The sequence below is a fragment of the Pezoporus flaviventris genome, unplaced genomic scaffold (assembly GCF_033815535.1).
Source record: "Pezoporus flaviventris isolate CSIRO_AGI_PZ_B2104156 unplaced genomic scaffold, CSIRO_AGI_Pfla_v1 ptg000057l, whole genome shotgun sequence".
Lineage (NCBI taxonomy): Eukaryota > Metazoa > Chordata > Aves > Psittaciformes > Psittacidae > Pezoporus > Pezoporus flaviventris.
Window position 1 is genome coordinate 2863428 of NW_026892605.1, and position 104943 is coordinate 2968370.

Below are 104943 nucleotides of genomic sequence, written 5' to 3' on the forward strand. Positions count from 1 at the left end.
TTTCCAGCTATTACTACTTCTCACGGTTTAGATATATAGGTTTAAGGGGACCTCACAAGATTATTTTTAGTATTAGCTATATATTCTGGCCAGCCAGGAAAACCTGAATTTCAGTAGTGGTTTTATCCCTCCATTTAAAACAGAAAGGCAAAGAGACATACATTTATTTTAATTAACATTCAATTTCCATTTGTATGAATCCTGCAAAATTTGAGTAAGGGACATCAGCGCTCTGAGAAAGACCAAGGTTTGCAATTCCCAGAGCCCTACGAAGTTGTTGTACATCGGCACAGAGTATGCTTCTCTCAAGCTGTGATGGGCAGCACATTTACCACACATTCTGGAGGCATTCTGCAGTGTATCTAGACTCATTGCAAAGGTGAGGAAAAGAAGGGCTGCTGATGTCTGTCCTTCAGAGCAAACACCAACCAGGAGCGAGTATGTGCAGGTCCTACTGCTGCCTGGAAAGAGAGGTTGCAGATCCCTGGCTGTGGGTATGTATATTTATTAAATAAAATTTCAAAAATTAAAAGTACTTATTCAAAATAAAAATCTGAGGATAGGAGAAGGCCTGACTAAGGAAGAGAAGGAGGCCAGAGGGCAGTCTTGAGGCTGAAATGTGCTGGGGTAAAACAACTGGGATATGCCCTGAATTTAACCAAAAAATAAACCAAAACCCAACAAAACAAAACAAAAACACCAAAAACCCCAAAAGAAAAAGGGTAACACCATATTTTACTCAAATAGGATTTATGATAGTAAATGTTTGTCTTTAGCTGTTAATTGGAAAAAAGTTGCCACAACTGCAGTTTTCCCTAATATCTTTACCAAGCATACCACTACTCAATCTCCATGGTAGCGATAACCTGGTAAATCATCTGAGTTAATCCACGGAAACATGATAGTGCTTCTGCTCATGGAAGGATTATACTGTTCTGTTAATTTTCATTTTAATTATTGAATAGCTTTATTCCAAATACAGTAGTGGATAAGCAGAAGCCTTTTAGGAGACTTTAAGGCTTATATCACACAACTTTCATGTTATTAACAAATTCAGATTCAGTTTGTGAAATCATCCATTTGAACCAATTTACCCTATGTATGTACTGAAGGCCTAAGGAAAAGAAAGTCTTTTAAAATCCATGTTCTCACTGAATATCTATTGGCAAGAGCAAGTTGATGAGGAAAATACCACACATGACCTCTGTAGTTCTAAATTTTTCCCAGAGTTGCCACTTCCCAGTACAAGGACTCTTGTGTATTCAAAGCCTGCATTCTGTTCACACATGTGCTACCCTATGTCTGGACTGATTGTCTACATCACTGCTTTCTCCTGTGCCACACTGGTGTCACTATTTCAATGTTGGTTTTAGTACCTGGGTCTCCATGTACTAAATATAAGAAAGAGTTCAACTATTAAAACTTTCTTATTTGGAGTTTTAAAATATGCAGAAGTGATCATTATTTAGACATGCACAGCAAATGCACAATACACCTACAAATTGATGGGACAATTTCAGTTAAGTTTTGATAAGATTTAGGTGTCTAATCTACTCCCAGATGATCCTCCTATAGTCAGTGAAGCTCTACAGCTGCCTCTAGACAGCAGGTATCTTAGGATAAGTATCAAAATTAGGTGGGTGTAAGACCTAATCTGCTTTCTAAAGATGTCTCTACCTCTTCATTAGCTATAGGAGATGCCTAGCCAACAAATTAGGACTCATTAAGTAACCCCTGGACAGCTAAAATTAGGTCAAAGTACTTCCATCCTTTCTGACAGACCTCAGCTCAGAACCTTCTCACAGAAACAGCTGCTACTGTAGCAGCTTTGCAACTTCTCTCCACTAAAGCTCCAGTTTAGTCTTTTATTTTTCATTTTTATCTTAGTTCTTGCAGTTCCTGTGATGCCTTTGAAATCTCCTATGAGTTGTCAGTACCACTTAGACTTAAAGAGACTGTGACTCAAAAGCACCAAATGGATCCTGCACGAAGACTGTCCAACAGCTTCACAATTCCTCTCAGGTATTCACACACCTATGGTGCTTGGAGTACTTCTCTGGGTTTTACTCAGCAACAAAGCTACATTTTCTGCATTATTTCTGTTGTCTCAGTGTGCATGCTGGAGTCCCAGGTTTCCTGTTATGCATCATTAGCTTTGTTATCTCTCAGGACATGGAAATTTTCTTTTCTCCTACGTTACCAGCTACACTGAGCCAAATTGAGGTCTGCCCTACGTTAAAATCACTTAGCCAGAATCCTTAAGATATCTTCCAGTGTTTCCAAGGCATTAGGCTTTTCAGTTGATCCTTGTTCCTGTACTGTATTTATGTTGGTCAATGTTCTTGGAGCTCAGCAGGGAAAGGAAGTGGACAATCTTGGTCCTGAATCCTCAGCCTAACCCACAGTACAGCACTCTTTGCTTTTTAAAAAACATTGTATAACTTCTACAAATGAAATGGGTGTTGACTGCATATTTTTGTGTATTTAATGAAAATTAGGATAAAACCTTGGGATTTTTGTTCTCCTTTCAAGGCTAAGAAATAATAATAAACTTCACCAACATTAAGAGAGTTCACTTACATTCCATTATGCAGACAGGTTAAGAATATTTTTTTCTTTTGAAATCTTAACATCCCCAGATCTCTCTGTGATTAGAATTCATTTCAATATTTCTGTTGAATGCAGAGTTTAGGGAAAGTAAAAATATTTTTGCCCTAAGAATAGAAAAAGAGTAAGACATAATTTGAGAACTATAACACTGAACAGTTCACTCTTTACTCTAGCTCTATAAGTACAATGACAGAGTGACCATTTATTGACATGTTCATTTCAGAAACAGACTACACATTGATCTGAAAATAAGATGTCAGCTGGTGCCCTCATGTGGATATGTGTGCTGTTATATTATAATAGAAAAAGAAAATTTTAGTCAAAACAATGCCATAGAAACTTTAGGATCTCAGTTTTGCACACAGAATTTGGATGGTTTGATTAAGGTATGCTTTCTCTATTTGCTAGCAATGCAGTCTATCCCATACTTCTTAGTTGTAAGCAGAATTTGCTAGTTGGATGGCAGATTGTAGCATGGCTTTTAACGTAAATATGAAGTGCAAAACTGAATTCATTCTTAACTGCGCAGTCACAACCTATCTTCCCGACAAGAACTATTGATTCATACTAAAAAGTAAAAGTTATCAGGTCACTGGCCTTCAGAACTAATCACATAACTTTTTTTTTCCCAGGGTCTTAAAAAAAAAAAATTCAACAGACTAAAATCTTTCTTAAAAAAAAAAAATGTCTTTTTTACTTACAAAGAAAGCATTCCAGTCATAAAGGAACACAGAGAAGAACTGAATAAGCACAGGCCACACAGGCTGATGGAAATAATTCCTGTTTAATCAACCTTAGTGGAAGACATTTTAAGTCAGGATCTAGCCACGTTTTTCTGGAAATGTGTGGAATAGGCGAGTAATGAGCATAAAACATGTCCAATAGGAATACTAATTCACTTTGTAGTGACTAATTCAGTCAGCTCAACACATCATTGACTATATGATGATTAACATCTGCAGACTGTCAGTAAGGCTACTACATAGAAAGTAGGTATGAGAGATATGGGAGGCATGGGAACACAGCATGAAGCAAACTGCAGCCAAACCCTGAGGCAGGGTCAGTGCAGATCTTCTCCTAGTATCTCTTGTGTCACTGTCTCTTTGGAGTGCTTACAAAAGTGTACACATTTTTCACTCTATTATCAAAAATGCTAAAGTTTAAGCGTAGAATTAATCAGCATTTTTAAATACAAGCCCAGTATTCTACAGAATCACGAAAAGACTGAAGACAAGCCACCTAGAACACTTTAACGTGTATCAAAAGAATTCAGCAGGTAATACAACCAGAACCTAAATCTAAGGTACACTACCATTTGCAGAATATCCTATCACAGTTATGCTGTGTGTACTCCCAGTATATGAAATACTGCTAAAACTTCAACAAAACTTCCATTTTCAAGTTGAGCAAAGCAACTACAATGGTTATAAAAAACTAATAAGGAGGGTACCCACGATCTGTAATCTGGTATGACAAAACTCAAATTCTGAACTGGTTAGTAAAGAGGTTGGTTTTATTTTCATCAGCCACCCACCGATCAGGTAACTCCTGTGGGATTTCACTGGCTTCAGCAAATTCATATTATGACATGTTTCTTACCTTGTGCAATGTTTCAAATCCTTACACATCATGATAATTAAAAGGCCAGCAATTTAATCTGGGAATATAAACTAAAACTGTACTTCTTATCTCCAGGCATTTCATGTCTCCCTGTGCTAGGTGCTTTGTAAAGGAGCACAGAAGCCAAGTGAAATACTACAGACAAGAAATTTCATCTTTCTAAATGTAGTATCAGAGACATGACCTGTCGATTGGGTAACATTCAAAATTCTTTGCCTTTACAACTACTTCGTTACATGAATTTGGGGCTTTTGTAGTTAATAATGAACTTCTGGAATTACAATTTTTTTCTTTATAATGACAGATAACACATTTAATATTTTTAATATTTAGATTATCCAGATCAAATGACAGCTGAGTAGACCAGTAAAAAGCACTTTAAAATATGAGATTCTATGGGTTAAAACTTGTGTTTTCCTTTGGCATTGAATGTTGCAGAAATAGTTTTTACCATTTATTTTTGAATGCCCTAATGCCGTTTCCCTGCATTCTTCAGAGCATGCTTAATGATCATCCAAACCCCCATAGGTAGCTTTATTTGAATGATGCTGGCATGCATGTTGGTTTAATATAACCTTTAGCTATCCTTTGGGGTAAAGGACAGTATGGAAATGAAAAGAGGTCATCTCTTTAGTAATAATGTAGCTGTCAATGGAAAAGGAAAATACTTTATGCAAAACCTGAAAATTTATGGATTTTTAAAAACCTTATTTAAGAAGTTACATATTTCACTTACTGCTGTTGTGCAACGAAAATAAAAAGAAATTCTTGTAGGAAAGACATGCCCATAAATGAGACAGTTGAACAGAAAGAGTTGTGTGCCTATGAATTATAGTTTCAGACTGCTTATACTCTGTATTCTTTCTCTGTATTTGTGCAATGAATTCGTACTGGAAGGCCCTCTTAAATTGGGTGATCTATTGGCTTAGGGAGCTAACGATTAATTCCAGATGTGGTCATGCTCTTCTAGCCCTTCAAAAAGTAACTACTGCACCATCTGTTTTGTAATAGACAATTTCAAAGAGTGCCAAGGGGAATGTTAAAATCATTGGTCAAATGGCCACATATACCTCGCACACAGGAATCCTAAAGGTCATAGTGCCTCAGACAGATTCATATTTTCACATTTTTCTCTCCATTGTTCCACCATGGAAACTAAAGGAACAGCTCTCCTTCCTCCCAAAATAGGAAGGAGATGTTTTCCAGATTATTACCAGCGTTGACATAAGATGAGGCCAAATTCAGAGCTGAATTCAATGGAATGACTGGAATCCATGGTGACATATCTCTTATACCTGCCACACTTTTGGAGCTCTGTAGATTACTCCAAACAGCTTTGGCTTTCCTTTCTCCCCCCCCCTTTTTTTTTCTTAATGAATTCACTAGAAGAAGAATAATGCTAAACTGACTTCAGATCTGGCTGGTTGCCCGAGATAAATAAAGGGTGCAACAGGTAATGAAGGGTTATTCCAGATCATGGTAATTTTTATTTTTCCTGGTTATTTCAGGAAGCTGGAAGTAAAGAAATGGTGTCTGTCTTCTAAATACTGTTATGCATCAATATCTACATCTCGGGTGTACAACAAAGATGCATGTCTAGGACCAACATAACTTAAATTCTTCACAACAGTAAAACTGAAGTAAAAGAATTTCTCCTAAGACTTCCTAAGCATAAATCTTAACATTAGAGCAGTAACTCATGATTTATACCTAACAGTCCTGAGAAAAAGTCTAAAATGAAAACAAAAGGAAACAGAAAATCTACTAGAGGTTAGACAATCACAATCTTTTGCAGTCCCAGAGAGTCACTTTTGCTGCAGTGACATTAAGTAAATCATTGGTAAAAAGGAAAAAAAGATTAACAGTATGTCTCCAGTTCATTCTTCTCGTTGTGTGTTTTCTTTTTTTTTTTTTCCCCCACTACATAGAGTCATGTTTTATACCAATTTTTGTAATAAGTTATTTTAAAAACAGCTTAGGACTTGCAGTCTACCCCACCTAACTTAAGTTTTGCTGACTTTGCTGTGTTCTATCCATTCAACAGCACACTGTAGAAACAGTGTAAGTGTAAGCTTAGTGTTGGGTATACTCCAGCTAGATAGTAGAGCTCAAAGTTTGCTGCTGGTAAGTAAAAAATAAGTTAATAGGAATCCTAACTGTTTGACTCTCTTTATTATTATTAAAATTGAATTTCTTTAAGTCATAGTCTATTTGGGTGGTGTAAGAGAATTCCATACAGTCAGATTAGCACTTTTTCGGTATTAAACATTATTAAAATAAAGGAAGGTTGAAAAGCAGAATATGAAATGTCTGCTTTGCAGGGCTTCATCACAGCTTCATCTCAGCATTATGAGAGGCTGACACATATAGTGGTGTGGGAGAATGCATACACACCTGTTAGACAAAGCAAAGGCCCCATGGCTCTGGACAAGATTTAATTTAAAGGGTAAGACTCAGTAAATAACACTTAAAACTAGATTACATACATTGTAGCTACTTACACCGAAAGCTGAAGGAAGAAAATGGCTCTGAAAGAAGGATCCAAACCAGAAAATATTTTAAGAGAAAATCACGTGGAGCTAGCCTATAGAAATCATAGAGACGGATTTGAAATCCCAGTCTCTAGAGAGCTAACGTATCTTCTCCAGAACTACAGAAACAGCTTCCATTCTTATGCAGGTGTCTCTACTCCTCAAAAAAACCCCACACAAATAAAGGAAAGCAATATGAACCGAAATTCACTCTTGCAAACTCAGCACTGTAGTAGTTACACCTCTCACTGAGGCTGGTATTCCTGGAAGAAGAGACCTCCAGAATGAAGAGGTATCTAGGAAGAGTTTTGGTTTACACATTCATTTTACACCTCAGCTTAATTCATGCTGTTAAGAACATTTAATTTCTCTGTGTATGTTCTAGAACATAGCTAACAGATTATCCTACTCTACTGCTGTCCTTCCTAGGCACAAATTCTGCCTTTAACTAAGGTCTGAAGACTGAGCCATCCTCTGAAAAATACTCCAGAATTAGCTTAGGTGAGTTACTAATTGGAGCTCAAATAAAGAAAACCCAGAAATTCACTGCCAGTAGCTCCTCTCTCCTTATTTCATAGTGAACCTAACTCTAAATTCAACCCTAAATACAAGGATAAATCTTTCAAAACTCACTTTTTTCTTAGAGGCTAATTTGCTCCAGGTAAGCCCAGCACTCAGTCACCTCACTTTAAGGACAGACAACTGTGGCACATCTTTTGCACAGGGCAAACATGCCAGCCACTTGCTAGCTGGGTCATATATACCTTTTCAAAGTAATTTATTTCATTTAAGATGTATAGATCCAAAATTAAACAGCCCAGAGAAGAAAGAAGGCAATCATTTTACTTACTTGACACATGCTGTCTTGGGGAGAGTTCAATTTGTAATAGTAGTAAATCATTTACAAAAAAAAAAGAATACAGTTTAAATCACTTATTTGTTCCACACAACAGAAGATTACCATGTGGTGTACAAACTCCATGGAAATAACAGTATTTCTAGGGCATATTTTTCTGGAAGAATTTATCACTGTAACTTTTGCTGCCTTTGTACTTCAGAGGCAAGAATTATTACATAGAAAAGTCTGTTTCTTAGCCATTTTTTGAAATGACTGGATAGTAATCCTGTATTTGAAGGTGCTTTATTTGCCCCCCCCCCCCCCCTTTTTTTTTTTCTGACATTATTGCATCCATATAGGACAGACGTTTTCCACCTGTCTGAATCACAGTAACCAATGACGATGTCAAAAACCAGTTTCCCTGGCTGACCTGGCAGGAACAGCTCTTCTTTTATTGTTGTAGGGTTACAAGTGTTACCAGGCAAGCACAGAAATAACCCTGGCCACCCACAAAAATGCAGTTTTGCAGTACAGCTGCTGTGGGCCTGGCCGCAGCATCTACCACATACTCCATGCTGTGTTCTCCTCCTGCGTGGTGCACAACGGCAGGAGGCTGGACATTGTTCCTCCACCACGTGTCCATGCAGGGAGCTCCTGATGGTGCATGATCGGCCAGGGAGAGACAGATGCCACAACCACCTCCACACTGAAAAACAGCCTAACCCAGAATCCTGTATCAGCCTTTTGGAGGGTCTTTAGCTTTTACATGTTATGTATACCTATTAAGTGCCTGTGTGGTGCATGTATAACATGCGCAGGGCAGTGGACACGTTTGAAACCACTTGCAACCCCTACGCACTCTGCAGACAGAACCCATATGATAACCCGTCTTTAAGCAAAAAACTAGAGGCTGCGTTTGGGCGACAAACACACAGCCTCTCACCTTCTGCTCTCCCACCTCCGACTCACACCTCTGTTACCGTCGGTGCAAGGGAAGCGGCGCGATCCCGAGCTGCACCACACCGCTGAGGCCGGGTTAGCCCGCCCCGCCCCGACCCTACCGGAGCGAGGAGGCGCCGCGCTCCCAGCCTAGGCCGCAAGGGGCGGTCCGGGCACGACGCCTCTCGGCCGGGCGCAGGCGCCACCGTGAGCCCGCGGCGGAGGGCTACCCGCCCGGCGACGGGCCTCCATGCGCTGCCAGGTACGTGCAGCCGGCCGGTACCTCTGGGGAGCGGGCACCGGCTGCAGGAGAGGCGGGTGCCGGGGGAGGGGGACGGCGGGGCGTACTCAGCCCCGCTCTTCAGCGAGCAGAGGCGCCCGGCGGGCGAGGCCTGCGCGGCGGGAGCAGTACACGGTTCCGCGCTGACAGACACCCTCCCTCGGCCCTTTCCCATGCTCTTTCTGGCAGCCGGGGGAACGCCACACAGCTTTATCGGTATTAAAAGAAAAGCAACCCAAACCGACAAAACCAAACCCAGGGAAAGCTTTTCCTCACTCCTGTTTGGTTTCGGTTGTTTTGGTATTATCGGAGAAGTTAACGTGCAACAGCGTTGTTTTCCTTCGGTAGGCCCCGCTCCCCTGATGCCGTTTGTTCCCGGGCAGGTCTCGGTGTTGTATTTCGCCCGGAGCGCGGAGCTGGCAGGGCTGCGGAGTGAGACCCTCTCGGTGCCACGCGAGATCACCGCGCTCCAGCTCTGGGAGGAGATCGTCAAGTTGCACCCCAGGTAGTCGGCAGAGCTGGTGCCGCGGCTTCTTTGGTAAACACAGGTTCAGCATTTGGAGTTGAGCTGGAACACGTATCAGTACTTCGGTACCATAAACCCAGCGTTACCTTGTTCTCGTAACCTGCAGTAAATGTGCTGTGTTTTGGCCAGCTGGAAATGCTGTAGCTTTAGGTATAAACAGGGAAAGGCTAGGTCCAATAAATGTAGACGAAAGTTAAGCCTGAGGGGTACCTTGAGGCATGTGGCCTGTTGTCTAGGAGGGCCACAGTGTGGTAAACATGCTGCATGTGAGAACTGAGCTGTGTTATTAGCCTGTGGAGAAGGTGAGATGGCTCAAGGAAGAATCAAACACAGCCAGGGCAATAAATAAGAAATTAATAATAACAAGCAGGTGTTTTTGATCACTTACATTTAATGTAACTGTTAGCCATTGGTCTGAGCTTACAGCATGCTCTAGAAGGCAGGTCAGGCAAGGAGCTGAAGCTCTGCCACAGGTTTTCAGCCACTTACACAGTAAATAGGCTTGGCCACTTTTTATCTCCTCTGCTTTGAAAAAACCGCACAAACACCCACTGCTGGTGGCATTTCGTAGCGAGTCTGGTCCTGAGAGTGCGCCGGTGTGCACTGTAAGGACCCATGTAGCACTTACTGCTGCTCTCTGGAGGTGTCAGCAGAAATTCCCCCTCAGGTTAAGGCTGAGGGAAAGTGCTCAGTCCTGTCAAGAATGAGTCTGACAGACAAAGGGACAAACGTGTAACACTGTTCTGGAAGGTGGAGTAAAAAAAAAAAAAAAAAAGCAATAAAAGTATGGTATAACAGAGGTTGAGGTCCTCAGGATTTAATGCTTAATGCCTTGGAATTTCTGAAACTTTGGACTTAGGTGTCAGAGTCTTCCTTTAGGCACCACCATTTTTTATTTGGCCTGCTCTCAAAGGCAATGAATAAAATTAACCATTTATCAATGCCATCTGTTTTCAAGTGTCATGCTCTAACCAAATGTTGGGCCAGGGACCTTTTTCTTACAAAGAACTGAGTCTAAGTGTGGTTTTAGGGAGGAGGCAGTAGGGAGTGTATGTATTTTACTTTGCATCCTGTGTATTTTACTTTGTGTCAGAAGCCGCAGCAGCACCGTTTGTCAGTTTGCCATAGTTTGTCAACTTTGTCCTTTTATGAATGGTGACTTGGGGCAGTACATTTTGCATGTGCATATACTTCACAGTGGCCTTCTTGGAAAATGCTTCTGCTTCTAGCTTTTCTGGAAAACCTCAACTTAACAGTAGGGTATTGACCACAGACTTCTATTCACATTGCTAATAGATATTGAGACTGCAGCTTGAGCATACTTGACAATGCTTTTCTGTTCCACCCATTTTCCCCAGTGAATTAACTCACAAATGACATTAATTAGAGCCCATCCTTCTAATGGGCACTTCAGTTTCATAGCTGAAACACAGTTTCTTAGTGGCTTGCTTTACTTCCCTACAGTCCTACTCTTCCCCCTGCACTCTGAGACAGTGCTACTGTGTTTTGCACAGCCTGTGCCTTGCCTACTTTTGTCTATCTGGCTGGTAGGAAATAAGATAATTTTTGCTTTTGGCATGCCTGCTTGTTTCTAGGCGATACAGCTCTCTGCTGTCAGTGTGAGATTTTGGAGTCTCAGACAGTAGCAGTTACCACACCTGCACCTTCTAAAGAAAAACGTTTGCATTCTTTTTCTGGTGTCTTACTGGTGTTGCCTTCATATTCACCATTTGACTGCACTTGGTCATGAAAGTGAGTCCATGTCTCATGGTATCCAGAGCTGTAGACTCTCACAGCAAGGTCTCACAGATGTGAAATCCAAAATTATGTAGAAGATCTGCCAGAAAACACACCATATCTGCCTTCTTAGTTCTGTAGCCACTCCTTATTAATAGTAAATTTCAGACCTGTAAGTACAAAAGACCTAAAGCCTCATAAACTGTGAGGTTGTACAAGAGCAACTGTCTGACTAGTGGATCTTCATGAGATCTCACAAACATCATCCCATAATGCCTCTTGCCATGTAAGAAAATTGCTGTAGTCCAGCCAGGCTGAATCAAGGGAGCATTTCCTTCTGATCCCAGATTGGATTATTGCTACCTCTTGAGTTGCCTACTTTGCTAGAAGCTGCTGAAGTGCTGAAGTGGGGTTGGTATGCATTGGTTCATTCTGATGCAGGCCTTTGACAGATGCAGTTCTTGACTTCTGAAAGTTACACTGAGTTGGTTTCTGCATAGCCACCACAAGAGAACCTGAGTAGGAGGTGGGTGTTTGTTGTATTTTTGAAAGTGTATTGCAGGCTGGGTTGTGTAAGTCTTAATGCTGTTTACCTCAGCGGCGCTAGATAGTGCAGCACTTTGCTGTTTAATGAAATCTCATGTTTAAATGCAAACACTCTATTTAGAAATCTATTTGTGCTCCTGCCAATTCCCTTCAGGCTTGCTGTCATCCGGGATCAAGTAGTTTTTGCTGTTAGGCAGGAGTACGTGCTTCTTGGAGATCAGCTCCTGGTCCTGCAGCCTGGAGACGAGGTTGCCATCATCCCACCAATTAGCGGAGGATGAATCTACCGAAGTTCTGTTAAGTAAGTATCACTTCTTGCTTAGTTTCCTGTGGAGTGTCATCCTGTGCTAAAATATGTCATGGATTCTATGTAATGTTCCAGTAATTTATTTATTTTTTATTTTTGTTTAGGTCCAGAGATGTTATTGCAGTTCTGTCCCTCCATATTGATACTCTTTTGAGAGAGCATAACTTGTTTTTCCTGCTGCAGAAAACGTTGACCAGAAACCACAAGTTAGTGCACCAGTAAATGATTAACACATAAACGGTAAATGAAAGAAAATTGCCAGAGAGGTCAGTCATTGCTTTGAATTTGGGTTTTAGGTCTTGCTATTCTTTTGCAGTTGTTTCTGTCTGCCAGTGGATATGCAGCTTGCCAAGTAAGATAATAATGAAAAACCTCATGCCACTTTTTTAACAGAAGAGATGATACAGAAAAGGAAGTGACTGCTGCATTCTTTTTATTTTCTTTATTTTTTTTTTTGAATTTGCTGTCAAAGGAACAGGTGTCCTTAGAATAGCTTCATTTCTTTGCATGCATTGAAGTGGCAGTCCATGTATTTTTGAAGTCCCTTCTAACCCTAACAATCTGTGATTTACTGCAGCTTGTTCCTTTCCTGCTGCTCAAAATACTTTGTGTCCTTCTCATTCTTACATGAACTGATGACTGGTTTCTGCTCAGAGAAATTAGAAGTGTCTCCTGTGTCACTGGAACAGACTGATAATATGAGGTCATAAATGTCCCGGAGAGGATTAGAAGTCAAATTCGTATTTATCAGAAATCTGTATTTTAAGTTTTGTTTGATTTCTGGATAAGATAGGGAGGAGGGGCTGATAGTCTTGCCACAAATTTACTAGCACAGTGGTCCATGCTGGTTGATTGTACTGTTAAACTGAGGCCTCAGACTAGGTCTAGTTTTGTTCTACTGGAACAGGCTTTCTTATCAGGAAAGAAACTTGTTTGCCTTAAAAACCAGGTCATTGCTTGATATTTGCAGTTGCGGCAAGGCTGCTGAGAAGTGAATTTGCCGTGGAGACTGGTCTCTTGAGGCAAGGAAGAAGATGGTGCATGTTTTCTGTATAAATTGAGGCATCAGCACTGAATATAAAGCAGTTGGCCAGCACTAGTATTGCCAAAACCAACAACAGAGTTTGTCTGGTTTCAGCTTTTCTAGTGAGCTATGGATGAAAGCAAAGATGTGCCAAAAGATTTTATCAAGCTCAAGTCTGAAAAGCTCTCTGTAGATGAAGTGTCAGAGCTGGTCATTTCACCATGCTGCGGGGCAGTGTCTCTGTTCATTGGTGAGTTTAATATTTCTGAGCTGGATCTTTGGATGTGTAAATATTCTAATTGTGCACACCCCAAACTCATGCTTCTCAAATAAATAAATTCCTGGACCAAACCCAGGATGTTTAGAAAACACGTTCTGAATTATTTAGAACAAGACCATGGCAGCTCTTGAACAGTTGCACTGGGACAAAGTGGTGAGAAGCTTTCTTGCTGTTTTGGCTGTCCTAGGGCTGAACAGAACAACAGCTCTGGACTACAGGATTGCCTGGGAGCTTTTTTTTCCACACCATTGGCCATAACTTTTTCAAGGTGTGAAGTGGGATGTTGTGGCTAAGCAGATCACAGGTCCAAGCCTGTATGAAAGCTCCTGCAACTCAGGTCTTGGTCGAATGTAAACTACCATTTTACCCATGGGAGGGTGAAGGTTAAGCTTTGGTGATAGCTCTGTCCTGTTGCTTAATGTAAATGGTACTCATCTAGAAACCCTTTTGTGTTTAAACCGTAGTGCTACTGGTTTTCTAACTACTGAGCGCTTAAATGTTACATGGGCAAATGCAGTAATAGCACCTTAGCTGTTGCCACAGGAGATGTCCCAGCCTTGGGCATTATAGACTGCAGATTTGTATAAACTAAATTCTTCCTTGTCTATTAAAGATTTCTCTTGTTCAAAGAATCTGTTTACACAGCCATGATTAGGGGAGGTTTTCTGTACTTGCACAGTGCTGATCTTGACTGTAACAGAAGATCCAGGGTTTTATTTGGTATTTATATGTAATATATTATTATATAATAAATGTGTAATGTATTATAAACATATATATTTATTAGTGCTTTTGGTTGATAAATCATTTTAGGTACTACAAGAAATAATTTTGAAGGGAAGAAAGTGATTCACTTAGAATATGAAGCATATATGTCAATGGCAGAGACTGAAATAAAGAAAATCTGCAGAGGTGTTAGACAGAAATGGCCGTCAGTCAAACATATTGCAGTGCACCATAGACTTGGGTATGTATGGCCAGACCCCATCCTTTTGCATGTGGAATATTAATCCTTGTGTGGTGTGTGGCTGTGATTACATAGTTGCAGGATGTGCAGGAGTCTTTTATAAACTGTGATGCAGCAAAGCTGGCTGTAGAATCAAACTTGCACTGTGAGATAAGTTTTAGAAATTGTCTTTTCAAAGATGTGTATATGGGTAGCGTTTGCTGGAGTCCACATTTAGCCAGCAGGATCCTTGATGCTGGTGTGATAGTTTGCAAGTGGGGAGAAGGGACTAGATTTCATTCTAGGAAAGGGGAGGCTGTTGGTTTATTTGTTTATTTTTTTAAAGATGTGAAGTTGGCAACACTTTTTTTTTTTTTTCCTCTTTTCCATTGAGGTACCACGGAATGTTCTTATTGTCAGATTTAAGTTAAATTATGCCATAGGGAAAGCTTAACACTGGGAAGGGGAGAGGCATGGTAATTGCCAGCCATGTTTGCTGGAGAGCCTCCTGTTGTTCCTTGAGTCTTGGATAAGCATTTTCTCTTGGGTTCAAAACATACAATGCTAGTGTCTGACATAGTCTTGAACCTTCACAGTTCATTAGATTTCTCACTGAAACTAACAGGGTATGCAGAGTATGTTACAAGCACTTGTTTCCTTTTCTCTCAGCAGAAGGAACTTGAGGTGATAATAATGGATAATATTAGCTCTGAGGGATAGTTTCTTTAGATTTCCTCTATAGGCAACAGAGGGAGTGATTCTCTTGAGGGCTGAAAGCATTTAAACTTAGATTTTCATATGACCTCTTTGCCAAAGGAGTATTACTATAAAGGGGTGGTTGGTAGGCAACTCTTGGGGATATTACTCTTGTGAGGCACAAAACAAAATCTTGTGCTAGTTCTCTTAATAACACACCAAACAGGAAGAACTTCATAATTTAGAACTCAAATTTGTCAAAAAGTTTTCATTGCAAAATCTGCATAGTTTGAAGCACTTAATTTCTGCTTTCACAAATTCTTGTGCAAACTGAGATGATTTCTTAGGTTTTCAGATAAGAACTGGCTGTTCCTAACTAGTTATTAAGCCAGTATCCAGTGAGTTTCCTATGTCCTTTTGCAAGTTAGTGATTTTCCCCACTTAATTCCATAAGTTTTATTATAATAAAAAAAAAAAAAAGAATGGGAGAAAAAAGCCTGTGTCTGGTGGGTTTATTTATTCTGAATTGTGGAATTCTCACATCTGGTACTGATTTTGGTTGTGGTTTTCTTTCTTTTAAAAAGTGTATAATCTTGAACATGGCTTGACACTTGCTCAGTATGAATGAGTCAGGAGAGTGTGTGGCCAGAATACTGACGTGACATGGCCACAACTTTTGGGTGCTCTTGATGTTAAGCATTAGCTAAAGCTGCTGTTGTTCCTCTTCTCTCCCTAGTGTGGTTCCAATAACTGAAGCAAGTGTAATTATTGCAGTCTCCTCTCCACATAGAGCAGAATCCCTTGAAGCTGTAATGTACTGCATCAATACCTTAAAAGCATCCGTCCCAATATGGAAAAAGGTATGTTTGGGGCAAAACTTGATTTTAGGCCTGTGTCAGAGTCTTGGACAGTTGGTCTGAAGGCTGCTGCTGCTCTGAAGGGAATCTGCTGAAGCATTGCGAGCAGCAGTTGCTCCTGATGGATGCTAAATGTCTAGCACCAGTGGATTTCCTCTAATGCAGCCAGATGCACCTGTGGCAGGTGGGCATCTAGAAGGCCCTCCCTTGCCTGTACCATCCAGCTCATCTTCCTTTAATGTCATCCTGGGATCAAAGAGAAGGAGCCCTGAGGTTTTCTGAGTGGCAGAACACAGTTCTGCACAGGCTTGTGGAAGAGCTTTGTGTCAGATTTAAGAGCTTTGAGTCAGATTTGCTTTTGACAGCATTGTAGTTTGCAAGTAAAAGTGGCTTTCTTGTATTTCTGTTTTCTCCTCATCCCTGTGGCTTTGAGAAAGCACAAAGCATTAAGCAACAGCACATAATGAAGGGATGAGCAGAGGTCCCAAAGCTAGTATGGGCACACAACAATGTGTGAAGAGACCAGCCTGGGTCTAGAAGAGCCTCATTGTATAACCACAGTATTGCATGCAAATAATGAGTCTTATCTCTGCCTTCTCTCCCAGGCAGAATTTGCCATGGGGTAAGTGTGATGTTCTCCTCATTACTCCACTTTTCTGATGCTTCTTTCAGGAGACAGGTTGTTCTGTGGTCCCAGAAAAAATAAGCAGAGGCTCAGAGCCCTGCTGAATTTGCTGGGTAGGACTGGACTGCTGCTGGGAAGTCCTGGAGGTTAAACACTCACTGTGCTTTGTGTATTGTAATTTTTATTTTTTTAATACTGACATCTTATATAGACTTAAATGATCCCTGTAAGTGATGGTACAGTAACATGGCAGCATGCAAAACGGGCAGTTTCAGATATGAGTGCTGTAGACTCTACAGCTTTTATATAATTTCTTCTAGATCTCTTTCTTGAATTGACTTCAGTACGGATGAGCCCTCCTAAATTTAATAGGGCTCAGCCTGAGGGTCATAATCTGCTCGCATGTAAATCGGTATGTTCTAAGGGTGCTGCCTTCTTTTCTATTTGCAATGCAAGTGCTGTATAGTCCTGTTGCGATCAGTAAATAATAGCAGGATGGCTGTTGAGTTGTTTGGCCTGGCTTGTGGCTGTATGTAGCAGACTCCACAATATTTCCCATTCTTTGTTTGTATTTGCAGGAGATTTATGAGGACGAATATTCTTGGAAAGAGAACAAGGAATGCTTTTGGGCAAATTCAGAAAAATAGCTTAACTCTTAAAAATAAAGTGTTACTGTTTCTAATGAGCATGATTTAGCTTTGAGTTGTTTTTACAAAGAATCTATATATTTTTAAACAGGTGTACTAGACATTTCAATCAGTAATTTGATTAGGACTAAATGAAATAAAAGAGTACTAATTAGGTGTTCTTAACTCTCCTTTGAGACTATCTCTGTGCATTTTTGACATGGAGTAATTTTTTAATAGAATTTACCTAAAATTCTTGGTTGTGAATTGTTTTGTCTTCTGTGATACATACTGCTTTAATGGGTTTACATTGGTAGTCTTTGTTCACTGACTGTATGGGAGGTCAAAACAGGACAATCATGGGTTTGGGTTTTTTTTAATCTTAAATTCACTAGTAGTTTAATTTTATATGACTGTAGAGTCATTTTGCAAGCTCTGTGCTGTTTTGACATTCTTGTAACATGAAAGCTGCTTGAAGTAGATGAAACATTTTGGTACAGAGAAGCAAATACAAACTATTCTCAAGAGTTATTAACTTTTTAGTAGTGGTTGCACTCCAGTAGCTCTGTCTCATGGCAGCATTTTTACTGTGCAGCTCATGCTACAAGTCTGTTGCATTAAAAAAATATGGATAGACCTTGATTCAAAGTTAGATCAAATATTCTACCAGCAGCAAACTTGCATTAGCAATAATATGCAAACCTGTAACTGCTTGATGATGTCTAGACATGATTAATTTCGAAGGAGATTTTTTGGCTGTGTAATTGTATGGTGCTGCAGAAATAAAAATCCCCCAGCTATTACGATAAATAGACGACTATAAGTTTAATTAGTTGTAGTAGCTCAACTTTAGACATGTTAGGATTCAAAGTCATCAAAGTGGATTAGTTTTTTAAAGGAAAGCAAGTCTACTGAACTTCTTGCAGTTTATATATGCATTTACATACACATTTAGGATTTTAATACAGTTCTCCTCTTGTTAATGTTTTGAAACCTAGTTAAAAGATAAAGAGACTGACATAATATGCCTGTGCTTCCACTGGAAATAATGGGCTGCTCATCTGAGTAAGAGAATTTTATTTACGTTATTCGCAGAATGACAGAATGGTTGGAGTTGGAAGGGACCTCTGGAGGCCATCTAGTCCAGCCTCCCTGCTCAAGCAGGGTCACCTAAAGCACATTACTCAGGATTGTATGTTATTTTAATGTGCCATGATAGTGTTTCAGTGCTGAGAGTTCAAAGTCCCATTGTGTATGTCATTTTTACTGATGTTGAGAGACAGTTTTATCTGTCATTATCAATGTAGACAATGTAGACAACTTAGATACAAAGCAAGGGAAATGAGGTAAAGAAAAGTAAAAATATCTGCTCAAGTTTATATATGGTTACATCACACAACACTTAAATCTCAGCTGTGTAACCCATTTTGTCTGCAGTAAAAATCTACAAACAGCTGCTAGCTATACAAAATAAAATGAGAAAAATAGGTGATGATCTTTTTTCTCCCCAGTGATTTAAGTCAGTCTTAATATTTAGTGATGGTTACTGTATCTGAATTAAATAAGTAAACCCCAATGAAACATACAACTTCAGGCAGAAGCATGGTTAAAAGTGCTTATTAACTTATTGATGTGCTTTCCTCAGTGAAGTGAGAGTCTTTCCTCTGCAGGACAGCCGCTGCTCCTTGCATGCTTACACATGTGCAGCCTCCAGACAGTGTGGGCCTTATTATCTAAGCATAGCTGAGCAAATTCAAAGTTGAATTTTCCTTTGCTTTGGAGGCTGGAGGGAAGCCCTCTGCTATTTGAATGACATTTGTACAGAATCCTGAATACACAGTTCTTGTATGTCCTGGTTTCAGGACATAACTATCAAGTAATTCTTTCTGGTTTTAGAAAAGAAATAAATACACAAACTTTGCCATTTTTGGTATTCATATTCTCATGTTCATGTTTGTTGTTACTATGCGACTAATTAGCATACAAACTTCACAAAAATAAATGGCTAGCTTGCCTTGTAGTGGACTGTTCATAAATGAAGTAAAACCTGTGCAGTGCTTGCATACTGGTGCTGTGCTCTTATACAGAAAAATAGTGGTATTAAAACCGTTAAATTATACTCAGGCCCCTGTGACCAAGGGCAGTTCCTGTGTTGCACTAGTGTCTCTCTACTGCTGCAGCCTCCTGGAGTATTTCTCCAGGGTGACCTTAAGTGCACCTTCTCCATCAGCAATGCAGCTGGGAAGGAGGGTGCAGAAAAGAAGGGAAAGAATAATTGTGTACTTCCCCGCAGTGACCAGCAACAATGAATGGAAGACATGTTGTACTGAGTCACAGCTGAGTGTTACAATGTGTGTACACTGCCATGGTCAAAACAATGAAATGTCATTTTGTGTCCCTAGCTGTGCATGAGGCAAGTAGTGCTTTGTTCTGGAACAATGATGTATCAGTCTTGTGTAACTTTGGGTTCTTCAGCTGGCATCTAAAAGCGAACTGGAAATACCCTTAGGAGGGATGATGTGCATAATCAGAGGTAAAATGTATCTCACTGAAATTTTAAGTCCATGCCTCGAGCTCAGTGTACTGGCTCCCTCTGTAGGGCTACTCTCTCTGCTAGGGTATTATTGTAAAACAGCAGATTACTCTTAAGATAGCTGCCTAAGGCTGTGTCTGGAGCGACCCAGAAGTGCTTCCAAATTTCCAGGCCAGGGGATGAATCCCAGCTGTGTCTGACTGCGTGTCAGGGAAGGATGCAGCTGCACATGTCCTGGTTTCCATACATGCAGGACTAGGCTGCAGATGAGGGGTAGCTTGTGTTCTGGTGAGGTCCACAAGTGGGATGATAAGCAGCTGCAAATCCATATATAATGAATGCAGTCCTGGCTTTCTGGGATGAGAGCTGTTTCTCTGCCTTGGCTATGGGGGTTGGGAGGGGAGGGGTAATCCCAACTTCTCTGGGTTTCTCCCAGGTGTGTCACAGTGTGCTGCAGAGGTGGTGGTGGCTCCAGATGTAGACAGATGTTCCAGAGACCAGATGCTTAGGACCGGAGGATCCTGTAGCGATCTCCCAGATGAGGGGTGTTTGTGGAAAGGAAGAGCATGTCTTCAGAATGAGAATTTTTCCTTCTGAAGAGAAGTCTTGGTCTTTGCTGGCAACATATGAATGCACTGATCCATCCCTTTCTCTGGCAGAACGTCCATATCTCAACATAGCTTAATTTTAAGAATTGCCTTTCCTGATTTCGATCTTTTATTCTGCTCTGTTCTCAAGAGAAGCTCAGCCTGATGCATGCTATGAAAACAGTTACTGATGGATGGTCAGGAAATAAAACAGGGAGGGTGACGGGATTGTGTTATGAGGAGCCTACCCAGGAGATGGCAGCCGAGAGACGGCTGTGCGGTAGGAGCCGCTCCCAGCCTGCCCAGGTGCTGGCTCTGCTGGGAAATAAAGGCGTTGGCTCCGGCTGTCACTCACCGAAGTGTCACTGTCGCACTCAGCAATGAAGCCTTTATATTGCTCAGCTTCAAATGAGATTTTCGGCTCTTCCCTCACCTCGCTTTTCCCACAGCCGTTCAGAGAATCTGTACTTTTATAAACTAATGCATTTATTTGCTCCATCAAAAATATTAAAGGAAAAAACTGCTAGAACTAATTACTAACAAAGTGAAACTGTGTGTGAAAGCAGAAAGTGCAACCCCTTCCCTCTTAAAAAGCTCTGGAAACTCACTGGAGCTCTTCCAGTAAGTGTCCTGTGGAGGCACTTAAGGAGAGAGAGTTAAGAATAGGTTGATGACTATAAGTCAGAAATTTGAGTACCTAAGGCCTGTCTTTAAAAACAAACTAGTCAAACCAACCATACAAGTTCATCTTATCAAGTGGTATGAATGTTTGCATCCTAATGCAGGTCTGTTTTAAAACTTCTATTTTGACTGCTTTAAGAGAAAGAGACAAATACCTTTTAAAGACTTAGTACAGCAAAGCCTGTGATTGCATATTAATAATTGATCACAAGTGAGGGCAGAAATGTTGACTTACAAGATAGAACTTGGCTATTCTGAGGCTGTTAAAACTATGTACACTAAACACAATAAAAAGTTACGGCAAGTAGCTACAGATTTTGAGATTCATTTTCATACTTCATTTTCTTTAGTTTTTGATTTTAGAGTTTTTGTTGTACCTCAGTTTCGGATATAAAGGGTACTACATTGTCAGGGTTTAACTCCAGCCAGCAGCGAAGCCCCACACAGCTGTTCACTCAGCCCCCCCGGTGGGATGGGGAAGGGAACTGGTCTAGTAAAAGCAAGAAGCCTTGGGCTGAGATAAAGACAGTTTAATGGATAAGCAAAAGCCATACACGCAAAGCAAATGAGTGTGTTGATTCACTGCTTCCCATGGTTGGACAGATGTTCAGCTATCTCCAGAAAGTAGGGCTCTGTCATGCATAACAGTTATTTGGAAAGACAAATACCATCCCTCCAAATGTCTCCGCTTCCTTCCTCTTCCCTCAGTTTTATATACTGAGTGTGATGTCATGTGGTGTGGGATATCCCTTGAGTCAGTGGAGGTCAGCTGTCCTGGCTGTGTCCCCTCCCAACTCCTTGTGCACCCCCAGTCTGCTTGCTGGTGGGTTGGTGTGAGGAGCAGAAAAGGCCTTGACTCTGTGTAAGTACTGCTCAGCAGTAATTAAAACATCCCTGTGTTACCACAGGGACAGGACATGCTACTGGTGACCAATTCTGTACATATTATAAAGTGCAGGGCATAAGAATGGCAAAATGCAGTGTCATTTTAGATGCCAGTGATGATAACCCCATGTATATAGGAAGACCTGACCATGGTAAGGTTTTAACACCAACTATTCAACTAGACCTATTCAAATATAGATAGTTTACACTACTGTGAACTGACTTAGACTACAGTATAGCTGACCAGTAGTGTTATACTCATGACTGTAACAATCAAGGCGTGAAGTGCAGCTTCTTTGTATATCTAGCAGAGTCATCCCCTTAGGATTTTCATTATGTGCTACTGGAACAAAGACATATTTGGCCCCATTTTATGCCGTGCTTCTCTTTAGGGTGCTGTTTGAAAAAATAAATGAGTCTGTGTTAAGCAGTATTCTTGTTTTTATTGTAGTAACACTGTTGGGCCCTCAGGTGGGCACTGCAGTGGTACAGTCCCTGCTCCCATAGAGCTTACATGCTAGGTTTTAGAAGTCAGTTGACTACAAATGTTCTTGTACATCCCAAATCTATACATGTACTCATATGGAACTAAGTCTGATTTGGACTTGATTAGTACTTCAAGAAGTCAGCAACTAGACTTCAAGACCAGAATCAGATCCAACTTGAGTCTGCTGAAGGTATTCCTGACTTTTCTTGCTGCAAGCACAAACGGGAGCACATGCCAAAGCTCAGCATTTTAGAATATTTTTTCACCTGTAAAATGCTGATTTAGAAAAGTAGACCTAAAAAAAAAAACAACACCCAACAACAAACCCCTTGCACATAATACAAAATATACATAATATTTCCAGCATTATTTGTGGCTGTGCCAAGTTAAAAGTGCAATAAACTCACCATTACATAAACTGAACTAGCCATTTAAGTATTAATTGTAAAAGAAAAATAAACTAGTAACTTGAAGTGGTTAGGATACAAAAACCTTACCTATTTCTATGCCTTCCCTTTATTTTGGGAAAAAGTACTGTGTTCAGGCTGGGGGAAAATCATGTCTGGGACAAAGCAAACCCAGCGAAGACTGGTGAATTGCGTCATTGCTACCTAACTAATAAACTGTAAAATCCCCAAAAAAGATGGATGTCAGATATTGACCTGAACCTCCCACTGAAGGTCGAAGAAGGAAATCTGGCTGGATACCTCCATTTCCCTTGCAGACGGCACCAGAAGTGAAGGATGCTGCCATCTGCTGCGTTGTGAAATTCCCCCTCTGGGCCTGCAGTGCATGACCCTGGTTATGAAGGAGCTTCCCACACATAGGGGTATAGGGTGTTTTCTTCCACACACAAGTTTATACATGAACTGAGGCAGACAATTTTTTATCTTTTCTTTCAGAGCATCTGCCCTCAGGGTTTATAATTATAAAGTCAGGAGCTTATTTTTTAGCTGAATGAAATTGCTGCATACTTTTTTTTTTTTTTTTTAACTTTTAAAATAATTGTTTTGGGCATAAACTCAACTGATGGCAACAGTCTTGCTTGACAGTCAAGATTAGAATCTGGATTGTTTTTCAAAATGTTAAAAAAAAACCTAAACAACAAAACACCCCAAAACATAACATTTCTTAGCTACAACACAAATCCCAAACTCATATAAAAGTACACTGATCACAATCCAGCTGTCACTGCAAATGAAGCTATTATTTGCCAAAGAGATGGTTGGCTCCCAACTGATTACTGATCAAAAGAAACTGAGTAAAACTTTGAAACAATCGCAAGACTAGTTTTTGACGAGTCCCTCAGAAAATAATCTGAAAGGTGCCTAAGCATAATTACAATCTAGTTTTGGGGGAAAGAAAACATGACTTTGGATTCTGATTCAGGCACATTTAAATGTTTTACTCTTCAAGTAATTTAGAAACAATCTCACTTGCATGGCAGTGTACATAAAGACAAAACACACATCTTCTCTCACAATCAATTATAAGCATAAATGCCAGCCATGAGAGAGACAGGCAGCCAAAATGCCAATTTCCCTGTTATCAGTCTTACAGCATGTGCCTTTTTAAGACTGAGCTTTCATTAAAACCAGCAGCATTAATGGCACCTGATAAACTTGAGGTGTGTAACCAACACAGTCACCCAAGTGGTGTGTTCAGAGCTCCTTCCAGAGCATTACAGTACTTTAATGTACAAAACATAAGTTAACTTCATCATGGCATGAACATGAGGGACCAAATAAAATGTGACAGGTAAGAATGTTATACTGAACTTTGGTCTCCTGGAGGGCACTGAGATGCTAAAGAAACAAGTGCAGTAAACAATTTACAGAGCTTAGATCTTCAATATCCCCTGTCCTAATGCACATACTTCCTCAGTGATCATCCCCTTTAATTCACTCCGTACTTTAAGTCAAGTCCTGCAGAATCTTTCATTACAGAATTGAAATGCAAGATCTTGACTGTCTTCCCTATTTATGCATACCTAACCAAACTCACGTCAGAGGGACTGTGAGCTTAAAGCCCAGTGTAACAGTAGTGGTAGTGCTTCTCAAGCTTAAGTCTGAAAAGCAATCACAACATTCAGAAAACATGCTGTAATTATGAAATTAATATTTTTTTTTCTCAGAGAGAAAGTATGCAGAAGGCAGCTATACATACTATTTGGCAGTATTTCCCCCAAACAATATATTCAGTAATGTAGTTGTGACCTTAGTGCAAGGAATACAGTGAACTTTTGGAAGAGTTTGCCCATCCAGTTGTCTTGTAGCACCCAGACAGGCATCTTCATATGCAGTTCCCACTTTATAGATTAGTTAAAACAAAGGGTTGCTGGTGCAAATTATTTCTCTAAGACAATAAGGATGGAGCTAGTCAATGAAAAAAATGACTTTTCTTCTCCCAGTCTGGAAGCAGTATTCACCACACATTCATCATCAACTTAATAGAAAATGTCCTTTACACATATGGTACTTGTCAACTGAATTACGAACTGATGCCATTCCACAATAATCTGAAATAAATTGCTCTGTTTCACTCTGCAGTGGATGAGGAGAAGGACTGCTGGCACAATATGTTACTGTAAACTCCGGACCTGCCAGTTCTAAGGGCTAAGTTTGTTTAAAAGGCAAAAATTTCCAAGAAAAGGCACTATAAATCATTTTGGGGGAAGAAAGAGAAAAAAAAAACAAAAAACAACCAACAAACTGTCCTGCAGTTACTCTTATAATAGAGTAGAATTTGTAAAATATTCTCATCTATAAAAAGACACTTTTCTTAAAAATGTTTAAATGTTACTAAGCTTTAAGGCACTCCAGCTGAAGAAGCAACTGGATCACAATTAATGTTGGTGGCTCAGATCTCTTTATCCATGTAACTCATCTTCTTCAGTCTTTGTCCTTTGTTAGTTCTGTAATTTCATCAACATCTTCTATATCCTGTGTCATTTTCTCATACTGTCTCTTGAAGAAGCCAAGCTGTGAGAAGTATTAAAATAACACCACATCACAGTAAGTCATTGATGGTTACTTTACTCAGCTAAGCTAAACAGTGTGGTGGTAGAAATGCGTATGTGTACATGCACACACATACAGTGTTTGATTTGTAGACAATTCCTAACTCTAAAATAAAAGGAGCTGGCCTTAAACTCCTGCCTGGTGAAACTAAATGTCAAAACAGCAGTGCTGATTAGCCAGCTGACTCCCTGCCAAGATGCCAGCATCTCCTTGGAGCACCAAGGAGCCCCTCAAACACCAATGCCCTGGCATATGGAAGAACTTCTTTCTCCTCCTAATCTTGGTATCCTTTGTAAATGACCTTTTGTCCTCACCCTTCTTTATTCTCTTTTTTTCTCTGCTCAGTGTATATCTTCTCCTTCCTTGCTTCTGTTCCCCAGCCTTGCCCACTGGGAATGTTATGGGAGTTCAGACCCCAGCTGGAGACTTACAGAAGGAGGCAGGCAGTGTCAAAAAGAAAGAACAATGCCACAGCCCCTGTTTTGAACTATTGAAAAATCATTTATCACCTTCGCATTGCCAATTTCTATGGGGACCCATTTCAGAATTTTGATGTTTAAAGCCCTTCTAAATGCTCCCATCAAGGGTGTGATGCCAATACAGTATTATTCATACCACCAAACTGCATTTGCAGTTTTGTTCCAGCAACCAGAAGTTCCAAAGAAAACAGCCCAAATGCGTTTGTCCCTCTGCTTTTCTTTTTAATAATATAAACACCTACTTACTTTCCACAAAACAGCAACCAATGCTAACAGCAGAAGAAGTCCAGCCAATATACTGCCAATAACAACACCAACTGGTATCTCAGCTTTCTCATCTGGCTTCATTATTGTAACTGGGATCTGAAAACAGAGGGATTGTGCATTAGGGGTTAAAGTTAACTGCATATGAAGTAGGATTTGTAAGTCAAATACTTCACTAATCAAGCATAGCTAGACTGCACACATTCCAGGATCAACACCTGGAACACAACAGGCAGTTACAGCCCTTTCACTGGTGTCTGCAGGTACCTGGTTGCACCACTATGACACATGGCAGTGCCAGTTCAGGATTAGGGGCCCTCATCACTCCTGACCATAAACAACAGGCAAAGAAGCAATGTATTCCTACAAGCTTTCTGCCTCTCCAGTAACGGGAGGTCTTTCAGAGATGTTTCTACAGTGCCCAGACACACCATCACTAGGTAAGCCAGACATGCTTACATGCAGGCGGGGAATAGGCTGGTGTAAAGCCCCATCTGCTCAAAACAGACTTCCGCTGCATCAGGTGGAGAACACCTACTTCCAGTGGAGCATTGTCAGAGCCTATTACCTGTGGTGGGCAGCTGCAGAAGGCAACACTAATCATGGAGGCCAGACACCACCATACACTCACTGCAACTGCTGAAATTTCTCCTCTCCTGCTGGGCAAGTGCCTCCTCTGCCTGCTGTCCCTACCTTCTGGGTAGCCACTAACAACTTGTTAGGTCTTTCCATGTTAATCTGTGTTCTCCTGAGAGAACTGCATGATTTTTCTGTTAAGATGTATGGGTCAAACAAGTCAGAAGTCTTTCTAGCACACATACGCTTCCTGAACAAGCAATACCAGAGAGCTCCCAGGACAGCATATGGTGTCTGGAAGTTAGTTTTCAGGTGATACCCTATCTAGTTGTATTGGGTATGACCAACTACATAGTTGGGTATAACATGGTTGCTCAGGGACACATTGCTGTAATATTTATGAACTGTCAAATCTTTGGATTTAATCTTGGAATGACATGCATTTAGCATGAAGGTTTTTTCCTTCCTGAAACATGATGAAAGAAGTCACACTGGTTTACTTTCTCAGGGTTGCTTGCTCAGTGAATTTGTCTGGTGTAATTTAATCTTAAGCTTTCTGGGAAACTTGCTGGACTGACATCTCAGTGATTTAAGTCATTTCTGCTGGAAGGCTCCAGTGTTGTGCTAGGCGTGGCTATGTGTATTCATTTCACTGAGGCAGGATGGCTTTGTGTATTTTCTAACCAAATAGCCATAATGATGATTATAGCAGGTTAATGTTCTGTCCTCCAGCTGGCAGTCCTTTCCAACTTGGAAAAAATCTGAAAGCTTTTACGCAAAGGTACCTAAACAGCTTTCCCACATAGCATAACAAGGCAATATTAATCCATCTGGCTACACAGCAACCCAACTCATCCAAACTAGACAGCCAATATCATATGTATGTGCAGTTTGCCTAGTAATGCTTTCTCCATTAGATTAATAGTGAAGTGGAACTATTGGAGAGGTAAGTCAATGTGCAAGAACAAGTATCGTCTGTGAAGTTAAACTGTGGTCAGTAAGACATCACAGGTGCAATTTACCTCATCTACTGTTTTATATATATATATATATATATATATATATATATATATATATATATATATATGTACACAGTATGGTTCCTTAGCTTCCAATGGAGAAGGACATGCTTTTATAGGACCTAATTCACCCTACTTACTCTTTTCAAAATTGTCTTTAGGATAAGAGGAACTGCACCTCAGAAATACCTATTCTTTCTGCCTTTCTGCAGATTAGGGTTTATAGAAGGGCTAACTCTGATGTGGATGACTAATGTAGATTTTAACTTCAATGAATCCTACCACCCTGGTCTGAAATAACAGTGTAAGGAGGGAAATAAACTCAGATTGCTTCTGCACTGTCGCTTCTGCACTGTCCTGTTCCCAAGAAAGTGTGAATGGCAAAGACTGGGTGTCACTGTTGTCACAAGAATTATATGCAGTGCTGGGTACTGACTTCATTACTGCAGTGTCAAAGCGAACTGTCTGCCCTAGGAAGAGCATAACTCCACCAGCTGGCACATTTTCCAAGACTTCTCAATGGAAAGAAGCATTTGAGTAAGAATCAGGCTGTAAAACTCACCAGAAGCCACTGTGTTTCTTAAGAGCCCTGTGGATAACTTTCAGGATCTGTTCAGCTAAGAGCTCTAAAAGTCCCAGCTGCAGATGTTTCAATGGCTGGCTGAGGAATTGCCTTTTATTTGTCAAGTGAATTAATCAACAGTCATTTGAATAATTAAATTCTGGTTTTCCTGAAATCACTAACAGAGCTGCTGGTAATGTAAATTTGGCAGCATCAAGTGTGGAAAAATACCTAGTAATACATAGCTTATGACCCAAACATCCTGTGCAATTAATTGGAATATTAATTGTGTATTGTGCATTGTGTATTAATGAGTTTCATCCTTTAGCAGAAATAATACCATGCCACAAATCTGAGACACTCAGGACACTTCAAATGCAGGCATATAATTTTTCTGCAAAAACCATCACATTATTTCCAGAGCTACACACATATTCTCTTTTCTTCTTCAGGCATTGGATGTTTCCCTGAATACAAATAGGTCTGTTGAGAGGTTCTTCACAAGAAATTGTGTGATCCATGAGGAAACAATGTCAAAAATAGTATTGAACAATTTCTTATTTCTGCATTAAGCTAGATCAACCAATAACTACCTGTGTACATATTTAACTGATTTTTCCATTGCTTATGAATTGCTCCACATTCTCACAGATTTGACTAACTTGCATTTTGGTCTTCAGTGGCCTTGGTTATCTCTATGGATAAAGCAGGCGGGTAAATCCTGTAAAAATAAATCTAAACTCCATATTACAAATGGAATAGTGTTCCTCTAGAACACTCCTTCCTAGATAGGCCAAGAGAACAATGTATCTTTATATTACAACAGCACGATAGCACTAATGTATTCTTCACGTATTGTTTATGTTTGTATGTGGTAGATGAAAACCTTGGAAGAAGAATTCTACACTAATAAAGCAGTTGTTTGGAGATATTTTTGAGATCAGCTGTGTCCATATGACAGCCATTCCAAATGCAAAAAATACTCCACATATTTTTACAAATGAAGTTAAGGATATTTGCTGGAGACCTGTGCCAAACATCTGTCTACAAATATCAAACTAAATGCACTTACAGAAGTAAGACTACAAATCAGATTTGTGAAAATGTTTCCCAGAACTCACTCATGTACAACAATTAATTCTGTTTCAGAAAGAAGTCCAAATTTTGATCTTTCCATGAACAGGAAGCTAAATAAATTTCAGAAGTTTCTGAATTTTGCTGATAGTTCTACAAGCTATCTGAAATATGCAGATTCTAAGTCTGGTTTATATAGCAGTTGGCTATATATAAAATATTTTAGTAACTTAAGTGAGGTTGTTTATAGCCAAAAGGATACATTACTTCAATGTAATCAAATGTCATCAGAGTCTGTAATTTGCCATGTACTCCTAAAGGACACTGAAAATTAAATATTATCACCTTAAACTAGTAAAATATAGAGAATTTGAAAAAATATACTTATCTGTCACTTACAGTTAGAGTATTCTCTCCAATTACAAATAAGTCAGGGTTATGTGTATTGATTGTTGCCTCTGCAGAGAGTTGTAATGTCTGGAAAGTTAACTGAAAGAGAAAATTATAAAAAATGTAAAGCTGTATTACAGGGCAAATCAATTAGAATGTAGACGTCCTAAAATAATTCTCTACCTTTAAGTGAAGACTTCAGAATCAGAAAAAAAATCCCAGTATTAAGAAAACTAAAATGGTCTTTTTATTGGTCCCAAGCTAACAGGTCAATGAAGGTAATAGTGTATCGGTAATCCAGGTTTAATTTTGCTGTTCTTACTTGCAATGAAACTAGGGAATTGGCTTTTCTTTAACGTACAGTTCATGCAAAAAGAAGGACTTGATTCTATATCCATTTTTTTAGTTATTTCAAAGCTGTCACTGCTGATAGCTCAGAAGAGACAGGGCGTAAAGTAACAGGGAGAAAGAAAGAGCTCAGCAGCAAATACAGATGGGGATATATCTCTGGCCTTTGAAATGGAAACTGAATGTTCTTTCCTTTCCTCCTCCCCCCCTCCCCCATCCAGTGCTTCTGTTTTTCTCCGTTTATTTTTTCCTATCACTATCTGTTCCTCTCCACTGCCCAAATTCTGACATCACTCCCTCAGCTTAAACAAAGATGATGACAAAAATCTTAAGCCATCTTACTCCCATTTGAAAAGGGCCCTTGTGCCAGTTCCCACTGCCCTCTGTGCATGTGTCATGAGGAGAGAAGCACGGCTGTGCACACTGCCAGCTCAGTCATGCTCTTCTCCCCATGCAGCAGGCATGGAGAGCCCCATTTCCTACAACACCAACAGGAATAGCCTCAGGTTTGTGGGAGTCCAACAGCACTCACCAACCATACCGAATGCAGTGCCTGCTCAGTCATTTTGCCTCCTCAGCCATTTCTCTGTGGCAGGACTAGGTACAGCGGGCTTGAAACAAAGGATGTGCACAACAGTGGGTCTGCAGGAGCCAGTGCACACTGACTGAATAGATCATCCTGCACTGTGGCCATCTGCCCAAGTGGTCTGTTCTGCACTCTTAAATGTTTAGAAACCTGCCCAAGCACTATTTAAAGCACCTCATTAATTCCTAAACGCATCTTTCTCTGCTTTGCTTAGCTGGTACCAGCAAGCCTGCTATCCCCTTCTTGGACAGTGACCAACTGACAGTAAATAAAAAGTATGATTACATGCATTTTAGAGCGCTTGCATTATTATTTGCACTGAATATTGACAATCAAATTGAAACCAAGAACATGTAACATGAGAGGAAAACTGTGTCATGATTTTTTCTTCCAATCTCACAGTGGTAAACAAAGAGTTTCCACCCACCTTTATGTGAGGTTAGCAACCTTTCATTCAGGTCTCCACCTTCTGTGTACCTGACAGCACTAACAAGTAGTCTTGACCCAGCTAATTTGAAAACTATGAATTTTAAAGATAGACAGATGCTTGCTTTCACATTCTTGCATAAGTGTATTACATTATCAATCTGACCTTTTCCTTTTAAGAGCTGAACGCTAAAGCTGACAACAGCCCTGCTGCTAAACGTCAGTACCTGCCATAAGACTCGCCAGACAAACTAAGGAGACTGTGTCATGTTCCTGATGCTGTAGGCAAACCCAGAACTCCAAGACAGTTTGGTTGGTTGCCTAGCTAAGGAGCAAACATGGTCTCATTTCAAAAGTCTGTTAATTCATGAGTTACATCCTGGAGGACACACAGTAGTTTGAATTAGGAAAGTCAAGATATTATTGATGGAGATTTTTAAACATCCTGTAGGTCTTTAAGCAAGGACTGTTTACTTGACAGCAATTCTAATAAAACAAAAAAATCAATTAAAAAAATTTCCACACCTTTTCTTGCAGATATAACTGGCCACACTAACAGGCTTTTTGATATGACTGAAAATGATCACTATGTAGGCTGTGATGTTCAAAAGCTAAAAGAATATTATTTTCCAGGCTATGATACTGTACTTTGCTATCCTATGTTGAGTTTGTGGAAACTGCAGTTGTCCTTGAATGAATTTAACAGATGCAGAGAATGTTTTGTTTCAGCTGTTAAGATTGTATTCTCACAGTATTTTCTTAGGTTTTATGCTGGACTGAAGGTTAACAGCTCCATTACGCAGCCTCAATACCTACTTTAAGATTCAAGTCTTCAATCTGGAAAGACACACAACATGTAAAGTAAAGGAGGGTATTTCTAGATCGGAAGGTCTCTTTATTGCACTTTGAAAAATACCAGGTGTTAGGAAATATTTGAGTATTGGATCTGTCATGAAGATGCAGGTAATACTTACAGCAGCAAATGTTCCGTTCCAGATTCTGGTGGACACGTTCACAAAGTACTCTCCCTTCAGCATAATATCTTCCAGTTTGCATGTGATGGTACTGCACTTCACATTCTTACAGTTCTTCCAGGGGAAATAGCAAGGAGAGCATGTGTTAAAAATACACTTTAACAAACATTCTTTTAATATCTTTTGCACTTGCTTTTGCCATTCTGTGCTGCATACAAAGTGCTTGGCTGTGAAGAACATGCACCTTCTCTTCTATCTAAGGTAGATGCAGTATGTGTGAGACCACCCACAGGCTGCACTCCTGCAGTGTGAATGAGGAAGGCCACCCCCCACCACAGCTGTACCCACAGGTACAGCAGCAGGCTCTTAAGGATTGGCTCTATGCCCCTGACCTGTGGTGCTGCAGCACTTAGTCTTACTCACCAGTTCTTTCGAAGTTCTGAAGTTCTCTTTTGTGAAGGATGCAGAATAAGGTCTTTTCCCTATCTGCAGTGGATTTTTCTGAGCTTGACAAGTAACACCTCTGGCCTAGGAAAGACATCAGGAGTTAAACTGGATGGCATCATACTCAGGAGTTTGTAGTCATCATACACATTTGTGGAATGAGATGGCAGCTGTGAAAGGCTAGATTATGAATTATATAACACTGGATACTTAAGGAAACTAAGAGACTGTTATGTGGGTTTGGACAGAATTAAATGGGTCATACGGTAATTCCCCCCACCCCCCCACCCCATAGGCTGACCTGTAGGATTTGTCTCAATCTAAAAATTCCATTTTTACTATAACATTCCCAGGAACTTGGAGAAGTTCCAGAATAAAATGAAAAGTCAGCTGTGGACTGTAAAGACAATCCACGTAATAGATTAGTATACTGATGACACTGTGGTCCTCCTCCTTCCCTTTATGAGGAAGGAACAAAGAGAAAGGGCATAGATTTTCTGGAGCTCAGCCACACCATGAGGGAAGTAACTGATGTTCATGGTACCGATTAAACCCCCAAACACAGCAGTTTATGTAATTAATTTCTTTACTTCATCAGTGGTGACTGCAGTTATGTACATCAGTGGATTGTCTTTGCTGGTGAATTCTGGAAGATAGATATTTATAGATGCCATCTTTACTGGGATACTTCCTGTTGTTACCTGCAAAGCAAATAACTCACAGTTTATTCAGATAGCTATACTTGCATATGCATAAATTACTTGATACAGCAAGAAAATCAGAAATCATGGATAAGTATGGAAGAACTGGACTTCTTTTGCACATCAACGTTTTTTGTACTATGACACTTACTAGGGTAGTAATTACATTATGCCAACAGTAAAGCATAAAGTATATTGTATAGCTTAAGGTCCCTGACCATTTCCTTAATACATAGTTCATATTAATGGCATGAAATATGTTTTGAAAAGCAAATACTCTGCCACAGCCAACAGACCTGTTATTTAGTCCTTTAGAGTAGCAGTTACAGGAATGTAAATGGAACATAAGTTTCTTCTACGTGGCAGATCTAAGTTTTTCTGACTTTTGTAATAAAAGCTGTGATCTAGCTAGTTCCTGTATCTGGTTTGAGGACTTAACCCTTGCTAAACTTCCAAAGTTTCAAAGTCCAAGCCTGAGAAGACTTGCTTTTCCTCATGAAGTTGGCAGAAGACAAATACACTCTGTGAAAAAAGCAGTCCAAGTTGGCTTAAAGTTAAGCATTAACCATCTCCTAAGTATGTAAACAGTGCAGAACCAATCCCTCCTCCATTCTTCTTGTGCAGTAAGTGCAAATTTCATCCTTAACCTCATAAAGACTGTAAGCAATTATCCCCCAGCTATTTATTTTTTTTCTTTAACTGATTAAAAACCATCAAAATCAGGCAATGAAATCAGGAAAGTTTTTTCAATTACATTCAATTACATGTTCGGAGCAGGCTACAGGAGGAGGTAAGGCAGCTTCTTGAACCAGAAACATTTACTAACCTTAACTGAGAAGTTGAACGTGGGGCCAATATCTTCAAAATTATTCACAGTGGAAGGAATGTTATGACCAGAATATACTTCATAAAAGTTGATGTTGGCAAGCCTAGTTAACAACCATAAGACAATCCATTTCAGTCTGGCAGCTGCTTTGAAAACATATGTTACTGGATGTGCCTTCATGAAACAGGTTAGAAGTACAGTCAAAGGAAAAATCAGTCACTTGTACTGCTGTTTGAATTTTACAAAGTTGGGTGAGAACTTACACGGTGTACTGAAGCCTGGAGTTGGAGGAGGCATGTGAAGGTAAGACAGGAGGTTTGTGTGAGACGTAGGGTCTGCTTCCTGCATCCTGTAGTGTTTCAGTGCCATACGGCAAACCCTGCCACACACTGTGACTTTCACCCTTGCAGCAGCCTCCCTCCTCAGGAAGGGCCTCGTGACTGTCCCTCTTGGTACATCTGTAACAGCAGATACCTGCAGATTCTGAGGGAGACCCTGGGCTCTAATGCTTGTTTCCACACTGCCTGGATATGGACACACATACAGCACACTGCTTGTGTGCCCTTGGTCTCCTTTGGGCCACTTTCTATAGTATTTATGGGTTTCAAAATACACAATTTCCAAAGTAATGGGAGGGTGGTTGCAGCCCACCACAGCATGACATTGCAAGTGTGTGAGGGCCAGTGGATGCTTGAGAGACTCAGCCAGCTGGCATCATTCTCAATGACAATGAAAGCATCCCTGTGTAGTGCATCTGACCCATGTGCTTGCTATCTGCAAGCAGCTTTTCCACTGGACCATCCCAGAACTGTGCCAACTCTTCATTAGCTTTCATTAGGAGGCTAATTTGATCAGTCAAAAAGCAAGCTGAGGAGCGACTTAACAAGGAGCAGGGGCTATCATGATTGTTACATAAGCTCTTTCTGTAGCACAAGGTGCATATCCATACTCCTTACCAGTGCCGCTCTCCCTGTTTAACCTGGGTAACATCTATGCGTACAATCCCAAATTAACACGTGTGCAGTCTCAGACATTCTTCCCCATCTAATGTGCTCCTCCATACTGCACTGTGGATCCTTTTCAGTCCTCCATACTTCCTCCAAGGGGTCTTTTCCTTGAAAGGACTTGCACAAGGCCTCCTTATGGCTCAAATCTCCAGTCCTTCCACAACTGCAGTATCAGCTTCCTTGTCCTTGCAGGAATCACTGGTAAGACTGATTCCTACCCCTTCTACTGGAAACTCAGATTAGGAAATTTTCCCTAGAAGAGCTTCACTTCAGCAAGACAGCACTTTTTTCTCAACCTGTGTATTTTAAGAGATTGGTCTCTGGCTATATTACCTGCCTTAAGAAGGAACTACCTACAGATAGTTATTTCCTAGTGGGAGAGTGTAAAAATGAGCTAACTCTAAGGGAAGCATTTAAAATTACACCTTGGGTTAATGTGTATTTCCTTTAATTCTTCTAAATTGGTTTGTCTCCAAGAATAACAATCCTTTTCTGGCAGTAAGAATTCCTTCATGCCTTGACTTGCATATGAAATTGCATTTTCTCCTACTCAGGAGATGCACCCAAATTCAACCCCCTGTTTTTCTTTGAGTAACTCTTTTATAAATTCCATGCCTGGCCTTTTCTGAAGCATTGAGTTTCTGTTCATATTTCTCAGCTAATTAAATTTGCCGATTCAAGTTTGCACCACCTCAGTTTCCTAGGAGGCTGCTTAAGTTGCTGTACTATTCCCCTGTACAGATGATGTGTATTCTCTTGTGCTGCTGCAAACTTCAGTAACAAATACTCTCTTTCTCCTGAAGTTTTGTGCAACTTTCTCTGGGAGCTGAAATAATTTGCATTGCTGACACAAATGCTTCTCTGCAAGTAAAATAATCTGAGAAATTCTGCATGACTCCGGAATTGGTGTACCTAGCTGTGATGAATGCTGGGCCTCGAATATTCTGAATCTGCTGCTGCACAGCAGGTTATTAAACTAATCTGTACTATGGTCCCTATTCCTGCTCATGTCATCCTATGCAGCCAACAGTTCTTGTAGTTATGGTGATCTTTGAATATTAATTTCCTGAATTTATTGTTAATGTACATTTTGGAGCAGCTTTCTTTTTCAATTTTGTCATTCTTTGAATAATTACTATTTATTTTCTATCAGTTTATGGTTACAAATTTTGGAACGGAAAGCAATTTTTCACCAAGAATTGGTGACCAAGTGTATCAAATGTAACTATGTGTAGTTTATCCTAGAAATTCAGTAACTGGGAAAGAGAAACACATCTTTTCTTTGATGAAAAGAAAAATATTTTCTCTTGATCTGAGAGTCAAACCAGTGTATTTTTGTTTCAGTTTTGATTTAACTGTAACTGAAATCATTCTTGTTTGGAACAGTAATAGGCTAATTACTGTTTCAGTGCATCCCAAATCACCAGGGGTTTCCAGGGCTGAAGATAAGAGGTTTCAAGGGCATTAATATTTTTTTTTCTCCTGGGGCATTTTTTTCTTTTTGCAGTTGTTCTTTTGTTTCTTTTGATCATTTTAACTCCAGATTTGATCTGATGTCGCTACATTTGAGCCCAGAGGCCCAACCTTATTATGTAGTTTATACTAATTATATTATCAAAACTACAAGTATTGTTTCGGTTTTATACCACTTCTAGTTGCATAAACATTATAACAATTGTGAAGAGATAAACATGGTTCTGTGATTTCATACTACGCATTCCATTTTTTTTACATGTAAGTTTATCAGAAGAACATAAAATTCTGCTATTGTTGATGTCTTGGGAATTGCTTATGAATTTCAAAATTAAAGTTTTACTGTCTTTTTAGTGGCCTTTCAATACTGTTACTTTATTCAAATGCCTTAGCAAAAGTGACAGTGATTCTGCATTATTCAGCATACCTTGTGAAGTGAATTTCTGCATCATATCGCAAAGGAATTGATAAGCTAATCCGGTTGTCCACTTCTTGCTCTTCCTTACTTTCACTGTTCATCAAAACACATTTAAAGTCAGGTTTTATAATATAATTTTATACAAAAGAGATATTAATACCTAACTTGCTTTCATATTATTATATACTTTACCTCAATGCACGAAAACTTAGAACTGTCACATTCTGAAGATTTTTCAGGTTAAAATCAAAACTAATATCAAAGGATACCTATGGAAGAGGCAAGGAACACACGGTAAATGAGTTGGTGGTACAACATCCAAAGGACTCCCCAATAGCAACATAATTATTTGTATGTGCAACAATCTAGAATTTTATCATCTGTATCTGAATTCTCTGCTGTGTAAACCACCCATCTCCTGTCAAAGTATACTGCCTTCTTGAAGGGATGAGATTCACAGAGCAGAAGGAGCTACCCCAGGTTCGTGCAACAGGACGGGGTTGAGTGGAATGATCAGGCAGCTATGTGTGATGCTCTCTGGTTTTGCCCTCAACCCTCACCTTTCAAGAGTCACAAAGCTACAGCAGCATTTGAAAGCTGTGGGCAGTGACAAATGTGCTTCAGGAGTGCTTTTTCTTTTGGTCTGGCAAGAGTCACAAAAGCTTAGCCCTTACTTTGCTTCTTTTAATGCCTCTGAAACCCAAATGGAAGTTAACTGTTGCCATATCTAAGAAAGCCTCACCAGCAGTAAATGCAGATTTAGGGGAAAATAACAAAAAAGCTTTTGGTATCATTCAAGGTTATTTAAACGTGCTAGATGTACCTGTTGTCCTGTTCTGAAAACAGGATAGCTTATTTGGCAAATGACTGTACTTTGTGCTGGTCCTGTCTCACACGAGACTTCAGTCCCATCATTCTGCAGAAGAAACAGACAGAAAAGTCATCCTAGTATCAGGTTTTGATAAAGAACAGGGGAAGTTTTCAGCCTGTGTTTTTAACAGGGCATGTATGATGCTAAGTAGTAGCAGTATAAATAGGTATTATGGCAGTAATTCCTGAGATACGGCAGATGGGTTGAGCACAGGCAGTGCTAGGAGAGAGGCTGGAGAAAGGTGGGACCAGTCCCATGTGATTTCTTGTGAGCTCTTAGACTTTTGTGCTGGGCTTCGAAGAAAGAGTACTGGCTGGAGAGTACAAGTCAACTCTAGCGTTAACTCCTACCATGTTTTTTTGCAGCATTTTTACAGAACTTTTCCAGACATATTTACATGACCTGAGGGCTACTTAAGTACTCTCACTGTAGAAGTTAGTATGCAGAAGGGGACCCTATCATACCTTTTGCAGGGGAATCTACAATACATAAAAGTTTATATACTACTTTGCAGAACGTTTAGCGTGTCATCATTCTACATCAAAGACAAACTTGTAGACCTGACCAGTTACCATCACTTTAAAAATAATTCATTAAAATGCACTGCCTTTTGTTAGGAGCATCCCAGCAGATATTTGCCATTCAGGAATTACACTACAAAAAACAACACAGAACAAAAAAAAGAAAACCAACCAAACAAAAAAACCAACCCCCAAAACCAGCAACCCCCAAACCCCTCCATACATTCTCAGTTTATGCCTTTATTCCTGCTTTGAAGCAGGTACATTTCTGGTCCTCACTTACAGGATGAAATACTTCTAAAAAAATGTGATTTTAAAGCAAAAGAAAATCCTAGCTCCAGTGTGGTCTTTTGGCATGAGTGGAACAAGCAATATTGCTGCATAACAGGATGGGAAGATAGAGGGGCACCCTCAGTGCTGCATGGAGTACTTCTGCCAGTTCATTGTTCAGGAGAATGCTGCTCTGGGGCAGTGATGAATGCTCCTATCCCTCCTCTCTCTTTACTATAGGGATAGCTCTGGATTTCACCCCTAGGATTATCACGCACTCCTCCAGTAGTGGCCTGACCACATAAACCAAGGACTGAAGTCCAGACTTCATCCTTCATTAATTGTTTGAAAGCAACAGTTGAGATCATAGATTAAACCAAGGACTGAAGTGCAGGCTTCATCCTTCATTAACTGTTTGGAAGCAACAGCTGAGATTATAGATTTACTGCATTTCCCAAAATAGTATGTATAATGCCTTTCTCTTCCCTTTTCTAAGACAAAATTCATTAGAAGAAGAGCTTCTGGTACAGCAATCATTTCGATATGATTCACTGTATGGCTGGAACACATGGCCTTGGCAGTAACACTATTTCTAGATCCAAAGTCTGCGCTTTAAGGCTGCATCATCGATGCTGCATATTTGATTTATCAAATACAAATTCCCTGTGGCACAGCAACTGCATTCAGGCATGTTATTGGGAGTCAAGTAGAAGATGTGGGTGCCAAGGCCTGAAGTGAGGAAAAGATGACTGAAATACTGAGGTGAGGTCAAACTCAACGAGTTGCCAACTTTCATGCTGAGTTGGCAGTGTCTCTCCTTGACCTAAATAAACTGATATGCTGAAGGGAATAATTCTGTATCCAAGAAAATAAATTGGGAGAGAGGTTTGCACATGCATTCTTTCCTCGGATAGGCACTACTAGAAATAAAAAAGTAAGAATTCTCTGAGAACCTCAAAAATTAGTATAAATAGCAGAAACAGTGAGGTTGGGTGTCACATACCGGTAAAGACGATGAAGCAAAAAACAAGTTGTCTGAAAATGTAGCCTGGATTCTGGTGTTATATGCATTTTCCTTTTTATTTCTCAATTTTACACTGAACGTTAGCCTTCTGTTTTTGCTGCTGACAACAAACTGCTGTTTGCTGTTGGAAAATAAAGTCCATTGTTGTAAACAGAGATACTAGAACAGCTGTGGATCATGAAAAATGTGTTGCCTGTAGCCAACAACAAATAACAAGCACAACAGGACATTTCCTCCATTCTACGCACTTAAACACTCTGCTTTCTAAACCCGTTGATATAAGAGACTCTGTGATGGTGTTTCTTAAAACCAAATAGAATTTGTGTCTTCTCAAAGTGCAGAACTTTGACTATGTATGGTCAAAATCACTTTGCTGAATTTTCAAGGGCTCTGCCCTCATGGAATGTGGCTAGAGAGTGGGTGTCAGGCTAGGATGGCAGGAAAAAGCCGGCCCTGTCTTTCTGCATGCTGCACATGTACACATGTATCTGCATATGGACTTGGAAAATGTGCTAACTGAATGGCTGACCTTGGCTCCTCAGTGGCACAGCCTGCTGCAGGATCCTCTCTGCTCCCCACAGAAGGGACCAAGATGCCTGCAGCAATCACTGCTGCTGCTCCCTGTTCCAGCAGCAGCCAGCCAGCCATGAATCTTCTGAATGCTCACTGTGTCCTCATACCTAAGGCAGTAAAACTTGGATTTATCTAAGCTGACAAGAATCCTGCTCCTATATCTGTGTTCCTACCATACCTCTTTTTTTCTTGATTAGATATTCAGACAGAAATGCTTTATTATCCCTGCCATTTCTAAGTAGATGTTGAACTAGAAAGACATTCTCATCTAGAAATTCACTGAGAGCCTACAGGAAAACCAGCTGATGGAAACTTAACACCTGACACAATTCCACTGATTCAGCTCTTACCCATCATCCGCCTTCCGCTGAACATTCAGAACAAGATCACAGATACAAAGTTCATCTTCACCACAGTCTTTAATAAACGGAATCTATGAAAAACAAAACATTTCCTGAGTGACAGGGCTCAACTCTCAAAATTGTGTGCTGATAGTGGAGTGCAAACACTTTTGAGGTGAAGCACATTCTTGGTTTGCAGGTAAGAAAATCCCTCTGAAGGGCATTAAATACTGACACAGGAACAAGTTAACACTAACATGTTATTACACCTCAACCAATCCATAAAAACAGTTAACCCATGACAAACAGGATGTAATCAAAGGGGTTTCATCCCTCTTTTATGTATTCCTTTAGTGTAGGATAAGCTAACCTAAAATAGTTCATCTTTGCCATCACCTGGAAGTGTACATCAAGAGTGACATGGCTCAATCAACAGGCTTGTGGCTGATCAGCCATGGTGGCTGACGCGTGTGAGCAAGCTCAAGCAATATAGACAAAGGTACAAAATGAACCAGGGAACACCCTCAGGTGCCTGTTGTCAGACCACTGACTTAACTAGAACACCGGTTTTCACTTACATGTACCTCTTGGGTGTTTGTGGGGCCCACACATTATTTACATGTGTACAGCCATGCATTTTTTGATAGCAACATTGCATACTTACGCTATAGGCCACAGATGCAGGAGAATATATATCAAGGACAGGGCTGGACACAGGATTTGCAAGGCCAATGTCAATGCGCAAACTAAGTGAATTCACTGCATCAGAAGGTTCCTGTAAAACATATGGTTCAAATGATAGCTGTCAGCACAGCAAACAGAGTAAAATTGGTAATTTTACTGTAAATTGAGAATGCACAGTAAAATATTTCCTCTAAACAAAAGCAACAATACAAAGCTACATTTCTTGACTGAAATAATTTTCTGAGATTGCCAAGTGTGGGCTCGTCTTGCTAAACTGCTTTTAGTGCCACTTCCATGATAGAATTCATTTTTCTAGCATCACCCCTGGAGGCTCTATTCAGCACAGTCACTTTTAGAACTAAGGAACAAGCAGATTCTCTGTTGCAGAAGCTGGTCCTCAAAAGCCAGAACCAGCTGAATTCCATTCTCACCTGGCTGCAGAAGTCAAATTCCTATTCCATTCTGCCTTATCACAGAGAGCAGCTGGGCCTGAGCAACACCAAAACACAATATACCTCGTCTCCTCTGTTTCTTAGTACTGAATGAATACCTGCCTAGCCCTATGGCTCCACAACAGCACTAAATATGATCAAGTTGAAGATATTTGCATTGCAAAGAAAAGCAGGAATTGAAGTCCTCTACTGGACCTAGGATTATGCAGACAACTTAAAGCAGCTTTCAGGGCTGTGTTCAGTCTTTGGTTCTAGAGAAAGATGGAGACTTGCTTATTTGTATTTTTTCCCTAGATATATATGCCTGAAGCTAGCATTCACCAGAAATCTGCCTGAAAAGTTGTTAGTTTGAGAGAAAACATTCGCATGTATGTTCTGACAGAAGAATTTACTCCACAGAGGGAAAGTAAAATCTATTGAAACTATGGACGAAGGGCTCTGTGTTTTGTCAGAGTTGAACTACATAATTAAGAACTGCCTCTTCTATCCTAACAAGCTGTGCTGAATTTGACAGTTATTAATTTCTTTGAAATCAAAATCTTACTAAGTATTTTTCAGTTGTGGGGGATTTCAGAAATGTAAATCATTGAGTACACCACACATGAATTTCATCTTACAGACAAAAATTTCATCATCATCTTCCTCTGATAATTTTTGTCACAATTGCACTTACCTGTACGTTGAAGATGTCATGAACACAAGTCTCATGACGTACCACAAGATCTCTCTGCATGTACCTTTCATTATTTTCTTTGAACAATCCTCTAGAAGACACTCTAGAGGACTGGAGATCGGCATCCAGTGTGGCATTGTACTTTATAGCTACAAGAAGAACAACAGTACATTCTTTGCTGAGTATGACTGCCTATGACCTCATTACTACGCTTAATGCTACAGAGTGACCAGGCTTTCCAAACCACACTAAATATTTTACTTTTTTCGTAGCTTGCTGCACACAGAGCAGTCTCAAAATGAAAAAAAAAAATAAAAAAAAGCTCTTGTGCTTTTCAAAGCAGTCAACCAGGTTTAAAACCTTCTCATCCACAGACAGCACATTAAATGACAATCAATCCAGTCTCCAGTGCAGATGTCTGAGTCTGCAGCTGAGGCAAGAGGCCAAGCAGCAGGGCCAGGATTAAGCTAGATAAAGGGGATGTGGAACAATATCCCTGAACTCTGAGGAGACTGTAAAGAATCTGCATCTTCTCTTCAATCACATAATAATTTCTGTCTTCTTCTGCTCATATTATGACTAATATGCTGTGGAAGTTCACTGTTATTTTACAGATCAAATCATAAGTTCCTAAAAGCACTATACATAGCACCAAAGCAGTCCAACTGGTGTTATCCATGGCGTTTAACTAAATAGCTTCATAAGACGCCAGTGTTGGTCTCCGAAATATTTGGTTCATCTTCTCACTAATGACCTGTTCTGGGGTTTGTTGAACAGCAAGGATACAGCTCTACTTTATACTGCTAATTCCTCAGTTTTCAAAGATTATGGAGCCAGTGATTAAAGTAGGCCTTAAAAACACTTTCTCTAGCGTCTGATACTGCTTTTGCCTTTCTTGACCTTCAAATATGTGTTTAGAATTTCCACTCCTCATTTGAATAATGGACTTTTGAAAAAATAAGACAAGTCATTGAAATACTCTTACCCACTTGATTATTTCTCTTAGCAGGTCTAAATGTAGCCTGAAAACATATTTTGACAGTTATTTCTGTGTTCTTGTTCAGCAGACTGATTTTCTCAGGTTTAAATGATGCAATTATGGACACATTTGCAATGCTTCGTGACCTGAAAAATATTTTTAAAAGGTTGCATGTCATTGCCAAGAGCACTGGGTAATGTAGAAGCTGTTGTCTATTACTATCTGTAAATGTAAGTATTTTTTGGGTCCCAATGTAAAAATCTTTTAATGGCACTGGTAGAATTATTTTTCTTTGCATAAAAGTGATTTTTTTTTAATAAAATAGCTTTCAGTAATGACAATAAATACTTCATTATGTCAAATTAATGGATAATCAATGTGTTTATCCTGATGTTCTAATCCTTCCCTGAAGATAACAGAGGACAGAGCCCTTGTCCTGTTTGCCTAACAAGCAACCTTCTGCTCCTTTAGGGAAGTTACTGACCTCTTCTGGGAGGGTGAAGAAGGGTAATAAGGTAATGCTTTAGTTTAATTAATAATCTAATTTTCCAGAAAAACAACTTTCATGTAATTAATCAAGATTTTGAAAAACAGTTTCAAAGGAACCCTGCATGTAAAAACCAAACCAAACACTTTAATCAAAAGTGAAATGCATTAATCAGACCAAATGCTAGTGTGAAAGAAAAATGAGCATCTTCATTAATCAAATCTAAAAAAAAAAATTCTGGTACTTCAAGGAGCACCATTTTATTTAATGAAATGCACACCAGCAGCATTTTATTGTGGACCGAAGGTCCAAACTGACCATTTTTGATAATCTTGTTTCATTATGAAATAAGTAGCAATTTAGTGATTTTTTTTTCTTCTTACAGTGGGGAGTCTCAGGTGAAAAGACAGGTGACAGATAGTAAAGCAAGCTGTATTTTAATTTAGCTTCTCAAGCAAGTAGTGGAAAACACACAGTACTTAGGGAGGCAGAGGATTTGGGTTCTGTGAAGCCTTTCTTTATTTTCTGAAAGTACTCAGATTGCTCTGGCAAAGGCCAGAAAAGATGGGCTTCTTGCCAGAAATAAGTGCCAACTCTTTCACTGCTTTCTGTCCTTACCCTACAAGGTTAGCCTCTCCCCCATATCAGCCTGCCAGCTGGTAAAGTTCATGCAGGTTGTTTGGAAAGTGGTAACACCTGTCTCAGGCTCGGCTATCAAAGCCACTATGGCTACTGAAGTACAACCTGCTGTTACAAGGAATCACAGAATGGTTTGGGTTGGAAGGGACCTTAAAGACCACCTGGTTTCTATCCCCTGCCATGGGCAGGGACACCTTCCACTAGACCAGGTTGCTCCAAGCCCCTGGTCTTGAACACTGTGAGGGATGGGGCAGCCACAGCTTCTCTTGGCAACCTCTGCCAGTGCCCCACCACCCTCACAGGAAGAACTTCCTAATACCTAATCTAAATCTACCCTCTCCTTGGCACCACATGCCCTTGTAAAAAGTTCCCTCTCCAGATTTCTTGTAGGCCCTTTATGTACTGGAAGATTGTTATAAGGTCTCTGAAGCCACCTCTTCTTCAGGCTGAATAAGCCCAATTCCCTCAGCTGATCTTACTAGGAGAGGTACTACAGCCTTCTGTGGTCATCTTTGTGGCCCTCCACTGGGCTCACTCCAACAGGTCATGTTGTTCTTGGTCCACAAGGTTCCCCTTGTGTTGGAGGCTCCACAGCTGGATGCAGGGCTGCAGGTGGGATCTCATGAGAGCAGAGTAGAGGCAGGATCACCTCCTTCAACCTGCTGCTCATATTCCTTTTGATACAGCCCAGCATATGGTTGGCTTTCTGGGCTCTGACTGCACACTGCCAACTCATGCTCAGCTTTGCATCAAAAAACACCAACTCCTTCTTCTCAGGGCTGCTCTCAATCCATTCTCTGCCCAGCCTGTATTTGTGCAGGACCTTGCACTTGGCCTTAACTGAACTTCATGAGGTTGGCACTGGCCCACATCTTGACCCTGTCAAGGTCTCTCTGGATGGCATCCCTTGCAGTGTGTCAACCACACCACACAGCTTAATGTTGTTGACCGACTTGCCGAGGGCACATCAATCCCAGTGTCCATGTCGCTAACAAAGATGTTGAACAGGATCAGTCCCAGCACTGACCCCTGAGAAACACCACTCATTTCTTGTCTTCAGCTGGACATTGAGCCATTGACCACAACTCTGAGTGTGACCATACAGCCAGTTCCTTACCCACAAAATGGATCCACAAATAACTCTCAAGCAAGCCCTATTCCCTGCTGCTGCCCCTTCCCTATGGACCATGTGTCTGCACAGCAGCAGCAGCAGGTAGGGGTGTCTCCTGGCCCTCCTCACCTGGGCCCAGGACACTCCTGGCAGTCTCTGCCATCTGGCTTTCCCTGAATGCCCTAGCTCTGCCTCCCCATGCTGCCTTGGCTTTCAATGGTTTGATGATACATGCTTAAAAGAGGTTTAGTCTAATGGTGTTTTTCAGATACCTACGACAGCACTGGTGAGGCAGTAAGTGTGTTAGCTCTGAACACATGGAATAAAAGAGCTGTTTGTTTGTTTTGCTGTTTAATTAACTAAATGCTCAACTTGCATCTGAATCATTAAGCACTTCCTTTCTAAAAAAGTTTACCAACCATAGCAGAATCACATTTCCGTCAGCACCAACTGATAAGTCAGTAATGTCATTGTCATCTAAGTCTCTATGGCCATCTACTGATCTTCCGAAGAATTGGAGCCGTTGTCCAAAAGCAGAGTCCGATCCTAAAATTTTCTGGGGAAGAAAGTTTGGATACTGAGTTTGCCACAAGCATGCTTAAGTCTGTAGATAGTAGCCTAAGCAACAGATTTTCACTCACACTCCCTGTATATACAATGTATTGTTTAAATGAAGTGTTTTTGTGGATGTTTTCTCCAATGCTTTTAAGCACTTTTTCCTCCTCTGTTGGAGCAGACAATGGACTGGATTTTTCTGTCTTGGGAGCAGATCAACTAACTGACTGCTGTATGCCAGCTAGTACTTACTGGAAACTTTTTAATCTTACATTGAGCAACTCAAGGAATAGGAAGCTTAACAGAACTTCTAACAAATGCTTTCTGCAACTAGAAAGTCTGCATGGAAAAGTGACATTAAAATTGCCATTATATTAGCATATAGGATATGCAAAGACTCTTGAAAGTATTTTAATTTAATACTACATATTTATAATTTACAGAGCTGGGATTTATTTAATTTTCATTGCTGTAAATCAGCTCTAAAAACCTGAATAATGGATGTCCAAAACTGCATTGGAAATTAGGTTACTTCATACACAGACACCAAAAGTGGTAAGAGGCTCAGATGGAGCATCTTTTCCTCTATATGCTTCAGTTATAAGCACCACAACATCAACCAGAATGGGCTGAGGCACGAAACTTGAAATAAACCAGGAAAATAACACTAGTCCTTTAAGAGGATGAAATAATAGCCAACTGACAGAAAATCCTTCTGTTTGCATCTAGCAGAATTAAAGGCACTGAGTACAGCATTATGCAACAAAGCTATTTACCTGAGAATATTTGGTACGTATAGTCTTTTGAAATCCATTGTAAATGTAAATTGCTCCAGAGTTTTGGTTTTCCAGTGGTGCGCCTATTACAATATCGTTAAAGCCATCCAAATCAATATCTGCAAGTGTTGTGATTGCTGATCCAAAGCGAGCATTTTCTGACCCCTGTGGACCTTCCAAGAGTGCTTGCTGATCCAAAACTCCCTTTAAAAAAGGAAAAAGAAGAAACAGCAAAATCACTATCATTGCACCAGATTAGACAAAGGAGTAGTATCTATGTGCATTGTTTCTTGTTTCTGTTTTCCAGTACATTCCCCCTGGACTGCTCAACCCTGAATTCCTTCCCCATTGTATTGTCCATTCACTTTGCATTATGTCCCAGAATCTTGGCAAGCATTACACAGCAAAATCAAAGCATGCTATGCAAAGCACTAACAGCAAATATAACCATATGCATGAAGCTTAAATGCTCTCGCTGTCCTCATCTGACTGTTCTGAAAGTTTCACAATACATTGAAAAATACAGTTTCCAGTTTTGGATTACAATTTTTATGCAAAGGGAATAGAAATTATGTAACTGGACATAATTCTTTGAAACAGAAATGGAATTTCCTAACTAAACTAATGCAAAAAACATGTGTCCAAATGCTAAACTCCTGACCTCTGCAGTGCAAATGAAGAAAGAAAGAAAGATTGGAGATCTTTATAGTTAAATAATCACATTTACACTAGCTTAAATTCAGCTCTCTGGCAAGTATCATTCTCATCTTTAACCTCAGTTATCATACTGTGCTTAAAATTTTAGAAATACAGGCCAAGTCATTTATGAAAAAACACCAGAAAACTTATTTGCGCAACACAGACAAGCTGCACACAAAACCGGGTTCCTTAAAAATAATAAAAAAATATTTTTTTCATTATACTTTTAAATAATCTTAAACCTTATTTTTGACAAAGACTAAAAGTTGTAAGGATAGTCTTCCCATTTATTCAGTTTCAAAACATGGAAAAAAAACCCTTTCATCTTTCTTCCCCATTTTGTGTCTAATTCCACAGTCAAAGACCAACATCAACTGCCAGCAGCACCACTTCCAGCACCTCCATCTACCCTGAAGTTTCTTTAGCATATACAGTTTCCTGTGGCTCTGTGAGATGCTGCTGAAGAGGATGGTCCTTCTCTATTCATTTGATTATGATCTACCTAGTTAAAAAGACCATGTTCTGTTTTCTCTGATGGATGATGGGTATTAATTTACTTTGATATCCAGATGTCCAGTGATTGCTTGAAAGACTGTTCAAAAGTACCAGAGGCTTGAGGACTATTAGTACAGATATTCTGAAAACAGTACAGGTCTGAATAAAAAAATACAGTCAGTCAAGCATCAGACAAATAACACTGAACAAAGGAGACAACATGAGTAATAGCAACCATCCAGTGTGAAAGTCTACAAACAATACAGAAGCTGGCAAAAGAGCATTTATTAGAACTGTTTGGGGAATACTGTTAGGTGTTAAACAGATTTGCCAAAGTCAAATGGAAAATGATTAATTAGCAAAAAGCTTGAGCTAAGTTTTTCAGAGAAATGGTCAATCTTGTGTTTGTGTACAGTGCCTTCCACAGCACCTAAAATCAGGACCAGGAAGCCACCTAGAACAGCAGCCCCCTGGTCACTAGTAGTGATTAGCTACTAACTTGCTTATTGACTCCATTTTGGCCTGTGCCAGCTGGTTTATTTCCAGATTATGTGCGCAAACAGTTCTGGGGAAAGTCTGCAGCTGCTCCTGAAAGCAGAATAGGCAAGATCGCACTGAAAGGGCTCCATCCACAGTCCTCTAACCAGGCAGTCTTGGCACAATTTAACCCTGCCCTTGTGCCACAGCTTGGGAAAAGCACGTGCTCCTTTCTCGTTACAAAACTACCACTCACAGTATTTCTAATGCTTTGAAAAAGATACAGTAAATAGCGACTTAGGCCCTGAAGAGGCTTTAGCATGCACGTGGCCAGTCTGCTTTGGAAGAAGCTAGTCCGAAGCAATGCCAGCTTGAGCCAGTCTTCTGCAACATGTAACTGCAGTGCAGATCACCCTTCCGCTCACGCTCTGATTTAACAGAATAGATATTGCCACTAAGTACTGTGGCAATTTGTACCGCTTTTTCCTTGATAAAACTGTAGTCCAGGGAAAAGCAGTAAATCCCTCCAGCTACGTATCAGCACTTATCATGGATGGAGAGGCAAGATGCTTATGCCAGCTTTGCTACAGTGCCATTCTTACCTTTGTGATGGAAAACATGTATACTCTCCCTTCCTCTTTCTTCAGGTCATTCATAAACATTGGTGCACCCACAAGCAGCACATCTGTCACAGAATCCCTGTTAACGTCCACTGAACACACTACACTGCCAAAGTAGGAGCCAATCTGAAATCAGTAGTAAGAGATTTTGAAAAGCATGTTTTAACACCTTACTCAAAAAATTTACACTCAGAAATAGTCCAATACTAATGAGTGAACCTACCCATTGGAATGAAATTACTATATAACATACTTCAGTGTTTGAAGAACCATATCCTTATAATGTGTCCACTGTTTCTGCCCAGTAGTGGCTGCTACGGCTTTACTACTCGGCAATAAGAACGTAAACAGAGAACAAGCTATGGGAAGTATGGGTTTTTTATATTAAACTGTGTGCACGAAACAACCTGATTTCTGGTTGTCTTACAAACATACAAAACCAAAATAATGTAAAATCACTGCTATTTTCCAGATGAAGAAAAAGAGAATGAGTTTCTAAATCTCTCTTTTGATGTCATCTATTTCACAACTTCTTGGGCCAAGTGGAGCTCACTGAGCCTCTCCCAATCAGAAGTGTTGACAAATAAGACATTAAGCAGCTTTGTACATTATCTTTTACCACTAACTGGATGTCTTCCTAAAATACTGTTTAAGAATTACAGTTAACTTCATTGAAATAGTCTAGAGGCAGAAAAAAGTTCAAGTGGATTCTAAATGCATTGCAAGAAAGGAATTTTCAAAACAAATTGCAGTTTACTGCTGTGTCAATAAGAACAGATGCTTGCCAAAATCCGCATTCATGACCAAAATACACTTGCCTGCTCGCCTCTCTGGGACTGCACAATTGTGATATTACCATCACTGTCAACATCATAAATCACTATTCTGCCAGTGTAGTTGGATCTTGGAGCACCAGCAACAAAATAGGCGGAGCTCTGAGTTGAGAGAACAGCAACAGAATAACCTAGGGAAAGAAGCCAACATTTAACATGTGTAGGAGACCGTTAACTAGAAGCTGTCAGTTGGTTATCCATAAAGGTGCAGAGGATGAGTCAATCTGGTATGTTAAGTCAAAGAGACTGATGCTTCCAGACAAGAAGTGAAGCTGTCACATATGCATCAAATTTGCAATAGTCTTCTGGAAAGAACAATGACACACAGATCAAGTTGAAACAGGTTTGCAGAATAGCATGGACAATAGTTTAGCCTACACAGACCACAAAAATGTCATGCTTGTGAAGGAGGTAGGAAAAAGAGTGCAAAGAATGAAGAAAAAAAGAAGAAATATGAGATGAACATTTGGGCCAGCCTTCAAAGTAGGGAGGAACACCTAGCTTCTGCAAAGCTTGCAGTGCAGTTTCCCACAGCTCACCAAACCACAGCCCAATGCTTTGGCTGAATAGAACACGCTATATTAGTACTTGTCAGCTGAAGGGCTTAGTTTGATTGAAGTTCTTTGAACATTTTAATCCTCGTTCCCATTATTCTAACATTATTTGCTTTCAGGAAACTTCTAATACCTGCAAATATTTTAAACATGTATTAGCACTATAAATCTAGCATTAGTACATATTTTGCATTTCTGTGGTTTAATTACAGCAAATTTATTTTAACAGAAGAAAACAAATTCATCCTTTATAAAGACTATAAACTGAATAACAAAATCCCAGTAATTGGGCAGAATGTGCAGGTCTTTAGTAAACTACCAGACAATGTGAGAAGCACAGTCTAAAAGGATTATGTTTTCATCATCACATATACCAGCCTAATTCAGGTGTGTGTTCACCGTTTTTCTAGGGAAAGAACACCACTGGAAACTTGAAGTTCAACAAGCAATAACAGGCCAAGATTTTATTCTGAAAGATAAGGCCACATGCTCCTAAGTAAGACAGCATACAGCCATTTCAAGTGTGAGGGTTCAGTACAGAACAGGGGCTAATCTAGCAAGCTGTGATATGGTAGCTCCCCTAATGGAAGGTGTCCCTCCCCATGGCAGAGGGGTTGGAACTAGATGATCTCTTAAGATCCTTTCCAACCCAAATCATTCTATGATTCTATGATTTAGAAGGGGCTTCCCCAAGCTCGCGAGAGAGACCTGGTATGGAGAGCTCTTGGCTGGGGATAGAAGGAGGTTAGAAGGAAAATGAAGAGATAGAAAAGACAACTGCATTGTTTGCTTCAAAAATATTAAGGCCAGTATTCTAAAAGTTCCTTGTGGAGACGTGATGGAAGGAAATTACCTTATCTTTTAAAAATTATTCCAGAAAAGGGAGGAATAGAAATTCTGAGGAGATCAGACAGGCAGAAGAGCAACTGCTCATTAGTTTACATTTAGATTTATTCATTATGCTGGATACAAGTAATGCTAAGCCATAGGGAAAACAGCATGTTATTTGCAAGAATAGCATCTCATTAAATAACATGAAGGATAAGTTAGTCATATGTGCTTAATGTAGCAGCATTATTCAGGGATAAATCACCAGAGCAGGCACATTATAGGTTTGCAGAAAACACTTCAATGATCTGAGAAGACAAACTGACTGGCTTTACTGGGTCACAAAAACACATGTCAGAAAACATATGGGCCTTGTAAATGAGACCTCTATTAATCTGCAGCAATACTCCTGAAACTAAACTGAATTGGATAAGGCCAAGAAAAGCATAAGAACAGATGAAACAACAGCAAGTCAATTCAGTTCAGTCAATTCTGAAATCAGTTCTTAACAGGAATCTGGCTAGAGCAGAATTTTCTAAGTTATTCAGAATCTCAATGAAGGTTTGATATGTGTCCAGATTTGTATTTCAGCTCCTTACCTAGGTAAGAACTATGATTTCTGTCCTGTAGGATCTTCTCAAACACGTGGCTTGGAAAGGTGGTGACTATCTCTGAAGACTCCTGTACTACTGTTCCACTCCAGTCATAGGCCCCAACGGCGCCCAGCAGCAGAACATCCTTTAAAAAATAAAAATCAACATTTTAGAACTACCTATTTTAGAAAAATTTTTAGCAAAGCTGAAGTCATTATGCATAATTTCCTGCATTGCTGTGTTTAAGGCAGTGATTTACCATCTAATGGAAGCAGGTTACTGGAGCTGCTTATTGTTACAACTCACATGCATTAATTTATCACCCCTCTACTGCAAGAAGGTAAGTGACTGCTTTAGCTCCCATGGCACTCCAACTCAAGATGAAATGGGTTTATTTAAACACTGATAATTTTCTAAACATGTCCACCTTGATGTTGATCTTGCTTTATTCACTCATGATCTTCAGGAGACTGAGGATCACAAAAACAAAACTGTAAGAAAAAGCAAACCCCCCCTTTTTGTCAACAACAGTGCCAATGACAGGACACAAAAGCTGATGGAAAAAGATACAAAATTTAATTCCTTAAGTAAGGAGATGTCCTTGACAGAATGCTTAAAGATAAAATCCAAATTACTATGGCTTCTTATTCAGAATACTTCATACAGAAACACTTCGACTTGTACATGGAAAAGAAACATAGTTTAGATTTTTCATATTATTAAAATTCTTCACTGAACTGAGAGGTCGCTATAGCAAACTGCAATGAAAATAGGATATATAATTTTTCTGAAGAAACTCCCATATCTGTCTTAATTTTTGCCATTTCCTACCATCAAATGCTTGGTAAATTAAAACTTTAATTTGTGCAAATACAGCGATACAAGAAAGAAACAACCTCCCTGTATTTTCAGTTGAAAGCTGTTTGAACAACACTAGAATTTTACAAAGAGGACCTACTTGGTCAAGATAATCTTAAAATTTATTAGCATGAAAAATATATCTGCTTTACTATTCTAAGTAAAATATTCTTTTAAGAACTTATTAACTTTATAAATATTAGGCAAATTCTTTTCAGACTTGATTTATCTATATCTTGGTGACTGCCTAGAAATATACCAGCTTTAAAATATGGTTTCAATTTCTATGAGTTACTCAACTGCAAACTATTAACTTGGGGAAATTGAATTTTTCATGCTACATGAAATCAGAAATCACTGAAATCACTGGATTAACACCTCTCAAAATCATTGCATAAAAGAAACACTCAAGTTGACAAGTTAACGTAATTTTTTAAATTTTAGAGATATACAAGCTACTAGAAGTAATTTTTGTGGTATACAATTAAAAGAAAAGATGATAATTTGACATTCCTCTGCTTGCAAAAACATTAGTCAGAATGGTTTTTGTGTCTTGTTTTGTTGCACTTCTAAACATTCATGTCGAGATAATTACATCACACTTTATCATTAAATAATTAAAATCACATACCTGTTTTTGTGAGTAATATGCACTGAACCCCACCTGTGACATTTCCATTTGGAATGTATCACCTTGATCTGTACCTGGTAAAACAGATATTCATGTATCGTTAACCCTGTAGAACCAGACAAGAGAACCAATCTTGCTGCCTCAGTACAGCTACATACTGCTGTACATTATTTTTTTTTCCAAATCCACCAATTTTGATAAAATATTTCCAATGCTTACAAACAACAGAAATGTGAGACCTGATAAACTGTAGAATATTTGGAGAATTTAAATTAATTAATAAGATACAACCACAATACTATGAGTCCCTTCCAAAAAAGGCAGAAGACCATGATAAAGATGCCTTGAATCTGCTTGCACAGTCTTGTCACTGTAGATAACCTCTCTGTTTCCCAGGAAGCACTAATAATACACTGAAATTAGCAGCTTTAATAACTGGTATATTCATGACTTTCAAACAGAGTATGAATTATTATTGTCATATAAAACTTATAAAAACCTGTTGTAATTGTCTTGAAAAATCCTATGACATCCGGGAATATTTCCTAAACCAGACAGATGAGCCTCAAGGAAAGGGAATTCAATGGGAGTACTCAGCAAAACTCAAGAGGAGGAGGTCAAACTCCTTTGACTTCATTGAGTGCGCCCTCAGCAAGTTTGCTGATGACACCAAGCTCTGTGGTTCGGTTGATACCCTGGAGGGAAGGAATGCCATCCAGAGGGACCTTGACACGCTTGTGAGGTGGGCTGATGCCAACCTCATGAAGTTTAACCATGCCAAGTGCAAGGTCCTACACCTGGGTTGGAGCAATCCCAGGCACAGCTACAGGTTGGGCAGAGAAGTGATTCAGAGCAGCCCTGCAGAGAAGGACTTGGGGGTGCTGGTTGATGAGAAAATGAACATGAGCCATCAGTGTGTGCTTGCAGCCCAGAAAACCAACCGTATCCTGGGCTGCATCAAAAGGAGCGTGACCAGCAGGTCGAAGGAGGTGATCCTGCCCCTTTACTCTGCTCTTGTGAGACTTCACCTGGAGTGTTGTGTGCAGTTCTGGTGTCCTCAACATAAAAAGGACATGGAACTGTTGGAACAAGTCCAGAGAAGGGCCACGAGGATGATCAGGGGACTGGAGCACCTCCCGTATGAAGACAGGCTGAGAAAGTTGGGGCTGTTCAGCCTGGTTCTCCAGGCTGTTCAGCCTGGTTCTCCAGGCTGAACACCCTCCAGAAAGCTGTGTGGAGACCGCATAGCAGCCTTCCAGTATCTGAAGGGGTGTTATAAGGATGCTGGGGAGGGACTCTTCATTACAGACTGTAGTGACAGGACAAGAGTAACGGGTTAAAACTTAAACAGGGGAAGTTTAGACTGGATATAAGGAAGAAGTTCTTTACTGTGAGGGTGGTGAGGCACTGGAATGGGTTGCCCAGGGAGGTTGTGAATGCTCCATCCCTGGCAGTGTTCAAGACCAGGTTGGACGAGGCCTTGGGTGAGATGGTTTACTGTAAGGTGTCCCTGCCCATGGCAGAGGGGTTGGAAGTAGATCATCTTAAGGTCCTTTCCAACCCTAACTATTCTATGATATGCATCATAAGCCTGGTAAAGGACAGAGGTGAAAGAAGGGAAGATTTTATCCTGAGCACAGGAAGGTTGCAGCCAGGAAAAGCTCCTTAGGGAAGATTGAGAGCAGCTCACAGGTCTCTCAAGGAAGGTCTAAATTTGACATTAAAAAAGCTGAGTTTAGGGGTGACAAAGTGTCTCTTAGTCACTTCTACAGCACCTTCCTCCAAACAGTACACCTAGTCTTCTGATTTGTGTTTTAAGTTTACACTTGCTTTAATTCACACAGGTCAATCTGACAGGCATAAAGTTACCTTTACTCCTCCAGTGGTAATAGCTCTGAATACATTTGGAGCCATATGGACAAGCCCACAATGGATCCCTGAAGCCCATGACTGAAGTTTTCATCAACTGCAGAGTATTTTCCACAAACTGCAGAAACTAACTTGAAGCTCAAGCTTATTAGGGGTGGGATAGCTGGGGGAACACCTGCGCAAACCAGAGCCCTCCTGGGGAGCAGGGATCAGCCTGCAGTTCCAGGTGTCCCTTGCTTTCACAGTACTACACTGAGGTGAGCTAAATAAAATCTTTAGCTCATCAGCTGGGAAAATTTCAGAGACATTGAGAAGTATTTACCTTCTATACTAAAAATGCGCTCTCCAAGTGTTCCTGCTTCTTCCAGTAGTGCAGCCTCAGATGACACATTAAAGAAATACTTGTCTGTTGGATAACTAGCAATTCCTTTGATTTCTTTAATTAAGTTTTTAGTATCAAGCTCATGCCTGATTAAGTATCCCAAAACCTTGGGTAAAAAAAGAAAACAGAAAGAAGAGTGAAGGAAATCATGGTGTTAACTCCAATTTTATTTTTTTTTTTTACTTTTTCATCAGTTGAAGACAACCAGTATTTTGCTAGTTCATGGAGATTGATGCTAACTTAGTTTCAGTCTCATCACTGCAATAATGTGTGCATTATATACAACTTCTATATAGCATGTGTACTTTCATACATATACAACAAAATAATCTTTCAAAAACTGCAATAATATATATAATTATAGTATTACTTACAGCAATGCCAAATCTGGTTATGTTGTCTTCGTTGCATTTACCTATCACTGCTTTCAAGTTGGAGCCATCATGTGATTCACCATCGGTCACAACAACCATTACTTTCGTGGCTGTTGGACGTCCTCCTGATTCAGGTGAGAAGGCATGCTGTCTGTTACAAAATATTGGATTTATCACATGTCAATTTATAATGGAGAGAATTCAGTATATATACTATAATGAATGTGTCCATCACTGACTTTTTAATTTGTAAATTAACAATCTGCAACAAGAATTCATGTAATTGAATTACATCAGAAATGTAATCAAAGAAGTAGAGAAAAATCCAACTAGGATTGGGCATTATTTCTGATAAAAATGCACATGCCAGGGAAAATAATATTTTTTCTGCACAAGTGCTTCTAAGTAACAAAGGGTGAGTTTTTTTTTTTGTCAGAGCTATTAATGTTTTATAACACCAGAGTAGTCAGGAATTGGGTCCACCAAGTTCAAATATAAGAAGAGTATTAATAAAAGGTTCCTCAATACTACTGCAAATATCAACTCCACTGAAGACTGAGTATGTTCCCAAACAAATTTTTCAAGGCCATTTGATTCATTACGTATTTTGGCCTAGAGTTCTGTCCTGCAAAACAGCATCTTCCTACTGAGAAACAGACCTGGTTTGTATATGTATTCTGGCACAGCACATTTTCCATGCTGCTGGTGCTGCAATGACAAACTGACAACAGAACACCAATGTTAGTGGTCCCACTGAATCCCTAGATAAACCTTTTATTTCTTTTAATGGTTTTGTATCTTTCCTAAAAGCTTGTCCACAGTGTTCAATGAACTGTCGTATTTAGACATCTGTGACACCTCAAACAATTCTGTTCAGTACCAGAACTACTTTAGTGTAGGGTTTAACCCAATAGTTTTGAGCAAATTTAGTTTACTTATCCTTCTACTGTTTTGCATGTGGCACTCTAAATGTACCTGAATGATTCTGCCTGGTGCTGAGAACCTCCTCAGAGGCTCCAAGCATATGCACTCCCAGTGGGAATGAAATTCAGGATGTGCTCATTGTCTTGTAAGATAAGTTACAACAGTTGCACAGTAATCATCAGTATGTTTTACCTTGCATAGTCAATGGCTTTGAAAGTATTAGTGAGATCTCCTCCCTTCTGATACGTTCTCGCCATTGCTTTAACAACCTGATCCTTTGTTTCATATGTACTCAAGTTGAACACCACACGGGGATTATTAGCATACTGAATTAAACCCACCTATGCAATAAAGAAATTATGTTAGATCATCATGCATTACATTTACATATAATCATGACACTTATTTCTCTATCATGTTGGAGTAAAAGATCTGCAGAACACATGGGATGGGGTTATAATTTCCTTCCAACACATATAAAACCAATTAATATTAACAGGTTTGGAAAGCGAAGAAAGCTATAATGCTCTTGCACCTTATGTCATTTATTATGGACTACATTACGTTAATGCAAACAATCTGAAATAGTAGGCATTAAATGTTTGCTTGGTTACTTCTGGAAGAGCTGATGGATAGCGACAGTATGAAGAGCTCTGGGAAAAATGAGAAAATAACAAAAATTCTACAAGCTGACAGCACCTCAATCTGATCTCTTCTAAGAAAATCCTAAAGGTTAGTTACTTGACAGCACTGTAAACCCTATTTATTTTTAATAGAGGTGAAGCTAAAGACATAAGCTAAGTGCATTTAATATGAAAGAAAAAAAAGAGACAATGCTAAAGGTGAGGTTCAGAAAGGACTGAGTAGGAAGCCTAGCTTTTAAGCACCTCACTTCCAAACTAGCCCAAGGAAGAAGGCAGCCTTTGGGAGAGAGATTTCCAGTGCCCCAGTCTTTGTTCCCAGAACTGTTTATGGAAAATGGATAACTGCAAAGACAGAAAATGTTTAAAACAAAAAAAAAAAGCAAGTAGTAAAATTTTCCTTACCATCATCAAATTAAAAGGAAAAAGAACACAAAGGTCAGAGAGTAACCAAGCAGGAAAAACTATTTTAAAGATGCAGCAGTTGAAAGTAAGACCCATATGAAAAACCTGTAAAAATTCTATTCTACTTTCACCACATGCACACAGACTGTATTTTAATTACTTTCACACATAAGGAATGAAAGAGATCTGACTCCCCTAGCTATAACTTAGACTTTTATTTAAGTTGGTTTCGAAACAGGTTAGATGTGAAATAACAATACTGAAAGGTAAGGACAACAGCATAACCTGTGGCTTTGAGGGAGTACTGTAGTACACTTGGTTTCCTTTACATTTGCTGGCAAAACCCATTGTCTTTTTGTTTTTTGGTCTCTCTCTAAGAGGTCTGTGACTTACCTGGGTTTTGTTAAGGCCTATGTCTAAGCCTTGTACAAACTTTTTCAAAAATGCCCGCACTGCATCCCAGGGATAAATGCTGTTTGACTCATCACAAACCACCACGATGTCTATAAGGGAGGAACACTCTAAAAAATAAAAAGCAGACATTAAATACACTTTCAGTCTCAATACAATTCTTTGTCTAAATTCAGAGGTGCACAACTAGGTCTCACACAGGCAACACTTCAGATCAGGAAGCTTTTCCCCAGAATGAGGACTCAACAGAAGCATATGCAGATTTTGAGCCTGCAGTGGTGCTGTGCCTCTTAATTCAGAGGAGTGAGTCCATATTTATACTGGCATTGGGTCACAATTTGTAAGTCCTTACATGTGAATCACAGGACTTTGCTACTTGCACATATATTTTAAAAAACAAAACAAAACAAAAAAAAACCAAAACCCCAAAACCCCCACAAATTAGTAGTCCCTGACAGAACATATCTTGATTTTGTTTGATATGCCTTTTTAATAGAATCTGTTTTGCACATGTTATCTTACTTTGAATAGCAGGAGTAAAGCTTCGTAGGAGCTGGAAACTTGGATTGATTTCAGAACAGACTCCTGTTGCATAGTATTGGCTTCCACACTGCTGTGCCCACAAAGGACCACAAGTCTTAAAAGTAACAACAAAAAGAAACTATAAAAATGACAAATATTTGTCTTACTTCACCTGTACAGAAAAGCACAATAAGCAGAACTACAGCCATATAGGATCAGAGGAGCCCTCTTGGGTAATCAAGCAAAATCCCTTGCAATCACAGCGTATCCCTCTCACAGGCTTTCTCACTGAATGGATTTTCTATTCATGATCATCTTAGTGCCTCCTTCTGCAAGCTGGTCCCTCCAGACTATGCACAATTCTAACAACTAGGGAGTGTGACTTGGTCTGCAAGCAATCGGCGCTGCTTGAAGCCACCTGCTCTACAAGCTATAGTTTAAATCTTGGGTTGGTATTAGCACATTTGCAGAGGAGTTCTTCTACTAACCAGGAGGTGGCACCAGACCCACGAGCATGCAGGACGCTGCGAAGATGCAAGAGGTTTTCTTGTTTTTCTCTCGGTAAATCCGATTACCTCCAACAGTGCGAGCAGACTGAAGGGTTTAGTGATCAGTGAGCACACACACATATATTAGTTTGAGAAGCCTTGTTCCCAAGGGAAATTCACTTTGTGAAAATAGTTACAACCTAAATGTTTTCATCGTCTCAAGGGAGGGTGCAGCCACACGTTATGCACTGTCCCATTTAGCCCTCAGCTACATATTTCACTGCCTTTCAGGGAAAATAATCTTGCTTCTTTGCTGCAAATAATCTCTGTAAAAAGAAACTGGCTGCATGACAGCCACACCTCTGATATTAGAAGGATAGGTGCAAAAGTACCTAGATAAAGAAGATGGACACTGAGACAGTATTTTTTTAATGAGGATATTTGGGGGACCAGGAGGGATTTTCTTTTTGAATAAAAAAGATGTTAGGAACAGAAAATGCACCATCTCTATTTAGGAAGAGAAGAGAGAGTGAATGGCACTATTACCCTTTTCTCAAGAATATTGAAAAAAGAAAATTAAAGGCAGAAGTAAGTTGAAAATCACATATTGGTTTACCAGTGGTGGGCCACATCAAACTACCTTAACATATTTGAGAAGATGGCAGATTTTCTACAAGAGAAAGGAAATACATCTACATAATCTGATCTTGAGATAAGTGCTCTTTTTAGCTGCTACATGGGGCATGATTAGTTTTACTGGAAAAGATAGGTATTTGAAGAGGTGAGAGGTACAAAATGTCTATATCGGTAACACAGGTAACATAAAACTTCTATATTGGTAACTGTGAAGCTGGAAGAGTGCTACTAATCTTTAAATGAAAGCTGTTTTGTAATTTAAAGTTCTTTATAGATTAATCTCATTTGCCTATTTCTAGTTTCCTTTTATATTAATGGTAACTCAAAATTATGATGTTAATCTTTAATAAAAAAATAGAAATGTTCTAAAATGTTCTACTAAACTTCGCTGTTCTTAAAAAAAACAACAAAAAACCCCACATTCAAATGTTCTAGTGTTGTAACAGTTAGAGACTTAAGACGCAACATTGATACAGGGGAAACCTGGGAGATCACATACGAAGAACCGAGGAAGTTGAAAACTGGAATAGTAGAAAGGGGCATAGATGTGTCCTTAAGGACTAATGTTAAGAAATGTTGACATAAACTAGTTGCTCACTGAGTGGAAAAGTGAACAGCAGACTGATCAGGCACTGGCTGATTGCAGGGTGAGGTAAGCTTGCAGGGAGCATGCAAATCAAATATGGCCTAAAGATACGTGAAAAGAAGCACCTGCAGCTGAGACAGGGAAGTTAAAAATACACTATATAGTGCCCTAGGAACACTCATATGGAATACGGCAAAAATTTGTGTTTATTTAGCAAATCAAAGGACAAACGAGCAATTGTGGGGCATTAAATACATAGAGGAGATTTCACATGTTAAATACAGAAAGGAGATTTTACATGTAGGAGACAGGAGCTGTTCCTTTCAACTAAACACAAAGTACTTCCCCAGAACCAAACTGACAGAAACACAGATGAGAAATCTGGAAAGAAGATTGTTAACCATCAGTGAAATTCTTAAGCACCTTTCCAACAGGACTAAGCATGCCTCAGAAAAATGTAATGTGGAAATTGCTGCCCTGTACTTAGGATACCTGTGGGAAGCAATCACATGGCATCAAATTAGCTGAACCAGCAGGACTCACAAGCTACAGCACAGACATGCCAGGCTGGGTCATGCTCCAGCCAAGCAGTGCAAGGATGCAGCACAGACATGTGCAAGCTGAGATGGAGGCTGAAAAGCAGCCACGGGAGGAAGGAGCACAGTAATCTGGGGGGGGGGGAGGAAGAAGCTCTGAGCTAAACCAAAGAGTCCATCACAGAGGCCAGCTGCCAGAGATTGTGTCTCAGAGAGAAGCTGCGGCTGACAGCAGCCTGCAGCGACAATCTCCTCTTAGTTGTGGCAAGAATTAGACAACAAGTCCTGGAGCTTTTGGTATTTGTTGAGGCTAAGTCACAAATAAGCACCTGTCTAGTACCCCGTTTTCCTTATGTCAAAAAGAGCTCCGGTTGCCAAAGACATGGCTAACTGTTCATGTCTTACCATTCAGCGCAATTTTTTGTTACTTTATGAAATTTAAGGAGAGTCAATCAATAATGTATGGATCCAGAAATTATTTCTAACTGAGAGAAGTTCAAGTACTATTAGAAAATACAAGTTTTCCTGCGTGAGATGTGATTTAAAATCACTGCAATTACTGATACTGGTTAAAAGTGGGTATGCATAGGAGGGCTGCATTAACAGCAACCAAAGGTATTATCCAAGAGATAGAATAAGACTTTTCTAATCAGCGTCTTCTCAAAAAAACCATCAAGAAGAAAACTTGATGTATTTGAAGTTCTGATTAACTTTACTAACTCCAAGAATGCTGCTGGAAAGGTTGGAATTAGACTTAAGTACTTCACTGAACTGAGCTAGGTGGTAATGAAAATAATAAACATTTGAATATTTTTTGCAATTATTAGGAAGATGCAACACGTAAATGTGAAGCTGAAAGTGAATCTCAGAGTTCCTCTGCCTGCAATTTGTTGTTTCACTTAATTACTGCAATGATGCATCAAACTGGAATACACTTACACTGCAACAGTTTTCATGCTTATGGTTAGGATTGTAAAAAAGACTATTAAGAAGGCATCAACCTCCTTTCAGTTATGCAGTCTGTTTTACAGGCCCCAAGGAGACTGGTTTGCAAAACATACACATATTTTGTGTATATCCTCCAGCTTACCAACCAAATAAAACATATTGCAGATCCATGGAACTAGAAATGCTAACATCTCAGGGTAACAGCCTCTGTGCAAGCACATATGGAGGGAGGCAGACTCCATGCTGTCTTTTGAAAGTGTAACCAGAACTATACAAGACTGTCTTAGATACATGGTGGAAATATTCTTGCCTATGTTGTCTGACTCACTACAGAGTCTTTAGTTATGTGCCCTTCCACAGGATATTTATATAAATGATGGGAAGATTCCATAATTTTCCTGACTTTTAAACAGGTAATGACAGTAGGATGGAATATTTTAAAATATGCAAAATATGTACTAATCTATGCTGCATAATCAAATATATTCAACTTGGACTTATTAAAAAAAAATGCGGAGAATTCTAGTCTCTTCATTGTCCTCAGGAATTTCTGTGTGTATTGCATATGTCCTTGATACATACCAAAAATCCTCCGGTTTTTGAGTTCTGTATCAGAGTTAACCCAAGGTTCATGACTTCCTTTATCTCAGTCACATTTGAAATATTTATTAGGGCTGAAAGAAAAAAAGATTAAGTAATGACAGAATAGTAAATAAGATATAGAAGCAATTTAGTAAGTTAGAATTCATTTTCAAAATCTTGATTTCTCAGGATCTAAGATTCCTTTTCCAAATGGCTGCCTATGATTCTGACACGAAAGGAACAAAAGCTAATCTTCATCAAAAATTTACTAACTGTTAACTATAGACATGAATTCAGCATGTCCATTTAGAGGACCTGCACTTGAGGGAGCCAAGAGCAACAGGGAGGAAGAAATGGTATTTTTGTGTATTTTTGACTAGCTGAGTTGCTGCAGCTGAGCAGCTACTGTTACATTCCTCAGGACACCAGACTCCTCCGATCCAGTATCAGGCTTTAGACAAAAACGTGGAAGGAGTGGTGGAGGACAGAAATGATCTGCACCACATATAAACATAAAACAGGCATTGCAGCACACGCTGCTGCCCTGTATTTTCACTGTATCCAAAAGTGAATCCTATTTCACGCCCAGTTTGCAAACACAGAGAGGCAGAAAAGGCTTCCTGTGCACTCACACACTCGTCCCTCACGCAATCCACATTGGCAATTCCCCCTGGGTATCCCAGCATGGACCTCGCATCTGCATGATACCTGGACCTGAGGCGCCCCTCCGTTGGCTGGTCCAGCTGAGCAGTTTGCTAGTGCACATACACACAGATGCCAGGTTTGGGGAAGATGCAGACAGTCACTGCACTAGAGCCCCCACCAGTCCCTTGGCCTGTGATCCGTGGTTCTGCTCCAGCTGCCAGCATGGGGCCCTCCATGACACAGAGCCCTGGTCCTTCTGCCATCAGCTGGTTTTGGGACACATACTGTTCCCAGCCCATAGCTTGAGGTTAAAGACCCCAGTTGCTGCAGTATCTGGTGCTGAGATCAGAGGTCAGGACACGCATAGCCCAGCCTGACTCCAGCAGCTGGCACCAATTTTGGCTCACATACACACAGGTCTCACCTACAGCTGGCAGTGAGTCCTTGAAGCATTCACACACATATACAAACAGAGAGATAGTTAAAACTTTTAACAAGATAGATAGGCCTGGTATAAAACCAAGAAAAAAACTGAACAACTGTAGCAAGGCATTATTTGTTACAACTTACCTTGTAAATTCAGTTTTTTACATGTGGTTTTGGATGTACCAACAGGACATGCATAGATATCCCCAGTTCTGTTAGAGGGATAGCCACTCCAGGGTGAACCAACCAACAACCTAAAGTAACAGGAACTTCGTTAGGTCTTTAGTAACACTGGAAAAGTTCAGTAGCACTACTACATAGCACACTTTAGGCAACAGATAAAAAGGCTTTTACCAGATGTAGCACCTAAAGCACTCAAGAGTCTCCTCCAGAGCTGCTCCGAAGCTTTACTTGATGTAAATACAGTGGATTCAGCAGGGACAGCTTTGGTGGAGGAGCCTCTGGGGGTTAGGCTGCCTCAAATGCATTTACTGTTGTTTCTGTGACAGTCTGTCACAGTGTCAGAAGAAATACAGCCAAGATACTAATATATACAGATGCATATAAATTTTGAAATATATACATTGGCGATTGAGACACAAAAAAAATTGTCTCGCCAGTTAATAGTTAACTTAGTCCTTTTGAGTTGTTATTTTAGCCGATAAGAAGCATTTCCTGCAGGATCTGCTCAGCAGCAGTCAAATGCTTATGTCTGAGCTTGAGCACTAACACACCTTGACCACACTGAGTCAGAAAGAAAACACTGCAGGTGGTAACAGTCTGCTGCACAAAGTGTTTAATCCTGAACAAGAAAGTTAAGACTTAGGGTAATTTGTGCCTACTATACAAAGTGATTCATTTTCTCAGACTCTGTGTCTGCCATGAGGTTTTCCCTCCAATATCTGTTCCTCAAGACCACTTCAATTTTACCTGAAAGCCTTCACAAAGCTGGGAATACTGCTTGAATACCTATTTTTCAGCATAAGTCTATGAGAGAGTAAAACCAGCAGACAGTATAGGGCCACAAAGGGCTGGCAAAGACAATTCATTATACAGTTTAATGTCCAGTGAAATAAGGGTAAGGAAAAACATTATCATAAGAAGATGATCTCACGATATATGGAAAAAAAAGTGAAACAGTTCATTAGAAAGCAGAGACCGGGTTTTCACTCCAGCAGCAATATGGCTTTCCTTTCATACAGATTAGTCTATGGTTATACTTAATTCATTTATGGGACAGTAAGAGGACAAGAAATGGGATTCCAGTGTAGAACGTGGAGTATCACAAGAAAACGTGTTTTCTAGTAGGTCAACAGGTTGCTAAAAGCAAAATTGTTGCTCTGAAATTTTAAGTAAGTAGCTACAAGATAACAAGCCAAGAAACCTGGACTTGTGCAAAGCACTCGACACTGTCCCACACGACATCCTTGTCTCTAAATTGCAGAGACATCAATTTCATGGATGGACCACTCAGTGGATAAAGAATTGGCTGGATGGCCGCACACAGAGAGTTGTGGTCAATGGCTCAGTGTCCAGCTGGAGACCAGTAACGAGTGGTGTCCCTCAGAGATCGGTGTTGGGACCAGTCTTGTTCAACATCTTTGTCGCTGACATGGACAGTGGGATTGAGTGCGCCCTTGGCAAGTTTGCCGATGCCACCAAGCTGTGCGGTTTGGTTGATACACTGGAGGGAAGGAATGCCATCCAGAGGGACCTTGACACGCTTGTGCGGTGGGCTGATACCAACCTGATGAAGTTTAACCATGACAAGTGCAAGGTCCTACACCTGGGTCAGAGCAATCCCAGGCACAGCTACAGGTTGGGCAGAGAAGAGATTCAGAGCAGCCCTGTGGAGAAGGACTTGGGGGTGTTGGTCGATGAGAAAATGAACATGAGGCGGCTGCAGTGTGTGCTTGCAGCCCAGAAAGCCAACCGTATCCTGGGCTGCATTAAAAGGAGCATGACCAGCAGGTCGAAGGAGGTGATCCTGCCCCTCTACTCTGCTCTCGTGAGACCTCACTTGGAGTATTGTGTGCAGTTCTGGTGTCCTCAACATAAAAAGGACATGGAACTGTTGGAACAAGTCCAGAGAAGGGCCACGAGGATGATCAGGGGACTGGAGCACTTCCCATATGAAGATAGGCTGAGAAAGTTGGGGCTCTTCAGCCTGGAGAAGAGAAGGCTGCGTGGAGACCTCATAGCAGCCTTCCAGTATCTGAAGGGGGGCCTATAAGGGTGCTGGGGATGGACTCTTCGTTAGAGACTGTAGTGATAGGACAAGAGGTAATGGGTTAAAACTTAAACAGGGGAAGTTTAGATTGGATATAAGGAAGAAGTTCTTTCCTGTTAGGGTGGTGAGGCACTGGAATGGGTTGCCCAGGGAGGTTGTGAATGCTCCATCCCTGGTGGTGTTCAAGGCCAGGTTGGATGAAGCCTTGGGTGACATGGTTTAGTGTGAGGTGTCCCTGCCCATGGCAGGGGAGTTGGAACTAGATGATCTTAAGGTCCTTTCCAACCCTAACTATTCTATGATTCTATGAAAGCTGAAGAGGGACTTTGTACAGGGACAGGTGGTGACAGGACAAGGGGGAATGGCTTTAAACTGGGAGAGGGTAGATTTAGATTAGGTATCAGGAAGAAATTTTTTCCCGTAAGGGTGGTAAGTCCCTGGCACAGGTTGCCCAGAGAAGTTGTGTTTGCCCCATCCCTGGCAGCGTTCAAGGCCAGGCTGGACGGGGCTTTGAGCAACCTGGTCTAGTGGAAGGTGTCCCTGCCCATGGAATGGGATTGGAACTGGATGAACTATAAGGTCCATTCCAATCTAAACCATTCTGTGATTCTGTAATTCCAATGCAAGAACCTTGTACTATTAAAAGAACGCGTTGTTGTGTTTCAAAGCAATTGCTACATATCATACAAACTTTTCAGGAGTCCTCTGATTTTACTGCTGCAAGTTTATAATTAGTTTGGATAAAATAGCTTTGATAAAAACACATAGTTTTAGAAGCACAAGTAAGAGTTTGCATCCGTCTTAGCTTTCTCTAAGAAAATACTGCTAGTTGCATATTTTAGTTTACTTCATAGAAACATCTGGATTCGAAAAGACCTTTGAGATTATAATGTCCAACTGCTACCCCAGGACTGCCAAGTCCACCACTTCACTTAAAGCCTTGTTCGGGGTAACTTCAGATTCTGTCTCATGTGTATCAGAATATTTTAAAAATACCTGCTGCCTTCTCAATTACTTTGTTGAAAAACAGCGATTACACAGGCAGCAGGAACAGGATTTTGTGTACTTCTACCATCTCTAAACATGCCATTCATGTTCATATAAATAACTCTCTATATAAAACCACTATATGTTACCTTAGCTGTGAGGTAGCTTCTTATCTTCTTGCTACTTTCTGAGGCGTACAGTCTTTTCTGCACAGTGGAAACCAGAACCATCATAGCTGAGGACCCAGTAACCAGGGTTCATGAGAAACTATTCCATCAGTCATGAACCAATAGATGATGCAACCAACAAATACCTACAGTGACACAGAGGACTGGATCTGGTCAGTAGTGATTGTCAGGAGGAAAACATGCTATACAGCCTTCCCCCTTGTTAGGGACTATAGAGTTGATTACTGTTATAAAACACTAAGTGGGCTGATTGGAGAGAGAAAGGGCTAACAGTTTTCATGGAAACACAAAAGAGTTTAAAAAAGGATGGCAGCACTGCAGGTGTAATATCTGAAACTGGAACAGTTTTTCCACATTAACTGTGAAGCTGAACATTGCACTGTACATTTATAAATACTTGTATGTTTTTTCTAAGTTTCCCAGAAGCCAAATGTATTCCAGAGTCCTTGCCTGAGGACAGCTACTGTTCAAAGAATGACCTTAACAGATCTTGGAATGCTGGGAGGAACTCTTCATTAGGGACTGTAGTGACAGGACAAGGGGTAACGGGTTAAAACTTAAACAGGGGAAGTTTAGATTGGATATAAGGAGGAAATTCTTTCCTGTTAGGGTGGTGAGGCACTGGAATGGGTTGCCCAGGGAGGTTGTGAATGCTCCATCCCTGGCAGTGTTCAAGACCAGATTGAACGAGGCCTTGGATGATACGGTTTAGTGTGAGGTGTCCCTGCCCATGGCAAGGGGGTTGGAACTAGATGATGTTAAGGTCCTTTCCAACCCTAACTATTCTATGATTCTATGAAATACCCATGCACCACTCCGTCTGGAGACAAACACTATCCACAGAGTTTAGAAGAAGCAATTCTCTCCCTTTCAGCATGCATACTTATGCTCACTCTGGGCCTTAAGGTGCTCAGCAGTTATGTGAGCTCTGAAACTCATGTTTCCCCCAACCTCAACATTAATTCCAACCTAAACATCTATTTAAAACAAGGAATTATCACTCTTTATACAAAACCCACTTCTAGGACTCAATATTCACAACAATTACACTTTTGTTGGAACTACCCTTGTGGCTGTTGTGTGATACAGACAGAAAAATGTAAGCCAAACAAGGCAAACTCTTCTAATCTTAAACCCAAACTTAAATCTATGCCACCTGTGTCCAAAGCAAACTTAATTTTGTCTTTCATTTAGCTTGCACTCCTCATACTTTAGAAGTTATTATACTGTATTCCCCTTTGTTGTATTAGCTTTCTTTGTAGACTTGTAGCATGAAGAAATCTCAATGCTATAACATACTGTAAGCCAAAAAATGCCACCCTGTACACAGAATTTAACACTTAGAACTGTTACTGGCACTGTGATTTTCAGAAATGAACAGTTATTAACCGCTTTCCCTTATTTGACTTAATTAGCCTGTCCTGCCATCAATACTCTCCTGAGAAAAAGTTACTAACCAACTTTTGCAAAGCCTAGCCCTATATATTTGGTATTAATTGTCAAAGGTCCTAGGAAATAACTCAATTATTATTTCTTTCATATCCTGAGCCTTACTTAATACTAACCTTAATCTATATTAGAAATCAGCAAGTTCTTCTTGCCTTTGAAAAGTAACATAAACTATTACAATAGAGAGTTACACAATATCTGGGAAAATGCACGAGTATCTTTCTGAAACATCAGAAGTGAAGAAAGCAGAAGAGTATCTGGGTAGCATCCTGCTAACTACAGAGTATTTTTTACTGTGATTAAACAGGATGCACATAAAGCAGAATGAAACAGAATGGATCAGGAAAGAATGTAAGAAACGAAAACTAAAATACTTGAAAATGCTTGTTTCCAAATAAACTGTATAATGTATGGTGTGTTAATTAAGGATCCTTTTCAGCCATGAGTTAAATATTTTTTTTACAAAACTTTCTTATGTGTCCTTGTAGACTGTCTTAAAACAATACTATAGTGATTAGTGTGTAACACTGCCACTGTTTTTACTATTCGGCTCCTTAATAAGGCTCCAACACTGTACACAAAGCAATGGAACTACAGGAAGTCAAAGTTCAGCAGCAATGCCATACCACACAGGCTGCAGGAGTGGCAGATCAAAGTGCAACAGGAATTATTTCTGGGAAATTACACCATGACAAAGCTAGTAACTGGCAAAGTGTGATGTAGCAGAAAACAAAATCAGAATTCCCAGTGAAGGGCCGAATTCCCAGCTGTTGTCAGAGCAAGTTTTATATTTTCTCATTTCCTTTCTTTTTCTTTTTTTCATGCATTTGCTCTTTCATGTGTCTTCTAAACACAAAGATGGCTAATAGGAAATAGGAAAACAGAAGTAGAAAGGACCTTTTAAATCATCTGGCCCTTTCCCCTACAATTACAGGAAGTGATGAATAGATATGAAAACCAGAAAACTCTTCACTCTCAGAGATGCTTCTAAGCACACCCTGAACCACTTGTCACCATCTAGAACTTCCAATCTCTCAAAGAAAATACTCAAAACTTCAAAAACTACAGTGAGCTAGGGCAAGAAAGTTTAATTAACAAACTTAAAAGGTCTAGAAGACAGAAGGCAGAGCTGCTCCAAGCAGTGAAGAGGCAAACTGTAAGGCATGCAATCAGACTAAGCAAAAACTGGACGAAGAACTCAGTGTTAGCAGTGGTCCTGGCACTGAAAAGACAGAGCTGTAACAATAGCGGCTTTTTCTTAAAGAAAAAAAAAAAAAAGTTGGCAGAAATTACCCTCCTCATTAAAATTATAAGGCTTTAAAATGTATTGATTTCAACAACAGTTGCTACACAATGTGTCTTTTCAGCAAAAATACCTCATTTGTCTGAAGAGGCAGGACACCACCTTGGGAGAAAGGCCACTGGGCTGTGAGGACTAGTGGGAAGTATGTGGTGATTTTTAAAACTATTTAGTAGTGCAGTGATTATGTGATACACCAGCAAGGGCAGCGTAAAGTGTCATTACTGACATGATACGGAATGAAACAAGATACTTCAGAAAAATCCCATAAAAAATTCCAAAACAAAATTTAAAAAATCCAAATCATAAGCACACAGACACAACTGAGCAGTGTGACTGCAACTTGATACCAACCAGTTCCTCAGCAGCAGTCTGAGACTTTAGCACTGTTGTGGGATGTACCCACAGACTGAAGACACATTTGTGTAGAACAATGCATTTAGTTATATACTGTTATCCAATCTTCCTCACCTGGGACAGATATAAAACCAAGTATGAGCATGAAGTAAGTATTGCTATCTTTGCAGAATGTAGTATCAGCTTCTGTTCTGGGCATGCACATTCAAGACAAACTTGACAGGGTACAATCTGCCTTTCTAAAATATTGTGTTTATAAAATGACAGAACTTGATCTCAGTTTAAGGCTCAAATACAGGTGATTTCACGACAGGGAGAAAGAGTGTAAACTGAATGATGTTTCTGTAATTAGTTGTGTGATGGGCTGCCTAAACTTTTCTTACTGATGAGCTTCTTTGGTGTTCACAATTTTCCTTGAGTTCATTAAAGAGCTTCTGTTCAGAAAATCCCAGCAGACACCATGAAAAGCTTGAGCTGGGCTTGACTTGCAAGTTTGTCCTTATTTATGAGCCTCACATGCCATCAATGCTCATCAGTGCACGGCAGTTCAGTGTCCAATTATCCTGGATCATCTGACTCTAAACTAAAAGGGCTCCCTTGCTGGTTTGTGTCATGGTTTTCCAACATGTATAAGCCCCCTTTATAGACCTGTGCTGCTGGTTTGACTGTCTTCACTCTCTCTCTCTGAACTCATCTTCAACAAAAGTGATAACATACCACTGTCTGAAGTCCAACTTCTGCAAAGATTTTCCTCTCTTTATCATTTTCTATAGCTTTTATTGCCTCAGGAGATGTACCTCCCAGAAATACAGCTGAATAATGTAACTAGCATCTGTTGGTTTTTTTTCTGTATCTCTCCTTTGTAATCTTTGAGAGAGTACAGGAGGATTTTTAAAGCTGTATTTGATATAGCAGCATGTTATTTTATTAACAGAAGTGAGGTCTAGGAAGTGATGAAATTTCTGGAAGATCTCAGATTCTGGATAACCTCTCCTTTGGAGGAAGATGCCACTCCAGCAACATTTGATGTTGTGAGCAGCCCCACTGTGCCTGAACAACATTTTCAAGTGCATCACATTCTTGGTGCACAATGATGGTCTCCATAAAAGCATACAGCGATAAACACTTCCCTCTAACAGAAAGCAGCATCCCATTCTTATGCAAAGCTCAGACTGTTTATCTCACTCCTAACTCAGCCATGTCAACAAGGTCTTTGCACACAGACTGTAGCCTCTGCATTGCTTGTAGAAGAAACCAGCTCCACTGAACAGCTTGAGTGGTGTTGGGCTCTTAAATTTAAATACTGCACACAAGAAAAAAAAAAAAAGGAAAAAAAGGAAAATAGCTTAGAAATGAAGAGAACAAGACGGTAAACCATGACTGACTTTTTTTTAAGGTTGTTCAGTGATTTCTTGAGAGGGATACTGAAAAGACCTTTTCTTCACTGAAGAGTCTCTAACAAGTCACAGTTACTCAAACAAGAGCTGCTAGAATTCCCCTGATTTTTGGAGCTATGATCAGACACTGTGCAGTGAATGAACAAATAATGAAGTGCCTGTCTACAGAAGTTTTCCAGATTCATAATATTTTCATGCTTGGGAAGAGATTGGTTGGACTCAATGATCTTAAAGGTCTTTTCCAACCTAAATGATTCTATGATTCTGTATAATAGGAAAAGTTAACCGAAACTTACTCGATTTCCTGAACTTTATCACACATGATCCAAGAAAGTGGTAGTGGAGGGGTTTTATTATAAGTAAAAATTAAATAGGGAAATACAAAATTATCCAAAATTTATCTAGCTTGTAGATAAACGTACAAGGCGGCTAAAACATAGGACATAATTTCTCCATCTATGAGCCAAAGCATTCAGTTCACTTCAGCAGACATTCCTGAGCTCCTTCAATGGCTTTACAAAGAAGTTTCAAAGGAAGAGAGCTCTGATCTATGGGTGACTAAACACATCATTAAAGCAGGCAGAAACAAAGTGAGAAGCTGCTACATCAGTCAAGGAGTGGGGGTAGGCTGAGAGCCTACTCAATGAGTTCTCAGTTCAGAGGACACAGCTCTGCTCTCCTCTTACTTTTCCTCCTGGTCACTGGTGTTAAACAGTAATGCCAGAGATGCAGTGACATCTAGGTAGTCTTACATCTTTACATACGCAATCAATTGCAACTGCACAGCGTCTCTGTGCACAGCTATGCATAAATATCTCAGCTCAATATTTTTGTATGGTTGTCTTCTGCAAACTACTGTAAAATATATTTTCAAATGCATTTCTGTGAATTTCAGATTTTGACATCTTACTTTCTTTTTACTGAAAAAAGTTCAGCTACTTACTATTCTCCGATCATCACTTGAGCAAACATGCCACTTTGTCGCTATTTTGGTTCTGACACTGTTTCAAACCACAGAGAATGATACATCAAAATATTGTCTTGGCCTATGATAATATACATGACTTGTGCGACTTTCTGCTATAGACTTAATATTGTGCATACACAAATAACCACTCAAAGTAGTTAAGTACCACTGAACTATTTATAGTAATTCAGTCCTTGCCATAAAAGACACATTAAGTTTTGTGGTTGCTGAGACTGCAGAGGACAAAATAATGTGTCTTCCACTGAATGGACTTACTCTGGGTTAGTATTTTCAAGTTCTTTCCGAAACCAACATTACTATTAAAAATATTTTACTAATTGCTCATCAAGTCCAATGTTGTGACAACAGTGGATTTTGCATCAAATTTTATGGCCGAAGAGATGCAGCAGACAACAAGGCCTTTACTAAGATTTTGTTATTACATACAAGCAAACATGCCATCCCTTGAGAAGTGAATGTTTAATGCTGTATCATACACAAAATGATATAAGCTCACTTATTTTAATATTAATATTATCATTAATTAGAACTTCTCAGCCCTAATAATTTGTTTTACCTCAACAATGTTAAAATGGAAAAATATCCCGTGTACATGTCATGTGTAACAAACCAGGAAGGGATGAAATGAGTTAAAATTTTACAGAAATCATGAGTCTGAGGAAACTGGTGTACTGGACATGAAAGTAAAAGCTTAACAGAAGACCTCAGATTGCACAGTGTAAAGGGAAAAAAGCCTGAACCTTCAAATGCACCCATCTTTAAAATATTTCAACTTTTGTTTTAATAATGTAAGTATTTATTCTAATATGAAAATGAGTTAATCAGAACACATTTAAATGAAATGCAGAATAATAAAAGAAAAGTAAATTTCAACAGTTTTTTCCCTAACCTTTAACTGGACATATAACAAGCTGTTCAAGCTACCTTTAACTGGACATATAACAAGCTGTTCAAGCTTACCATTTGCCTTGTTCATTTATAATCTGCTGAACTGTATATCCAAACTGTTCTCTTGATGGACCAGAAAATATTTTTGCTTCTAGTAGCCCAACATTGTAGGCTTCACAGCAGTTATGAAGAATGCCTGTTAACAGAAACATTATGATTACCACAGAAGCAATTAAAGAAGAATTTTGATCCCAGTGAAAAAGCCTCTTCATCTGTGCCAGCTCCCCCAGTGCAAGAAAATAAAACGTAGCCTTTGATACATACAAGAAAAAAAACACAGCCCTTTTGCCTACAGCACCCATCTGCCCATGCGTAATGCTTGTCTAGCACTCTTTACATGTATTATAATATTGTGGATAGAGACAAATGACTCATTCATTGTTTGCCTTAACAGAAGTTGCAGCATTACGAACAGGAATGTTTTAGCTGAAGGGAGGCAAGAAATATGATTCAGAGGTCTGTTATCCTCTTTTATCTTAAGGCATAAGTTATGCTTATGGCACAGCAAACACAACATCAGCCTGCTGAGGTACAAAGAGTCATAAATTGGAAAAAGACCTTTAAGACCATTGAGTCCAACATTAACTTAGCACTGCCAAGTCAACCACTAAACCACATCCCTAAGTTCTGCATCTATATGTCTTTTAAATACCTCCGGGGATGGTGACTCAACCACTTCCCTGGGAAGCCTGTTCCAATGCTTGACAACACTTTCAGTGAATAAATTTTTCCCAATACCCAATCTAAACCTCCCCTGGAACAACTTTAAGCTGGTTTATGTTGTTCTATACTACCTGGGAGAAGAATCCAACACCCACCTCTCTTCATCCTCTTTTCAGGTAGTTTTAGAGAGTGATAAGGTCCCCCCTGAGCCTTCTCTTTGCCAGACTAAACCCCCCCAGGTCCCTCAGCTGTTTCCCATCACACTTGTGCTCCAGACCCTGCACCAGCTTCTTGCTCCTCTCTGGACCTGCTCCAGCACCTCAATGTCTCTCTTGTAGTGAGGGGCCCAGAACTGAACACAGGATTTGAGGTGCAGCCTCACCAGTGCCAGTAAAAGGGATGATCATTGCCCTGGCCCTGCTGCCCACACCACAGCTGACACAGGCCAGGATGCTGTTTGCCTTCTTGTCTGCCTGGGCACAAGCTGGATCATGCCCAGCTCCATCAATCAGCACCACCAGGTCCTTTTCCATGAGCAGCTTTCCAGCCACTCTGCCCCAAGCCTGTAGCATTGCAGGGGGTTGGTGTGGCCCATATGCAGGACCGAGCACTCTGCCTTGTTGAACCTCATACCATTGGCCACAGCACATCAATCCAGCCTGTCCAGATCCCTCTGCAGAGCCTTCCTATCCTCCAGCTGATCAACACTTCTGCCCAACTTGGTGTCATCTGCAAACTCACTGTGGGTGCACTTGATCCCCTCATCCAGGTCACTGATAAAGACATTAAACAGAACTGGCCCCAGTACTAAGCCCTGGGGAAAAGCACTTGTGCCCGGCTGCCAACTGGATTTAACTCCATTCACCGTAACTATTTGGGCCTGGACATCCAGCTAGTTTTCATTAAAATGAAAATGCACTGACTATAACTGCTAATAACTTTTATATTCTAGTGTCTATCTTCAACTTAATGTTTGAAAGACTGGAAGAAAAACCAGATCTTCTACTGCATCAGATAATCTACACTTTTGAGTCATTTTATTATCACTCCAGAAGCCTTTGTTTTCAGTCCAAACAGTCTGAACAGTTGTCCAAACAGGAAAACTTAGAAATACAAACATGCAAGATATAACTTCAGTAATAAATCATGACACTTAACACTGAAACTCCACTTTGCTCTTGTCATGGCATTAACTGTTTTTTCCTTGGGCACTTGCGTGCCTGGGAATAAGGGTATGCCACTTCATGTCATTTGGGGGGGGGGGGGGGGTACTGAAAGTGCGGGCTAGGGACAAGGTCCTAAATATCATGAGTTTGCAGGGCCTGATTTCTTTCTGATCAAGAGCCGTAGGTGAACATCTAGGAGAATGTCCACTACAGAAACTGCAGGAAAAAAGTCCCCTAAAAGCCAGGAGTAGATAAGTCCTCCTCCAGCTCAGAGGTGCCAGGACTGAGACAACAGTGGGATCCCAAGAACAAGCCACAGCCCAGCTGAGGAACATCTCAGGGCTCCTGAAAACCCCTCAAAAATGTCAGCAGTGGAAGAAACAATCACAGGTCATGTTTTCTGTGACCTGTGATTGCATTGTGCAGTTACTGCCCAAGGTTCACAGGTGAGGCAGGTTCACACTGTTGCTCACTGGTTAGACAGCATCCTCCATGTTTCCCCTCCCTTCCTGTGTGCCCAGTCACAATGAGTTTACACACAAAATATGCCTCACCATAGTTACTTAGTCTGAGTCATTTTGTAGTAAATTGGCAGCCTTTACGATAATTCCTATAACAGAGACCCTTTAAAGAGACGTGTCAATCTGTGTGGAGACCTCATAGCAGCCTTCCAGTATCTGAAGGGGGCCTACAAGGATGTGGGGAGGGACTCTTCATTAGGGACTGTAGTGATAGGACAAGGGGTAACGGGTTCAAACTTAAACAGGGGAAGTTCAGCTTAGATATAATGAAGAAGTTCTTTACTGTGCAGGCGGTGAGGCACAGGGGTTGCCCAAAGAGTGGTAAGTGAGGAATGGGTTGCCCAAAGAAGTGGTAAGTGCTACATCCCTGGCAGTCTTCAAGGCTAGGTTAGATGGAGTCTTGGATGACATCGTTTAATGTGAGGTGTCCCTGCCCATGGCAGGGGGGGTGGAACTAGATAATCTTAAGGTCCTTTCCAAACCAAACTATTCTATGATTCTATGATCTTTGGCATCTCCAAATGTAAGACTAAATTTGAAGAGTTCCTCTAATTTTGCTGGCAGAGAAGACGTTGTCGTAACTCTCTTCCAGGTCCCAACATCGTTAGAGATAAATACATTTCCTGAGTCATGTTATTTAAGACTGGGGAAGAGAATGTGTGCAGACATATCATCCTGTGTTTTCAATACTTCGGACATTAAACACAACCACATATATTCGTAGCTTGTGTCTCATTTTTTGGGGAGGGAAGAGTTTTATGATCTAATATACTTTCATTTTATCAAACTATTTTGCTTATGTGATATCCTAGGTTTATTTCTGGGATTGATGTTTCCAAATTATATTATCTTCAGTCAGAAATCAAGCACAATTTACCAGTGCCCCATTCTCAGAGGCTACAGGAGAATATACTGCAATGCCATCCCACATACAACTAAAGGAAAAGAGTAACTCTCCAAGTTATATGGTGCACATGGAAATAAATGCTGGCTTTTGAATGAAAAGCCTAAAGTATCCAAGAATGATAAACATTTCTAGGCTGACCTCAAATCCAATGGCTTCTAGGGAAAAACTCTTGAATCTCTGGACTATTACAGTCAGCAGCAACTCACACTGCTAGTCAAGTGGTAACTTTGCTAAATGTCTTCTGTCTAAATGCATGGGGCAACCTCAGTGCAAATGCACAGAAGATTTTTAGAATTGTGTCAGAGGTGAGGGGTTTTTAAATGTTGCAGCCAGGGCAGAAATTTCCAGAACTGGATAAAACTATAGAGATAGATATCACAACCAACAGCCTGAAGCGATGCTCCCTTGCTGGTTCAAATTCCTTAGGGTGCTGTCACAGGTCAGACAGGGGCAACACAACACATGCTGGCCTATGGGCTGCCTGTCGTTCTTCCCCACTTGTCCTCCTGCAGGCACTGCAGCAACCCTTCCAGGGACACTCTTCTGGTCCTGCTTTCTCCAAGATGGGGGCTGATTCCAAGGAGCAAAGATAATGCTTGGCCCAGACTGGGGATTTTTCAGCTCCTTGCAGCTCCTCAGGACTTAGGGAAGCAATGTTCTTTTTTTCTCCCCAGCTTCTCACCCTGTCTCCTCACTGAACCATTCCACCCATCTTTCCAATTTACACTGGGGCTTGACTGTATTCTTTTTAACAATTTGCACTACTGCAACGTCAGAGCACTGCTCTTTGAGGGCAAGAATTTCTACCTAGAATAATGGGAGAAGTGTCTGCTGGGCAGGTCTCTTCTCAAAACTTCCTCTGTCACCCTCGCTTGCTGGCCAGGGAGCTAGTCAAAGAGAGCAAAAAGAAAAGAGCTAAAAAGCAACCAGAAAAACACACTTCTGAAGATGTGAGGTCATTGACAATCTTCTTATGGATCAGCTTTGTCTCTTGCTCATGACCGCTTTGCAAAATCAAAGTATAAAAGCTGGAAAATACACTGACCCACCAAGAACATTATAAGATAAACCATACATTCAGCATATTTCAGTCACAGTTGTTTTATATTCCACATTTTTATAATCATTAGCAGGTTTTAAATATTTAGATCTACTCCACAAAAATCTTACTTAGTTTGGGTCTAGCTAGTGTATACTTGCTATAACACACTAGGCATTTTCCTGCCATTTTCCTCTGTCTTATATAGTGCTTACACTATAAGGAAATCTTTTATCCATTTTGTACATTTATCTAAATACAGTATTCAGAACAAGAAATTCAAGCATTTGTAGCCAAAAAAAGAGAAAATGCTAAGTTTCCTTGAAACCTATTTTAAGCCTGAGCCAGAATAAGAGGGTCTCTTATGCCTTAAAAGAGTGCCAATCGTTGAAGCATCTAGATTCAAACTACTGTATATTCTAGGCTGGAAATACTCAGTATCTGTTGCTGCCTTCAGGCAATGAACTTTGATAATTTAGAATCTTGAAATAGAGAAAACTAATTCACTATCCGGATTTTAATAGCTTTTGGTGACAGACTTCTATGTGACCTAACAATCATGGTAAGATTAGTTGGGCAAGTAAAAATCCACTTCCTAACTTTTGTCTGTAAATGGCACTTTCTTTACACTCACATAAACAGACTGAGTGGAACAAAGGAAGCCAGAAACAAGCCTAAAGCTTTTGAAGGCCCCTCTGAAGACTTCAAAAGCAGCAGTTTCCCTCTGTTGGCTGGTTAGGGGGCTTGGGTGCTTTGGCTTAAAGAGGACACCTTCCTCAAGCAGAATAGCTCCCAAAAACTTTCAGACATGAAAAGTTAGGAAAAAATCATCAACGGGATAGATAAAAGGATCCATAACCTTTCCAATAAACTCCATTATCTCTTTGCATTGTATTTTTTTTTCTGGGAATTCCCATGTTTCAGCAACTGCATTATTGCAGTGTATACCTGCAGAGCTACAATGTAGGAGTATAGCTGCTTATATACTTCTGCACCACCATTTTATTGCTCCTAGTAGGATAAAAACCAATACATGTTCTGACTGTGCACCTTTAAGCCTGAACGTGTGGGAATTCTTCTGTAACTATAAATGACATCTCTAATGATGGCTCTAATGCCTTTGTTCGCTGCCGTTGAAGTACAAGCTGAAGCAAGTTTATTGAAGTAATAGTTTGTATTAGGTACACACAGTTCCTAATTGGTTTGATTTTGTAAGCAAAGCTCACAGCTTAAAGTGAGCAAGCAGAAAATGTCTGTTGGGTAATCAATCATTTAATGTCATAATTATAATAACTATCTGATTGTAACCCCTTATTCAAAGAAGTTTTTCGCCATACTGATTAATGTAATTGGATGAGAAAAAATGAAATCAGATTTTGTGTGTTTAATTACTTGGTTTGCAAAATGAGTTTATAAAAGTTTAATAAAATATGCTAAGAATTTTATTAATTTGCATTTTGTGTCATAAGTGTCATAATGAACACATCATTTTGTTTGCAGTCTAAATAATAAAATTGACTTTTCAGTCACTTTATACTACGTTGCAAAGGTGATGCTCCAATTTCAGATGGCAATATATGACAGAATCCCATAATCATACAGACGCAGTTATGCCACATCTCATCTCTCAGGAAATCACCCGGTCAAATAGAGGCATTCACTGCTGCTGTTATTTATAGCTGGCATCAAACAGGTCTGGCAATCACAGTATAAATTAAAAAGAAGACACGATGGAATTTGACCACTGAGTCCTAAGGATCCACCTCACACTACACGTTAGTTTTAAATTTATCTAGTATTAACTTTGCCAGTAAGAAACTTTACAATGAAGGAAACTTCATCACCTTTTTTTCCCTAAAGGTATGGTGTTTGCTTCTTTCAACAAGTATTAGCAATAGAACAGAAAAAAAATTTGTTATATAATGCAGCAAAGCAACCATTTGTCTTTATGAGTGAGCATTCACACCGCTAATAATGCCAGAAGAGGGAAAAGAAAGAGCCTCTGTTGTCAGCTCCCCTCAGCTCAGTATCACAGCCACAGGTACAACCACTGCCCCTTTTGCCATCTCTAACAGGACAGAAGACCCTGACAAACCCAAAGTCATCAGCATGCTAGGGGATTTGAGGGTGGAAGGGGAAAGCATGCAGTCACTACAGAAGAGCAAGATCATGACCTTGCATTAGGGTAAAACCAAGATAGAATTACACACATCCTTGCACAAGATTTTTTAGTCCATGAATGGTTTGGAAGAGGCGGGGGTGTGAGAAGTGTGTCAAGAAAATCTGACTGGATTATTATCTGCTTCCTGAAGCAGTTTCATAGACTAGCAGCCAGTGAAATGTGTACAACCTACATTGCCTTAATTGCTCAGTCTAGTGTTTTTAAAGTAGCTATTCTTTCCAGAAGAGGGTATCATTACTTTACCCTTTATGTTAGTATGCTCCTAGAGAGCCACTACAAGTTCCACAATGAAAATTTTCCCTTTGATCTCAAAGATTTCTTCCTCCAAATAACGTATCAGCATGGCCCTGAAGCCTGTCAGACCCTGCTGGCGACACAGAAAAGACAGGGGTAGGAGAGCTGAGAGAAGTCATAACTCTTGCTGTCTACTGGGTTCATCTCACAACAGATTGTGAACACTGGCTCAAGCTTTCATCATAACTGAAGTATATCTAAGAGCTCCCTTTGAGGTGGATTTTCTGGTGGTTTGTGCCGTACAAGGTCACACTGGATCTCCTCAGTTGTCTGGGAACTTGTAAAAAAACCTTTTGTCCTCTCTCCCATACCCAACTATTTATTCTTTTTCATCCCTCTGCAAAAATTTGCAGAAACCAGCTCACAGGTTCTAAAGTCAGTAAAGGAATACAGGCACTTACAGATACCATTTGCACTATAATCACCTCCTGTCCTTGAAATATTAGGCAGAAGGTGGAATGAAGGCAGAAAGGGAAAGTAATTAAGTTATGAAAGAGGGCAGTCAAGTAGTATTTGCTTCATGTTAAATGTATTTACTGTTACTTTTCTCCTTTTTTTTCTTTCTTCCTTTTTTTTTTTTTTTTAACAGCAACAATATTTTGGTGTAAGAGTAAGAGTAAAGTTACTCTCATTATTCAGAACCTATGTTATCAGACCAATAATCCAACTGTAATTAGTCAACTGTTCTTCCGGAGTAAGCTTTTCAAATTATGGGTTGTTTTAATAAATCCATTGTGTTTTGAAGGTTTTACTGACAAGACTGTAAATATATAGAAGACAAAACAAACAGCATGCAGTTACTTGATTCCGTTGAACTGCAGTACAGATACTCTTCCTTGTGGCTTTTTTCAGAAACCACTGAGCAATTTTCACTGCAATGACCTTGTTCAAGGAAGAAGCAAGTCTACCCAAAAAAGGAACCCACCCTCCCCCCACAACGTGTAAGTCTTGAGCCTGATCTGCTTTACTGTAGTGGTACATGCACTGTGCACATGCACAGACAATGACATAAAATCAAGCTCATGTAAAGGAATTCTATACTGGTTGCAATGTTTGGGGCTTTTCTGTAAATGAGCATAAATATGAAAGACCTTTTCAATACATCTTTAGTATACTCGGTCAGGGCTATAGGGAATCCAACCCACTTAACGGAAAAGTATATTACCCTTTACCCAATATGGCTAATACAAGTAAAAAACATTTTCTCATTAATTATCTCCTGTATATTTACTTCTCTATTTTTGGTATTTTTTTTCTTCAGTATATACAAACAATGGCTAGTAGGTATCCAGCTCATGTACTGAAATAGCAGGTTTACAATCACAGTTAATCTGTTTTTATTTTAAATCAAACAGCTTTCTTACTGAGAACAACCTTCTAAACAAAGACAACAGGAACCTCTGACAGGAATCAAAAAGAGCAGAGAATGCAATTGGCAAGAATCTGGACTTTTCGTACTAAAACTTGAGTTTCTTACAATCCTCACTTCAGTTACTTTGTTGATATTTCACTATGTTTGCAGAAGCATTAAAAGGCAAGTCTTCATTATAGTGCTTCACCTATTTCTTTTACTTTCTTTTATCTTAAGACTGACACTTTTTTCACATCAGCAATAGTATCTCAAGCTATTTAATAATTAATAGAGATTATAATGCTCAGTGTAGAAATAAATTATATGCCACAAACCCCAAACCAAACAAACAAACAAGAAAAAATCCAAAACCAAACCCAACCCACATACCCAGAACAAAGGAAAAACAATGCCTCATTTAGTAATAATACTCCCTCCTGCCCCTCTTCTTCCACTCCCCCCATCAAGTTTTCTTGGCTTAGTTGGCCAACTTCTTCTTCCTGGAAGTAGGTCAGCTTCCAGGCTGAAAGCCTCCAAGCATGTGAGAGCCTGAGTCACTGCCTTTCAATTACAACTGTTTATGATCCAAGAAGCTGCACTGAAGTGTTACCAATAACATGCTATAAAAGCAATCCAAACATGATATGACACATAAATTGTGAATGAAAAGTTGGAGAGACTGGGATAACATGACTAGGTGCTGTCTATTTTACTGTTCTGGCACTGCTGCACAGTAAGAGATCTAATTAAATTTACCCATGACTGCATTAGTTACTCCAAAAGACTTGTCTTTTTCCTGATAACTCCCTATTTGTAGCCCACACATTGCTCTCCTTAGGGCATACAAACAAAATGCTCTTCATCTGGAGTTAAAAAATCTCAACTATCTACTGTACATACAAGGACTGACTCCAAAGAAATGCTTAAGAGCAGTTCCTGCAGGACTGACAACTTCCTGTATGTTTTTAATATAGACAGCAAGTATTCAAGCCTACTCAAATTTATTGTCCTGGCATGTTTCCATCATTAATTTCAGTGGGAAAACTTTCTTTTATAGAAAACTCACATAAATGGCATCTTTTTAACATGACCTGCAGTGTTTCTTTTCTTTTATCTTGGAACAACAAACAGGATTATTTCAACTTTGTCCTTAGAGTACCACAATTTGTTCTCAACAGTACCACAAAGAGATTAGAAGTACATGAGGCTAACAATCTGTACACACATATGTTATATACAAAGTTATGTCACTGACTTCACATGTAATGATTAAAAAACTTTGCATGCTTCCCCATGATAAAAGCTGACTTTTCAACTGGCATTTCACTCCAGCAAATTCTCTTCCCTTGTGTCCATATTATCAGTTGTTGACCCTTCTTTTAAACCACCATTATTTCCAAATATAGTCACAGGGAATCATGCACCACGTTACAACTGTAAGGGAGGAAATGCATGTCATCACAGAGAAACCAATGTGACTGCTATCTCTATACTTTATTTGCCACATTTGCTCATCTCAACTTCTATGAAATCATGTTTGTACACAGACAAAAATGCATACTTCACACAGGTCTCAAGAAGACAGGAAGGCAACCAAAGGTGTCTGTATTTCCCTATCCATATCACACTCTAGGCTTTTTGAAAATTTCAGTGTATTATACCATACTAGTATATTGTATTATATTTATTATATCATTGTTAAATGTGACCTGGAAAGGCTAAACCAGAAAAAGGCTGAGGGACCTGCCATCACCCCCCTCTGCCACTCCAGTATCATAGCCTGCAGCAGGAAGACTGCAGTAGCTCGAGATGGACACCACCATCACACCGTTTAGGACATGGTGTTTAGGACCCTGCTCCTCCCTCACAGCTCCTCAAGGGCTAGCCAGACAACCCCAGAAACAACAACAGTCTCAGCTGTAAAAAGTTTGCTACATCAGCTTCCTGCAACAAGAAAACCTCCACAGGATATATAATACAATAGTTGGAAGAGCTATAATTATCAGAACTTTTGTTTTCCTATAGCAGACTTAACTACTATTCCTTCCCCCCCCCCCCCGATCGTAATGGGAGTTCTTGGCCTGGCAGCCTGAATGTTAGGTAGATGGTCTGAAATTCTTTTTTAATACACATTGAAATGATCAATTCTGGTACCAGGCAGTGTATAGGCAGAATTTAGGCTCAATAAAATGAGGAAAACAATCCAAGAAACCCAGGCTTTGGTAGCTACCTAACCTAGAATGAATTCAAAATTATCTGACACATAGGTTGCATAGTGAAAAGTTGCATAAAAATTTAGAATATGATACAGTTGTAGAAGCACCCCTGTCTAAGAGCAAGGTATCCTACCCTACTGCAGACTCACTCTGGTAGAAGCATTGCCTCCTATGGCTAGAGGTAATGAATGCTTCCCAATTAAATAATTTCTCCTCTAAGTGATTTAACTGAATAGCTAAATAACTTAATTTATGCACTGTCTACTTAACAAACGTGAATTGCATTAGCAGTCCAAAAGGACCAACTCAGAACCCCTATCCTCCCAGCTAAGTGCCACAGACATTAGGCCACAGGCAAGATTTGGTTTTGCTTGTCTGTCTGGAAACATAAATGTGCATCCCAGGATGAGCAGAGATCTGGTTTCAATATTGGAGAGTGTTTCTCTTGGCTATTTTATTGCCTTGTAGCAAAGACGCTTCTGGGAAAGTCTGGGAGGTGAGGGTCCACTGCCATGAGCCTTAAGGGAGAACTAAGCCGATGTTTCCCAGGTGACTATTACCATCACTTCTAAGGCAGCTACGTCCTGATAAAGCTGAACTGGACACCTACCACCCAGAATTCTTTCCCCACCCTTGACCTCAAAGGAAGGAGGCACCTCACACAGGTGCCTGAGACAGATGGAGTTCAAACACCCCCCCACTGTTTAATTGCATGAGCCTTCCTGCTTTGCAACCAAATGTTTTTCATGCACTTTAAAAGTGTCTGAATGTCTCTGCTGCATCCAAGGCACCTAACTCTGCACTGTGGGGCAGAGGAATGAGGTTTCAGGTGCAGTGGGACTGCAGCACGTACCCTCACAGTCCTCAGCCTGCTCACTAGACACTGCATGCCTGTGGTCAGGTGAGTGACTAGCTATCTCTAGTCAGGGTACGGAAAGAAGTTATCTTTTTTTGTAAAATGCAGTCATTGTACATTTTGGGGTCAGAGAAAAGGACCCAAGTACATTTAAGAAGAGCTTTCTGGAGATAATGCTTGCTTCCACAAAAGCAGAACAGTTGCTTTTTGTCTTCAGAGAAGCGAAGCCTATTGTACCTGTCAACTTCTCAGAAAGACAACTCCAGAGACTCAAAGTTTGTTGGGCTTTTTTAGTGTTCAATATGATGAACTGGCCTTGGGCAGTTTGGAAAAGAAAAAAAAAAAAGAGCGAGTAGCGACAGTGAAATTAAAGGATATTTTGCTGCATTCAAACGAACAACTATTATTAGCAGAGCTACTAAAGGATTACTATACAAGCAGTGTTGCTTGTCCTTTCTTCTGTTTATTGTTTTGCCTATTTTAATAAAAGAATTACTTTTTTTTCAGTAATTTCTACTGTCCTAAATTTGACCTATATGTATTTTAGGCATATTTAAATGAGAACTTTATTTGGTGAGCATACTTTGTGTCAGGACGCTTAAACTTTTCTTCCACTTAGAAAATTTTCATTTGAGAAACTGCAGCTAAATCTGAGTTTAACATCTATCAATCCAATCAGTTCTATGTGCATTTGAAGCACTGCATATAAAGATAACTGAATTTTATGCTACACAGTAGGCATACTGGATTAAATTGCTCTCAAATTCATTATTAGAGCTCTACTCTTATTGTCTTATATTTTACAGCTAAGAAAATAGAATCAATGACAAACTATTTAAGAAAATGTTGTGCCTTTCTTCAGTTAGCAATTACCGTTCTCCTCAAATAGAAAATGCAAATAAGGATAAAAGCACAGAAACTATTGAGTCACACACCCTCCATTGCAATCATAACCATCTAGGTCACACTAGTTGCCATGGGACAAGATATCCCATCTGCTTCTGTCCAGAGAGGTGTACATAAAGGGGGTTCTTCTGTGGTTTACTTTCCTTATTGTAGCAAGTTGCTATTAAGAAATGAGGCCAGTAACCCTTGACACAGGTTGCCCTGATTTGGACACCTACATAGATGTTCAGCTAACTATAAGAACAGGGCCAGCCAAGAGTAAATTTAGGCTTAAAATCCAGGAATTTCCTGATATGTTGTTTTAGCAAATTATTCAATGAAGTAGAATTTTTATTTTTTTATTTTTTTTACTCGGTGCACTTTTGCAGTTGAAGGGAGACATAAATGCAACAATCACAACAACTAAGAAGTTATGAGAAGTGACTGCTGTGTATGTGAAAAAGGTAAACAGGCTGTTAGCTAATCCAGCTGTTTTACCTGTGGGCAGCTGCCTTACTCCTGGCAGCACAAAGCATGACACAAACACTTCCCCCAAAAAGTTCACTACTTCTAATAATGGCAGCCATCACCGCAGTAAGCTCGTGAGCCAAACGTGAGTCAGCTACTCCTCATTCAGACAAAAACCTGATCTTGCCATCAGTTGAGGTAGTTATTTTCTGGATAATCCAATGGTTAAGGCAGCCTGGGCATCTGCAGTCTTATTACTGCATACAGCTTTATGTTGCAGCCTTAACACAGCACCAACTGCTGCCAGCTTCCTTGTTTTTATATTATAGTTTTATTTTCTGTTTTATTATTTTTACTATTTATCTATTTTTATTTTTAATCTTAATTTTTTAACAGTTATTTGTTTATATATTTATATTTGAATAGTTCTCTAGAGAAGCAGAGAATTAGACTGATAAATAGACGTAAGGTAAAAACATAATGCAATCTTTCCCCACCACCACCCTCAATCACCATTATTTCCCGTGGTATTTCCACTGTGCAATATGTTCCTTTCCAAAGAGTCTGTTAACAGTAATTTTCCTCAAGGTTTCTTTTTTGTCTGTTCTTCAGAAATAACGAACAGTATTAGCCAAGAAAATTTGCATGATTAAAAAATATCCTGTATGAAATAAAGAAAGAATGATGAACTTGGAAGCAGGATACAAAGGGCAAAATAGATCACGAATAAGGCACGAGAGTTCCACCAGGGCTGTGCATAACTTCCAAGCCCTTCATCCTGTCTACCAGTAATGTGAAAGGGACAAAAGAATCCGTGACATTCATCATGTGTGACATTCAACCATGCAGATGTCATTTGGTTACACACAAGATGTCTTTGCTCGTCCTGCATTCAAAGAGCCTGTGTTGATCTTACTTCTTTGCCTGTATAATACCTCTTTTAAGTCCTGAACAGTATGTGAGTCTTACTAGATTAAAAAAAAAACAAAACAACAAAACTGCCTCTCCAGGAAAAAATAAACTAACTTAATGCTCTGAAGGTCCTATAATGCTGTTCAGGAACTAATTCAAAGTAAAAATTACTAGCACTCAGAATATTGAGTTATTTGGTAATTCAGAACTCCCAGCCTGATTTGGAAGCAATGGAAAGGCTCACACAGCTTATGTTGACTCTACTAGATGTCTTTAGTATTATTCACCTCCAGAAAATGAGTGCAGCATGAGCAGGAAGAATGTTATCACATATTGCTTTATAGCTAATATAGGCAGAAGGTATAATTTATCCCGTGTAATTCACATTAATTTATTTTTATGATCCTTTTATCAGTGCCTAGAGAAAAGGGTATGTTCATATAACTGTTTAGCACAGATACATGTCAGTCTTTCACCTAATCGTTTATAAATAAAAATCCTTCTCCATTATCTTTTTCTACAGGAATGGAAACCAAGGCTGAGACAGTTCTCTGATGTCCTTGTCTAATTTCAATGGGAACAGCACAGCCAATTTATTTACACAAAACTAAACTTATCAACTTGCTTTCCCTTGCTGTGCAGGGTCTGAAATCCTAACACAGTGCAGTATCAAAGGGCCAGAGATCACTATGTGAAAAAGAAGGCCTAAACATTAAAACTGCTAATGGAAATGTCCTAAGCCAAGCAGATAACATGTGTTGGTATGCAAGTGCACGGCTATGCCGATGAGAATCCAGCCTGTGTCCCGTCTGCATTTCGGCATGGTCACCATGGAAATGGGAACTGGCCTGCACAGAGCCTAACAAAGGGAACCTTCAAATGAAAATAGCAACACTGGATAGAGACTGCCCAAGATTCCTGCTGGGGAAAATGACTTGCTTTACTTGTCTGAAGATGCAGAAACCCCCTTTTACCTGCATTAACCCCGAGTATTTTTTTCACATTTAGCTGTTTCGATGTTAAGCCACTGGCAATCTCCATTACAAAATACATACAAAAATACATTACATGAAGCATATGCAAACCCCACTTTCACTCGTTCAAAATTAACAATAGTGAGGAAAGACCGCAATGAGTAACATATATATTGTGGGTAAGAAACACAATAAAACCAAGTAGTATTAGTCCTTTTACTTCTTTGTCTTCTTAAATGAAAATTCTTTGTCACTGAATCAAAAAAGCAAATAACAATTCAAAAACTGCTCCAGAGCCAGACAGCACACAGTTAAAACTTGTTGGTAAGGTCTAACATTGACTTTGCCTAAATTATGCACAAATAAATATTAACTGTTAATGAGTTTAGGAGTGTGATGGTAATACCCCGCATGCTTTCTAAAATAAACATCACTTGTAAAATACTAGTCCTGTAATACAGTATGAACGAAGCCTTACTTCAAAGTGCAATGCTGTGAAAGGCAAAACTCCAAAAATAACATATAATATTGCCCCTACAAGCTGACAAACTCTCTTAGAGTAGGGAAAACTAGAGAAAGTTTTAGTTTAAGAAAAATTCATGTTTTAAAGTCCTGCCTTCAAAAAATCTCCAGATTTTATAATTATTTTTTAATATTAACACTACTCGTAAACACAATAATTAACCAGCAAGGTAACATAAGATGATCACAAATACAGAGAAAGGAAGAAATTAAGATGGGTTGTACAACTTTAAGTTGATGTGTGTGCATTTGTGTTAAATCATACACTGCATTCACCTGGACTTCTGGTTTCATTTATTGCACCAAATGTGCAATTTCCACTTCCTATTCAGTTATAAGTTTAGCGTTTGGTGCTCAGTACATGGCCTTGTACTTTTTACATATGCTATTTCAACCTACTGAATTAGCAGCTTCCTTGAGGATTCACCTCTACATATCTTGACCATTAACATGTAAGTATTTGCAAATGTTAGAGAAACTACTTTCAGCATTTAGTGAAATGAGAGATCATCTGTAACTCCATTAAAAAAAAAAGGTCAAAAGTATTTACCACTTTTGGCTATCTAGTCACACAGCTAAAACCTTATTTTTTCAGAACACTTAGCACATTCAAAATGCAATTTCCATTTACTTCATTCACAGCTGTGAATACACAACAGCTTTGAATGATAAGATGCACTTCCACAATCAGCTCAATCCAGTGAAAGGGACTTTTCCAGCTTCCCTCCCTCCTCTGGTCATGAGTTCCGACTGTCTCCTGTACCAGCGCTAACAAACAAATTGCTCAAATGAACAGGATCAGTTTAGCTCATATCCAAAATTGAGCTGGCCCAAAAAAGGGAAAAAATTATTTGGGCAAATGGGTCCCTGACCTCTTCCCCAGATCAAGCCACAGTGGCAGCACAGGAAGCTGGTGGGAACATACTATCAGGGATGGGCGAAATGTCCTTGCAGCGTCAGCCCCACATTCAGGTCAGCTTAACCAGATCGTGAAAACGCAGCTTCAGTTTTGAGAACCCCTGGCTGAGCAAAGAGAAAGAGAAGAGCACAATAGGTCCAACCACGTGTCAAAGATCTGATTTAAATGACTCGCCTGAAATCACACTCAGCTTTTGTGACAAAAATGGAGAGAAAGAATCCAATTTTACAAAGGGGGCAAAATATTCCTCTCTCTTCTTTGCACCTTTCTTGTTCAAAGAGCACCTTCTAATTCCAAAACTAAGCAAGGCAAGAGTCTCAGACTCTTCTCTGATCACACTACCTTACCCTGTCCATAGCCAGCAATAGCATGATGCACTGGTGTGCAGAAGGGACAAATCCTAACAAATGGTTATTAACTTATGTCAGGCACTTCCTACTGTTTGCACGTTAAACTCTGCTCTTTTATCACAACTTCCATCCCAGTTTTAACAAAAATGATCTTAAGAAAGACTGTTAGTAGGGTCCTCTCCTAATCCTCTGTACAGTTCTACAGCCCATCGCAAAGACGGTCCTGAAGACAACATGACCTTTTTCATCAGCAAGGGTCAGATACATACCAAACAGAAAAAGGGGTTACACTTGGAAATTCCAGATTCTAGCCAAAGTTTCAGAGAAATTCCTCTCCCCATCTCAGATAGAGCTGCTTTCTCCTCCGGGGCGCCAGCATCCCACAGGGAGGCTTGAGGACTCACGGTCCTCAGGTGGTGTACCTGTGACCTAAAGTGCATAACCCTTATTTAGGTGTGATTTTCACTTCAGAGTTAAATAGTATGAGGGATGCAAGCTTCACAGAATGGGGATTTTAAGAACATATCAGAGTTATTAATTTCCTGGGTTATGGGAGGAAGGTGCATGGTTGCTTGAAGGGCTTGAATTTGATTTCCTTCATTAGGCATGATCCTACAACACTACTACTTGTGAATTGACCCTGAAGTAAATTATTCTCATAAATACGAGAACAAGCAGATTCACCCAGAGCCCAGGAATCAGCTAACCAGAATGGACAATCAGAAGACCAGGATCCAGAAGCAAACTGGAAAGCAGTGTCTCAAACAACTTTGGAGATTGCTGTAAAAACACCAGATAACATGAGAACACAAGTGAGAGAGTTTTTATGCTTGCAGGTGTAGACATAGGCCTCACACAGAAACAGCTCCATCCCACTACAACACCAACAGTCTGACCAAGCTCTGCACCAAGGATGGCCAGAATGTATGTTAGAATCAAGCTGATAAAAATGTTTCTTTGCAGAGAAATTCAGCTTTCCAAAGATTTGTTACTTGGCCAAATTTTGGTAGATATTCAAGACAATGCAAATAGCACCTTCCTGCCAAATTTCAAATATCTCTTCTGAAGCATGAGGGCTTTCCAAAGAAAATGTTAACTAGAATTGAGCCCAGGAAAGCTACTGTATTTTCCACTGGCCTCACTCTCAGAAAGAGCTGAGCTATTTTGGCGCTGATTTTTAACAACAGTCTAAGGAAAAAAATGGATGCTTAAAATGTAATTAAAGAACTACATATAGCAAACCTATAAGCAGCTATAAGCAGTGTGTTACAACAGAAGCATCAGGCTTAGTTGTAGAGTGTCCTGTTAAGTCCTTCTCTTATTGTTACTCCTCTTAATATAATCTACTTCTGTATGCTATATACTTTTTGGTCAACAAGTAACAAGGCTGGTAGCAAAGTCATATTATCAAAATGGTAGTTCTATTGCATTTCTATTCCTTTCTTCTTGTAGCATCTACAAAGTTTTAATGACTTTCCAAATACAAAAATACAGAACAACAATGAATAACCCAGACCTTTACTAACCATTGCATTACTTTTAGTTGAGAATATTGTCTTTGAAAGTAAAACAGTCCATCAGAATTCAATCAATTTGAAAATTATTATGGGAGAGGTGTAACAGCACCACCACAGCAGGACTCTTAAGTCACTCAGGGAAAACTCCCCTGAAACCTTCTTTTCCCTACTGCTACTTCAAGATCAAAAAGGCCAGTATTAACTAAGCAATTACATCCACTAACATCAAATGTCACAACACATCTGAAATCAAATTCATGACAGCTTTCAACTGTAAAAATGAAGACAGATCATAGGTAATGCCTGAACAAAGCAGACCTATCCCACATCTGTCAGTCTCATTGCCAGGGGAATCCTCCTCTCACTATGAGTCCTTATCTTCTGCTTTCAGCATCACTCTACAGATCTTTGTAAATCCTAAAATCCCATGAATTACAGGCATGTTAATGGTCTTGGTGTGACTGTAGCCAGGAGAATAAACGACTGATTAAGCAAAATGCAGAGTGAATGTTTTGCCCATTGCCACTTTGAAGGATTTTTCTTCTAAACCAAATTACCAGCTTGTTTGTATACCGTGTATCTCATCACAGGTTAATATTTTTGTATTCGATTTCATACCCTGCAGCTGCACATTCCACTGCAGCGCTCGCTATACTTACCGAAAGAACAAGTTAGAACAGCTCATCATGAGTGAAACTCATTTTCATGCTGCTTCTTCAGTGACTTGGTAATTAAGGGTTTGTGAGAGTATACAGTAATATTAAAACTCTGAAAGTACTTGGGAATTTGCTCATGGCAAGTGAATATGATGGCTTATAGTTCCCAGGAAAATATACGCAATGGTAATTTAGTCAGCCAAGAGGCGGAGCAGATGGTTGAAGTTTCCCTGTCCTCTTCCAAGGAGTGACATCTGCTCAATGGGGTGGGAACAGAACTAGAGGAGTCTTGCAAACTAGGAACACCGTTCACGATGTTCTCATCATCTTCCTCTCAAAGAAGGTATAACCAGCATACACCCGAAAATTCACACATCGGACGGCACCCATTCCCTCCACCCCAGCACACCCACGCTCCATCTCACGGGAAGGCGAACCCCGCGCCTGTCCAGGAGTTTCGGGGTTTAACCTGCTTTAAAAACGCCGCCAATGCGTTGCACTCCACACGCAGCCACAGCCACACACGCCTCTGGCCCAGAAACCCCAGAGGCGCTGGCAGCCGGGCACCCACCACCCGGCTTTACCCCATCCCCGACACCTCGGCGAGAGGCGGCGGCCGCAGCCGGACCCAGTCCCACACGAACCCCGCTCCGCTCCGCGCTGCTGCCGCCCCGCGCTCGCGGGTGACACCGACCTTCCCGGGGAGAGGAGACCGACCTACCCAGAGCAAGGAGCAGCGGCGGAAGCGCCGCGCCCGCTGAGTCCATGGCGCGCTGCGGAGCCGTGCGGAGTGAAAGCCACGCTGTTGCCGCTTCCGAGCGGCTGTTTCCCAGCGCGGCACTGAGCGCCACCTGCTCCTGCCGCCCCGAAATACCCCTCCTCCTCCTCCTCCTCCTCCTCCCTCTTCCTCCTCCACGCCCCCTGCGGCCGGAGGCAGCTCCCCCCTTCCCCCATCGCCCCCCCGACCCCTGGGAGGTGGGCGGCGGGGTCCCGGCTTTACCCTGCGGGGTCCGCTGCGGGTTGTGCCCCTCGGCTCTCCCCCGTCTCAGTCCCTAGAGGGGACACCCGCGGTCTTCCCGCTGGGGCTGCACAGAGCAGGGTTGCCCACTGCTCTGCGCCGCGGGGGAAGGAGGGCTCCGGGGCGAGGGAGCCGGGCCAGGGTGTCCTGAGACGGTGCTTTGGAGGAGGGGGGATGCTTCTGTCCGAGTTTTGAAGTCAGGAAAATGAGGAACCACGGTAAGACGTGGGCTTATGTAACATCATAAAGTCTCTGTCTTCCTCCAGTATTAAATTGCCCATTTAATGATATTGACCCTGTATCTTCTTTAAATGAAATTCCTGCAGAATATGTCCTCTGCTATGCAGGGGTGCAACAGGATCCAGGAGCCATGCCGCAAAACTGATCCAGAGTTGGCAGCGGTGGAGAGGATGTATTGCCTATGCAGAATAACTGCCTGCGTTGGCTGAGGTGTCATGCCAATATCCAGAGAGACAATGTGAATCAAAGCCAGTAAAAACTGAAGATTTCAACTTGCTAACAAATCAGGAAGAAGTGCAAAGTGCAGGGTACCTGTGTGCTGTGCAACTTCCAGCCTATCCCGTCTTGTCAGCACTGTCTGAATGTTGTATATTTATTTGACAAACATTCATTTTCTCCATCCCACCGTTCTGGTAAACATGAAAATATGTGGCACTACCTTTTCGTACAGAATGTATTCTATTTTGTAGCAACGATTTATGCTGAATAATTCTTAGCTCCTGGCATTAACACTGTGTAATGAAAAAGACAGTTTGCCTGGAAAATTGAAATAGAAATACTTCCCCCTTCTCAGTATTTAGGTCATGATCCTTTAAGTGTGAGACAGACTACCTTTCATTTCAGGAGTCCTGTAAAAGTACATGTGTGCTCTGTTTCTTATTTCTTTTTAATATTCTGAATCAAAATTATAGGTTAAAATGAAGAAGCCTTTCAATAGGTGGGATTATTTAACAGGTATTTATTTGGTCTTTGGTTCTTTATGGACATCATGTGCAGTTCTGGCATCCTCAACATAAAAAGGACATGGAACTTGGAACAAGTCCAGAGAAGGGCCAAGAGGATGATCAGGGGACTGGAGCACCTCCTGTATGAAGATAGGCTGAGAAAGTTGGGGCTGTTCAGCCTGGAGAAGAGAAGGCTGCGTGGAGACCTCATAGCAGCCTTCCTGTATCTGAAGGGGGCCTATAGGGATGCTGGGGAGGGACTCTTCATTAGGGACTGTAGTGACAGGACAAGGGGTAACGGGTTAAAACTTAAACAGGGGAAGTTTAGACTGAATATAAGGAGGAAATTCTTTCCTATTAGGGTGGTGAGGCACTGGAATGGGTTGCCCAAGGAGGTTGTGAATGCTCCATCCCTGGTGGTGTTCAAGACCAGGTTGGATGAGACCTTGGGTGATACGGTTTATTTTGAGGTGTCCCTATCCATGGCAGGGGGGTTGGAACTTGATGATCTCTAAGGTCCTTTCCAACCCTAACTATTCTGTTATTCTATGACTCTATGTAGTTCAAGAAGTTCCTCTAGGACATTAAAACCATTGATAGAAGTACAGCAGGGAGCTGTCCCAGTATAACTCACGTTGATTTCTTTCATATCTTTACTCTGTTAAGACATACGGACATGTTACTCACCCTAACATGTGAACTTGCACTTATGTGCATTTTCCAAGACACTGTCGGTGCTGCACTCTGAAGCTCTTGGTCAAGCATTACCAGAAATGGCTGATGTGTCTGTCAGAGCAGTCCCTGGGTTTCCTGCTCAGGATGTCACAGAAGCCCTGTAAACAGACATTTCAAGGAGCAGCTTCCTGAGGCAGGGATGTCAGCTTCAGTACCAAGTGTCGTCCAGTGACCAGCAGGCAATTTGTAATGGGCAGAGAAGCTCTAGCCACTTCTTTTCCCATCTGCACTGAGTGTACAAATATGTGTGCCACTCTGGGACAAGGAGGAAAATCTGTGTCTCCATAAGGAGGAAGAAGAACACTAATTAAGGGATACTAATGAAAGGACAATAACAACAACAACAAACATCCACAGAATAGAGAAAAATAGTTTCTTAATAGTTGAAATGAACCTAAAGGCCCCCTGTGCCACACCCTAAAATAACCTCCTCAGACTAAGATGTCTCAGTTTCCTAAGAAACAATGTCTTTGATTCAGTTACATCATTCTAATTATAAATATACCCTGAGGCTACGAAACTTTCTTCCTTATCCAGACACAATGTTGAAAAACAGTTTCTCACACACAAAGGCTGTCTCCCACGGTATTGCTTCTCAGACCAACATTTGTCTGTACCTACAAAGAATGGGTCAGAGAAGAATAAATACTGTGGAAATTATTGTGTTCTTCAACAATATTCCTTTAGATGAATACATCTGTTTCAAATGGATTATAATGCATTTGATAACAACCCTCTCATATAATCCTGAACTGCTACTGTATATTATAGAAAACAAGATATTCTGCTTTTTTCAGTATTTCATCGTTTTTACTCTCTTCAGCTATTTTACAGGTATTACATTTATTCAGAAAAATTATTCTTTATTATAGTGCACCTACACTGATTAAAAAATAGTCAGGGAACTCAGGGAACAGTTTGGTTAGTGCTCTTTATCTTTGCAATGTAGAATGAGGCCTTGATATGCACCCTTTGGTCTACATGTCTTTGCTGTCTATAATGTTTTTTTACAGCACCCTGTTGTGTCTGCTTGTTAGTAATCACAGGGACACTTGCCAAAAATGCAGTGTCTGCCTGAACTGGTTTACAAAGTTTCAGGCTCAGTTCTATGCAAATATAGATAACTTGCACATTAGAAGAAACTGTTTTGTTGGCAAGAGCCAAATAAACATTCTTCTTCACAGCAAGGACTGTGGGAAGCAAGTTGCTTGGTCAGTTCTATTACAAAAAAAGATATTTTTTGCATTTTCAAGAAAAACTAACAAGTAGCAGAAGGAAGGTACTGAGCAAATTTTGAACAGATATTCTGGTGAACACATAATTAATAATCAATTTTATTGTGGAATTTTACAAACAATATGTGTTATCCTAGCTTTTTAATGTGATGATACAATGTACAATCAATGCCAACTTTGTTGGAAGTATATTCAGGTGTTTATATTTTTGTCACTTGTGAGGAGTGGCCCCAGAATCAGTTTTTGCGGTATGCAAAACTGGGGAGTTTTTTGTTAGTGTATTTCTGGGAGGAAGTTTTGTGAAGGTGATGTAATTTACACACAGAAGGCCAAGATGCATGGTTCCAGGCCATTCATTTGACATGATTTGTCTGAAGATTTTGGATGGAAGGGCTACCAAGTATCAGTTATTTTTCACAGACACATGATGTCTGTAACAAAAATGTTATGTTAAGGGCTGGACTGAAGGAAAAAAGAATAAGCTACCAAAAAACCAAAAAAAAACCAAAAAAACACAAAACCCACAAAAAACACAACTAAAAAGGAAATGTTAAAATTAGCTGTGAGGATGTAGTTTAGACATTAGTAATAATTCAGTTTTGTATGAAGCTGGAAAAGGTCAAAAATAATACACAAATGAGATTTTAGGAATTATTTAGGCAGTAAGTAGAGAATAAAAGGGCACTTCTCTATGTTTCTGTCCACACCACTATTTTTTATCACTTTGTACAATTTTGGTTCAATCATCTCTAAATACTACAATAGAACTAGAAAAAAATTAAGACACGGTAAGGAAGGTGGAGTATGGCTTCGATACCAAGACTAATCAATTAGATCAGTACTCTTTGCTCTCAAAAAGTGATGCCTCTAAAAGGACATAGTAAATATGTACTAGAAGGGGCATAGATCAGGCTGATGGGGTCAGTTGTACTCTTGTCTTTACAGTAAGGGAGAAAGGGATGTCTGATGAAGCTATCACATGGCAAGGTCAGGACAAACAGAAGATTCTTCTCCCAAAGAGCACACAGGTGAAGATTGCAGTGCTGTAGGGTGGTGGATGTTTAAAGCTAACCAGGATTCCCCATCAAGGTCAGGGAAGAGAAATCCACCTACAATTACTAAACACATTGAGTCTTCCCAGCTGACGAAGATCTTGAGCTGCCAAAAGGCAGGAGGCTTGAAGAGTGCTTGTGGGATGCTGGTCACCTGTCTGTCTTAATCTTATGTTTTATGTTTCTGATTTGGCTGACATGACACAGAACTTGGAACTGCATGTCTGACACAGTATTGATTCTCTTATTTGTTTCTGCTATTGGACCAGGTTTTAGTTTTCTATTCAATTGATTTAATTATAGCAAATAATCAGGAAGACAGACTTAGCGTGTAAGGATTGGTTATTTTTAGTAGTTAGGTCATTCTATGATTTAATTCTAAGCCATTATTGAAAATATGATTTCTGATTTAAGTTTATATTTCTGTAGTCTTAACATTGTATTATTAACGCAATACATACTTTCCCCTACTGGGAATCTGCATTGAGGGAGAAGATGTCAGTGACACCTGAAAATACTTTGTAGTCTCACTGCCCTTTGAAAGCCTCTGCATGCAAAGGGTGGACAGCTAACACAGGCAGAAAGAACACTTCTGTGTAAGTTTCAGAAATATCTATAGTGCTGACTTGAAGGCAAAAGTAGTCATGTAGTTCAGGAGGCTTGGCGTGTCAGACAGCTGAAGTAGTGTGTAATACATGGGGTAGTATGTAAAGTGGTGTGTTGAGCTCCTTCCCCAGGAGTGCACACACATGCACGTACACTCCCCAGTGAGGCAAACTGAGCCCCACATTTAGTGCCTGTTCTCAAGCTTAGTGTTCATGGTTGAGGTTAACAAGGAACAGCAGTTACTGGATGCACCTTCCACAGCTGATGTATTCTTTCTGTCTCACTCTTTGGCTGTGCTTTTAAGCCAAGCGAAGTCTGGACTCAGCCTCCTCTTTGCCTGGCTGTGCATGTGCATTCCCAACTCCAGCTCTTGTGGTTGCACTAGCACTTGCACAAGGGGGTAAGGAGGCAGTTGGGGCACTGTGGCTAAAAACTAACACACACACACACACAGACACACACACAAAGAAAATTGCAGATGGGTTACAAAAGCAGACAAAAGCAGATCAGTTTAAAAGCTGTGGAGTTGCCTCTGTTACCTCCCGATGCTTCCTCTGAGAATTCAAATTCACTTTGGGAACCTCCTTTTCTCACATGGTGATCAAAAGTCACCTACCTTCTTCCATCTTAGAGTACAATTTTTAAAGTAAGTAATCTGTTTTCCACAAAGACTTAAAAATGAACAGAAAAGGGCTGGTAGAGATGATACTCAACCTAAACCATGGTAAAACATTTGAAAGTCCATCTGGGTCAGCACGCACTCTGTTTCTTAACCAGGCAATATGAACCTCTGAGGGACTAAATGGGATTGAAAATTTAAGAACTTAAGATTTCAGGGAGAAAAGACAGCAGCCATAGGCGGTTTAATGCTCCTTTTCACTGCAGGCGAAGACAAGTATGCCACTGTTCCGACCTGAAGAGCAGTCCTGCAGGAATAATACTCATGTCCTCACGTCTCCTGATAAATAAATATGAAACTGATATCTAGGACAGGGTTCAAAGTAAAACCTTCAAAAGGCATATAGTGTGGGTATCATGTCCTCAGCAACAGCTGTATCACTCTCCAGTCTTGCTCCTGATGTACAGTATTGCTTTGTACTCTAGATGTACCAGAACACATTCAAGCTATTTCATGCTATTTTCACTGAACTATGTTCTACCTACCACAGAGTATATACATGTTTCTATGGATTTTTTTTTTCTGGGTGAACAAAGCTTGTGGCTGTCAGGGGGAAATTAAAGTAATAGGAAATAAGGCAGCCAGTGAAGAAATGTTCCCACTCACCTCTGATCCCCAAACGTGAGGCCTTATAGGGGAGCCTGATAATGCAGCCTATGTGATTTCATGCCCTCTAGAGCTGCTGATGTGCTAACCCAGCAATTTCCGCCCTTTTATCAAAGCATTAGCCTTGATAAAGCGCCAGTAATCGCTCAAACTCAGAAAAATAGTGGGTATCATCTTGAAAATATTTCTCAGATAGGAGCTGTGACTACATAATGAGAAGACCTTCATCTCCTCAAAATATGCCTTTATTTACATTTTTGACCATTTCTATTTTGAAAACAGTGATTGTTTTCTGGTTCATGGATTTAAGACCTATCCATTCTTCCTTGTTATTTGCCTGTAACAAAAAGTTGCTCAATCATTTGGTAGGCATCTTTTTAGCAAACCTAACTCCCTTCACAATTCTCACTGAATTTTAAATTAATTATGTGAGAGAAATTTGTCTTAATGCATTACCTTTTTTTTTCATTTTCTCATATTGTTTGCAGGGTAAATGTAATAAGCTAATGAAAAATAATACTGAATATACATAGCTGCTGAATTTGACCAATTCTCAACTGATCATTTGCTACAATATTTACCAGTAGCTACTAAACCTTGAGTTACAAATGAAATATGAGGTAGGTGGGTAGGGGATAAAATGTGGTACGGGATCAAGTATCATCTAGTTGACTGGAGGTACAAAAGTGTTCCTTATCAGGTTGCAGAAATCTTATTCTATAAGAAAAATTCTCTTGAGGGAGCAAACAGGCCAGATCTCAGTAATTGGAATGAAACCTGAAGGTTCTTTACATGAAAGTATGATCCATGTTGCAGCAGTATCTTATAAGACATATTGCTCTCTAAATATACTTGCCAATGGCTGTTTGCTGAGAGCTATAGGCATCTTTCCAAATACTGGAAATTCATGACATAAAGGAGGTCAGAGACTGTGAATTATTTTTGTCATATCACTCAAATAAGCAGGGAAAAGCAAGTCATTAGTCTCAAAATCTACAATATCAATAGCACCAGAACTTTTCTTGTTTGGCTAACAGGGTCATGCAAAGTTTCAGCTGAATCCCAGAAGTTCTGTAACGCTGTAACAGTGTCTGTTGCATCATAGTGTAAAAATGACAGAGGCTCTTGTCAGTGAGATTTTATGAGCTGGCAAAAAAGACAATGAGCTATTAATGGCTATTAGCTTGGGCCATGAGATGAGAATACTCAGCAAGGTTTGTGTATACAATTCCCCAGAAGGAAAGAATATGAATTACTTTTCTCAGACTATGTCTACTGTCACAAAATTGCAAAACTTCCAATGCTTTTGAGGGAAAATTGAGGAGATACTCTGTTTTTTGTCTTATCCTCTCTGATAAGATGGAAAGGCTCTGTAATGGAAGATGGTATGAAGAAACTTCCACTAGAAGAGATATCCTTTTTCTGTACTTCAGAAGGGAGAACGAGTGAATAAACGAATAAACCTTAAGGACCATATTGGAACCAGATACGTGAAACTTTGCAATAAATATTAACTTTCTGTATCAAATCAAGCTGAACCATAACTGAGAAGTGAGATTTCACCATGGCCACCGCTGAAGTGAAACAGAGAGTGTGCAAAGGGTTTGGACAAAGCATGCCAAGACAAGTGGCCTGCTAGATCTAAATGAGCGATCCATTTTGAATACTTCTGCTTCCCTTCTCCTATCTATGAAAATCCCTAGAGGGTGCAACATTCAGTGAGCCCTTGAGGAATGTCTGTCTTTTCTGAGAAGACAGAACACTGAGAAAAAGGGGCAGGAGGGTAAGTGCATGAGAGAGGAAATGCAGTAATGGAGCACTATGCCCCACTGTAGTAGAGTCAGAAGTGAAATCTGCCTGAGGGTCCAGGGTCTCACCTTTCTTTTTTGACTGAATGAGCAAAGTCCAGTGTCTTTGTCAGTCCTCAGTCTTTGTAATTAAAACATGATTACATTGAACACAGCTCAGCTTATCATCTGCTTCTTTAAACAGAATTCAGTTGTGCTGTCTAAACTGTGGTATCAGTCAGTTGTTACTAAAATTTCATCAGTGCTTTAATCTTTATGAATCTTCATTCTTACATGGTTCAAACCACGCTCTCCGTACAAACTGCTATTGCCTTTAAAGTGTTAGGGCTGCTTCTGCTAAATGCAATGAATTATAATCCAGTTTTGTAAAAATGACACATATTACACTCCTTGCTGTGAGAAAAGATTCTAATTTTGTTTGGTTTTTTTTTTTTGTAAATTTAACTGAAAAGCAATTAAAAGAAACAAAAAATAGAATTGGCTTTTTTTTTCTGATTTTCATTGGAACAGTCCCATGGAAAATGTCCAGCAAACTCAGGTATATACAGAGCAGGACTTTTGGTGACCACTCCTCTGTGACTAAACAGGATGTTGCTCTTAGAGAATTGTGATTCACCATCAAAGTAGTCTCTGATGAGTTAACAGTTTTAGGTAATTACATGGTTTGCAATGTTTTCTAAAAGTTAATTGTGATACAAAAGGTGTAATCTTTGTCTTCTAGGAAGTTTTGATACAAATGTTTACTAGCCTTTAAGAAAATGTGACTTATTTACAACTATACAGGACAATGGATTCTGGGTCAGAGGAATAAGTTGTACATAAAAATCACTGGATAGGAGGAATGGTTAGATGAATAAATGTGTCTTCAACTTTTTTTAATGAAGTGTCAGGAAGTCGTATGGTCATCTGAAAAGCTTTCAAATGTAGCTATAAGTACAGAACCCGTACAATTAATGGCAATGTATTTCTGACAGCTTGACCACATTTAAGCTTTCCTTGATGTTATGCTGTGCAAGAATGCTGATTTCTACAATAGGCAGGTACATGGATTCAGTTTTAGGTATTGAGATGCCTTTATATTATTCTTATATCAACAGAAGCAAACAAACTACAAAGGAGCCTTGCTAGACTTTTTAATTATATATTTTTTTAATCAATAAAACACAAGGAATAATTTTACAGGAACTCTTTATTTTAATCAGTAAAACACATGGAATAATTTTACATGAAAAAGAAACTGCTGTGCAGAAGTTGTGATTTTCTTAAATAAGATGGAAATTCCCTTATATTACCGTTAAGCAGTATAATTAATGATGGTACAGTCTGATTCTCTTGCTCTGCTTTAACTTTTGAATGGCTCATGATCTATAAAATAGTTACATCAAGAATTAAAACAATCAGATTATGTGGAATTCACTACACGAGTATGACCCTAACTCCAGCCTCTGGGTGCCAAGTGAGCTGAAAACCCTTGGCTCCAGTTTAAGGTAGATTCCCCTGACTCAAGCTCTGCAGAAGAGGAACACCATGCTCAAAATGACTCAGAACAGATGTACTAAAGGGCTCAGGTAAGCTATCAGGATAGGTGGGTTGCATCTGCATCAAGGGCTCATAATACAGACTTAGAGTGACACCAGACAAGCACAGGAACATAAGCAGCTGCCCAGGGAGACTGCTCCAATGTACATGCTATTTTCTAAGCTTTCCAAAGTTACATAAGGGATCAGCAACCTCTAGAACTGTCTCAAATTGAAGCAGGAGTGATAGTTTAAAGCTTTTGCTCCTTTGCAGAAAAGTTCTATGCTATAGAAATGTAGTTTGTCCATTCCCTTTAAGATTAGCTACTTCAGTGCTGAAATTAGGAACTGAGCTGGACCAGAGTCCCTCCATCACTTAAGCTCTGACTATAAACCCTGTATATGTATATATATATTTACTATAGGCTTTAATTTGAATGAAAAAAATTTTAGCTTGTTAGTTATTAGAATCATATTGCAACCCTAATGTGTCCTTTTATAGGAACAAAATAGATTACACACTGTTCTGATATATTTTCTGCCTGCCAAATTTCCGTGAGATGTTCCCGATGTTTGCAATATTGCTTTCAATAGACTCTTCTGTTGGATATAGTGAAAAGTAGTAAAATACTCCTCCTGCAGTGCTCTGTAGAAAGGCTCTTATGAATAAAAATATCAATTTTACTAATTTAGCTTGTGTAAGAATAACATGCTATAGTGATATCCCCAATTTTACTAATTTAGCGTGTGTAAGAATAATGTGCTATAGTGCTATCCCCTTTAGATACTTACATTTTAAATAGATATTATAAATGAAAATCTGATAATAGGACAAATGTGAAAAGGGTGAAAGCATCATGACAAAGGGAAGCAGTGTGGTTATATGAAGCTTATTACTGTTTTTACAGTGCAAAGCAAGTCTAAAAAGAATGGAACACTGATCTCAAATATACTTTGCATTGATAAAATACGTATTTTCGTGTAGCCTTTATTTAGGGAAAAAGACTGTCTTATTGACATATTTTTTCAGTTAGGCTGATGCTTTAAAATAAGACATGAAGTGTCATCAGAAAAGAAAAAGCTCTGGTTAACAGCTTATCACAACTGAAAATTAAAATACTTAAAATAAAAGTATGCTGCATAAAAATTATGTACGGCTTGCATAACCTGTGAGTAATTTTATGAAGCCAGGAAAAATGACCTCATGGTTAACAAACTGCCTGAATAATAATAAATATAAGTATTTCCTCTGCTGCCACAGGCTTTCTATGTGTGCATAGGTGAGTCACAATTCTTTCATAATTCTGTTCCTTTACAAACCATAATAGGGTAGCAGCACTTTTATGCCTTTACAGAGATACTGTAAGGAAAAAACATTTACAATTCTGAGGCATTCAGATACTACAGTGACAAATGCCATTTAAATCTTTCAACCAAATTGGAAAAATCATACCTTTACTTAAAATAAACCTGCATCTCACATGGGACTGAAACGCCTTGATGAATATTAATTTATCTTCACTGTTCAACAAATGGGTTTTTGCTTTCCTTTAGGGACAGCTAAACTCAAACAAGGAATGAAATAAGGATTCTATACACAACTCCTCTATGTCATCTTTTTTCTTCCATTCAAGTCTTCCTTCTGTGCTCAGAACCAGGACAACTCACCTCATGCCCCTCCAGATAGGGAGGGAGCACTTCCAGGTGCTCAGATGAGCACAGCCAGGGAGTCTGCCAACTCAGTGGCTCTCACAGTCTCCGCAAAGCACAGCCACCCACAGTGTTCCCATGGAGGGCTTTGCCCTCTCTGAGTCATGCTGCTACCTTCAGCAGACTATTGCTGGAAATAACCACCTTTGCCACAGACACAAGGAGAAACTGCAAACACTTTCAAACTTAATCTTACTTGCTGCATCCACATAGTCTCAGCCTTTTCCTTAAAAAGAACTACTTCTTAAAAAGAACTACTCTCTAAGAGCTAAACAGAAGGAACTTAAGAGTGACAGCATCTTTCAAACAGTAAAGCACCTCATGGCACACTTCCAGAGTTGTACTTGCCAGCATGTTCAAACCAATCTATGGTTTCTTTTTACAGAAAAAAAACAAAAACAAACCCAAACCGAAAGAAAACAAAACTCTTTATAAAATGTATTACTGCTTTTTAAGCTATAAAGTCAGTGCTGGATTAAAACCTTTAGGAAACCTACAATGATTTTGGTTTCACTTCAATGACATTTGTATCAAGAGAAGGAACATTTTTTCCTGGCTTCCTTGGGAAGGCAAAACTCTTCTACAAACCAGTATGTCTTATAAAACTCAGGATGTCTCCTCAACATTTTCTGACCTATTGGCAATCAATAGCAAGCCATCTCATGCTAAGTCAAAACTGCACTTTGCCAGCATGCTTCTATTTTCTTCTGTAAATTTTGTGTGGCTGTAAGTAATATAGGAAGCTCTTAAGGACAAGGTATAGACAGAGCCCTGGTGAGAGATCTTCATAGAAGGAAGACAAGTGTGTGAAAGAAAGTTAAAAACAGAATAGTGTAACTAGAAAGAAAACATTTCTTAAATCTTTTGCTATCTACATTTCAGTGTGGTCTCATATAAACTTTTAATCTTTGACAAAAAATAAACATAATTTGTTAAGTGCTTATTTAGTATGCAAATTCTTCACTACTTCTTAAACTCGTAAGTAACAAAGATGAGGTGCGACTTAATTTACTAGAAGCTTGCCAGTGCTGAATTTCCTATCTGTGCTCTTTTGTTAATTATAATTTTGTACACGTTGAACTCATTGGATTAAATAGATACAT

The 104943-nt window shown here is 39.9% G+C and overlaps 3 protein-coding genes and 1 long non-coding RNA gene across 6 annotated transcripts in view; 2 read left to right on the forward strand and 2 right to left on the reverse strand.

Annotated features, from left to right (window-relative positions):
• The window catches only part of LOC133277519 (uncharacterized), a 9231-nt gene extending 8596 nt beyond the window's left edge, over positions 1 to 635 (reverse strand). For both annotated transcript variants that reach the window (XR_009746238.1, XR_009746239.1), the window contains exon 1: positions 162 to 635. This is a non-coding gene — a long non-coding RNA (uncharacterized LOC133277519). The remainder of the gene's footprint in view (positions 1 to 161) is intronic.
• Positions 636 to 8653: 8018 nt separating this feature from the next.
• On the forward strand, positions 8654 to 12164 carry MOCS2 (molybdenum cofactor synthesis 2). The gene is made up of 4 exons (XM_061469399.1): positions 8654 to 8800; positions 9202 to 9323; positions 11782 to 11928; positions 12039 to 12164. Exons 1-3 carry the CDS (start codon positions 8789 to 8791, stop codon positions 11906 to 11908), a joined length of 261 nt encoding a protein of 86 aa, XP_061325383.1. The 5' UTR covers positions 8654 to 8788; the 3' UTR covers positions 11909 to 11928; positions 12039 to 12164.
• On the forward strand, positions 12061 to 17048 carry LOC133277520 (molybdopterin synthase catalytic subunit). The gene is made up of 5 exons (XM_061469398.1): positions 12061 to 12200; positions 13073 to 13208; positions 14052 to 14205; positions 15617 to 15740; positions 16941 to 17048. The coding sequence occupies exons 2-5, from the start codon at positions 13088 to 13090 to the stop codon at positions 17007 to 17009; spliced, it is 468 nt and encodes a 155-aa protein (XP_061325382.1). The 5' UTR covers positions 12061 to 12200; positions 13073 to 13087; the 3' UTR covers positions 17010 to 17048.
• A 5049-nt stretch (positions 17049 to 22097) lies between these two features.
• On the reverse strand, positions 22098 to 92716 carry ITGA2 (integrin subunit alpha 2). 2 transcript variants are annotated; one of them, XM_061469400.1, is made up of 30 exons: positions 92631 to 92716; positions 73524 to 73647; positions 63812 to 63921; positions 62597 to 62688; positions 58821 to 58935; positions 58281 to 58408; positions 57034 to 57182; positions 55918 to 56068; positions 55484 to 55649; positions 53293 to 53366; positions 51810 to 51948; positions 49814 to 49959; positions 48978 to 49121; positions 46705 to 46908; positions 45793 to 45929; positions 43143 to 43282; positions 42158 to 42306; positions 41013 to 41123; positions 40358 to 40440; positions 39414 to 39555; positions 37572 to 37664; positions 36941 to 37017; positions 36758 to 36841; positions 33851 to 33953; positions 32914 to 33024; positions 32303 to 32407; positions 31880 to 31993; positions 29555 to 29644; positions 25907 to 26023; positions 22098 to 25142 (listed from the first exon to the last, which is right to left on the reverse strand). In XM_061469400.1, the coding sequence occupies exons 1-30, from the start codon at positions 92674 to 92676 to the stop codon at positions 25053 to 25055; spliced, it is 3534 nt and encodes a 1177-aa protein (XP_061325384.1). In that variant the 5' UTR covers positions 92677 to 92716; the 3' UTR covers positions 22098 to 25052. The 2 variants fall into 2 exon arrangements, with proteins under 2 accessions (XP_061325384.1, XP_061325385.1); XM_061469401.1 differs by lacking the exons at positions 58281 to 58408; positions 58821 to 58935; positions 62597 to 62688; ... (1 more) ...; positions 73524 to 73647; positions 92631 to 92716 and adding an exon at positions 57729 to 57821.
• Positions 92717 to 104943: the final 12227 nt, after the last annotated feature.

Bases quoted from the DNA above. Each gene is read 5' to 3' on its own strand.
- MOCS2 (XM_061469399.1), top strand. The intron at 9,324-11,781 runs GTAGTCGGCAGA...AATTCCCTTCAG, and splicing joins ATCGTCAAGTTGCACCCCAG to GCTTGCTGTCATCCGGGATC.
- LOC133277520 (XM_061469398.1), top strand. From the start codon at position 13,088: ATGGATGAAAGCAAAGATGTGCCAAAAGATTTTATCAAGCTCAAGTCT. The intron at 13,209-14,051 runs GTGAGTTTAATA...AAATCATTTTAG, and splicing joins GGCAGTGTCTCTGTTCATTG to GTACTACAAGAAATAATTTT. The intron at 15,741-16,940 runs GTATGTTTGGGG...TTGTATTTGCAG, and splicing joins CCGTCCCAATATGGAAAAAG to GAGATTTATGAGGACGAATA.
- ITGA2 (XM_061469400.1), bottom strand. From the start codon at position 92,676: ATGGACTCAGCGGGCGCGGCGCTTCCGCCGCTGCTCCTTGCTCTGG. The intron at 55,650-55,917 runs GTAAGTAATACT...TTTTTACCCAAG, and splicing joins TAACCAGATTTGGCATTGCT to GTTTTGGGATACTTAATCAG. The intron at 53,367-55,483 runs GTAAATACTTCT...CTGTTTTACCAG, and splicing joins GCGCATTTTTAGTATAGAAG to GTACAGATCAAGGTGATACA.